This window comes from Ochotona curzoniae, unplaced genomic scaffold (genome assembly GCF_017591425.1).
Source record: "Ochotona curzoniae isolate NIBS_2020 unplaced genomic scaffold, NIBS_Ocur_1.0 contig_3520, whole genome shotgun sequence".
Taxonomy (NCBI): Eukaryota; Metazoa; Chordata; class Mammalia; order Lagomorpha; family Ochotonidae; genus Ochotona; species Ochotona curzoniae.
Window position 1 is genome coordinate 19736631 of NW_024465894.1, and position 144179 is coordinate 19880809.

The following is a 144179-nucleotide window of genomic DNA, read 5'->3' on the forward strand; positions in this document are numbered from 1 at the left end:
AATGACAGAGCACACTGCAGTTCTTGGTCCTCCTTCCTTGTGCCTGGGAGCTGTGTTTATTGCTATGCTCATGACTGCAAGAGGGGAAAGACCAACATCCCAAACCTGCAGGACAGTTACTGCTGACTGCAGCTCGTTCTTTACAGCACCATGTTATTGGCCATTGTGCACATGTGTTTGACTTTCACGCACCTTCTTGTGTGCCCGTGAGCCTTGCATGTGCCCTGGCCCTGTCATAATGTTACTGGCTTTTTTTTTTAAAGGTTATTTTGGCTATTTTTGGTCCCCTGAATTTTTGCATAAAATTCTGGGTCAATGTCATTTTCTAAAAGGAAATCACCTTGAATCTGATGAGCCCTGCATTTGTCTCTGCACGTCTTGCTGACACTTGACTAAGATGAATGTGCCAACTCACACCCATCACGAAGCTGCACTGGGAGGGCAGTGGGCGTCCAGGTCTTCCTTTCACACAACTTGAACACTTTCAGTGACGTGTGCCTTTTGGACCCTGCATACCAACACAGGATTTCAGCTTGTCTGCTGATTTTATTTCCAATTGATGTTACAGTGCTTTAATCATAAAAATCATCAAAACCATCGCTGGATGTGTCACAGTTCCTCGGACGTAGGGCAGCTTCAATGTCTGAGTTACTGTCGTCCGACTCACCCCAGAAGACTGGAAGAGAAAACCAGATGGCTGGTTACGGGAGCCTCGCTCGCTCAGACCCGGGCTTTAGGCGGCAGCACAGCGGGACTGGGGACGCACCTTGTCTAGCAAAGGTCAACAGGATATCCTGTGACGTGCCCGAGGAGCCATTCATCCATGCATGTTCACACAGTCTCAAAGTGTGTTCCAGGCATGCTCTGGAAACCCCTCGCAGAGTTCCACCTTCCCCCTTCTGCAGTCACCTGAGGTGTTTCATCAGGCCCGAGACCACCTCACCCTCAGCAGCCCCTACACTTTAGTTTTAAAAAGATTTATTAACTTATTTTAAAGGCAGAGAAAGAGACAGAGACTCTTGCATCTGAACAGCCACAAGGCTGGGTGTGGTTAGATGCTTGGAGCCAGGATCTTTGGAGGAAGGAGCTGGACAGCAGGGGACCGAGGTGACACCAGAAGCAGGAAGTGTAGCCTTGACCTGGGGACTCTGGCTGTTCCCAAGCAGGAAGGCGAGAAGAGCACACCACGTGTGGGATGCTAGTGGCCAGCCGGAGGCCAGTCAGGATGTGGGAGGGACTGGAGGTGAAGAGCCGAGGCAGACTGATGAGAGCCTGGTCGTGTCACAGGCAGAGGCAGTGGACTGCCCAGTCTGCCCTGAGCTACAGGTGGCACCAGCTGCTGTGCTGCTGTGCTGCTGTGCTGCTGTGGGCTGCAGGGCCTGTGCGGCTCTGTGCTGGGGACCTGTGCCTTTGGGGAGATCCCAGGGGACACTTCTGTGAGCAGTAGCCACTTCCAAGTCCTTACGTGGGGGTGTGGGACACTCACCTATGTCACCACCTACAAACTATTGAAAACCCAGTGTGCAGTTATTTCTCTTACCATTAGACTTCAGGTTGACGATCAATTTCTTTTTGTTTTCATTCCTGTAAGAGAAAAAGAGAAGCCTCAGTCCTGCGGAGAGAACCAAGGCGAGCAGACTTGCTCAGCGCTGCTGCATGAGCGCATTTGGAAGCACCACAAGGTCAGAAACACTGGGTTTATTCCCCAGATTTCATTATATTTTAAACATTTATTTATTTTTTATTTGAAAGGCAGATTTGCAGAGAGAGAAGGTCACACGTGCACATGCACAAACACGCAGATATCTTCCATCCACTGGTTCACTCCCTTAGTGGCCGCAACACCCAGAGCTATGCTGGTCTGAAGCCAGGAGCCAGGAGCTTCATCTGGGTCTCCCACACAGGTGCAGAGGTTCAGGACCTGGGCCACACTCTGCTGATTTCCCAGGCTATTATCAAGGAGTCAGAACAGGAGTAGCTGGGACTCAAACCAGCGCTATATGAGATGTCGGAGCCACAGACAGTAGCTTAGTGAGTTATGCCACAGCACAGGCCCCATATTTTCCAGATTTTAAAAGCACTTGGAAGGGGCTACATGACAGACTCAGAAAAAGCTCCTGATTCCTGGCTTCGGGTCAGCCCAGCTCTGGCCATTGCAACCATGAAGACAGAAGATCTTGTGATTTTCCCTGGTCATCTTCAACCAGCACAAACCTGCCCCATCAAGCCTGGAAGGGCCCAGGCAAGCTTCTGAAACGAACACTGGATACTTACACACTGAACGAGCTCTCCTGACTTGTTCCTTCCGTCGCTGTTTACAAGATGTCTAATGAGGGACAATAACTCACATTTTGCTTTCTGAAGCTGGACTTGTTTAAGTTAAGGAAAAAACATTTTTGGTAGAACTTTAATGGGAAAAAAAAAATAATACCACATCTTGTAAAAGACAGAGCTCCACTAGTGATCTGACTCTTCTCCCGGCCAGGACTCTGTCTCCTGTGAAGTGCAGCCGGTTATGCCCCTGTCTGCTGTGCCAGCATCCTACACACGTGCCTGTTTCAGCCCTGGCTTCTTCACTTCTAAGCCAGCTGAATATCTAGGAAGCAGAATACGGCTCGAGTGCTTGGGCCTCTACACCCACATGGGAAACCTGGAAGGAGCTCCTGGCTCCTGGCTGCGGGCCATCCAGCTCTGGCTGTTGCAGCTATTCGGGAAGTTACTAGTAGAAGGAAGATTTTTTTTTCTCTATCTTTCCCTCTTCACTTTGTACTATGCTTTTCAAGCAACTATATAAAAATCTTAAAAAAAAAAAAAAACCTACCAAGTGCTATAATTTACTCCCTCCCCTCATAAGGGAAGATACACTGAATTAGCATTTTCTTTTTTCTTTTTTTAAAGATTTATTTTTTTTTAATTGGAAAGTCAGACATACAGAGAGGAGGAGAGACAGAGAGGAAGATTTTCTGTCCAATGATTCACTCCCCAAGTGGTTGCATGGCCAGAGCTGTGCTGATCCAAAGCCAGGAGCCAGAACCCTTTTCTGGGTCTCCCATATGGGTGCAGGGTCCCAACTCTTTGGGCCATCCTCAACTGCTTTCCCAGGCCACAAGCAGGGAGCTGGATGGGAAGTGGAGCTGCCAGAATTAGAACTGGTGCCCACAAGGGATCCTGGTATGTGCAAGGTAAGGACTTGAGCTGCTAGGCTACTGTGTCAGGCCCGAGCTAGCATTTTCTGGGCTAAAAGCAAACACTTCCTTTGCAATTTCAGACCTGCTTCTTCATTTATCATGACCATGCATGGGCCTTTCGCCATTTCTCCATGAAGGGAGGATCCTCCGCTTCATCCTCTGCAACCATCTGAAAGCAGACAGCAGCTTCACTGAGTCATGGAAGCTTCCAGGAAGACGAGCAGCTGGCAGGAAAAGGCAAGCCTGCCAAACTTGATCTCTTATAAAGTGCACGCGCGCGCGCACACATACACACAGAAAATGTAGCTGAGCATGGCGTCTATTATTTGCACATCGCCCTTTAGCTAAGTGCTGGAGGGAAGAGGTGCATTCCAAAAATGTCGGGAAGAGTATGAAAAGAGGCCGCTTTGCTGTCGGCAGTGCAGCTAGAGAACCACAGCATGGGGCAAGGGGACTGCTCTCCCAAACACACAGCACAGGCACAGGTGACAGACGGGGCTGCAGGACCCAAGAGGGCGGGTGACTCTGGTCTCTGCTTTAAACATAGACATGACCTCCCCAGCTGGAACCAAGAGACAGGATGGGGCAGTGGGGGGCCCTGCGAAGGCAACAAGGGCACAGAGGTAGGGGAGCTCAGGCCTGGCTCACGTCTATGAGTTCCAGAAACATATTAGCTCCATCCAGCTTTCTCCAGATGGCTTTGTGGCCAATGCCCCAGCTGCGGCCAAACTCACCACCAGCCAGTGCTCCCACACTGAGCCAGGCCCTCCCTCCCATCTCTGCAGGTGGCATACCTGATCTTCCAGCCACCCCAAGTTCCTCTGCACAACTCAACTCGTCAGAATCCAACCAGCCCCTTGGTCCTGCCAAACTGAACATGCAGTGCAGCCAGGGGCCCAGCATCCCCCTGTGCTGTTGCCTCACTGCTGAGCACAGCAGCGTCTCCTGCCGGGATCTCTGCACCTGCCCCCTGACTGCTGACACCTACCCGTGTTCTCCTGTCCTCAGAAACAGAACTCCAGTGGTGGTTGCGTCTCTGTTTAAAATGTGTCAGTGCCCGCCCACTGACCTGAATCTCACAAAGTCTATCTCCAAATAAGATGAGGCCAAGGTCGGGCTCTCTTGTAGCCTTGCCTGTTCCTCACTCTCCACCCAGTGCTGCGTCTGTGGCTGTTTTACACCCATCTGTGATGCGGTGGCTGGGCAAGCGGGTGTTCAGTACTCAGATGTACCGTGTGGAAACAGTAAATGAGCCCATTTAGTGCACGGCCCTGCCTGCAGGCTCTCAATCCATCTAATAAGAAAAGAAACAGTGCAATGTTGCCGATATGGGCACATGACAATCACACATGGAAGTAATGTCACAGCCACCCAACAAGTCCTACTGCGGAGGTCACCATAAGCTGCAAGGCACTGCGCACAGGAGCGACTTCCAGAAGCCAGCCATGGTAGGGAATGTGTGGATCCCCGTGGCTCAGGTACCAATGCCAAAGAGGTGCCCTCACCTTTCCAGCTGACTTTGACAGGAAAGGTGCTGTGGGTGAGAGGACAGCAGAGCCTGGCGGGGATGCTGCTCTGCAGTCAGACACTCCGGGCCATCCAGCACTAGTGATTAGGCAACTCAGATGATGAACTCGCCTTGGGGAGGTTGCAGCAAGAGGTGTCTGTCCCCGCAGCAGATGAGGATGGAGACAGCCCTGGGGACCACGGGACAAGCTCCATCTTGTGTGGGCGGGAATTACAGAAGACTGAGCTAACCCTTGAAAACCTGCATGGCATCGGCCACGTGCAGGGGCAGGGCCGAGCTTCCTGGCACAGCATGGGAGAGAAAGCGAGGACAGGAAACAGTGGGCTGTATCCGGCTGTGCTCACACGGTGGCCCTGGGCTATTGGGGTATGCAGGGTGGCCGTGCCACATTTGAGACAGTGACGGCCACAAGGGTCTCCTCCCTCGGCTAGCAGCAGAAGCAAGCTGTTGGGATGGTGGGCAGACACCTGCCTGGCCTTGAAAGAGGATGACAACCCAGTGGTAGTAATGGAGACACTGCCTCTCAGCCCAGTGACAAGCTTGCTCTGTGACAGTCAGTCGGAGGCCATGGCTGTGGGGTTTGGCAATGGGATTTGGGGGGCAGGGGGTGGGCGTCTTGCCGGAGAGCACCAGGCAGGAGTGCTGGGACGGTGAGGGACAGCTCCCAGAGCAAAGTCTCCTTCCAAGCACTGGGTCCAATTATAGGACTGAAAATCCCAACTTCTGAAAAGACCTGTCTCTGGGCTCAAAATTCTACAAATATTAATGATTTTGACTACAAGCTATAATCAGTGTTAATATTCCTTAAATAGCATCTTCAGCTTGAAATTTCCTCAGAATACTTCTATTTCTGAAAAACAGGAGGCAAAAAAATAATCCTGAAAAATGCTAATGTTTGTCCTAAGAACTGTTCACAAATATTAACTACGTTTTAAATGTCTGCTAGTCAGTTTAAATTGGACAAAGTCTGAGCGCCCCCTGATGGCTGATCAGGAGTCCTACAGCAGATGTTATTTTTAGTTGCCCGGGCTCAACTTGCTAACTTCTATTCAAGTAGTCAATTGATAGCTTTTGGGGGCTCTGTGCAGGAAAAAAAAAGGGGGGGAGGCTTTTAGGATTAGCATAAGAAACAGAGTTTTTAAAAACTTGCTACTTCAATAGAATTGGGGGAGAATGCAGATTTGCTAAGTCAGACACAGAGATTGAACTTCCAGAAAAAAAAAAAACCACTTTTATTTTTACTTCACTGAACTGTTGAGTCTTTGTAACTTTATATTTTAATCTGGGGAAAGCGGTACAGGAAAGGCCATGAGATGATGCCCCAGCCCCCACTAGGCCATCAGCTGCCGGCTGGCGCCCTCCGCTGGCCACTCCCTTGGCTGCAGGGCAGGCCTGGAATGCCACCCACGGTGGCCCTGCCTGTCGCAGTGGCTGGATGACTTTTGCAGCCTTTCTCTGGGGAGATTATGCTGCAGGCACACACCCTATCCTCTTGGTAAAGCATGGTCTTGACCCAACTAGGAAAGCAGAGCTGCAAGTCAGGAACTAACGCATGGAAGCTCCAAGGTGGTCTGCTAAAACATCCTCGCCCTGGAATCCGTGGATCCGGGCGAGAGCGAAGTGCTTCCTGGGGAAGGTAAAGCGAGACAATGTCTGCGCAGGAGAGGAAGCTCTGGCATGCACCCCCGAACAAAAGGGAACAAGTGGTCTTTGCTCGGAGAACGGCTGCCTATTAGGACTCACTCCTTCGCACATCATGCTTTTCATCCCCACTCAACCACAAAATGATGTTGCTGAAGCAAATACAATGGCAGAAAAAGATTTACACTGAAAGAATCTTTAATAATAAACTGTTGCCGATCTGCCTACTTGCCCGTGATTTATAATACAATAAACATCGGATTCTATTACGGCTCATGCACTGAAGCTGCCGCTCTGAAAGCCCGGCACCCCACCACCATCACAATGAAATGAGCATGGACAAATGTGCTAAGAGTATCTCTTTGCATCTTTTATAGCTGGTGTGTATTAATCTGTAGCGCTTATTAAGAAAGTCATTGCTATGCAAAGCAGCACCCAATCCCTTTCTCTGGCTTCTCAACAGAGCGCACTGTTGAGCCAATAGGACGGACCCTCTGGCCCTCATTCCGCATTCATCACAGGCAACATTTGCACAATGTATCTCTCAAAGGCGGCTGAAAAGAAGGCCTTAATACTCATGTAAACAACTGCAAACCAATTACTTAATGAATCAGGCCCACACATAATGAGGTGCAGACAAAGAGCTATAAATGCATTTTTGCACCCAAGCCGCTGCTTTAAAGTAAAATCCCTCAGCTGTAGTTTGGGCTTAACTAGCACATCATAATTATTGTTTCTAGGACATCAGAGGAAGCCCCTTTTTTTTTTTTTTAGGTCCAGCGGGGTCTTTTTTTTTTTTTTTTTTTTTTTTTAGATTGCTCATCAGCTCACTGACAAAATAGAGCAAAGAAGAATTTTTAAAAGTGCTACAGGAGCACTGCACTGGTATGTTTATTCTCAAGTACTGGGTCTCGAGACCACTTGTCAAAGCAATAAAGCACAAGGAGCGACTGCTGTAAGTGGGAGCCTTACATGTAAGCCTCTAAGAAAATTCCACGAATCCAAGCACAAACAGCAATGCCGGAGCTCTCCAGAGCCAGGCTGGGAATTCACAACCCCAAGCCCAGGGCGAGACTCCGGCGGCACCCAGCACATCAAGCCTGTACGAGCAAGTGCCAGGAACCAGGGGCTTCCTGAAGGTGTGTGTGTGTGTGTGTGTGTGTGTGTGTGTTCCTAAAGGGGATGTTGGCATTACCTGTAATTTACTGGAAAGTTAATTTCATATAAGAATAATAACAAAAGCCTTCTGTTCTTTAACTGAAAGGTTTGAATTCAGTTTAGAAATACAGACAGGATGAAAACTGACAGACTGAGAAAAGGGTCTACAAAATCTAACTGCTTTTTGAAGGCATTTTCAAATTGCCCAAATAACATATTTAACGTATCAAAATTTTTTTTTTTAGTGGAGACAAACGCTTATAAAATTCTTTAAAAAATGATGGGGGCGTATTGTTAAGCCCAACAGTCATGTTAAATCCTGAAAGCTATCTGAATTCATTGTCCTCTAAAATTTCTTTCAGGAGACTGAGGACTTGAATTTGTGGTGCAACTGTAAAAATATTTTAATATGCTTCCAGTCCTATTCATCACCCATTTCTTCAAACACATGGAGGAAAATTCGGATATTGGCACTAATTTGTGAAAATCACACGAGCATTTTATAACCATGATAAATTTTTAAAGGAAAACCAGTCTTTTAATATATGCCTGATCCTAAAGAATCTAAGTGAAAACATATTTTTCATTATAAAATGCACTTCTAGATCAAATCGTTTTATTTTATGGAAACCTGTATGTAGCATCAGAAATTTTCACCCAAGGTAAGTAGCTGATTTGAACACAGCACAACCTCTTAGAAGACACCCTGTTAATGAGCAATTCTGAATTACGAAGGACACTTGCTGTGCTGGTTTAAAGGACATTTGGTTTAAAGAAAAAGGTGGATATCTCACCAAATGTTTATATTCCCAACCTATAAATTCCTTTAAATGACTAAACGTCATTGCATGATTGACATTTTATGTGGGCAAATTCAGCAGTAACCACTGCTCTGAACAAATGACGAAAGATCAACTTTGTAACTTACGAAAAATAGCAAATACTACCAAAAAGGTAGGGACAAGAATACGTGGTGACACACAGAAATAAAAAAGCCAGTGGCCAGCAGTGGCTAGTCTGTCACGTCAGAAAGAAGAAACAGGTCACTTCACTCCTTTGAAGGCCCTTTCCTGACAACTTCCATTGTGCTGCCTCTTAGCAGTCCTACTGCGAGCAGCTGTGGAGGCTAATTTGTGGTTCACTGAGGTGTCAATTGAGTCTCACAGCAAGAAAACAACAGCTGCCAAACAATACTTTGCTCCGGCGCCAACACTTGCAAAGGTGGACTGAAATTTCAACTGTTATTTGTGATAAACAAAAACCCAGCCTATAAGCCCGCATCAAGTCACATGACGGGATGCTGTGGGTAGGCAGAGCCTAACTCATCACTGCTGACCGTACCTGGCTGCTCACTGCATTCAGACGGGCCCTGCAGACATTACCTTGACAAAGGACTTCCCTCACCAGATGAATCCCGGGCTCCGGAGGCGGTGCTGCTGGCCGACTTTGTCTGGGGTGCACTGCTGCCAACGTGCAGACCTGGGGAGGGCACAGACACAGAGTGAGTGGTGGCTGCCAGGCAGCACGGGGACAGGAGTGCATGGAGAGGCGGCCTCGCCAAGACCTCGGGAAGGAAGACATAATGGAGGAAGATGCTGTGCAAACCACCCAAGGCAAGACCCTGCCGGCAGAGCACTTACAGGAAGTGGGATACTTTCCTGGGGTCCTCACGCCAAGGCCACATAAAGCAAGACAGAAAAGCTCCCCAAAGGCCTTGATTTTCAAGGATGTACTGGGTAGCAGGTGGGTGTCTCCTGGGGCATGCAGTACCGGTTAATAAATGTTATTAGATATGCTGGTGACAATCAGGGCACAATGCAGCCTCAGGAATGGGCACACACCCCCGGCCCATGTAACCCTCTGCCAAATCTTTTCTCCATCCAGGAGGCTGAAGGGGAGGAGAGGCCGCACAAATGACCTCTTTCTGGAGAGCCAGGAGAGCCGAACTGTCCCTGGGCTGCTCCCAGACTGCAAGCATTTCCTGCTGGCTGCTGCCAGGTCTGCTCAGCCTTGGCTGTCTGTGTGACAGGTCTGCTTCCTACCTGGCATCACCTGGGACCCTAGGTGGGCAAGGACTGGGCATCTTGGCCAAAGGCGTCTACAGAATGTCTAACCTGCACCCCACTTAGCAGGCAATCCTCGCAGCGGTCCGTTCTAGGGCCTACCTGTCTCTAAGGACAGTGGAGACTAGGGCTCACAGCTGGAGTTGGCTGGAGCGGCTTTCCTCAGCAGCAAGCCCAGCCAGAGGCAGAGATCTAGAATGTGGGTGTTTGGGTCCCCCCAGGCCCATGACCACCTCTGGGTGGCTAGGGAATCTGCGCTATGTGCTTCTCTTCACAGCTCAGAAAAGTCCCTATTGTCAGGGGCAGAACAGGCGTGAACACCCAGCCACCACATGCAGGTCTGGGTCACTGTCTCACTAGGCTGATGGCGTCCACCCTTGGTGCCTTCGCAGGACTGCAGGACTCCACGGGGGGGGGGAGGGGGAGGGGTTAGAGCACAGGCTGACTGTGGTCACCCTCAGGGCACAGGACTCCACAGTGGAGGGGGTTAGAGCACAGTCTGATGGCGGCCACCCTCAGGGCACAGGACTCCACAGTGGGGGGTGGGGGTTAGAGCACAGGCTGATTGTGGTCACCCCCGGGGCACAGGACTCCACAGTGGGAGGATTAGAGCACAGGCTGATGGTGGTCACCCCTGGGGCAAAAGACTGCGCAGTGGGAAGGTTAGGAATGCTGTAGAGCACAGGATGGGTAAGCTTAGGGTACAAGGAGGGACTTGAATCAACTGATGCTTCATTGACTATCTATAAAGTATCATTTCACTTATAAAGTAGGTTAATAAAAAACACATCTACTATTAGTATATTGGTAGTACCAGCATTTTTTTTTTAGACATTCAAGAGACCACAATTTACACCAAACCTAAGCGTCTTTTGTATCGGCCTAATGAATCATCCCCCAAATGCTCACCAAAACCAGATTTGTGGGGTTGCCCTCCTAGCTGTGTGTGCCCACCAGCTAGCTCCAAGCCAGGTAGTAATTACTCTTGGGATCTCTTGTAAAATGAGCTGGTTAGGTATACATGTTCTAAGATTTTGGATTCTTCTTATTTATTTTTTATTGCAAAGGTAGATTTACAGAGCAGAGAGACAAAGATCCTCCATCAGCTGGTTCACTCCCACAGTGACCACAATGGTCAGAGCTCAGCCAATCTGAAGCTAGGGCTTCTTCCTGGTCTCCCACATGAATGCAGGGACCTAAAGTCTTGGGCTACAAACAGGGAGCTGCAAGGGAAGTAGAACAGCCAGGACACAAAAAAGCACGCATACGAACACCTGGAGATAGAGGAATAGCAGGCTGAGCCAATGTACTGGCCCCTAAATAGTGGGTTCTCATCTGGTTCAAATGTGAAGGTGATGAGGGCAAAGAATTTACAAGAACCAGTTAACTTTCCAGAGCGACAGCAACTCCCCTCAAGCTGGAGGGCTCGTGTGATAGTCAAGAAGCTGCACTCTCCTCCAGCTCCGCAGATCGTATCACCGCCACAGGGCAGGCCCTCCCAAGGCCCTGAATTCTCAAACCAATCAAAATAATGGAATTTGACTGCAACTGACTCCACCATCAGTCTCACCTACAAATGTTACTCCAATTACAGACACCCTAAGCACATCCCTCAAAAACAAAAAGCCCATAGGAAGAAAACATGCTTGGAACAATTGGGGGATTTGAATATGGATAGGGAATTATATGATATTAAGAAACTGGGGCAGTGAGTTAGGCAGCCCCTGCTATCTGTGAAACCCGCATCACATATGGGCAGTGATCCACATCCTGGCAGTTCCACTCCCAATCCAGCTTTCTGCTAATGTGTCATGGGAAAACATGGAAGACAGTCCAAGTCGTTGGGTCTCTGCCAGTAATACGGGAGACCCGGATGAAGCTCCTGGCTCGGGTCTGGCCCAGCTCTGGCAGTTGCACTACCTGGGCAATGAACCAGTGAGTGGAAAATGTCTTTCTGTAAGTTTGCCTTTTAAATAAATAAACAAGCACTTAACAAAAACCACTACTCATTCTGATGGCTAAACTCATGGCAGGGTGGTTCTAGCTATTCATGTGTATGTCCATATCAATCCACTGTCACAAAGAGAGTGGAGGTAACTTGAATTTCTTAAAAAATTGTAACAGGGGCCAATGTTGTACACCACGGGTTAAGCTGGCATCCCATACTGGAACACTGGTTCAAGTCCTGGCTGTTCTGCCTTGCATCCAGCTCTTGGTTAATGTGCCTGCAAAAGCAGCAGAATTCTGATGATCCAGTGCTCGGGCCCTGCCACCCATGTGCGTGATGCAGATGGATTCCAGGTTACCAGCTTTGGCCTGCTCTAACTGGGCTCAGACTCACTCTTGTGTCCAATTGGAGAGTGAGCCAAAGGATGGAAGGCATCTTTCTGTCGCTCTGTCTCTCCCTCTGTCACTGCTGCCTTCCAAATAAATTTAAAAACATATATATTTAAGGAAAGGGTATGATAAAAGGAAAAGCACTGAAAGTAATTAATGTAAAATAATCAATCTAAGAAAACAAACAGAATTATTGCAAAAACAAAATCCTAGGTGGCAGGAACTCAGCTTTCCAGGAAGACACATAAAAAATACTTGAAAGACCTCAGACTCTGGGGAGGGGTCAGCCCAGCTCCATATTACCCTTCTGATGATGAAGAAGCCAGGAGACACGGGGAGGAGAAGGAACTGGGAGCATCTCTGTAGTCCTAAGTGACAGGTGACTATCATGATTCATCTAGAAGAATCCCAGGGCTGGGACTGGCACGGAGGTGAGGTGGGAGGGCACATGGTTCTTCCACATGCCTGTTTGCTAAGGACAGAGACGTACTAGCTGTCCAGGACCTGGTTGCAGCTTGTTACAAAGCCCTTGGCTGGCCCAGGACACTGACGCACCTGACGGCTGTGACGCAGAGGCAGCTGCCCTTGGCAATCTGTCTTCAGTCTGCTTCCTGTTATCCTGGAGGGCAGACATCTTCAGCAATTGGTAGACTCTTGTTTCTATGGAAAAGCAAAAAATTAGATACCCTGACTTTGCTATTGTCCAGAGAGAAGCATCTTCAATTCCTCCCATGAGGTGAACTCTTAAAATGCAAGTTAATTTTCTGACATCACATTTTTGAAATTCTGAAAGCAAACAAAACACAGTAGTTAACACAGTTTTCCAGATGCAAACGCAGCAGCTGAGTCTACCTGAGGTGGCCAATCTGTCACTCTTTTGAGGGGTCTGTGGGTCTCCTCATAACAAAATGACTGCTTTTCCCTGCAGCCCACACCAAGGGCTCTTGGGAGTGGTCCGCTCTGCTTCCCAGGCTCTTGTTGGGGCTCTGGGAGAGGCTGCGGGAATGACGCGGCAGCAGGGTGGACTCCGAGTCCACCCTGCGGGAAGCAGAGGGAGGATGTGGGCAGGCAACACAGCCAGGCATCAAGTGTCATCCCCCTGGCCCGGCTCCGGCTCCCAGGCTGCCCGGCCACATGTCTGCTGCCACACTGGGGAAGGCACTAGGCAAAATGGCCAAAAATGACATTAAGATCCAACCTCCCTCACTGCTTTCTGCCTCTAGGATACCTGAAACAGAAAACTAGTGCTTTGACATGGATATAAGGAAACAACGCCCACATTGCCAGTGTAGCCACAAAGGGACTCTTGCAGCAGCCTTGTCAGCTGCTTTCTTGCTTTCGCTGCCCTGACCTGCGAGTTCAAGGCCCAACCCCTTGATGACTGGGTTGAAATTTCCACCACACTAAAGAATGAAAATGTAACTTATCTCACTGTACTGGGAACGAGTCAGGTTAAAACTGACTATTTAAGAAGAGCATCTTACTTTGGAACTTCAAATGCTAAATAATCAAAAATATGTATGGAGCAAGGACTCTTAAGAGATGATTTATAAATCCTAAAGCAAAGCTTGGTAACAATACTGGGTCATGAAATAAGTCTGATGGGTGTGATTTTAATAAATTAATACAGAAAACTGTAAGAGTATAAGGAAAGAGTGTTATTTTACCTAGTTTGTGTGTGTGAACTGTGTGAGCCTGGCGTGTGTGTGTGTGTGAACTATGTGAGCCTGGCGTGTGTGTGTGTGTGTGTATGTGAATTGTGTGAGCGTGGTGTGTGTGTGTGTGTGAACTGTGTGAGCCTGGCGCGTGTGTGTGTGTGTGTGTGTGTGTGTGTGAACTGCATGAGCTCCGGCCTGGGAGAGAATACATTTCCCAGCATTGGAATGTCTCCCACAGGAGGCGCTGTAACATTCTCTGATGAACTCTTAATAGCCATAATACTTTTGATGAGTTATAAAGTGTGTTGATGAGGAGGGAGATCTATTAATAAAATCAGAAACACAATGTCTGAAATTTGAAAGGTAAAGAATCATTGTAAAACAGGTGAAATGCCCTGCTTATTTTATAAAAACTGACCAAAAAAAACTCCTTTTTTTTAGCTTTTAGGGTACAAGTCTGGAATTTAATGACCATATGCTATTCTGCATTCAATTAAGCTTATTTGGTCAAGGAAAACATTGTGAAGGTAGAAGTTAAAAAGGGAAAAAACAGAGCGGCTCCTTGAGCAACAAAGGCTTCGGTGCTGGAGGGGGCAGCTGTGGGAGTTGTGGTCAGAGCTCCCTTCTGCTGCCTTCAGGGGCCTTGCTGGGCTCCAAGCAGGTGCTCCCCCACTTCCCCAAGGTCAGGAAAACACCAAGTACTGTGACTTCCAGAAGATGTTCGGGAGGTATAGCACGGCGGTAGCTGAAAGGGAACTTCCAGTTTAAGTGGATTGAGTGTTTGGCCCAAGTGGGAGGCGGCACGGAGACCAGTGGCTGGCATGTGGCGTGGGGTGGGCAGGATCCACCCAGAGGCAATGGAGCTTACTGTGAGCTGCAAGGGATCCTTTTCCTACTGTGGAAAAACCAGCTCATCTCCATCTTTCTCACAGTCTGTCTCAGCCTCCTGCCCTCCCCTCCTGAGAGGACACTGTTTTGGGCTTCCCCTTCAAGGCTGCTGACCAGCTGTCCTGCAGGAAGAGGCCTAGCCTTACCGGCCCACTAAGGGAGAGCCAGCCCCTTCCTGGTCAGACAACCCCTTCCCGGTCAGCCAACTCCTTCCCGGTTAATCCCTTCCCTGTCAGCCATTCCCTTCCCATTCAGGTAATCCCTTCCAGGCTCCTTCAGCCTTCCGCAGCCCTTCTCCCAATCACGGCCGTACTCTGAACAATCCTTATCTGGGATGCAGCTACCTTAACCTGAGTGCTAAGGTGCCAGCAAAATCAAGCCGAGGACTGCTGGACACCATCTCCCTTTCCCTACCCATTGAACACTTCCTCTAATGGTTTAAGAGCAAAGTGAATTTTCAAAGGTAGAAGGATGAAACGTGTTCAGGAGGAGGAATAAGCATGAACCATGGCAGACCCATGCAGACACCAACGCACTGGAAGGGCTGGACGGGGCAGGTGCTGCCTGCCGTCCACAAGAGGACGTCTGTACGAGGGCTCAGATGCAGTGGAGCTGGAGCCGGTCTCCCTTTGGCATGTGTCACCCACTAGTTCCGGTCGGAAGGGAAGCACAAAACAATAGCAAAGGGCTGAGAGCCGTAGCTAGGAAAAACCCAGGCGTTAGGAGTTGGTTAAAGAATGCATGAACTGTGTAAACAAAATTGGAGATGGGAGGAAGGGCTCAGACCCCAGATCCTGCCACCAAAATAGACAGGGCAGGACTGGGAATGCAGGAGCCTTCTAGGGCAAAGAGGGACACAGAAGAGCGTTAAGGCAGCTAAGGTAGAGTGAGGAAGCCAGGGCCTCAGCCCCCTGCAGGGCCTGCCCTCACGCTGCATGGAGCAGCTGGTCCTTGGCTAGAGCCAACTGCTACCTGGTGGAAAAGCAGGAATGGTCCTGCCAGATTTCTGCCTCTCCTTTATATTTTTAAACAAAACACTGCACAGGTCAACCACAATATGTTTATTTACAACTTGGAAACTAGACTGGTGAACAACTTTTTAGAAACCCTAAAAATGGCATGAGAACACCAGAGCCGAAGCTGGAGGTCAGCTTTCTCCTCCAAAGGCCTCCTGGAGACCCAGCGGCAGCTCATCCACAGCAGGGGGAAGGCTAAGCAGCCTCACGTAGCCAAAAGGGCCAGGTTTCAGACAACCTGGGAGGCAAGAGCATGTCTTCTGCTGAAGTCTCAAACGATCCAGATGGGAAAGGAGACAGATACGAGGCTTGTGCCAACGCAGGCCCAGATTTTTCTGAAGCAAGGACGGTGACAATGACACAGCTAAAAGAGGAACTGTGCGGCCCTGCAGATTCAGTGATCAAACAAATCAACAGAAGAGCAAATGGAACAAATCTAGAAGTTTAAGCTGGCCTGCTATGAAAGAAATAGGGATAGGACATATGGATTTCCAAGGGGAAAATAACTAGTGAAGGAATTAGTAACCCTGAAGTCAGAAAATCTGTGAACTGGGTGGTCACTTAAGACTTTGCTTTCTATCCTATGCCTTGCAACTTCCGGGAAATACACCCCTCCCATTTGTGACGAAGCTCACCAAGTAATGACAATGATAGATAAAGCAAAATTTCTAAAGAATATCATTATTTTCCTTTGGAATGTTCTGGTAACAGATGCATGTATAAGCTTTCATTTCTGAATCTCAGTCAAGCACCTATTACGTAGTCAAGTGTGTCAAGATTTAGTTTGCAAAGTACAAAACACTACAAATGAAAGCATCAATCAAGGCAAAGGAGTCAGTTCTGGGTAGCAGCAGCTCCAAGCGTTAAATCTATTCGTGGCTACTAATTCCAGACAGACCACACTATGAGCTAAATACATTTTCACCGACTTTGTTATATATTTCTTGCCCAAGCCCAGTCATTTAGCCACCTGCAAAGTGCTGAAGGATCACTGAGGCTGTTTTAGTCTTTTTGATACATGTTTTATGTCTAGAAAATAGAAACAGCTAGAGAAAGAAAATGAAAAGCTGCCCAATAAAGGGAGGTAGGAGAGAGATGGTGTGGAGGAGAGGAGAAAGCCTCAACTTGATATCTTTTATTCTCTTTTACATGCAAATGTACACCTGCTAAAATACTTCTAAATCTAAAACAAAAAGAAAATATCTGATGAGCAAATGTTTTTAACAACCTATTACAAGAGCCGGATAAACGAGTGGCTCAGCAGCCTCGAAGGGGTGTCTTCTGGGCAAACAATCTTCCATTGCTTCTGCAGAAATCCTTAAAGGACACTGGGGGAAAAGGGAGGGGAGAGTTGAGCCCAGAAGAGGAATCACAAAGGCAGATACAAACAATACTTTCCCTGCAGCTAGGAAAAAAATGCCCTTGGACTGGCGAAGAACTGGGCATCTTCGAGTGAGGAGGGATAATTACTATTCCTATGTGAACTGTGTAGAAGTTCTAAAAGTAAATTTGAAAATATATTTTCTGTACACAGAACTTCCCAACATTGTCATTTTTCTTTTGCATGGTACTAGATGTACTGCGGATGCTGCAAGACCCAGTTTCTGAAAGAAAATGGGATCAAAACAAGATATATTTCTTGAAATTATTCAAAACATAAGCATTATCACTAAAAATCCAGAAATCATTTTTCTAGTAACCTGATCATTTGCAAATGAGAAAGTATTAGGGTAGCAGTGTTTGTACAAGTCTAAAGACAGAAAGCTCATCTGGATATAGGAATTTTCTTAAAAGGTCACAAAGAACACACAGGTGTGGATCCAAATCACTTCAGCCTTTTTCAAGAAATGCCACTCCTTCAACAGACCTGAGGCTGCACTGTGTTGCCAAGGTTTCATTGAGCTCTGAGCCGGAGAGCTAAGGTAGACCAGGTGCTCTCAATCCACACCCCTTGCCTGGGGCTGCTTCTGTAGAGACTGCTCCAGTCTTAATCTCAACAGGGCAACTCAACAATTGGACCTGAAAACAAACCTTAGGCTTGCCCCTAATCTGGCTGACTTCACTTTCTGTGTAAAATCACAGTCACAGTATTTGCCATGTGACCTCATTCATTTGTGGGAGGTGAGTTTTAAACTCTCAACCTCAAGGAATCTTTTTAACTTTTCAAAGCTCGAGTAGTCTTGATCACAAAGGTGTTTTTATTTTTTCTCTTGGTAAGCTTTTTCTTTCTTTCTTTTACAAATCTATGTAAAGGGAAGAGTCAAAAATGCCAATATTAATATTTACCATCCTTTACAGTAGAATCTAATGACTCCCTAAGATGAATTAGATGCTAGAAATGTGAATTGCAATGAAATCCTTTCTTGTACACTTAGACTGAACAGCACTGCAGCCAAAAGTCAGGTCTATCCAGAACCTAAGAATGTGATTTTACTTGGAAATGTTTTTTTTGTTTTGTTTTGCTTTGTTCCGGTAGGTGTGTTAGTTAAGGATCTCAAGTTGAAACCGTTCTGCATTTCAGTGAAGCCCTACGTTCAACAGCTGGTGCTAAGAGGAGCGGACACAGAGACCCAGAGAAGGAGGAACGCAAAGGCAGGGCTAGACTGCAGTGGCCAAGAGGCAGGAACCGTTAGAGGCTGTCAGAGGCCGAGAGGAGCCCGGCTCCCGAGCCTTCCAGCGAGGCTGGGCCTGCTGCCACCTTGGGTTTCTGATTTCTACATCCAGAACCTCTGCTCTCTGTAGCTGGGAGTACTTTATGATAGCAGCCCAAGGAAAACAATGTGTCACCCAGCCCCTACTTTAAGAAGATATCTACAATCTGATGTCTCCTCTTTTCAGTTTGAGTCTTTCCTGTGAAACAAAGGTGTTTCACTTGGACAGCCTAGAAAGTCACCTGACTGTACTACTACTGTACCATCTATCTGGGTGCCCCACCCTACCCAGATTCTCTCCACATTATGGATTCACATCCTTGACTGCAAAAACATCCATTCAGCAGAGCTCTTGACACAGGTATTCTTTGTGCTTTAATTACTATACTAAGTAACACCAGCAACCTGCACTGCAATGATGAATCCTTGGCCACTGCGAGTTGTAGGCTCCCTGACTGTGCTGGAACGATTGCTAGTGGAATCTACTGAATAGTCGGGCAGTGGATACACAGTGGCTCCCTTGGTGTTACACAAGCTGGGACAGGCATACTCTTATTAAAATCTGAGGTAGAAAGGGTATTAAGCCCTGCACTTTGTGGCCCCAAATTGTCACTCTCATCTTTTCTCCCAGGACAAACACAGTTACCAGTGTTTTTGCCTTTTCCAATCTGGTGTGAAACTTAAGCAATAATGTTTTGGAAAACACTGTCCAGCACTCCAAATGGCACCCTTAAAATGTATACTGGAAAGATTCTAAAAGCCCGTCCTAGCATGACTTTGAATGTTTCAGCTTGCCAAAGACTATCAGTGAGGAATAGCACAGTCAGGCAACCCACTTTCAATACAGCTTGACCAAGAGAATTGGTGTCAAAAGAATGAGAGGCTGAATGGACATTCTTAGAAGCTTAATCCTCTTGAGATAAAAGCCAAGGGCCCTTTTCACATGGAGCTTAAGGAGATGGGTTTTGCCAGGATGGGCACGTGGGTGGGAAAAGTACTGGTGGAGTGAATGGCTGAGACAGTATTCTGGCCCAAATCAACAAGCATTGAAGGGAACTCTGTAATATTCCCATTTTTATTCACTCGTTGCACATTAAGTGCCCACTGTGTGTCATGTACTATGTTGGGTGCCGGATTTTTATGACATTCAGTATAAACATGTCATTTACTAAAACTCATTTAATACTGAAAAGTAGGTTTGGTGTAAACGCCAATTGACTTGGCACTGTGGGAATGAGTGTCCAAGGCGGACTCTGAGTCTAAGCAAGCATCACTCTCCTCCTGACCTGTGGGTTTCAGGGAGCACCCATTGGAAGCACCCATTGGAAACACCCATTGGAAGGCCTCGCCAGCTGTGTAGGCCCTCAGAGGTCTGGGTGCACTCAGGCTTGCCCCACTCAGAAATCTCTGCAAGTTCCCGCACCACCCTGTCTGCTAGCTTTGCCCAAGAGAAGATACAACTACAACCCTGTTCATCCTGCTTTCAAAGCATCTTTGCAGAGTTAACTTTCTGCTGCGATATAAACTGAAGCTCAACTGACCCAGCATCTTGATGCAGCTGCTTCCTGGGGAGAAGAAGCAGAGTGGAGCAACAGAAGGAGTCTGGAGCTCACATTCTAAAATTTGGGTTCAATTCTGGATCCATCACCCGGCTGCACAGCTTACTAGGTTGGACAAACACTTTCTGAGCTTGTGCTCCACTGATGCAGGGTATGTTACCAATATTTACTCCATAAGGCTATTGTGGAGATTTGAAGCTTACTGGGAGGTAGGGACTAATCTTTTGCTGTCCCAGATGTCTCAAGGAAAGAATATACACACAAATGACATATGACCTACACAATTCATTTTTGATTTCTACCTGGCTTCTTTAGTGAGAACGATTTGAATATTAAATTGGGCAGACTGCATAAACAACCCATCACACGGGCTGTGGGATAGTTACTATGGTTGGAATGGGTGTACATGTACAGGGTTTCTACGTAAATCTCGGCACAGAAAACTCACTTTCTATAGTGACTGTCACAGCAAATATCCTGAGGAAGGCTTTAAGGATGGGTCTTTTGCCAGGAAAATCTATGCATTGGGGTGATAAACAAATAAGAAAGAGCAATAAAGGCTAAAGCTTATTTATACACTAGATCACATCAATCCAAAATGATAATTAAACTCTAGCCTTAGAAGGAATAGCACAGGTCTCAGAAATAAGAATTTCTTCGACGCCACCCCTCTAAGACAGCCATAGTTCCCAAATGCTCAGACATCTAGCACAGAATCTCACCCCGGAAGGCACTTAGCATGGCTTGGCTAAAATAAACATCTAGAAAATTCTTTTGAAACTCAGCTGCATCTTATGTTTTAGATGTTTTGCCTTGTATATGGCAGTCCCTTAAATATTTATAAATAACAGGGGTTGGCAATATGACCTAAGTGGTTAAAAAACTGCCTGCAATGATTTGAGTCCCAGCCCAACTTTCTGCTAGTGTACTTGGGAAAGCAGTGGAACATGCTCCAAGTCTCTGGGCCCCTGCACCCACATGAGATACTTGGCTGAAGCTCCTGATTGCTGGATTTGGGCCCCGCCATTGTGGCCATTTGGGGGGTAAACCAGAGGACGGAAAATCTCTATCTCTGTCTCTGTCACTCTTTTAAATAAATAAATCCTTGAAAAAATAGCTATTGTGTCATTCACAGGTCACCCCCAGGGCCCTCAGCATCCTGAAAACAGTGGAACTTCAGAGTTTCCAATGTGTTGTGCCTACCTTGGATTTTATCCCAAGCTCTTTTTCTATCTCTTTTGAAATGGCTGCAAAGCAAACAGACCTGTAGAAAGGCCCCACACCAAAGGAGGGCACTTGTGGGCAACAGCAGCTTTAACAAGAGCTTTCAATCACAGCACTTGTGCATGGTTATACTAGAGCAACCTGAAGCCTCCTTAAGTAGCAAGCTCATCGAGAAGCAGGGCAGGGTTGCAAAAAGATGTAATCAGAAAACACTGAATTTTAACTTTATTGTACTGAATGCTGGTGACCCATTCAACTTTTGAAAAAATCTAATTCCCAGAGCATGTCCACAGACTCTTTACTACTGTCTCTTGGTTATTTCTAGTACTGATCCCATTTTCAAAATGTAACAGATTGCACAGGCAAGGTTTGGCATCAAAATATACCTTTGTTCAATGGATAGAACACATGTGGGCAACATTACCAACTACGAGACAGGGATTGCATCCGTGCCTAGAGACCATGTGCCCAGTGGTGGAGACACACAAGGGTAACACTAAGGCCATGACAGTAAACTCACAGGGAGGGACATCAGGTCTTGACCAGTAAGAATCTCCGGAACAATTTTTTTTAGCATTCTTTCTCTAAGGGTTTTCTCATAACATACATTAGGAACTGTAAAAGCATCATGAAACTCCCTTCAAAATTCCTTCTGGATAACATAAGCACCCTTCTGAATTCAGATCATCAGCTGTGTTCTCAAGTGGAAACTTGTAGCAGAAGCTAATTGAGCCGAACCGTGAGGAAGTGCTGTCTTGGAGAAATCGCAGCAGTACCCACTGGGACAAGTCTTGGACCCCTGGGGCTACTCCAACTCAGGGAAAACAAATGCAAGGTACCTAGACACCCTTTGGGGGATTGTCTCAGGATTATTTTTTGTTTTATTTACAAAGCCAGGAGATTCTTCTGGGCCTCCCATGTGGGTGCAGGGTCCCAAGGCATTGGGGTCATATTCTAAAGTTTTCCCAGGCCACAAGCAGGGAGCTAGATGGGACAAGGAGGAGCCAGGACACAAACTGATGCCCATTTGGGATCCTAGCACTTGTAAGGCAAGGATTTAGGCACTGAGACACCCTGTACTGGGCTGGAATTACTTTTTCTATAATAATGCGTCCCCATTTGCCCCATGCCTTTTCCTTCCTGAATCTGCTCTGTGAGGCTCCTTTAAACCAGATGTCACTGCTCTGGAAATGCTGGGGAATGTGAGGGCCAATGGAGAAGGTTAACACTTGCATTGTTCACAATATGATTTTTATACATCACGAACACTACGTATGAGTGTTTAGTATCTGGTAGGCCCTTGCACACACGTGATCTCACGTAAATGTGAAGAACACCCTGTCAGGGAGCATGTCTGCTTTCCCAATATAGTTGCTCAGTGGGGAGGAGCAACAGCAGGGAGCAGAACGCATCGACACTGTTGGATGAAGCCAACTGCTGGAGCTCCTCAACCCCTCACGGGACAGATTCAGAAATATCCCTGGTCTCTGGAATATTCTAGAAGGAAGTATCCAATACAAACACAACTAGTGTACAACTAGTGTATGTACAACAACAGGAACCTACAACAAAGAGATTTTATCTTAAATCATACTTTCTTTATCCTATAAAAAATCAAATTTCCAAATAATTCTATCAAAGATACAACAATTTAATATAAAGGTTATGGTTAAGAACTTAGCAGCAGCAAGAGACGCAGCAACAGTATTAAGCAGAGTGTAAGTACCCAAGACTATCAAACGTGAACTTCAAAGGAGAATGCATGGCTGGAGGACAGCGAAGGACACGGGCACAGTACAAGGACAGAACAGTAATGCTTGGTTGGACAAAGTCTGTGACTTTGCAAAGTTTCTTTTTGCATCTCCCACATTATTATTATTTTTACATGTTTGATGCTCTGGTTAAAACAGGCACAAAGCATTAATTTCTTAAGCTGCCAACTCTACAGTTGGATGGCAGGCTGTTGAAAGGACAATTTCTTTTCAAATTTTCATGGCAAACAGTGCTCATTACTTCTAGGTATGGAACCCACCTTTTTTGCATAGAGCAAAGGAAGCTTTGAAAGCCTGGTACTTAATGATGTTTTCTCTTATAAACAAAGGCCATGATTGGCTTTGGAGAGACTTAGGTATTCACAGAAAGGAATGACAGGGAAGAACAGCCAAAGAGAAGACTGGGAGAGAGTGGTAACCAGGACACTTTCCGGGTTCTACTCAACAAGCTTTTACCATTCTCATGGAAATAAATTTGGGAGCCACCACGTACTTCTCCATTCAAAAGCCAATGAAAGGGGAAAGCTTTCAAATGATTCTCTAGTTATCCACAATTTGGTATCTTCTATACTTCTATTAATAAAAATTATCAAGAAAGAACCTATGGAGCTTTTCCTCAAAATGAAAAATAAAAACTCAATACACTTATTACTGGGAAAATGTTTAAGAGAAAAGAAAATATTTGTAATGTGGAATGAAACGTTTACCCCTTACATAAGTCATCAACCGCTGACTGTTCTTTACCAATCATAAAGACACAGGTAATGTACACCTCCCACTGGGGCTTGGGCAATGCCTAATACATACATAACTGCTTTACTATAAACCAGAGTTCATCACAAGAAACATGAGTTTACAGAATTAGCCCTCATGCCAAGGACTGAATTGCCTTTAAAACATGCCATTCTTCCCTGCTTGTAAACAGGAACAAAACCACCGTGGATGCAGGTGCATGCCTCCGGGACCTCCAGGCAGTGGCGTGTTTACTTGTATAAATATTTAAAGTCAGACCTTTGAATTTATAATGAAGTAGTATAGCACTTTACAAAATAAGGTATTAGCAAATTCAGATGTACAACAAATAGAATGCTGTTCGGAATACTAATTGCTGCTGTTGATATTCTGCAACGAAACAAGGTAATGGTATAATTTAGATTCCATCTAAGCCAGCCTAGCATATGTGTGAAAATCTCAATCAGTCTTGACGAAACCTGAGGTTTTTAAACTGCTGTATTGCACAGGCTTGGTGACTGAGGCACAAGCAAGCTTCTGCCTGGCCCTGCCTACCCCCGCCAGTGATCTTACTTTTTTTTTTTTAAAGATTTATTTATTTTTATTGCAAAGTTATATATACAGAGAGGAGGAGAGACAGACAGGAAGATCTTCCATCCGATGATTCACTTCCCAGGTGACCCCCAACAGCCAGAGCTGAACCAATCTGAAGCCAGGAATCAGGAGTTTCTTCCGGGTCTCCCACATGGGAATAGGGTCCCAAGGCTTTGTGCTGTCCTTCACTGCTTTCCCAGACCACAAGCAGGGAGCTGGATGGAAGCAGGGCTGCCGGGATTAGAACTAGCACCCATATGGGATCCCGGCGCTTTGAAAGCGAGGACTTTAGGCACTAGGCTACCATGCCAGGCCCCAGCAATCATTTTTTTTTTTAAGATTTATTTATTTATTGGAAAGTCAGATATACAGAGAGGAGGAGAGACAGAGAGGAAGATCTTCCGTCCGATGATTCACTCCGCAAGTGAGTGCAACGGCCGATGCTATGCCGATCCGAAGCCAGGACCCAGAACTTCTTTTGGGTATCTCACAAGGGTGCAGGATCCCAAAGCTTTGGGCCATCCTTGACTGCTTTCCCAGGCCACAGGCAGGGAGCTGGGTGGGAAGTGGAGCTGCCGGGATTAGAACCGGTGCCCATATGGGATCCCGGGCCCGTTCAAGGCAAGGACTTTAGCCGCTAGGCCACGCCCCCCAGCAATCTTACTTTGATAATACATATTCAACTTACACAGGAGAGAAGAGTCTGATCAGAAGCATCTGCGGCTGTTCCTGGGGAGCTCTATATCAATGCAGGTGCGGAAAGGCTGCGTGGTAGAAGATGCTTGCAGGTGTACATGGATGCCATGCCATCGGGCCTGGTCATTGGGTTACGGTGTGCTCCTGTGACTCATCTCCTGCTTCAGCATGTGGCAGCTAAATAGGCTTACTTACACACCACCAGCCTGCACCTGCATCCCACAGTGGAGTACTTGGGTCCAATTACTAGCCTTCCTGCAGCTTCTGCATAGTGCTGTGATACTTCAAGTACCTGGGCTCCTGCCCCTATTGGGGAGGTCTGGCTGCAATTTCTGGGGAGCGAGCCAACATATGGGAGCTCCCTTTCTCTGCCCCTGTCTCTCTGCTTCTCAAATAAATTATTTAAAAAAAAAAAATGAGTGGGCTGGCACTGTGGCATAGGGGGTTAAGCTGCCCCCTGTAGTGCCAGCATCCCACATGAGTGCTGGTTTGAATCCCAACTGCTCTACTACAGGTACAACCTGGAAGAAACTCCTGGCTTCCCCCTTCGGCCTAGCTCAGCTCTGGCCATTATGGCCATTTGAGGAGTGAATCGAGATCAAAGACCTCTTTTCCATTCTCTATAACTCTGCCTCTCAAATACGTAAAATCAATCTTTTCTGTTGCTTTTTGAAATGCTCAGGCACTGGGGACACGTACCTGTGATTGGGACTGCCGTGGCCATGCTGTCTTCCTTTCTCTCATCTCCACAGTCACTTGAAACTTCTAAAAATCAAACAGCAAGAAAGTATATTTCAAAAATTATGGAACTGATTTGTGGGTTTTTAGCTGCTGTTCTTTTTACTTTTACTCCTCTTCAACTTCTTTGGTTTTTTTGTTTTGTTTTGTTTTGCTAGTTTCTTTCTTATCTGAAAGTCTGCTATTCCTAAAAGGAAGCCAGTTCTAAGACTTAGGTTACCTCCACCCCTGCCCCGAAGACCCCGGGTTACCAGTCGCATTCTGGGCTGGCACTTCCTTCCCACTCTGCCCAGGGCACCAGAACACGCCCTGCTGCCCTTGCAGCCCGTGTGTCTGCCAAGGGTGGCCCAGCCACTGTCCCTTCCTCCCGCAAGGTAACTGTCCACTGTAATTCCTAATAATGACTCAGGCAAGGCAGGGAGGCAGCAGGGACTTGTAACCTCCCCAGGACGAAGTAACCAAGAGATTCCTGTGGGCAGGGAGTTAATGAAGATTATGATCCTGTAGGTTTCTCCTTGCCTGAAACCAGAAGATGCCCCCTCAAGCATGGGGCAGCCTACCCAGCAGATTCCAGGACCTTTGCACACCGTGACCGTTGTCTCTGCTGACCCACTGTGACTCCGTGCAAAGATTTCTTCATGCATGTCGTTTTGTTTGTTACTGTTTTAAGGGGTACATGCTGTGATCTGCATTGTGACTTGGTGATAATAAAATTTAGACTATCTGAAAAAATAACGTCTCTCTGGGTTGCTTTCAGGCAGAAACACTGATATCTGTCAGCTGCGAGTGGGACTTGAACGAGCCTCCCAGCTTGGACACTGAGTTTGACATCTGAATCCATCCTAAGCAACTCCTGGTTCCCTGGAAATACCACTGGGCTGCTTTCCAGGTGTGTCCCGCCAGTAATGCTGACACAGCCACAGCTTCTGGATGCCAAAAACTGACTATTCATTTTTTAAGGAATAAATTCACTGCTTTTTCTTTAGACACGGATAAGGTTCTATTACCATTAAGAAAGCATGTTTAAAATATGAGTGACAGCCAAACTCCACACTCATTATGAAATCCTTTTCCTGGGATCTCCTTCCCCTTTGTGGAGCTGAATTTCCTACTTTATTGACACTTATTTTACTAGAGGTTCAGCACCACCACAGACCTGCAGCCAGGCTTCCCCTTGCCAGATTGAATGAGAACACACACAGGCATCTCCTGCAAGGTAGGAAAACACACAGCCCACTCTGCATGTCACAGAGGTGGTCTCTAATCGGCACCATTTTATGGGTACACGTCGTGCCAGGGAAGGTGGTACTGATGCTGATGGCCACTTGGCTGTGGACAGGCCCTTTAACTAGTCACCTTGCTCCCTTGCGTGAACACTGTGCAGCTCCAGAGGGGGTTTTGCTTCCTTTCTTCCAGGATCGTCATTCAGAATTGGTGGCAAGCTGCAAGATGATTCAGTGCTGTGAACAGCCGACCCATCGGCACACTCTTCCACAGAAGCTTCTCTCAAGAATGCTGTTGCCTACAGTGTTTCAAAGGAAGCACAAAGAAATAAAAACAAACTACAGCCGCATTTCCCTTGGCCTCCAAGACCCAGCCTTCAAATATAATGTTAGGTTAAGCTTGACTTGGGATTTAATTTGCTTCCTGACATTTAACTGAAATTAAAATGTCATCAAGATGAAATAACATCTGGTTATTTTCCAGCACAGTTTAATTCTTTACAACAATTTATAGTCTCAATAATATATTTGTGAGGACCAGCTCTCCCGTGATGCAGCAGCGCGTTCTTTGCCTTGTGAAGTATGTTCGGGAGACGTGGCTCCCACGGATACCGCAGGCTGCGCTATCCCCACTCAGACATAATAAAAGCCAGAGCCCATGCCCTCTTTGTGAAGGAAAGATTTAGATTCCCACTGTGTGAAACCCGTACTCCAGGCGGATAAGATAGTGTCGGTTTGGACTGAGACAGAGATCTGGGGAAACGTGACCTCACAGTATCCCCATTTTCCTAGAAAAGACCTCTGTATTAGCCACAAACAGGAAGATTGCAGAAAAACTGTGGCTCAGGAGAATTCACCTAACAAAAAGATAACTGGCCTTATTCTAAAGTCTGGGATTCAGCCAAGGCTGCACTTTGCTGCTAGGTCTGCTGAAAGCTGAGGGCCACACTCTTAGAAAAAGGGGTCAGTTAACAGGACATGGGGTAGCACATAGCCATTTTCCTCCAGGTCAGCCTTCTTCCCTGAGGAATAAAGACATGTGAGCAAAGACAAGCTTTGGTAGAGAACCACTGGTTATTCCTTCTGGTTGTCACATTGTATCTTACTTCCAGGCAACTGGAGAAGTGATCTTAGTAGGGGTGGAGGTGACCTCCCACTGCTCTCTGACATACACGCAAAGCCACCCTTTGGAAAATGGACACAAGAGATGCAGCACCAGAATGAAGTACAGAGTTGGACAAAGCACCACAGGTTGTCCTTAGCACAAGTAGCAAAGTGGTAAGAATGTGACCATTTAGTTAACAATGGGAAGAGAATAGCCTTTCCTTTCAAAGCAGGAAAAGAATCCAGCCTTGTATGCTTGGCATTTAAGCACATTGCCTTTGGCCACTGCCTCTGGGCCTGACTTTCACGAAAGTCTTCTTCTGCCCTCACTGGGACGGGCTGGCCTCCCAGACTCAAAGTCTACACTGCAAGCTGGCACCACTGACTAAGAAATTTAAGGAATTCTAGTCTCTCTAACTGAAGGGCTTGGCATCAAGTCAACCTTGGACATTCCTGTGGTCCAATTCTTACAGCCAGGGCTTCTCCTTACGTTGAAACTAGTCCCTGGACCTGATGACAGTTGTAGTAACAATCTGAGGGACGATCTGCTCAGTGTCTTTCTTTCTGCAGTCTGGGATTGAGGCTCTGCCCTTGAAGTCCATGCCAAGGTTAGTCCCCTTTATCAGCTGCTGTCCAGCCCTCATGCCAGCTGCCCACAAAGACCACTACACTGCCCTGCACCTGCTTTCAGAATCCACCGAGGAAGAGAGGAGAAACACAGACATAACATCCCTGAACTTGAACTGCCATCTCTCAGCTGGCAGTGTCCTTGCTCTGATAAGGAATGATTTGGGTGTCTGCACTCTTTCTGATCTAGTCTTTGCCCAATAATATGAAGAGCATTTTAAAATATGAACAGAGAGCAGTGATTGCAATTCTGTAGATAAAGCTATAGTTTTCCTTTTCTTAGACTGACAATATGTGTTTAAAAAAAAAACACGTTCACTGAAAAAGCAGCTTATTTCTTGGATAGGAGATGAACGTGAAGGCATTTGATAAAATTACATTTCATTCTGTATACAGAAAACCAGGGAACTCACTACCATGAAGGTAGCCAGGAGCTGAGCTTTCTTCACACACAGATTAAGCTGACTTCCCCAGAAGCCTTCCTTTGGCACACAAGAAGCAGTTTTCCAGCACTTAAGAGACATCCAAGCATTAGCACTTAAGTTAGGCCTAAGTTAAAGGAGAAGAAGGAGTTTCTCTGTGCGGTCATGAAAAGCAAGGGAAAGTATCCAAACGGGCTCATGCCAGGCAAGGAGAAGCAGGCCGAGCACCACCGGGAAGAGGCTTCCAGAACGGAACTTGTGTTGGTGTGCTGCGAGACAGGACCCCCACCATTGATGACAGCACCTTCCCAGCTCTGCTGGGGCCCAGTCCCCTTGCGAGGGAAGACACATCACTTGGGAGAAAAGCAATATTACAGCACTCTGAATTTCAATAAAGCACTAATTTCATTTTTCTCCACATAAAGTAATTACATATTTTTTAGAACTAAAAGTGTACAGCTCCGTTATGTAACTGCCTAAGAGCCTGTGTGGGTGCTGCAGGGTTCCTGTGGGCTCAAGGGGGAACAACCTCAGTTTCTGCAGCTTCGATGCTGTATTGACTCAAGAGAAGGGATTGACTCCAGCTGACAGCACAGGGACCCACAGGTAAACATCATTACATGGGACTATTTAATTAGCCATTCACCCCAGAGATCAAAGTAAATAGTTCAGAGCTGCAATCGACTCATCACCAATTATATTCTGGAAGACCTTCAAAACGTATACACTTCTAAGATTTTACCCAAAAAGAGATGTTTAGCCCATAAACGTGCTTTTATTTCAACACACAGAAACAACTCACTCTTCATTTTGGTATTCATAATAGGATGATGATGGATAAGCCGAATAGTTCCAGAGTCCAAAAAGCATATTGTAGACTGAGTTCACAAGGCTTCCCTCGCTCACTTTTGGTTAACATTGCGTTTCTTCAGTACAATCTATTAGAAAAGCTCGTCTACTGCTGCCACTTTTTAAAGGACAGATTTTTGTCACTAACTTATTTTTGATTAATTATTACTTTGGCATTCCTCTTGCCTGCCCCTGCCTGCCCCTATCACCAATGGAGACACTAGAAAAATTCAAAGTGGATTGGTTGTTTGAAACTCTAAAAGAAACAATATCTTTATTTCTTTCTATTTAAAACAAAATGATGCAGGGGCTGGCATTGTGTCACGGTACGTCAAACTGCCACCTGTGAAAACAGCATCCTATATTAGTACTGGTTCAAGTCCCAGCGGTTCCACTTCGCATTTGGCTTCCGGCTAATGCACCTGGGAAAGCTGTTGAAGGTGTCTCCGTACTTGAAACCCTTCTACTCCTGTAGGAGACCTGGATGGATTTGCTGTCTTTCTTGTCTTACACTTGGCCCACTTCTGGCTGTTGTGGTCATTTGGGATGCTTCGAGAATGAAACAAGAAACTCCTTGATTTGTGAGGATCATTAAACAAAACAAGGGGCTGGTGCAGTGCTTTACAGGTTAATCTGCTGCAGCGCTGGCATTCCACATGTGTGCTGGTTTAAGCCCTGGCTGCTTCACTTCTGGGAAAGCAGTGGAGGATGGCTCAAGTCCTTGGGATCCTTCACCCACTTGGGAGATCTGGAAGTTCCTGGCTCCTGACTTTTGACTACCTCAGCTTCAGCCATTGTGGCCATTGAACCAACAGATGCAAGATCTCAGAGTCTCTGTCTCTCCTCTCTGTAAATCTGCCTTTTTATTATTATTAAGAAGAAAAGAAATTTATTTTTATTGGAAAGGCAGATCAGATTTACAGAGAGAAGGAGCTGCCTCTCGCACTCTAACCTGGTCAAAAGGCCATCCACCTGTTTAGGGTCAATCACGTGCCCTGTGCTCTTCACTGTAGCCTCCCCTGTTGCATCTCCTGATAGCTCGGCTTCCTTTTCTGAGGACCCATATTCTCTGCTGTTTTCTAATGATATGGCACAACACAATGTCATCACACAGAAAGAGGGAACCATATTTTATTTACCTTTTCTCTTCCATTGAATCTGCGCTGTTACCTAGATACAGCAATGGACTAATATATATATATATATATTTGCTGGATTGATAGAAATTATAGTAATTTATTTCTTTACAATATTTTGACCGTCTTTTTTGATAACTTCCTTTTAAAAATGTATTCATTTGAAAAGCAGAGCAAGACAGAAAGAATAAAGTCAAAACAAGAGTGACAGCAAGAGAGAGAACCTTCCAGCTGCTGGTTTAATCCCTGTGTGCCTACAATAGCCCTGGCAGGACCAGGCCCAATGCCAGGAACCAGGGACTCAAGCTGCAGCTCCCACAGGGGCAGCAAGAGCCCAAGGGCTTGAATCATGTCTGGTTCCTTCCAAGAGTGCTCATTAGCTGGAAATTGCAATATGGACAGGCAGTCAACCTCTGGCACACCAGTATGGGACGGGGCACCCAGAGGGGCAGCTGTGTCTCTTCACCTTACCTGCCTGGGACAGGATCTGTAAAGCAGGGGGAATAGAGCCAAGAAGCCAGAAAGTTTCAGGATGCTCCTAAGCTGCCTGTGAAGTGTTTTAACAGAAATGTTCAATGACGTTCTCTCTAAGATCTAAACTAACACTGTGTCAGATGTTGGGAATCCTATATAAAATAGTATGCAAAAGTTGTGAGACAGAAAGTCAAGAGACGAACCAACCAACCAACCAATCAACCACAAAGCCTCACTACTTTTCGTATCATTATTTTTTCAAATATTTTAATCATCCTTAAGAACTTAACTTTTCTCAAATGAATACCTTATACATCTTGTAACTTATTTTAAAAATCCTAACCCTTGTTGTCCAGTCCGCATGCTTGGGAAAACCTGAGCCCGCTTGGCTGCTTACCTCCTGGGGAGAACGGACTTGTTCTCTCAAGGTGGCATCACCCAACTGTGCCTTCAGGAAGCCTGAGTCTGGGGCTTCTTCAGATCTGTAAAACAGAGACATGAGGCTATATAACACACGTGTAGCATGCAATTATTTATCAGGTAGTTAGCAGAAGACAGCTTATCTAAAATGCTTCGTATCTGACATATTCCAGGCGCAGGTAATTTTGAGTCCAAATATTTAACTTTTCAAATTTTAGACTTATGATTTCACCGTTATCTGTGCATTCTCACCTGGCACACAAAATCATCTGGGGAGTTTTGTAACACTTAAGTGCCAAGGGCTACCCCTCCAAGTCCAGCGAAATGGGTCTGTGGAGTGGCCTGGCCAGTTGAGTCTGTAAGTCTCACAGAGTGATTAGAAGGTAGCTATCGGTTTGGATTATTGTATAAATGTGCTTAAGAGAGAAAGATCATATTTTCATGTCAATTTTTTGGTTATACTCATAGTCTACTCACAGTTAAAAAGAAAGTATATTATCATTATTGGAGCTTAAAAGTCTTCTATTTCTGCCCAAAGTTTGATGTAAACTAATTTACACCTTCTCTAATGAAAAATATAATAGGCTTTGTCTATAATTAATTTCACCTACTTGAAACGGCTTATAATCAGAAAATAAATGCATTGGCATTTCCTGACAAGTGGTTCACAAGTAGTAATTTGTCCAAAGGTTTAAACACAAAGTAACAAATACCTTGGATTTTATTCTGAATAATTCAGGCAGACTTAAAGAGGATTTTACATATTATAATCCAAACAATAAAATTGATCAAGTTTTAAATTTTTATTTTATTTTTAATATTGTTTACAGTTTACAGGAATGAATGCCCATGCAGATCTTCAATTACAATGTGAAGGGTCAGATATGGAAATATCCTGTGTCTTAGGGGCAGGGTCAAACTACATAAGCTCCGGGGATGTGGGACAGTCACTTGATGATGTCTTAGAGTCCTTGATGTGGAAAAAACTATTCCAAGGGTGTTACTCGAGTGGTTTGGATAGTTCTAAGAAATTTGGTTTCATTGCTCCAAAACTGAGAAAGTCTTCTCAGGTCTGTTGGTTGATAAAGTCCACCTTAGTGCATCCATGCACCCAGGAACATGCTGCAAAGTTTGGCCAGGACAGTGATCCAACCTGCTCTGCTTTCCATCCTCTGACAAGGCAATCAATGTCCTCTGTTGGCCTAGATGAGCTGGCTGTCATGTCCCCTGTGTGCATCTGGACATGGTGTCAACTACACAGTCATCAGCAACTGAGGAGGCCCAGTCCCAATAACGTGCATCCCACGGTCAGATCCCATATCTTGTGACTTTCCCTGTGGCTAGGGTTTGAGTCCAGCAATCTAGTTGGGGAGTCCCCCAAGAAACCTTACCTGGGGTGACCTCAGACTTGATGCTTGTGTGTACCAGTCAGTACAGCATCAGGTTGTCTGACAGCTGTACCAGCCAATGCACACACTGGTAGATGCAACTGCCTGGTCAGTTCTGCTGCCAGTATCATCTCTCAAGTGAATCGATGGGTGCTACAGCTTAGTCCAGCCAAGCCTGCCACATGATCTCGCGCCTGCAAGAGGGTACCGCAGTATGGACTGACATGACTTGTGCCAATTTCTGCCACTTGACAGCTGGTGCTGTGGCCCAGCCTGGCTGGCCTGCACCATTCTGGTATTCTCTTACACCAGAAAGAGGTTGTGTGTGGCAACCTAGCTCAGTCTGGCCCTCCCCCAGACAGGCCTACTCCCAGTCCCAGCTCTAATGCTTACCAGTGGAAGCAGCAGCAAGAGAGTTCCCGAAGTTATCCTATCATGCCCATTCTCAGTCCTGGGTATTATGTGTACCCAGTATGAGACAGCTCTAAGTATCTGCATTTGCCAGTAGGTGATGCAGCCTGACTCAATCCTACCTACCTCCAGCCCCAGTCCAACCTGGCCCACCCACTACCCCAGTTCATCTCATCTCCCTCACCTGCCTGCCAGTACAGGTCTGTGGAAGCCCCCAGAAGTCAATCCTTCCCTAATAAATGTGTCCTCAGCCACAAACACTGCAACATGCCCCCAGATTCCCTTTCCAGGGCAATCTATAGCAACCCTCTTACCTGGGGGCCAGGATGGCATGTGCAGGCCTAGCATTCCTTGCCTTCCCCACATATCTTTGAAAAAAGAAAAACAGAACAGGCAGCTCTGCAAGCATATTGGTATAGTTAACACAAATTTGGCATTAAGCAGGCCCAGAGTACCCACTTTTCTCCCAGCGGTGTAACACTTGCCTAGGTTCAAGGTGACCCAGGCAGCTGCCAAAAACTTGGGGTGACTCAACTTTTAAGCTTGAGTTTAGCAGCACTACTAGACACAATTAGTTAAAGATAGGGGGTAAAAGTTGTTTTTATTTTTATGAAAATTTATTTATTTAATTTACTTAACTACTTAGGAAACATTTTTATGTTAAGTATGTTTTTCAGAGGCAATAACAAGGGAAACAATTCAGCAGTTACCACAGATGACACAAATTATATTTTAACAATTTTTTAACTACCTAAAATAATAACTTGGTCCTGCAGCTGATAACAGTAAACCTTTCATATGAAGGTCTTGGAAGACTTAATCCTTGGCATAACGTAACTCAATAATGACAACAGAAGTAATTTTGTGCTTCATTTGGTGAAGATTTCTGGTTTTTGAGGAATTCAGAACTCTTCACATTATTTTCTTATGTATGCTGCTCCATTTTTACAGTTCAGATTAAGGAGGCAGATGTGAACCATAGTTTGGTCAGGGGCACAAGCCAGGCTGCTGCCATAGGAAACACAAGTCTACCCAAAAAGCCCTATAGTTACAATCTGTTAAGCCCTTCTACTCTGCAGAGTTCAGGATTCCAGGGCTTCACCTCACTAACATCTACAGAACAAAAGGAGATCATCTGCTCCATATCAGCGCTTCTTGAATGACTCTACAAAAGGTCAGGGGCTGCGAGGGTCTAGGGAAAGACTGCAAAGCAGATAAGACATTTCACACGGGGCAACCCCAGTAATCGCTCTCAGGTGCTGGGTGCAGCTGGAGCAAAAAGAGCAGAAGGGAGCTGGGGATTAAAAAGAGCCTGCGTTTAAAGACCTGACTACTTCTCTCAAGGGTCATAAACATGTGGCACTTTGTCCAAGGCCTGCGGTTGAGCCAGTGGCAATCAGTGTGCATTAAGCAGCAGCTTCAGTCATACTGAAAGCAACACTGACAGAGGATACCAAACCTGACTTCTTTATCTGGCTTTGAAATATGACTGTGGTAAGGAACCAGACTTGAAGATTCCAGACAGTAATTTTTAAATTTGTGTTGGCCATAAAGAAGGATCATTTCTTACAGAAGCCTGATTTATTCACAACGGGAGGTCCACAGTCATGTAAAACACAACCTTCCACAATGGAAATCAAAGCTCTATTATGAATGTTGAGAAATAATCACTAGTGTAGTAGATGCAGACACCATATCTTATCACCCACAATCCAAGTTTGGCAGCCTAGCTTAAGAGCGTCACACAATAAATCATTTAGCCTAACAAGTCAGTTTGCATGGAAAATTATAAATGCATATATGCTTTCCATGCCACACCACAATGTGTTTATGCAAAATAGTATTTAAACAGATGTAAAATGCAGAGAAAGGCATAAAATATTGGCTAAATAGTCTTGCAGCACATAATCACCCAACTACCTAAGAGGTTCAGAAAGACGACTCCTTCCCAAGCCAGCTTGTAAAGTTGTATTTTAAGACTGCAGTTCTTATTTTGCATGGTTAAAAAAAAAGCCTACAAAAGGGCGTTGTTGCATTGCTCTTTACTGCCTTTGAAAACCTAGTGACCAGAAAAATCATTCCCAGCATCACCCACAGCTCAGGGATGCGTACTGCAGATTCAGAAGGTGACGTGAAGCCACCTGATTGGGTGGAGTCTTCTGTAACAAGGATCCTTTAGAGACGATTCTCACTTACACCTGCTCCATGATAGTTACACTGACCGCCATACCCCATTTATAGCATCAGTGTTAAGCAACCTATGTGGCACAAAAAGAGGTAGAGAAGATGTTTCAAATTCAAGCTAAGCAGATTCAAAACCACTTACTCTTTCAGCCCAACTCCCTCCAGAGGCGTTTTCATACACACACACTCGCACTCACATACCCCCTACTAACCTACTTGTATAATGTTTTGTCTCCCTCTAGTAAATAGTGTAGACACATTTTAGTGAGGAAATAAAGGCAGACCCAAAATAAAAACCATTGTTAGGATACTGGTAACACTTGAACAACATGAATCCTTAGAAGGGCTTGCTAGAACTCATACGGCTGCACACATTCCTAGTTGTTGCATTAATGAGTCTGGGATGGGGTCTGAGAAGGTGCCTTTCCAACAAGCTCCCAGGTACTGGTGCTGGTCCAGGATCACATCTGTAGAATCAACTTCAATCAGGAGACGTAATGATACTGAGAACGCAGGAAATTTCCTGGGCCTTGGTCCAGCCAAAACCATCCTCTAGGTGGTGGTTCTACTGGCCTCACATGCTGAGCTGATCACAAGGACATGTTAATATACATTGTTCCCCTCAAAATTAAGTCCTCTTTTTAAAAAGTTCTTCATTTTCCATAATAGAGTTCCTTAGGCTCAGCGATTTCCTCTTCCAACCCTCCCCGAACTTCTCCAAAATAAATTTTTTTAAATGTTTTTTTTTATTAATAAAATTTATTTTGACATTCTTTACATACTTAGTTAGAGTAAGAAGGTTCAAGGGCTACAGGAAAGTGGATAGTATGTTTTCCATATTGTTACCTTCAATCTCGGACAGTCCTTGAACTTTGCTAACAGCAGGCAATGAATTTTAGAAAAAGAAAGTGTTTCTGGGGGTCACAGAGGTCCCAGATCTAGTAGCCCCACTGGCCGGGAGTTGGGTAAGGCTGCTGGACAGCAACAGCAGAGTGTATGTGGAAGAACAATCCCTGAGAGTGGAGCTGAACTCAACTCAGGCCTTTGTAACAACCCTGTCAGGAGAACCACCCACTCAAGGAAATTACGACTTCCCAAGAGTCCCACCAGCTGAACACCAGCACTGGATTCAGTTTTTAACCATCCCTCCCCCTCTTTTAAAGATTTATTTATTTTTACTGCTAAGTCAGATCTTCCATCCACTGATTCACTCCCCAAGTGACTGCAACGACCGGACCTGAACCAATCAGAAGCCAGGAGCCAGGAACTTCCTCCAGGTCTGCCACACGGGGCAGGATCCCAAGGCTTTGGGCCATCCTCAGCTGCTTTCCCAGGCCACAAGCAGGGAGCTGGATGGTAAGTGGGGCTGCCAGGATTAGAATTGGCACTCACATGGGATCCCAGCACTTTCAAGGTGAGGACTTTAGCCACTAGGCCCAGTTATACCCTCTTAGCGCCATTAACTCATGACTCTGGGGTTTGAACATCCAACAACTGTATGAGTTCAGAGGCCAAAACATATTCTAATTATGGCACAGGCACTAATTGCATAAATCCACTTGAAAATTAGAAACAATCACAGTTATAAAACCATAGATGAGGGAGTCGGTCACAAAGTTAAACTGTCAATACAACTGTTCATCTCTGGGCAGACAGTGTAGACCAGTGGTTTGAAACTCTGTGACCCTGTTGATTTTGAACAGTTTGGGAATAAGAATGTCCATCCAGCTGTAGCAGCAATTTCATGCCAGTAACACCAGACCTGCTTTTCATAGCTCCCTCCTGCTGGGCAGTCTGGGAGCTGATGAAGGACAGCTGCTCTGCAAGCGTCAAGGTCTCCTCCTTTCAGAAGGTCACAGTGATTACAGAGACCGTAAAATAAAACAGGTGCTGCAGGAGATGTTTATTTAAGCACAGCTCGCCAGCTTCTAGAATCTATGGTGGCTCTTTGTGGTTTAGTGAAATACATCCGTAATATAATCTAGACATAAAAATGCAGCAAGTATACTGTCTCTAGACAAAGATGTAAAATTGGGGCAATTTGAAAAACTTCTTTGTGTGTATGTGTGGAAGTTTAAAAGCCATCACAGGAAGTAAGTTTTAACCCTTTTATGGCTTTAATGATGTTCAAATCCAGAGCTGGGTGATCTCATTCCACATTTGACCTAATAGGAGTGACAGTCAACGTGAACAGCAGAAAAGGCTAATTTTATACTGTCAGTCATAACAAGGTTACATCACTATCAGTCATATGAAATTTACTTAAATTGTTACTATTAACAAATCAATTTTTTTTGGCCAAAATATAAATTACATCTTCTATTTCTAAATGCAGAAAAATGACTATCATTTTTTCATTCAGATCTCACTGCAGTTTAATTTTCTTTATTTTTAGTAAGCTCAGGAGACAAAGAGAGGTTGATCCATACTCTTTCACCAATCTACTGAGTAAATGGTAGAATCTAACAATTCGGCCCCAATTAGTTTGGGCCTGTCACTGCATCATAGTAGTTCCCAAACAAATTGGCTAGCTGCTGCCTTAAAAAATGTATTTGGAGAGAAGCTTGATTCTAAAAAGCTATGGGAGAAAGTATCAAAGACAAAACAGTGTTCTTTAAAGGAACAGAGCACATTTGTAGTTGGGAATAGTCAATAATAGCCTCCTAAAGGAAGAGATCATTTACGAAACAACTTACATAAATGCGCTAGGTAATTATTACCACAGCTGGTCAAGCCGCTGGGTCCACTTGACAGGCATGTGTTCAGCACCACAAGGATGAAGGAAGATAAATGAGACCTGCAGACGTGGCCTGCACCCATGAGGAAGCAGCAAAGAGAAATGAATCCACTGGCTCCAACTCCCTGGCAAGTCCCAACATGTCCACTTGTAGCCTTTGTGGGTGACACTCTGCTTTGGATCCTGCACACTGGCTTGCTATTGTCCCACCTTCCAGACACCAGGCCTTAGGACCCTGCACCTGCATGAGAGACAAGGAAGAAACCCCCGGCTCTGGACATTTTGGCCACTTGGGGAAGTGGACCAGCAGATGGAAAATCTTCCTCTCTGTATCACCTTCTCTTTGTATATCTACCTTTATAATGAAAATGAATAAATCATAAATAAAAGCAACAGGGAAACAAAAAAAAATGTTGGTCAAACTCATGCACTAAAAATGCTTTTCTGGATACGAATCTTTTTTTTTCTTTTTTCAGGATACCAAAACATAAAAGCAAAATAGAAGAGACTTTTTATTTCACAGGTATTTCAATTTTTAAGGCACAATGATTTCTTTAGCTTTGAGGTTGAACTAATAGATTTAGTCACTCAGGGGGTGGGGAGGGCAGTGCAATGGCTCAACTGGTTAATCCTTGCCTGCTTCCAATGCTAGGATCTCAATCCCACATGGTCATTGGTCATACTCCAGCTGCTCTAATTCACACCCACCTCCCTGCCTGTGGCCTTGGAAAGCAGCAATGGCTCAAAGTCCTGGGACCCTGAACCTGCCTGGGAGACCTTGAATCATCTCCTGGCTCCTGGCTTTGGATCAGCCCAGCTCTGGGTGTTGTAGCCACTTGGGGAGTGACCCAGTGAAGGGAAGATCTTTCTGTTTCTCCTTTGCTCTGTAAATGTAAATCTGCCTTTATTAAAACATTTTAAAAAGCATTTATTTACAAATAGCTGTGTCTAACTTTTTATGCCTGGTACTGCACAGAACATGTTTGAACTATATGTACAGGTCTTTTCGAGTTATATATCTCATTCTGGCAACTCTCCTTACTTCATGTAGAACATGACTGATTCCTACTAGCTGGTAATCCCTACAGGCATTATGAAGGATGGAAAAACAACGGAACTAGTGATTAACATATTCCAAACTTTGTTTCCATTTCTACCAAGCATTCTACATGCCATGAAATTTCATCCATTCAAAATAGTTGAATCATGACCACTTTCTCCGCCCACCATCTCTCTGACCTTCTAGCTTCCCCTGCCACTCACTCTCATCACTAGCAACTGCAGGCCAGGGCAGGGCATCTCAAACTCTGACAATGAGTTCCAGCTAGACACTGGGAACAGACAATTTCATCCACTGGCTACAAGACACAGGAAGCTTCTGATCTTTTAAAATGATCACTTTGATAAGTTCTTGATTTTTCTGGACATTAAATTGCCAAAGAAATTTGGTAACAACCAAACACATCCTTCAGAAGACTCAAGAAGTTTCTTATGTTTCAACAGATGTAGCAGAATATATCCATGTACCAGACATACAAGAATCACAATTGTGACAAATGAACCACAGCAAACACTAGCACCTCAAACCCGCAGGCTAATCCAATGAGTGTGGTGCTCCCCTCCTCCTGAGGCAATGAAGCACTTCTCCACCAATCAGAGAAAATCTCTAGCAGCCTCCCATCTACAGGTACACAGATGCCACTGGAAACTACAAAGCGGCCAGCAGAAGTTCTACTACCATAAGGATGCAAATTAAGACTTAAGCAGTCTAACAATTGGCTAGACCTAATCCTTTTACAGAGGTGTAAATGGTTATTGAGAACTGAATTCTGGGCTGCTAGCTTTTGTTGAGAAGTATTATGGAATAATTCCACCAGATAGCAAGGCCCAGTAGTCAGGCAACTCTGAAGACTACTAATGAAACAGGTTTTAAAAGCCAGTGCCATTTGTAGGGTTTTGATACCAAATTTCCTCCCCATAAATCCAAGCATATAAATACAATTCACATCCAGAATTAGGGCCCTGGGAAAATAAACTGAATGTGACTATCTCAAGCCTGACACCTGATGGCTGGAACAGCTGGATGTGAGGCCCCAGTGAAGTTTGTACACGGGGTTTTGTTTGCCACACAAAACAGTTGTAGAAAGGACAAACACATACATGGTTAAACAGTATTTTTCTTTTAACAGGCTCTTACAAAACCAATGTTTTGGTGGCTACCTCGGTCCCCATTGTGCAGCCCTCTGGGTGGTCCCTTCCAGGGGGCCACTTGAAGGGAGCACAATGCTAAAAAGGAGCCACGGAGGGGACAGAGACACAAAGGCCAACAGAGCAGGGCGGTCTGCGGCAGGCTGCGGACCAGGGGTCAGCAAACAAGGGCTCCTTCTCTTTGCCTAGGGAACAAGGGCGCCTTCTCTTTACCTGCAAACAGTGCGATTAAGCTGACAGCTTGAATTATGGGCTACATTTTGTAGGGTACGGCCTGTCTGTGCTAAGGTCCTCTTCATTGTACCAGAGGCTGCACAAGCAAAACCCTTGCCTTTTCCCCCTGCTTTGGCCTCCAAACAGACCTCATCATTCTGTTCCATTTGAATTCTCAGAACCACCCTCCCTTCCAAACCACTGTTGTGCTTTTCTTTGAGTTTCTTAATGAGGAACAAAAAGGCCTGGGAGAATCTATAATAAGTTTTTCCCTCCACTTTTAAATGGAGACAACCAGCCTGAACCCATCATGGGTTTTTAATAGCCAAGAACCATTAGTGATGGCTGCACGCATTGTTTTAGGAGACTGGTTATTTTCTGTCCATTTTCCCTGATAACTCTCTGGATCCCAAACCGAACACCTGCAGGTTAACAAAAATCCTGGTGGGCAAGATGAAAAGTGGGAAAATACATCCTTGAGCCTCTCAGTTTCTTTTAAAGTAGGACTGACATGCAGGTAGAGGGTGTACAAGAAAATTTCAGAAAGTCAGTGGAAAGTTTATTTTGTTGTGAAAAGTTTTTGAAATTAGGCACATAGTCATGGTGCTATCTGACTTCTTTCATCTGAGATGCAGGAATGAGCCTCCATTTAAAACAGCAACCACATGGGGACTCTGCCTCTCATTGGACAGAGGGCAGCCTCTTTTTGTACAGCATCTGCACTTTCCTGAGATAAGACAGTGATGGCTGGAGTCATCACTGCCATCATTGCCACCCAGGAGACCGTGGGTGGACCATTTGGGAAACCTCGATGTGTTGGCTGAGGGGATGCCCAGGATATCATGCCACATCTACTGGTGCCAACTGGGAAACTCATGGGTATGGACTTATGCACCTATACCAATGTCAGTCATGGCCCTGTTCTGCTATCTGGAGAACACTGCCAAACATGAGGACACCAAGAAGGTGGGGAGGCAGGTAGCAGAGGCCCCAGGACTACACTGAAAACCAGATTGTTTCCTGCAACTGTGCCATCCACTCCTCCACTTTCAATGCTGGGATTGGCACTGCCTAATAAACATGCTGTCCAGCTCAGTTCTTGGCAGGCAAGGAATTGGGTAACAGCAACAGGGTGGTAGATCTTACAGCCTAGACAGCTTCACTACAAACTGCCTCCAACCTGCTCTTGAGACCACAGGGAACAGCAGCAGGTTCAAATCTGGTAACAGATTCACAGAAAACAACCACTGCTGCTGACCTACCTTTTCATTCTGGGAGTATCTTTTTAATTAAGACAAACACACAAAATATCCCCAAATGCCTATATTTTCCAGTAAATACTGGAAAATAATATTCCCAAATTCCAAGGAGCAAGCTTTAAGGTCATATAAAAACAGTCACTCAAATGGCAGACAAAGCATTCTTGTCTTGTACATAGATTTTGAGCAGTAATTCTATACACATGTTCAACTGTCTTAGAAACCACTGAGTCCCCGGGATGTATTCCCACCCCGCAATCAGCCTACCAATGCACTAAGTTGTACAATCTGTTGGCATCAACTTACAGATGCAAAAGCCAAAAACAGATTTATTCCATCTACAGTAATAGTTTCTGATGATGTAGTATGTAGTACCCATCCCTCCTTGATGAGAACACTATTATTACCATAAAAAGCAAAACAAAGCACGTGGCTTGCCTCTACACATCAGTTTTACTGCCCATAGTGCAAATACTTTACACTTGGATGTGCTCTTACTAAACATTTCCTGAACATCTATCTGCAGTCAATCAGACTACAAATTAAACTTTCACGATAAGTGGATAATGAATGATAAGAGGCAGTGTGTTAAAAGCTATAAGGGTGCTCTCAAAGAGCATACACAAGCATGCCCAGTAGTCTTTTAACAGCTGCCAGGACAGAATCAAAGACAGGCAGCACCACAGTGCAACCCGGGAGTTCTGGTCAAGGAGGCAGGCTGGAAGAAGGTGCCCCAGTGTGACACAACGACACCCCTGGCCCTACTTTGCTCTTTCAGAAAAGGTGACATCGACCTCAGGCTATTTTCAGGTTCCTTCTTCCCTAGCTTAAGATTTAATGCTACCAGTGTTAATTAAAAAACAAACAAAACAAAACAAACAAAAAAAACAGTTTATAAACGTTACAAATTTTCTACATATGAGATATGTAAAAAACTTTGCAAGTTTTCTTCCACCCAGTACTTTCAACCAACAGTGAAAAATCATATGTAAGGTTCTATGAACTATATGTTGTAACTGCTTCGTTAACTGTCACCTGGTACCAAAATTTCTTAACAAATTTTTTCTAATGTGCTTGAAAGTAGAGGATTGAAGGAATGACTTACAAATTAACCAAACATGCGATAAAATTATAAACTACCAATCATCATATAAATAAATATATATTTATATATTTTTTCTGGTAATAATAGTGTTCTCATATTTTAAAGCTACTTTGTTAAACAAAAAAGAGAAAGAAAATGAGATCCTAACCAAATGAGTACTTATGAGACCTAAGGAGCTCACTTGCTCATGGCTGAGGACTCACTAATCTGTTCTCAATGGCAGTCTCTAAAATCATCTACAATTAAAAGCCAAATAATAAAACCAAAAATTGAATGCTTACTCTCTTGTTGGTGACTTAGTGGAGAATTCCTTTTCTGAACCTGGAGAGCTTACAGTTTGTACAGCACATTTATCTTCTTCAGTGGGCAGGGCTTCTCTTTTCTGCTTTGTGTGGATTAATTTTAAGGTCTCTATTTCATCTTCTCCCTCCATCTTGTCACCTGGATTTGGCTGTGGTTCTGGACTCTTCAAAATGAAATCATCTTCACTCACAGAAACTGTGAGGTCACTGCTGCTGCTCAAGCTTTCCTCCTCCTCGTCTTGCACCCCTTGGAAGGGGCTTTGTGATTCTAGCTCCCCCTGGGAATGAAGACCTGAAGAGGGGACGGAATACATCAGTGAACGCTAACCTCAGGGAGATGCAAAGAAACACTAATTACCACCAGGCAGAAACAATCCACAACTAATTACAGCATGGAAGAACTCTAAAATACTCTGAAATTGGTGCATATTTTTAAAAATTGGTTTGTTTGAAAAGCAGAGGGACAGAGAGAGACATCTTTCGTCTGCTGACCCACTCTCCAAACGCCCACAAGAGCAAGTGCTGGGCCAGGCTGAAGCCAGAAGCCTAGAACCCAAACTGAGTGGGTGGCAGAGAGCCAAGTACCTTGGCTAGCACCTGCTCGTGAGTTTCAGTCAGCAGGAATCTGCTTGGGAAGCAGAGGCAGGACTTGAACCCGGCACTCTGAGGTGGGACGTAGGGTGGCCCAGACAGTCCCTTACCTACCAGCTGACCAAATGTCCACCCCTATAGTATCATTAAAATATCAAAGTAGGATGTGCTCACTTTGGCAGCACATATACTAAAATGGAAATAAAATATTATAGTAGGCTGAAAAGTGGAGAATCTCCTTACAAAGAAATGTTTTCATTCATATTTAAGAACCCACGAGAATGGAATTTACAATGTCGCCATTTTGTCCTCTGACAGCAATAAAATTACAGACTATATTTTATCCTTACATAAAATTTCTGTCTCATAGAAAAACTAACCCCCTTCAGAAATCAGCAACACAGCATCTCCTCCCACCTGAGGAAGCTCGCCTGGCAGGATGCTCCTCCCGGGCGCGACTATCAGCCGCACAGTGTTCTGGGACTGACACAGGCAAGACTGGCGGGCTGGCTCTCGCTTCCTCAACTTCAATACGTTCCTGTGTCAGTACTCCTCCCTCTGATTCCTCTGATCTGCTGCAACTGTCACACTTGAAATCATCGGTTCTGTTCTCTGGACTTAATCTTTCCTGGAACAGGGAATGGAGTTGAGCACACTTTTTGCCTACAGATAAATGATTCTCACTGAGACGTGGGTTGCCTCCTATCTCCAAGCAATGAGTCTGTTCCTCCTCAGACAATACGCTGCCTGTGACGGGCGTTCTCCGTCCCGTCTGAAGAGATGTCTTCCCATCTGTGTTGTCAGACTTCTTTAAGCACTGTGTGTCACTGTGGGTTTGTACTACACAGCTGTCTGTCACATCCCTGCTCTGGGCTGTCTGTGAAAGTGAATGTGGGTCAGGAATTGAAAAATTCTTTGTGGGCTGGGGAGATTTCTGCTCTCTGCTGAAGTCGGCAAGGCTTGAAATGGCTGACATTTGGCGGCCCATAAAGATTGTTGCTGGTTGATACAACCCTCTTGACATGGCAGTCCCCAAATTAATTCCAGCCTGTAGTGCAACCTGCAGCACAAGAGATGTGCGTTAAACACACAGTGTAGCAGACAAGGTTGTTTTTAAAAATAGTAGGAGATAAAAGTTAATACCTAACATGTCTTACAAAACTCATAGTTTGCCATATAATGAATGAATGAATGAAAATGTACAGTATAGACAGTACAGAATTTTGGTAACAATGGTGGCTTACATAGCATATACTTTCAAGAAACTTTGGCTCTTGCATTTTTTTGAAGATAAATGCATGCATCACAACAATAAATGTGATGAACACAAATGAACATAAAATGCTTAAAATGATAATTTTGTGTTGTGTACAATTTACAATAAACAACCGTCTCCCCTTAGAAAGCTACACATTCTAAAAGCTCTCCACAGGACAGTTCAAATTCAACGGAGCTAGGGACATAGTTAACCAAAACAAAACAAAATCCACACCAAAGGGGTGGAGGCATACAAGAACCAAATAAAGATTTTAAAACTATTTCCAGAGCAATTTGTAATATGAAAAATTTCAGTACCCACTTCCAGGATGGCACTAAAATATATTGTACCATATCTACTAATTTCTAGTAAAATTTTAAATAATAGCATCAGTGTTTCCTGAACATCTTCAAACAATTTGTAAGAAACGTCAATCAATTTGAATATACTGGTACGTCAACGAGGAGAATGGGCACTGACTTGCGGAGACACAAAGAAATGACAGTCTGGTGGGTTGATCACAGACATACAGCGGGAAGGGAGACCAGGAACAATCATAAAGCCTTCAGGAAATGAACACTCTTCCTCTAGAAGGACCTACAAATTTCCAGACATGAAATCATGCAATTCCTACAGCACACGGAACAGATGGAAACACACATTTGCATCCTTCCTTTGCAGGTGAACCTCTGAGGCCCAAATGTTAAAGGGCCACATATCACACACTCACTTCTCTCCAAATAGTCTGGCCCCTCAATTCCCAAACAAACAACTTCAAAGTGAACAACAAAATGAAGAGCCATGCCAGAGGGAATGGTGAAATTCCGATCTCTGCAAATTAAGTCGGCTTTAAAAATCTGGGAATCATTTATTCAAGAACACAACTCAGGGAGGGCATTTGGTCTAGACTTCAGGAAATTAATGAGGACACGTCCTGTATCCAAGTTCTAACTGTGGAGCTTGCCAGCCTCTGACCCCAGCTTCCTGCTAAGGCACACCCTGGGAGGTGATGGTGACAGTCCAGGCACCTGGGTCCCTTCCACTGAGGTGAGAGATCTGGACTGAATTGGCAGCTCCCAGCTTGGGCTCAGCCCAGTCCTGCACTGTGGGCATCTGGCAGTGAACCAGCAAATGGAAGAAGCTTTCTCTCTCTGTGTTTCTACATCTCTCAAGATAATTAGTTTTAAAAGGGGAAACAGCTCAAATTTGGTAAGAACAGTGAGCAGGTAACACTTTAACCTGTTTCATTCTCATTCCTCCTTTCACAGGTCTGCACATTGAAAACCCACAGTCTGAACTCACAGCCTTCCAGCAGCCTGGAAGGCACAGAACAGGCAGGAGAGGGATGTAGTTCCTCCAGACCCACTCTCACACATGTGCGGGGCAATGGGATGCAGAAGACTATCTTCACTCCACCTGCCCGGATGCTCACCCAGCACAAACAGCTCTCTCCCTGCGGGCATCTGTCAAAAAATCAGAAGCAAATGTCTGCACCCATTTAGGGGGCGCTTCAGGCAGTGCGTATCATTTTGGGAAAACCATGCCACAAAAGTCAATACTGGTGAACAAGTTGTCCATAAGGAACTTCAAAAAAGTTCCAGCACATCACTGGAACCCAGACGGCCACCCACATGCTCAAAGACTTGGGAATACTCTGGAAAACAAAGAAGCTCCTAAACTCTCACCTCTCGCTTACCTTGGGGCTCTATGCAAGCAGGGACTGAAGGCTTAAGGTGGTGTTGCAAACTCCGTTGAGGCACTGGACATGCCCCATCATACACTTTGGAAAGCCCTCTAACAAAGACTGAGGATTAGAGCCTCAAGCATTTAAGAAAAGCATGGTCTAATCTAGGAAGCTGGAGTCAGAAGCTGAAGAAAAGCATCAAGCACAGCTTAGTTGACAACAGAGCCAAACAGAAACTTCAGCAACTACACATGAAAAAGACTGTGGATGGGGCCAGTGCAGTGGCAGAGCAAGTTAATCCTCTGCTGGTGTCCCAGATGTACGTCGGTTCTAATCCTGACTTCTCCACTTCCAATACACCTCTCTGCTTATGTGCTGAGAAAGTAGTAGAGGATGGCTCAGGTGCTTGGGCCTCTGCTCCCACATGGGGACCTGGAAGAAGCTACTGGCTCCCTGCTGCTGACTAGCTCAACTCTGGTTGTGTTGCAGTCATTTGGGGAGTGACCAGCAGACAAAAAAATTTTTTCCTGAGATTTTGCTCTTCCTCTCCCTCTCTGTAACTGTTTCAAGTAAAATAAATCTTTCAAAAAAAACCAATATGCACTACATACTTAGTTTAGAAAGTCACTCAACAATAAAGAGCAAGAACAGATTCTGAAGAAAATCTGATTTTCAAAGTTGACACATGTAATTTTTATTATTCAGCTACTATACATCCCCTTAAATGAAAAGCCATAAAACAAAATCAACAAAAGGATTAAAGTTTAAAAATTTACAACAGGGGCCTGGAGCGGTGTCACAGCGGTTAAGGTCCTCGCCTTGCACGCCCGGGATCCCATATGGGCACGGGTTCTATCCCGGCAGCCCTGCTTCCCTTCCAGCTCCCTGCCTGTGGCCTGGGAAAGCAGTCGAGGACAGACCAAAGCTTTGGGACCCTGCACCCGTGTGGGAGACCCGGAAGAGGCTCCTGGCTTCAGATCGGCATAGTATCGGCTGTTGCGCTCACTTGGGGAGTGAATCATCGGATGGAAGATCTTCCTCTCTGTCTCTCCTCTCTGTATATCCGCCTTTCCAATAAAAAAAATAATAATAAAAATAAATCTTTTAAAAAAAAGTTACAACAGTATGGAGTTAAATAACGTGCTACTGAAAAACCACTGTGTCGATGAAGAAATAAGACAGAAAACAAAAATTTTCTTGGAGAAAATAATGCTACTGTATCTATGAATCAATGAAGAATTTAATTAGAAAAGAAACAATTTTTAGGAAATAAAAGTAATGGCCCGGCGGTGTGGCCTAGCAGCTAAAGTCCTTGCCTTGAACGTGCCAGGATCCCATATGGGGGGCTTCGGATCGGCACAGTATCGGCTGTTGCAGTCACTTGAGTGAATCACCGAACAGAAGATCTTCCTCTCTGTCTCTCCTCCTCTCTGTATATCTGACTTTGTAATAAAAATAAAATCTTAAAAAATAAAAAAAAAGAAACAAAAGTAAAAACAAAAACCCATAAACTGCAGCAAAAACAGTATTGAAAGGATTACTGATCTTCTATTTTGCATGAAGGTTGTCTTATATCAGAGAGAATGTACGGTATTTGTCCTTTTGGGATTGACTTATTTCACTGAACATAATGGTCTCTAGTTGGGACCATTTAGTTGCAAATGGTGGAATTTCATACTTTTAATGGCTAATTAATATTCCTTGGAGTAGAGGTATCATGGTTTCTTTAACCACTCCTCTATGGATGGGCGTCTGGGTTGTTTCCATGTCTTTGCTATTATAGATTGTGCTGCTGTAAATAGAAGATTATAGATCCCCTTCTCATATGCAGTTTTCATTTCCTTTGGATATATTCCTAGGAGCAGGATAGCTGGGTCATATGGAAGACTTATTTGCAGTTTTCTAAGCACTCTCCATACTGATTTCCATAGTGGTTGTACTAGCCTACACTCCCACCAACAGTGGAGGAGGGTACCATTCTCCCCACAACCATGCCAGCCTCAATGGAGTTAGGAGGAATCTCAACGTGGTTTTCATTTGTATCTCCCTGACGGCTAGGGAGCCCGAGCATCTTTTCATTTGTCTGTTAGTCATGTGAATCTGTTCTTTAGGAAAATGTCTGTTCATTTCCTTTGCCCGTTTCTTCACAGGGTTGTTTTTACTGTCACTGGGTTTCTAACGACCTTTGAAAGCCTGGATATTAGTCCACTATCAGATGTGTAGTATGCAAAGATTTTCTCCCATTCCGTTGGTTGCTTCTTCACTTTGCTGATCATTTCCTTTGTTATAGAGAAGCTTTTCAGTTTGGTGCAGTCCCATTTGTTTATGTTGGCTTTGACTACCAGTGCTTTTGCCATCATTTTCAAGAAGTCTTTCCCCAGTCCTATATCTTAGAGTACTTCCTATGTTTTCCTTTGAAGTTGGATGGTTTCTGGGTGCAGATTTGGGTCCTTGATCCACTTAGAGCTGATTTTTGTATAAAGTGACAGGTCTTGCTTCTTACCTCTGCAGGCTGCTATTCAATTGTCCCAACAGCATTTGTTGAAGAGACCACCCTTTTTCACTGAATCGGTTTCAGTTTTCTTGTCAAAGAGTAGTTAGCTATACATGGGTGGGCTGCCTTCTGGTGTTTCTATTCTGTCTCATTGATCTTCTCTGTTTCTGTACCAGTACCAGACTGTTTTGATGACCATTGCTCTGTAGTGTGTCTTGAGGTCTGGAATTGTAATTCCTCCAGCTTGATTTTTATTCTTCAGAATAGCTTTGGTTATTCGTGGTCTCTTGTGTTTCCAGATGAATTTTTGCATCTTCTCTTCTATTTCTGAGAAGAACAATGTTGGGATTTTGATTGGGATTGCATTGAATCTGTATATTAGTTTTAGTGATATGGACATTTTGATGATGTTGATCCTGCCAATCCAGGAACATGGAAAGTTTCTCCATCTTTTAATATCTTCTTCTATTTCTTTTTTTAGTGTTTTATAGTTTTTATCATAGAGATCTTGCACATATTTTGTTAGATTAATTCCTAGGTATTTAAGATTCTTTTCCACATGTGGCCCGGCACAATGGCGCAGTGGTTAAAGTCCTCACCTTGCATGCCCGGGATCCCATATGGGCACTGATTCTAATCTTGGCAGCCCTGCTTCCCATCCAGCTCCCTGCTTGTGGCCTGGGAAAGCAGTCGAGGATGGCCCAAAGCTTTGGGACCCTGCACCCGTGTGGGAGACCTGGAAGAGGCTCCTGGCTTCGGATTGGCTCAGCTCCAGCCGTTGCAGCCGCCTGGGGAACTAAATCATCGGACGAAATATCTTCCTCTCTGTCTCTCCTCTCTGTATATCTGACTTTGTAATAAAAATAAAATAAATCTTAAAAAAATTCTTCTGCACTATTTTAAAGGGGACTGTACTTAAATTTTATTTTTCAACCACAGAATTAAAAAAAAAAAGGATGGAATCTCTCTCTCTTATCTCCCTCTCTCTACACTTCAAATAAATAAATGAATGAATATTAAAAGAGATTATTTTTTTTAAATGAATTTTTAACAAAGAATTGAGCAAGATTTATATAATGAAAATTCCAAAGCATTTATTTAAAAAGAAGAAAAAGACCTAAACAAATGCAAAAATACTCTGGGTTCAAGAACTCTAAGAGTCAGCACTGTCAAGCAGCCCTCATTCTCCAAGTGACCCATAAGTTCAAGGCTCTGTCTTTCAAATTCCCAGCTAGTCCTCTGCAGAAATCCATAAGCTGTTACTAAAATTCATATGGAAATACAATGGGTGATGAACAGCTATAAAAGCCTTAAGAAGAATTCATAATTCACAATTTCAAAAATTTACTACAGAAATTATTAACTAGAGTAACTGTAGACTGTGTGGGACTGGCCTAAGGATAGTCACACATATCAGTGGAATCAAATTTAGTTCAGGAATAAATTCATGCAGCTGTGTTCAACTGAGTCTAGAAAAGGGTGTCAAGATAATTCAAGTGGAAAATAGTGGTCATTTGAACAAATGGTGTTATGAAGATGGGACACCTCTACATATTAAAAAAAAGTTGTATCCCTACCTCACACCACACTCAAAATTACCAAAAAAAGAATGACACATTTAAAAGCTAAAATTATAAAACTACTAAGATAAAACATCAATGTATATCTTCATGACCTCGACTCAAGCAATGTTTTTTCTTTTAAAAATTTATTTATTTTTATTGAAAAGGCAGTTACACAGAGAGAAGGAGAGACAGAGAGAAAGACCTTCCCTCCACTGGTTCACTCTGCAAAAGGCCAAATAGTTGCAGCTGGGCTGCTCTGAAACCATAAAATGGTTTTCTCTATTCCTGTGGAACAGCAATCTACTTTTTACTTGTAGAACCTCTTATTTAGAGGAGCATTAAGCCTATGATTGTAAATTCAAAGTATGTTACTGCAAAAAATTAAAAGAAAAAAGACCCCAGCTGCAGGCAACTGCCTATGTTGCATTTTACCTAGGCAAGTGTTACATGGCTAGGGCAAAAGCAGTTAATAATTGGCAGCCATCCTGGGCTTGGTTAATACCAAATCTGTGTTAAGTCTACCAGAGTGCTGGCATAGTTGCCTACTCTATTTTTTTTTTCAAGATATGTGGGGGGGCCGAGGCCTGCATGCCAGCAGACAGGGCCTGGAGACCTGTGCACGAGTATGTGTGGGCCCTGGGTAGGCAGGAAAGGACCCATGCTGCCATGGCACACGGCTAGAAAACAGGGCTCGGGGATCCGTGTAAGTGCAAGCATATGGGGCTGTGGATTGCTCAGGGTGGTGGGTCTAGAGATGTTTGGGAGAGAGGACTGCTGAAGGAGAACATGACAGGTGAGAGGTGATTTCTGGGGGGACTTCCATCAACCAGGCTACTCTACTTGTAGGTAAACAAGGGAACTAAGACTGGGTGGTTTAGGGGAAGGAAACTGGAGGACCTTCTGAGGCCAAACCAATATACCTGCCCACATGGGAGACCTGAGCTGGGCTGATTGATACTGAACACTGCTTATCAACGCTCACAAAAGCCACTGCAGGAGGGTTGCCTGGCAGGGCATGACCATAGTACCCACCAGTGAATGTCAGGCCAGGGTGTGGACCATGTTAAGCTGGGCCATGACACTAACCAGCACATGAGGGAATTGGATCTGGGAGCAGATTCTGTGGGGGATCGTATGTTCATCCCTGAGGGAATGCCACACCAGCTGGTTTGCATGAGGGCTGGGGGTAGCGATGGACCAAGCAAGGCATAACCTTGGAACTTACCAACACTGATGGCCCTGGGGTTAGAAACAGGCTGGGGCTGGTCCATGCTGTAGCATGTGTAGGCGCGACCAAGAATTGGGGTATGAAGTAGGCCACAAAATCCACCAGCACATACAAAGGCCAATACTAAGGAACAGACTGTCAGGTAAGGGTCTAACACCTGCTGGCACATGTGAGATCTGGGTCTGGGAGTAGGCCTGGTGGGGGAACTTGGGAAACTCCCCTGGTGTGCTGTCACTTTCACTGGTGAGTACGTGACTCAGGACTGGGTATTGGTCAGGGCGAGCAGGACTGCTTCTCTTGTCAGCAGGTGTGTAGGTTGGCTCTGCAGGGGCAAACTGGGCAGGGCCAGGCCAAACCATAGCACACTGGTATGCACAGGAGCAGTGAATGGTATGTCCAGATGCTTATGGGAGACATGACAATCAGGTCATTGAGGCCTGCAGAGGACGTCTAGTACTGTTGGAGGTAGAACAAATTAGACAGTTCTCTGGGCCAAGCTTTGACAGCAAGTATCTGGGCAAACTGAGATTCTAACGTGGACTATGCTGACAAATAGACCTTGGAAGGATTTTCTCAACCTTGGAGCAATGAAAGCAACATCACCTCAGAACTATCAAAACCACTTAGGCAGTACCCTAAGAACACGCTCCATATTAGGGACCCTGTGATGACATCAGGTGGCTGCCCCCCAATCCCAGGTACTGATGTAGTTGGACTGCTGGGAGGGGCCTTTTCGCCTTCTCCCGGCACTTTCCCAAGATATGGGAAGAAAAAAGGAGAATGGAAGCAGATGTGCCATCCATTTTCCCTTACTCCTCAACCCTCCCCACCCTAATCAATGGTCCACATGGGCACTCATTCCTCTCAACTATGTGAACATCATTAAAAGTAAAATGAATTATTATATAAACAAAAAAGGGAGGAAGGGAAGGAAGAAGCTATTATTATATTCTTAGGATAGTATCTATGAAATCTGTTATCTTCATTTTAATAAAAAAAAATGTAAAAATGGAGCCTGAATTTTGTGGTTTTGCCACCTATTTTAATGAACAGTGAAATCAAGCTTAGGACATGTGCAGACTGCTTCTTCATCCTTCTAAGAGAGCAGCTGACTCTTCAAGGCAGCCATTGACACATGCAAACAATGGATGTCTAATTACAAAGTTGAGCCAGAGTTTTACACTGAAAAAGAATAATCACTACTTAACGACTTGACATGTAAGTACAACTTGGGGTTGAAAGCTGCATAACCACTTTTTAGAAATATCTTTTTTGTATTCAGAACTATCACTGATTTTATCCTTTGCCTTCATCAGTGTTCTCCACTTCGATGGCCAGTCCCACCCCAGGCCCTCAGGTAAGTCAGTCCTCCTGTTTCCTCAGCTTCCTCACTCTTTCCCAGATCCACCCTGCACAGCACTGCCAGGGTTGAACTGTAGCCACACCCGTGATGCAACCCACCTGCTCATACATCCTCCCTCTATCTGTGCTTGCACACACAGACACACCAAAATTGCAGGAGGAGATCTCAGTTCTCAAGCCTAGCACCTTAATTCCAGGTACTGAGCATCACAGCATCCCTTCCCAAGCACAGTTTCCGCCATGTCCCTTTAGAACTTTAGACATGAGGCTGCCCTACTGCCTTGGGCCTTCCTAACACATCCTACTCCTGGATTACCTATCTCACCCCTACTGACTGGCATCCTGGTCGTCCTCCAACATCAGCCCACACATCATCTTCTTCACCAGCACTGAGATTTGTCATTTCAGAGAAGGCAGTACACTCCTTCTCCACTTAGCTTGCGCCTGTCTCCTGTAGTGGGCACTCATGACAGACTATCCTGTGACTTAGAAAGAAAATTATTTTGTGAGCAGCACCCTAAGGACAGAATTGTGGCATTCGTAGGGGGTTCTTACTGTGGCTTCTCCAACAGAGTACGTGTGGTTAAGCAGTGAGACTGACTGGCCTAGGCATTAGTCGAGCCCCCAGAGACTCACTCACATGAGTGCCCTAAGAAGAGCAATTCAGATTCCACTGAAAAAGACAACAAGACTCAGATGATATGAACTGTCTGGGAGTCGGGTATAATAAGGATTAAATAAGTCACAAATTTGCTGAAATCTATTTACCTGTGAATTGATCAAACATCAAAGGCAAATTGGAAAAAACAGGATGTAAGTTTCTCAAAATGTTAATTGATACTTACATACAGTGAATTGTCAAAGCTTTTAAGATGATATCTTTCAATATAAAAGAACACACTTCTCTTCTAATTATTATATGTAGCAGCTTAAGAGTTTGTCGCCTGGATGTTATTTTAAATGTGACTTAAAAGGAGAATCCACTGCTATGTGGAAGGTAGAGAATCTAATGCAAATAGAAAAAAGATCTCCCATTTTACTTAAGTACCATTGACACTGGTGTCCTGAGAATGTGTCTATCAGGAATGTCATAGAAAGAACAAACCGGCTTATAGATTAAAGACACGTCAATTATTTCATGACCAAACGTCAGACAGAAAAACTGCCTGCATGGCTTGGAAGCCTATCACATCACACCACGTTTGGCCTACATCTAATGACATAAAATCATTTATAATGAAAGGCCTTTCTATACAGGTCAAGGTTGCTGCGGCTTGGTGTTTTGTATCTTCACAGTTTAAAGAAGGTGCTAAATTCTGGATTTTTTTAACTTTTTAATCTATGGGGAAAGAAAACTAAAACTTCCTATAAACTCAGATTAATGTCTGCTAATGCATGGAACAAAGAAAAACCAAGACCTTCTTCCTACTATAAAAACAAAATAGTGGGGCCTCTGTTTCCTTTCTGATAAGAGTCTTAAATACCAAACAGTTAACTGCATAATAACATTTACTGGCAGCCAGGCAGTCTGCTCAGCAGATATATAAAGCAGGTAAAAGGAGAAAAAGTTAATTTCTTGGCTGAATGATTCCATCGGTAGCTATAGGGCAAACCTGAAAGTCTTTTAGTAAAGTAGCAGTTGATTCTTCTATCAATCTGTAGCACACATACTCTTCCAAGGAAAGCATTAAATATGAAAATCATATCCCGTTATCATCTGTTTCCAGCTTTCAGCCCAGTAAGCTTTTCTTAATGAATGCTGCAGCCTAAGGAACAAGCACGCTGTTGGCTTTCCTGAATAATGGAGTGATGCTACCATTTCTGCTTATTACAATATCGACTGGCTGAGGGGGTTTCACACATAGTCACAAGTGACTACTCTTGCCAGCATGCTCCAAGTTATTACAAGATGTTTTTAGACATTTCATCTAAAAGAGCTTTACTGCTTTTAGTGAAGAAAACATCTATGGTCTTGAGCAGAATCATTTCTATGGAGATAGGCAGCAGGATTAGAAGCCTGCATTATGGCAGACACATAGCAGAATTTATTTAAGTATTCCTTGGCGGTCTTTTTGTCTATTGCTTAGACTTGCAATCCTTTCTTTCCACTTTCTCTGTGGAAGGGTTGAAACACACAAAACTATAAATACAAAGCAAAGAATCAGAATGGCATGCTTTGTTTACTCTTCATTTAAAACACTTCTCAAACTATGACAAAAGCAGCTACCAAGCATTATTTAGAAAAACACAATGTCACCTGCTAACAGCACTGAGATTTTCTTTGGACTTTCGATTCTGTGTCTTAAACACAAAGTAAGTGCCTTTCAGCAAATTAATTAGAATTTAAAGCAATAAGCAAAAAAAAAAATCTTCAAACAGTCATTTAAGATTTAATTTTTTAAAACTTTGTAATAACATGATTTTATGTAAAATAATTTAAAATATGAGCAGTCTGGAAACCCCCCATAAACAGGAAGTTTATTATTTCATTACCTTTCTTTCATCTGGATCTTTCAATTTGTCTTTTACTCCTAGGCCACCTTTTGAGAGTTGCTGCATTTTCTTAATCTGAGTCTCATATTCAATCTGAAAATAAGCAAAGTTTGATTTTTGTGGTGGGTATTATTACAAATAGAACCTATCTGTATTCCAGTCTTTACAATGTAAAAAAAATGGAAAAACAGAAAGTAAAATCTAATATTGCCAAGAGATTCAACTTATCTCAGAAAAAAGTAACTTTACAAAGGACACATATCAGAAGTGGAATTCTACACAACATCACACACATTTTCAACTCAATCTTTCATCAACTGAGAAGTTTCATGTATCATATATATGTACACGAATCTTTTATGTCATATATATTCAATTCATATATGTAATGTATACACACAGCAGTTTCACAGTTTCATTAAGCCATTATAAATTTCCAGCTATTTTGTTATGAAAGGAGCATATTAGACAGTGTTGTGAGAAGTTCAATCCTAAGCCAAGCAAACACATCAGTCCTACTGATTTCCTATCTAATATCCTGGCCCTAACAGTCACAGCACTTGAGTACATCATTGCTGGATCAGCTCAAGCCAACGTCCTTCTGCCCGGGTTAACACGCGCCGCAGCCATCAATGAACGGCCAGCACTGAGGAAGCCAGCCTTCTTCGGGACCAACGACTGTGCAGACACCCATGCGTCATTACCACACTATAACTGATACAAGTGATTATGATTATAATGATTTTTTTCTTAAAAGCATAGCATAAAAAAGCTCTTTGATTCAATACATTAGTAATTAAAACCTTCAAAATGTCACCTACTGTGGTCATTCAGAGATAAGCATCAAAACATTTTCTAAATTAGACAGTTATATGCTGTAAGCAGAAACATCTATGAGATCAACCAGTTAGGAAGCGGCCACCTCAGTTCTCAGTCTAAACATGACAGTGAGCTGAGCTTCGTTCTGACACACAAAATATGAACAGCCAATAAGAACCAAAACTGAACTATTTCCCTCACAATATTTTAAAAAGTATTACAGCTGTCCCGTTTATTTTATTTTATTATTATATTTTGGCAATCTTCACATAGTTAATTAGGGTAAAAAGGTTCAAGGCCTACAGGAAAGTGGGTAAGACTATTATTTTTTCCATATTGTTTCCTTCATGTTTAAACGGGGATATTAAGGGAGAAGGCCCACCCAATTTCCCACCCTCCCCAGGTCCCGGATGTAGGGTATGCTCTGAGGTTCTTGCTCAAGTGGTTTTGATATTTCAACAGTTATGAATCGCTGCCAATCTTGCCACTCCAAGCACTATGAGGTCTTTGAAGAGTCCACTGACTGATATAGCCCACCACAGAGTCTCTGTTTGCCCCATATTTCGCTGCCAAGATATAGCTGAGATGGTTGGTTGACCTGTTCTGTCTTTTCTTGGTTAGGGTTCTGAGTCCAGCATTTTGTTTGGGCAAATCTCCAAAGAAACTTTGTCTGAGGTGTTCTCGGACCAGATTCTTGTATGTGCTAGCAAGTACAGGGCCCGGCCCAGTCCATCGCCCCAGTCCAGCTGTCCCATTTTTAGTGCGGCAGAGTTTTCTCCTCTAGCAGACACTATTAACATGATAGGAGGGCAGTAATGATCCAAACAGATGCCTAATTTCAATAAAAGTTTCACAAATGGTAATGTTAAGATAAAAACATGAAGCAATTATGAAAACACAATTTATGTCTTCTGTTGTAGAATCTACACCCTGTTTACATTTTAAGCCCAAGAGTAAAATACATATTTCACAAATTCCCAGCCAATATGATTTTAAAAAGAGATGGGGAATAGGTTATAAAATAAACCTATAGTTCAAGATTAAACAAAAATTCCTTTTTCCTGTGACTACAAATGCTTTCTTGTGCACCTTTAAGATCCATGGGCACAAACCCTACATTCCTCATTATGGGAACATTTTAGAGCCACACTTTCGAACCAGAGAACTTTCCCATGGAAGTATCAAAGTTGTATTCAAGTCTTTTTTTTTTTTTAATTGTATTGCATTATGTGACACAGTGCTATAGGCACTAGGATTCCCCCCACCCCTTCCAATATTCAAGTCATTTTGCTGACGCAAAAAAGGACACGATGACTACACAAAAGTTTTCTAAACAACAGTATGTGTGTCTTCAAGAGCCTAGTTTAGATCATTCCAAACACAGCTGAAAAGCTTACTGACCTGCATCCTGGCCTAAGTTAACGATGCAAATAAGAACTTTATAAGAGATTTCACAATCAAAGAGATACTATGATAAATTGATGGCTGATACAAAGTGTGACTTTGCATCCCCCAGGAACAAGTGGGGAGTGTCCAGGGCTAAGCCATGTGTCAGGCTGAAGAGATCAACTGTTCTGGTCCTGCCAATGCAACTGCAGGTGGGACCTAAAATTCAACATATCAATAGCCATTCAAAACAGACAGGGTCATCGGAAAGACCTGGCTCCTGGCCTGGTTTAAAAAAAAAGTGGCTAAAGTCTTCACCTTGCATAGGCGCCAGGATCGCATACGGGCACCAGTTCTAATCCCAGTGGCCCTGTTTCCCATCCAGCTCCCTGCCTGGAGCTTGGGAAAACAGTTGGGGATGGTCCAAAGCCTTGGGACTCTGCACCCATGTGGGAGACCCAGAAGAAGCTCCTGGTTCCTGACTTTGGATTGGCATAGCTCCAACTGTTGTCACCACTTGGGGGGTGAACCAGTAGATGGAAGATCTTCCTCTCGGTTTCTCCTCCTCTCTGTATATCCTACTTTCCAATAAAAATAAATAAATATTTTAAAATTATTTCTTTAGAGAATGGGGGAAATTTAAACCTGGGCACAATATGTGGAACTCCTATGTATTTTCCTAGATATGAGAATATGACAGACATGTAGGAGACTAATACTGTGTTCAGAAGATCCACACTCAAGTGCTTAGCAGCAAAGTGTTATGATGTTTGCAGTTGACTTTTCAATGACTCAGGGAAAAAAATGTACACACACACTCAACCAAACAAAACATTTCAAAAAAGTTCATGGAAAAATGGAACTAATAGATAAGTTCATTTTTGTGCAAAAAAAAAAAAAACCTGTGAAATCCATGCATTCTTCGTAAGATGTATTTTCCATGAACTTTCTGAATACCCCAGTATGCACAGATTTCAAAGACATGAGCGTTCATGAACGTTTGAAATGTTTACAGTAAAAGACTGAGGAAAAACAGCAAAGGAAAAACATGGGAATTACTAAGGCCAATTCCCTCTTTGCCCAGAGTCCAGTTTTTCAGCTGAGCAACGCTGCCTGATCAGCACAAAGGCCTAGCCCCCAGCCTGGCGACCTGGAATGACTTGTGGAGCAGAAGGTTGCCAGGCACTTTGAGGCAACACATGCTAGTCAGTGTAGGGAAGTGAGGTCACTCAGAGCCACCAAACCCTCAAGCTCCCAGACAAGTCCTCAGGGCCAGTCCGACCCCAGTTCTTCCCCAACACACAGCTTTACCAGGAGGAGGAGACCAGGAACAGGGCCCTTCACAGAAAACAGCTGTTTCGAGGGGGATCCTAACTAATACTGTGGGTCAGACACTGTGCCAGGTATGGGCCACAGAGCTTCCCTGTGCAACAGAAATTCCATTGATCCCTCAACTAAAATGAGAGCTCTAGAAATGATTATTTCAAGGGCCTGCACTGTGGCACAGCCAGTTAAGTCACTGTCTGTGACGCCAGCATCCCACGTGAACACCAGTTTGAGACCTGGCTGCTTCACTGCTGATCAAGCTCCCTGCTAATGTGCCTACGAGACGGCCGTGCAGTGCACGACGGCCAAGAGCTTGGGCTCCTGCCACACACGTGGGAACCTAGACGGAGTTCTTGGCTGCTGGCTTCATCCTGGCCCAGACCTGGCTTATTGTGGTCATTTGGAGGGGAGGGAGAAGTGACAAACCAGAAGTTGGACAGTCTCTCTCTGCTTCTATTTCACCTCCCATTAACTCTGCCTTTCAAATTAATATATAAACCTTTTTTTCTAAAAAGATTTTGAGTTACAGAGTAAGAAGGGAGACAGAAAATTGATAGGAGCTCTTCCATCTGCTGGTTCACTCCCCAGAAAGTCTCAGTGGGCAGGGCTGAGCCAGCGCAAAGCAAGAAGCTTCATCTGCATCTCCCACATAGGTGGCAGGGGCTCAGACACCAAATCCTCCTTCCCACGCTTCTCCCAGAGCATTAGCAGGTAGCAGCATCAGAAGTGGAACAAGCGGAAGATGAACCAGCATTTATATGGGATGCCAGTGTTATAGGTGGGAGATTTACCTGTTACACCACCACCTGGCCACAATCAATGGGTTTTTAAAAAAAATACAACTTCAAATTCTTTGATCAAACTGAGCACATGGTATTTCAGAGAAAGTTGATATTTATCAACTTGATAATCCTGTTTATGAATAAAAGACTGTTACTAATATGAAATTTGCCATTCACTTAGATTTTAGCAAAACACAAAAAGAACAGTTAAAAAAACAGTATACAAAATGAGATGTTACCTTCAGTTCTTGCAGCTTCTTGGTATTTGTGGCAAGCCGCCCGACATGAGCTTCGACACACTCTAATCGCTTTAGATACTCTTTGTTTCGGGCATGAGCCCTCTTCTCAGAGTCACATATTTCCTTAAGATACTTCTTTAGTTTTACATACTTAAGCTTATTTCTAGAAAAATAAAGACAGATTTTAAAACAACGGCATTAAAGTTTGACAAAGCCAATGGCATTAAAGTTTGACAAAGCTCAGAAAAATAATTCTTTAACAAAGTTGTTAATGACACAGTGTGTCCTAAGCAGGAAAAGTCAAAGGGCAGACTGTTTAAATCTTTTTTGAGAAAAGTAACGCCAGATCACTGAGACATCACACCAAGGCATAGCTCTCGTAAGAAATGTCTACATTAGGACATTCCTACACTCAAGACTTTGACCAATTTCTCTAAGTTGGCTGTAATACCAAAAGCACAACCTGTGTGGCCACATTCACAAGAACAGCACATTGGCAATGCTTTATATAACAGAACATTTCAGAATTACCTTCTTCATAGAAACAGAATTACACTATCAGCAACAATCCATAAAACTAGAAAATTTCAATTCTAAAATAGCTTTCTAAATGATAACAAAAATGTTCTGAGTTGTAACATCATACCATTAGAATGGTGGTTAACTACTTCAACAGTGAAAAAGCCTTCGGGGATTTTCCTCCTCAGTGTGACGGCAAAAGCCATCGTCACCTCTCAAGCCGCATGGTGCTCACATGGTGCCGCATGGCGCTTCACAGTGCTCACTGCAGCTCTTTTCACAGGTATTTAAATCATAACAATTCCTGTTATGAAGTCTTTCTATTTTTGCTTCAATAAATTATTTGGTGCTTTTTCATCAAGTAACATTTTTTAGGCCACAAATATATCCTCTCTTAAAAAAAAACAACACGCTGATTTATAAAGATGTTAGAGATGTCCAAGCGTAATTATCAATAGACCTTAAACCTCTGACCCCAGGACAACAACTTTTCTTTTTAGTATTAACGTATGTATTTGTGAGGCAGAGTTCCAGAGAGACAGACAGAAAGAGATCTTTTAACTGTTGGATGATTTCCCAAATGACTACAGTGGCCTAGCTGGGCCAGGTCCACTTTCACCCAGGTCTCCCCCATAGGTGGCAGGGACCCAGGCACTGCGCCATCTTTCCTCTGGGAAAGGTGCATTAGCAGAAAGCTGGAATGGAAGTATAGCAGCCAGGACTCAAACCAGTGACCATTCAGGATGTCAGCATTATAGCTGGTGAGCCATACAAAGCTAGTTCTTAGGCAAACTTTTAAAAAAGATTTATTTACTTTAACTGAAAGTCAGAGTCACAAGGAAAAACAGAGATTTTCCATCTGCTCGTTCACTTCCCAGTTGGCCGCAATGGCCGGAGCAATGGCTAGACGGTAACCTGCACAAGGTGAATGGGGCAGGGAAGCCTTCCCACTGGAAAATGTTTTTCAGCCGAGGACAGAAAAATGGGTAAGAGTTAACCAATATTAGAGAAACTAGGACTGAAAGATGAGAGAAAAACATTTTTGCAGAGAACATGGCAGGTCAGAAAGCTCAAGGACAATAAATAGAAATTACAACAGGATATTGATAAAAACAGTAATGAATGATAAATTATTGACTTTGCATCAGTCATGGCTTTAAAGCCCTCTACCTGTAAACTCACTGAGGTTTCATAACTATCACTATTCCCATTTGACAGATGACGAAATCAATTGTTTTAAATTTTTATTGGAAAGGCAGATTTACAGAGAGATGGAGAGGCAGAGAAAGATCTTCTGTCTGCTGGTTCACTCCCCAAGTGTTCGCAATGGCCAGAGCTCAGATGATCCAAAGACAGAAGCCTCCTCCAGATATCCCACACAGGTGCTCTGGGCCATTCTCCACTGCCTCCCCAGACTACAAGCAGGGAGTTGGAAGAGAAGCAGAGCAGCCAGGACACAAACCGGCACCCATATGATTTGATTTGACTTGAAAGAAACAAACAAGGAAGGAGGAGGGAGGGCAGAGAATGCAGGAGGAGGAAGGGCAGAAATTATCACTATGCGCCTTCATTTTGTATTGTGAAATGTGTGCACTTTATAAAAACAAAAATCAATCAATAAAAAAGAAAAAATAAAGAAATTTAAACAAACTATCTGAAATATTATTTGTGAAATTACTAAACAATAGAAATAATTTATCTCATACTAAATTAAATTCATTATTAATTTGATAACAATTATATGAAAGGACAGGGCTTACTTTGTTACACATTATAAATAAGAGTGGTGAAAGAACTCCAACCACACCGTAAGGGTTTAAATACGTGAAGATATATGCAAATTGACTCTAAAACCCCACTGCCGTCTCTTACCTGTAGACATCTGACTGATTATATTCACAAAGCTTCTTTTCCAGATCCAATCTCTTCTTTTCACTACAATACAGAAAGGAAACACTCTGTAACCAGTTACAGAAGTACAGCGGTCAGAGCCAGACAGTGACCCCCTCGGAAGCACATCTGTGAGAATGCCCGCCCAGGGAAGGACACAACATCAGGAAAACCTTGGCAGTATTTGACTGACATAATCTCAAATGGAAATATTTAACCAAAATTCTTCTAACGGAAAAATATAATCCAAAACTGAAAAACAGTATCTTTGCTCCCTGCTAACGTGCGTGGGAAAGCATGGTGCACGTCGCTGGGACTGCCACCCACATGGCAGACAGGGCTGCAGTTCCAGGCTCCTGGCTTTAGCCGGGTTCTGGCCTGGCCACTGCAGCCACTTGGGGAAAGAACTGACAGACAGAAGATGAATCCAGCAACTGATCTCTCCTTCACTCACTTCCTCCTACTACCCCTCCCTCTGGAACTGTGTCTTTCAAGTCAAAAAAGCTTTTAGAAAAATCGATGTGGGATCCTGGCACGTTCAAGGTAAGAACTCCGGCCACTAGGCCACCACACTGAGCTCCCCCCCCCCAAAAAAAATATTTTTTAATCAATAGTTTCATGTAGATACATTTTTTATTAATAATATTTACGTCAGAATAGAAATAAAGGAATATCTAGTTACAATTGCTTCCACATTAGGAATTTCAATTAGTTATTTCCCGCCTTCGTAAGTTGTGGGATTAGTAGGTGTTCAGCCCATGAAGAATGAATGACAGGCCTGGTACGGTAGCCTGGTGGCTAAAGTTCTCGCCTTGAATGCGCTGGGATTTCATATGGGCGCCGGTTCTAATCCCGGCAGCTCCACTTCCCATCCGGCTCCCTGCTTGTGGCCTGGGAAAGCAGTCAAGGACGGCCCAAAGCTTTGGGACCCTGCACCCCTGTGGGATACCCAGAAGTTCCTGGATCCTGGCTTCGGATCGGCATAGCATCGGCCATTGCAGTCACTTGGGGAGTGAATCATCAGACGGAAGATCTTCCTCTCTGTCTCTCCTCCTCTCTGTATATCTGACTTTCCAATAAATAAATATTAAAAAAAACAAAAAGCACTGACGTGGTCTTGGACAGACAGAAGGAAATGTCACAAGATGCAAAGAGCTGAAGGATCCGTGCAAGAGGAATCCAAGTCTCTGTTCTGCATTTGCAACTGTTTTTAATAAACCTGAACTTACTTTAAGATAATTTTTACAATCCATCTATGAGATTCCCAGTGAGAAATGACCATAATCTCTTTGGAAATCCATCGCTTCGTAAGCGGCAAGTTCTTGTTCCAGTGGCATGTGGAGCACTGGTGTTCCTGTTCTCCCTACAGCAGAGGCAGACACCCACTGGCCACACTTCCCTTCTACACTGAAAACCCACAACCCAGTCCCTCAGGGTCTCTATTTCTGGCAAAATGGTGCTTGTCGAGTTCACGCTTCACCCACACCCGTTTTCTGAGTCCCTTGGCCATGCTGCCGTGTCCCCTTGAATGCTATGTCCTTCATACCCATTTTAAAGTTAAGACTTGGAAATAGGGCCTTCCGGCTGCTGCAGGCATGTGGGGAATGAACACTTCTGTCATTCTCTCTGTGGGTATCACTCGACCTCCCAAGTAAAAGAGAGTAAATAAAGCATCAAAAACAAATCAGATGTCTGTCACCCAGTGAAATGCCAAGGAAAGGTTTATCGCTAGGGTCGCTTTATAGTTGTTGCTTTGTAACTATAATTGTAATTCCTCCGAATCAGATCTGTTTCAGAATCCTTCATAAACCCAGCCCTGGGATGTACAATCACACTCCGTGTTTCCAGGCACCTGTACTCTTTCCAGGTTCACGCTGCTGAGTGGTCCCCATATGGTTCATTCTCTCCTTTTAAACTGCTTGCTATTCTTTTTATATTTCAATACAACAATTCTCCACCATCTTCAGCTATATACTCAGCTAATATCACACTATCAATTTCTGTACTATTATGATATCTGACCCTGAATTAATGCTGGCACTGAAAAAGCTGGGCTAGTAAATGGGCCTTTCAAAGGGATGCTTTTATGTAACTCTAAGAGTCAACTGCACTTACATGCTTCTCCCATGTCTGTGCGCACCATTCACACTGCACCAACGGGCCCTCAGACTCAATTATTTACTTGGACAACAATGCAGAGAAACACCATATACACATAGGAAAACTCTAAAATCGCATCCATGTGTGATTACAGCTATAAGTGTCCCTATTATGAGGCAAAGGCCAGCTAGTCTTACAATGACAACCTCTAACAGCACTTCGAAAAGGTGATTTTTTTACCCTACCATTTACACAAGGTTGTGTACTGACACGCCAGCCGACTGTGCAGAGTGGCGCCCTTTGAGAGGACTATGACATTTTGGGAGACAGTGTGCCCCGGGACTGTTTCTTTTAAAAACAAAAATAAAACAGTGCATCTAAACACTCAAATACAACGCATGCAATAATACTCTTTAAGCATCGTTTGGCAAACTTATAGCTTTCAACTTTATTTATTTATTTTTTCAAGCTTTGTCTTTGAAAAGCAGGATTACAGAGGAGGACACAGGGAGAGGACTTGTATCCATTGCTTCACTCCCCAAATAGCCACAACAGGCCACAACAGTGGGCTTCTTCCAGGTCGCCCGGGTGGTCGGCAGGAGCCACTTGAGTCACCTTCTACCGTTTGCCCAGCCTCACCAGCAGGGAGATGGAGCAGAAGACGAGTGGATGGGACCCACACTGGTACCCATATGAGATGTGGGCCACACAGGCCCCAACTTTCAACTGTTTTGCAAAGCCCATTCACAAAGAGAAAACATTTGAAGATTCCCTTTACATATTAATCAAGCTCCTCTTTTCTTTTTTTTTTTTTAAGATTTATTTATTTTTATTACAAAGTCAGATATACAGAGAGGAGGAGAGACAGAGAGGAAAGATCTTCCATCCGATGATTCACTCCCCAAGTGAGCACAACAGCCGGTATTGCGCTGATCCAAAGCCGGGAACCAGGAACCTCTTCTTGGTCTCCCACACAGGTGCAGGATCCCGAAGCTTTGGGCTGTCCTCACCTGCTTTCCCAGGCCACAAGCAGGGAGCTGGATGGGAAGTAAAGCTGCTGGGATTAGAAGCGGCACCCATATGGGATCCCGGCGCGTTCAAGGTGAGGACTTTAGCCACTAGGCCATGGCACCGGGCCCCCTCTTTTCTTTTTTTAAGGTTTATTTATTCACTTAAAGTCAAAGTCAGCAAAAGAGGTCAGACAATCACTGCTTAGTGCCACACAACCACTGAGTGTCCAAAAGCTAAGTCCTAGGTGTCTACTGCAGCCTCTCTGTATGTCTAAAGCTGTTTGCCTGTTAACTTGTAGCAGCCATTAATTAGATGTAGTTGCGGATTCTTAAAATGAAAAATGAATTCATGCAGCAACAGATGTGCACTGACTTTATAATAAAACAAACCTCCAAATGCAGAACCATGAACAGGCTATAAAACTGAACTCCAATTCCTTATACAATTTCAACAGCCTCACTTTGCTTAATAATTAAAGAAGTGTTAAAAATAAATTGAGTTATAATTACAGTCATTGTACCATAAGGACCATAAACAGCAGGTGTTCCTAGCACAGGAAGCAACAAATAATAACGCACAATTAACTTAGTTCACAGTGTCCCTTAAACCAATAACATTTGCAAATCAGGACTTAGGATAAGAGACAGGAAATAACAGACAGGCTAAGAGATACAAATAACACAGAGTAAGAAATACAAATAATACAAACTGGGGATAAAAAAGCCACTCTTCTAACAGAACAGACCCGGAGTCAAAACCCATGTTAAGTCTATTGAAATGCACAAGTCTATGTGGACACTTAATACTGTCTTACTGACAACGTGTAGTTACTGGGAGAGGAGGCTGGAGAAGTCATTTGCAATTTGCAGACCTTGGCTTGTCCACTCTGGAATTTCCTCCTTCCAGCAATTAGGACTCCAAGGTCCTGCAAGTTAGGAAACTAACTGCCTGGGGAGGGAAAGGCTGTGGCAGGAACCCGCTTTCCTGAGGTGGGGAATGAAGTGCTCACTGAGCTGGGTGAGGGGCGATGTCAGAAAGAACCCAGGAGGTAGAAAAAAGGAAGTGAGACAGCGCCAGGACTGTGTAAGGAGCAGGTCCTGGGTAGATGTTCTGTAACCACACTGTAGTTTACACTTCACGGAAATCATGTGTCAGGAAAAAGAAAAACTGTGCGTGGATTTTTAAAATGTAGCAAAATCGGTTGATTTTTAAAATTCTGGTTTTTTTTTTCTGTAAATTTTTGGAAGCACCCTTGTATATGACAAGCATTAAACCTAACCGAAGTCCACTGTCATCCCTCTTCACAATAACTTGTGTTTTTATCTCACGGAAGTCACTGTACTGCTGTCACTTTACAACGGCCACATGCACAGCCCCTGCTGTTCAGCAAGGTGATTCTGCAACTTTTAATGCTCATTAAACACTGTGGATCAAGAAACCCAAAAATATCTATTTCCTTTCTTGTCAACGGTTGAGTTTCCCAATTAAACTGAGCAGTCAAATCAGGGTTCCAGCAACTGGTCTTTCTTGTGGTTATTTCATAGTAAATTGTTTCATCATGGTCTCTCTGCAGGCAGGCTTAGATCCCTCTCCCTTCACTAGTTCCCACCCTTCACGTTTGAATCAGACATCACGAAGATTCTGGAAAATCTGGATTTCCCTTAGTCCCTTCCTTCGCTGCAAACCTATCCAGCGCCCCGCTGCCTCCCCCCCCCCCCAAAAAAAAATCAGTCTCCTGTATGTAATCAGGAGATGCGTTTGACAAACACCAACCCTCCCTTCCCAGACCAGGCCATTACTGATGGCAACAGTCAAAATGGGATGTCAAGGTAAAGAGACAGCGCTGGGAGGAGGGGGTTGCACAAGGATGATTCGCGAATTCGCCAGACTTGATTGGGTGAGGCAACTCCCATTCTCGTGTCTGGGTAAATTCAGGGGGCGCCCGCCGCGTCCCCCCCACCCCGGCCCGGCTGAGGACGCGCGCTCTAGGCCGTGGCTGCTGGGGAGGCTCCCTTCTCTCCAACAACACGGGGGGACAGCGTGTCCCTTAGAAACTTGGCCCTGCAGGACCCCCAGCGGGAGCCTGGGGGGAGGTGGGCGAGCAGGCCTGGGCCGGACACCGCCGGCGTAGGAGGGAAGGCCGGGACGGAGCACCCAGAAGACCCTCGGCACTGGCCGACCCCCTGCCCGCGCCCCCGCTGCCTGTTACCTGTCCCGCAGCCCGCGCTGGAGGTGGCCCAGCCTCTCATAGAAGTCGGGGCTAGCCAGGGGCAAGGACGAGGCGGGGTTCCGGTGCATGCTGCCGCCGCAAGGGCTCCGCGCCGCCCCGGGCAGGCAGGTTGGCCGGAGGAGGGCCCGGGTGTCCTGCGAGACCGCCCCGCCATGCACCGCGGGTAAACACGGCGTCCGGCCGCTGCCGGGGGCGGGGCGGAGCCTGCCGGGGGCGGGGCGCCGCAGAGCGTAAGGGGCGGAGAAAAAGCGTGCATCGGCACCGGGCAGGAGGGGCGGGGCCCCGTGGAGGGGGAGGAGTCGGAGGCCTGGAGGGACGTGGCGGAAGCTGCTGGGGGCGGGGCGGGGTCGGAGGCCTGGGAGCGTGGCTGAGGCTGCCGAGGGGGCGGAGTCCGAGACCTGGAAGGGGCGGGGCCTAGCGTGAACCCGCTATGCCAGAACACCTGCAACCTCTCTCCATCTTTAGTCGCCAGGACTCAGTCATGATGTCCCCTCCCAGATGATCCAAAGACTTAATCACCTCCCAAAGGCTTCATCTCTTAACACATTCAGCTGATGTTTCTGATCTCTTCTCCACAATGCAGATTCAATTGCAGCACCTGGACTCTTGGGGGGACACATTTAAGCAACGTTCAAGTCACAGCATGTCAGAGGTATAAGACAGATACTACACAATGCAGAAAGCTTGTTACATATACACAGTGTGGGGAATTAATGAACCTTTCTACATGATGTGATGGCACATTAGATGCTCACCATTCTGCTTAATTCATCCCCTTGGCACTCATCCTTTCTAGCAGTTAGGTGAGTCCACACACTGTGATGCCCGAGCAGCAATGACACAGCCACTGCCTAGGCTGGTTCCAAACCATCCTCCATGCATTTCCTCAGTTATTCGTTGACTGGCTGGATGCTGATGACTCTGTGGAAAACTTGAAGGCCCTGGAAGAATGAATGACTACAAAGAGTCAACTTGAGCAGGGAAGAAACCTTGATGGCATTGAACTCTGATGTTTAGGATTTGACACACAAGTATTCCAAGCAAAGATCACACAATGCTTCAAACTACCTTTGTACGAGCTTCTCATTCAGGATTTATGGGATTATCCAGATGTTTAGGGAGATGACAAATCTGGAATAGCACGCTTTTTAGAGTCAGTTGGCATCCAATGGGACAGGCCTAGAAAATGAAGCAAGACCACACAGTGGGTTCCATCTAGTGGACTGTCTGCCATGATGGGAATGTTCCGTTCTGTACTATCCAATATGGTACCCAGCTCTGTGATCAGAGCCTAGACATGGCTGTGAAGGCGTTTTTAGGTGTGTCGGGCTTTTCAATCACTAGTCTTTGAGTGAAGCAGATGACTGCCCACTGAAGGCCTTAGCAGAAACCAGTGAGCTTCTCCGAAATTCCATGAACCCATTCTGAAAAATCAATCTTTCTCTCTTTGTTTTTCTTTTATCCTCTGCCTCAAATGTATGCAAGGGTACTTCTGAAAAGTCTAATGTAAGATGAAACAGGTTTATTTCTGATCTCGTAAGTTTAGCTTGGCAAAAACCAACTTTGACGTCATCCACACTTTCAGGGAGTCTTTTAAAGCTCCCTCGGATGTGTATATCTATCTGTACACATCGGTAGGAAAATGTGGCTCTCCTGCTGACTCTGTCTCCCTGGGGAATAATGACTGATACAAGAGGCCCTGAGGTCACTGAGAGAATTCATTCATACTGGTTAATTTAACAATAATAAATGGGGACAGATTTCAGGAAGTAAAAATGAAACCTTAGATTTCCTTATTTTACTTATCACCTAAAGCAATGAAGAGATCTTCAAAATCCTAAAAAAAAAAAAATAGCTAAAGAGCAGAAAAAAATAGAATAGTGAACTGCCTTTAGCTACAAACTGTGTAGATGTGATGGCCTTCATCCGTCTCATGGCTCCCGTGTGTCTGATTGGTGAGCAGAGAGGGGTCCTCAGTGGCAACGGGCTGGAGGCCCCAGATCATTATACTCTCTTTTCTCTCTGCAATATCAGGCCACAGCTTTGTGAGCCGGGCAGGGATGGCTCCGCAGCCCTGCCTCCCTGGGAGTCTGAGTAGCAGGCTGTAGGTGCTGACATCACACAGGAGCAATTCTTGAAAGCCAAGATTCTGCTTAAAAGTCATTTGGTGGATTTCATAATTGTTTGCCACTTGGATGCACTTCTCATCAGGGTTCAACAGGTACTCCTCACCACAAGGGTTGAAAACAAAGAGATGTTTGAAGGCCTGCTCTTACCACTCACTCGCAGGCAGGATAAAACCAAAGGGTTTTGCATAATAAATGCCATTTAATTCGACGACTAAGTGTCTGTGTTTACAAGAGTGACAAGGCACTGAGCAGAACTTTCTGTTTCCACTTCTTGTCTGCATTTATGCAGTCTTAGAAATGTTGGCTGCATTTGATGAAGCCACACAAGGGACAGCCTCCCTACAACAGCACTTGCCATTGTGTCCCTGAGAAGCGGTTAAATACAAGGTTGGTACTGCTCACTCATGTACCCACTCGGTATGGTGGGTACCATATTTTCTTACAAGGTGCTTTGCCTTGGGTAGGTGACTTTGTTTTCATGTGCCTGACATTCCTCACCTCTGAAATGACGATAGGAATAGATGCTGACAAGGCTGAATGTGGTTGTCTGTGTGATGAGCTGGGAACCCTGCCTGGTCGCTCATGCTGAGATAGAATCATCGGAAGGGTGGGCCCAGATACAGCTTCTAGTCATTTGCTTCTCTGTCTTGAACACATGTTCTAAGCTTCCTCTCCCTTCTTCTTCAGCCATGCTACCAGCCCTGTACTCGTTTGCCCACTCAGCATCAAAGCCCATCCCCTGTACTCACAGTTGATGATTCAGGAGTTGATATTCTGATGTGAACTGGGTGACTCAGCTTTAGGGCCTTTTGGATCTACCCTGCAAGTTGGAGTGATTGCCCATTCCCCTCCAGAAGTAAAAGCCAAGGACATATAGCAAGCGCCACATTGTCTAAAGATCATATGCTTGGGAATCCAAGGACCTGAGTTCAAATCCTGGTACTGCTTCATATCAGCTGAATCAGTGGAATTAGACAGTGTATGGCCTGCATTTAAAAAAGGCATTATTTTTAATGCAATAGGGTAGTCCAGATGGAAAGTGGCTTCCTTCATGGCCTCTGTCTGACTTTGCTTTGGCTGTCATGCCAGCATTCCACGGACTGAGTAGCTTGAAGAACACATGCATTTATCTCTCAGTGACCAGAATCAAGGTATGAGTGAGGCAGGCTTCTTCTGAGACTCCCTGCTGGGCTTTCAGATGGCCACTGCGTGAGTTTTGCCCCGTGTGTCCCGATATCTCATTCTTATCACATTGGCTTGGGACATACCTGAATGGCTTGATTTTTACTCAGTTACTACTGTGAGGACCTCATCCCCCCAAAACAGTCTCATTCGGAGGTCCTGGGAGTGAGGCATGTTACTCCTGAGACGACTGGTCCAGTCCGTAGCAGCTCCCATCATGCACTACGCCCCTCTCTAGCCTAGGGTGATCCACTTGAGGGTGAGCCAGTCACCAAATTGTGGGGACACTGGAGAAGTGCTGAGAGAAGGGCAATTTGGAGAATCACGGAGACTTCCCCTAACAACCAGTAGCGCGTGATCAGCTGTGTGAGTGTGGACGTGATGCCCCACAGCTCCGTGTCACCTTCAGATACCTGCAGAGCCAGCTGAGAGCAACTTTCTGAGAGCTCTCAAGACACATCTGGGCAGCCAAGTTGCTTTTGAAATCTGGTCCACAGAAACAGTCAGATAAGCCATTATTTGTGGTATCTGCAGCCGCTGTGTTTGAGAGTGGTGGGTTGAAGAGGAATAAACAACTGATTCAGTTGAGCTGGGCTGGCGGTGGCTGAGAATGTTGATGATCGTTACTGTTGCCCCGCAGTATTGTGGGGTTATTCACACCTGGATTTTCTTCCATGACCCAGAAAGCTGGAGTCACACACAAATGCTGTGCAATAAATGGTGGAGTCTTTGCGCATAACCTAGGCACAGCCTCCAGGATACGTCACGTCATCTTAATGCCTAACACAATGTAAGTGCCGTGAAACAGTTGTTATACTGCAGTGTTCGGAAGAAAAGGAAACCAAAAAACAGTACTTGCTCTTTCTGAGTGTCTTCCATTCACAGTTGGCTGTGTTTGTGAACGGACTAGTGCCCTTTAAACGTAGCCTGTGGAAGTTTACTTACCCCATTTGCCTTTCTTCCAAGTGAGGACGCAGTAAGAAGGGGCCATCCATGCAGCAAAGAACCCTCACTGGGCACCGAGTCTCCCAGCACTTTGATCTTGGACTTCTCTGAGGCCAGAACTGTGAGCAATACATTTTTATTGCTTGTGAATTACCCAAGTGAACTCATTCCTTCATTCCTTTCCCTCTTTCTTTCTTTCTTTCTTTCTTTCTTTCTTTCTTTCTTTCTTTCTTTCTTTCTTTCTTTCTTTCTTTCTTTCTTTCTTTCTTTCTTTCTTTCTTTCTTTCTTTCTTTCTTTCTTTCTTTCTTTCTTTTCTTTCTTTCTTTCTTTCTTTCTTTCTTTCTTTCTTTCTTTCTTTCTTTCTTTCTTTCTTTCTTTCTTTCTTTCTTTCTTTCTTTCTTTCTTTCTTTCTTTCTTTCTTTCTTTCTTTCTTTCTTTCTTTCTTTCTTTCTTTCTCCTTAAGCGCAACTTATGTATTTCAGCCATCTCCTGGTATAGGTCAAGGGATAGAAGAGCAGTATAATGATCATCATTTAATACAAATAGGGAAGATGAGCTTAAAGTCCCGTACTCCTCTTCTGGTCCTCATGCAGAGCAGTGGTCCAAGCCAGTGCTGTGGTCTTCAGTGCCCATGATGGTCCAGATTCTTTTCATTCAGCTTCACAGCCAATCGGAAGTGGATTCACATAAGGGTTATGGAAGAGGGTATGGTTATCATCTCCCCGGGGGAAGGGCTTGGATGTGATGCAGAGGTGCAGGTACTTGGGATGCTCATGCTTCCTAGGCTGACTTCAGCTAGACATTCAGCCAGCTTGCAGCCACGCAGGGCAGCGCGAGGACTTAGAGGGGGACCTGGTGCTACCTGCAAGCGGAGCCCTCCCCGCCGCGGGCGCCACTTGACACAAGCCACCCCACCAGAACGGGGGACCGCCTCAAAGCCAAGAAACCCTGCAGTCATTTTCATCCTGCTGAAGCTCGCTTTCTAGTAACTGCAGCCCTGTATGGACTCTCTCAAGGAGCGGGAGCACCGGAGACCACCACCCTCAGGCGCAGCGGCGTGGATGTCCTTGGCTGTGGAGAAACCAAGAAGGCCTCCTCCAGGATGGGACAAAAGGATGCGAACTCAGAAGCTGCTGCTGAGAAGCAACAGTTAGCTAAAGACTGCCCCCTTGGTTTCTTCATGGAGCACTTCGTACTGGCTCATCCAGTACGGACTTTCTGAGCATTTGAGTCTAAAAGTTTAGAGTTTAGCACTTGGGGCACAACAGACGTTTCCACAGAACATAAGTAAAAGGGCATTGACGCACATCCGGCTGCGCGGAGATCCCACCAATCATAATTCTAGAAAGAAATGGTAAGCATTTTGGGGCTCAGAAAGGCTATTATCTTGCACCCCACAAAGACAGAAATAGAAGTCAACCATGATCAGCTACGTGACAAATGTGTAGTGGGTAGCAGGACCACCAGCCTCTGTCGCCCTGGTTTCTACTGCTTTGCTGAGAACTGAGAAATGACCGCATGTGAAGGACAACGTATCAATGCATAACAGTTGGTTTTACAGGATTGCTGTTGTAGCACCAATTAGGACCCCGACATCCCATATGGGACACCAATTTGAACTGAATGTCAATTCAAGTCCCTGCCCTACCGCGTTGCCTTCAGCTCCTGCACAGACTCCTGGGAAAGCAGTGGGAGATGGCCTCAGCCCCCAGGGCGCACCACGAGGCAGCTCCTGGCTCCTGCCTGGGCTTGATCCATCTCCAACCTTGGCAACCGTTTGGGGAGTGAACCAGAAATGAACGATGTCTCCCTCTGTAACACAGCCTTCCCAATAAATAAATAGATCTTTACAAATTAACTTCATGTCAACATTTACAAAGGGTAGAGAATAATTTATAACACAATAGCATCAAAATGTAAAGTGTTCAGGGATACGTTAGACAAAGGATGGGAAATAGTTGTATTTCTGTAATGTCTTATTAGTTAATTAGTTCATTTAGACACTTGTTAATATGAGCAACAACAAAAAATAAAGGAAATCTAAATAAATGAAGCAAAATATGAGAGCACTCAACAATGTGAAGATAGGACTACTCCCCAAATTGATCTGAGTCAATAAAATCTCATTAAAATCCCTGCAGATTGTTTTGGAGAAATTGAGAAGTAAATCTTAAAATTTATATAAAAAGTATGAAGACCTAGACTAGCCAAAACAACTCTAAGAAAAACAGGAGAAACTTTCAGGATTTTTCCCAGGCTACCGTAACTGAATGCCTTGCTCTGAAGGAAGCCACGCTACGGTGGCTGTATGCCCAGGACTTGGGTTAGGGACCCAAGTGATGGATGCAGTCACACACTGGAAGAAGGACTCCATGTTCACGCCCAGTGTCTGCAAGGAAAGTCCTACACTGTACTTGCCGATTATCTTGCAAGACTGAAAACATCCTTAATTCCAGCTTTCTCCATGCTCTCTCAGAAACAGAAGTTCAAGACCAGCACTGTGGCATAACCGGTTGTCACCTGCAGTGCCAGCACCCCAATGACCACTGGTTAGAGTCCCAGTTGCTCCACTTCGATCCAGTTCTCTGTTCATGCGCTTGGGGAAGCAGTGAGGATGGCCCAGGTCATTGGGCCCCTGCACCTAACTGGGAGACCCAGAAGAATTTCCTGGCTCCTGGCTTCAGCCTGGCCTAGACTCTGTGGACATTGGGGAACTGAACCAACAGATGCAAGATCTCCGTGTTTCTTAATCTCTGCAACTCTTTAAAATAAAAATAAGATAAATATTTTTAATAGTTTTAAAAGAGAAACAAAAGTTTGATGAAATGAGCTTTAAATGAAAAGTAGAGTACAGGATCCCAATGCATGCTAGGCTACTGTGCCGGATTCCTTTGACTTTTAAGATCTTTTCAAACTTTTGCTCTCCAATTCCCAACATTTATTAATGTTAGACCTTTCATTATCATTAAATTTAGAATGCATATTTTGCTATTACCAAGTCAAGCAAGATAGGAAATAATGAGTAAAAATCAAGATATTATGGACAGATCACTAAATTAAAAAACTGGCAGGATCTAAAGAGGCTATGGAGGTAATTGAACAGTTGATAGGCTAAGGTAAACGGGCTTTATTCTGCTTTCTCTTTAAAATAACTTCAGTAAACCTTAAAATAGATCAGTAGTCCTATAACGAAGAAACTTTTATTGATGCTTTTGTAAAACATGACATTGATCTTGTCTACAGGTTTTCTACAGAACAAGAGATAATGATTTGCTTCAAAGGTGAAACCAAAATGTTCTGGAGATGTGGTTTAAGCACCTCAATAGGAAAACACGAGGTCCAATTATTCTCCTAATCTTGAAATACTCAGGTACACTTTCTGAGATTTGAGAAATTTATTTTTTATTGTATGTCTGTGTATCTTTCCAACAAAAATCAATAAACCTTTCAAAAAAGTCAATCAAGGACAAGTTCCTCAGTACAGAGAAGATGAAGCTGACACCCAGAAAATCGGAGTCCAGTGGACAATGTCACATCCTCTACCTAACATCCATTGTTATGTGTTAAACAATTTCAAGGTCACTTTTAATAGTTCCGTGGATTTACTGGATTTTTAGTCAAGTGGTTCTTTTTGAAAAGATGATTTATGTATTTATTTGAAAGGCAGAGTTACAAAGATACAGAGTTCAGCCATCCAATGACTCACTCCCCATGTGGCCACAGCAGCCAGCGCTTAGCCCCTCTGTAGCAAGCAGTCAGGAGCTTCCACTGGGTCTCCTCTGTTGGCACAGGAGTCTGAGCACTTGGGCCATCTTTGGTTGCCTTCCAGGCATGTTAGCTGGAAGCTGGAGAGGAAGAGTAGCCAGGACGTGAACTGGTGCTTGTATGAGATGGCGGTGCTGCAGGCAATGGTTTTATGTATCGTGCTACAGTGCTGCCCTCAGCTGAGCGATTCTTGCTTGGGATTTTAGTAGACAGAATTATCCAGAGAATTCTGGAACCAAAGATATGTGTGTGTATGTGGTGTGGTTTGTGTGGTGTGGTATGTGTATGTGGTGTGGTGTGTGTATGTGTGTATGTGCATGTGGTATGGTGTGTGTGTATGTATGTGTGTGTATATATTAAAGGGAAACAATAAATAATCATCATGCCCTATCTGCAAGTTCTTTTGTTTGTTTGAAGAAAAGATTTTTAAATTTTTGTTGGAAAGGCATATCAAATTTATAGAGAGGAGAGACAAAGAAAAAGATCTTCCATCTCCTACTTTACTTCCCAAGTGGCCATAATAGCCAGAGCTGAGTCAATTTAGAGCCAAGAGTCTGTTCCAGGTCTTCCATGCAAGTGCAGAGTCCCAAGCTTTGAGCCATTCCCTTCTGCTTTTCGAGGCTGTAAACAGGGAGCTGGATGGGAAGTGGTGCAGCCAGGGTATGAACAGGTGCCCACTAGGGGTACAGGCACATGCAAGGTGAGGATTTAGCTACTGAGCCATCACACTAGGCCTATATCTGCAAGTTCTGTATCACATTCATGGATTCAACCAATCAAAAACCAAAAATATGCAGAAAAAAAATCTTATCTATTACTGCTGTGTACTGTGTAATTAGGCCTGTGATGGATGCAACAGTACTTAATGTGTAGACATTTTCTTATAATCTTCCCTAAAGAACACTGTGTAATAATTATTTGGTCCTGTCCCAGTTACATGTATGTGTGCATTCATTTTTAAAGGAACTGCCTCATATGACTGCAAGGATTTCACATCTGAAGTCTTTAGGATAAACTGGCCAGACTGAAAGCTCAGGTGCACGTTGACACCCCAGTCCTTTTCTCACTGTGTTATTTATTTATCAAATTCAAGATGGTAGAGCACTAAGGAGATGAGGGAGAAAACTTATATCTGCTGACTCCGCTCCCCCTCGATGCCTGCAACAGCTGGCAGTGGGCCCAGGAAGTCAGCCTGTGTCTTTCACGTGGGTGCAGGTATCCAGCTATGTGAGCCCTCATCCGCTGCTTCCTGGGGTGCAAGTTAGCAGGCAGCTGCGACTGGGGGAGAGCCAGGACTTGAAACTAAGGACTCTGATGTGGGACACAGGCATCCTGGCCAGTGTGTTAATACCCACGGCAGTCTTGACGCAGAGCTTGTGTTTTTTCTGGAAATCTGGTTTTGCTTTTCAGCTTTCAACCAATTGAATGAGTCCTACTCATATGATCAAAAGTAACCTCCTTCCTTCGAAGACAACGGATTTTAGATATTGCCTATATAAAATACCTACACAGTAACACCAGATTGGTGTTTGATTAAATCTCTGGGTGTGTATGAAAGTCAAGTTGATACATAGAGTTAAACTAAGTGTTGTAAGGTTTTCCGAGAAGTAGGGTCTGACGTGTGTCAGTAGTCTTCTACTGACTTAGCTGGATATCTACCATGGCTCATTCCCATGTCTCTAGGCTGGGCACTCCACTATGCCTTTGACTGGCCTAGGTACCAGATTCTTCTCCAAATGGCTTGGAATTCACTCAGCATGTGGGTGGCTACATTCTGCAAGGAACTGTCTCAACAGTCAGTATCCCAAGAAACTGGAAAGGAGTAGGAGAGGAATACACTGTGTTTTATTGTCTGCATCTCGAACTAGTACAATGTTGTTCTCTCTGCATCCTCTTGGTCAAAGCAGCCACAGAGTCCACTCCAAGAGCAAGATCCCATCACCTGATGAGAAAATGGCCGCATCTGCAGAACATGTGGACGGGAGTCAAAGATTGATCACGTTGGGAAAGATGTGATCACCTTTCCAAGGGTTCACCATCCAAACACCAGCACCCGTGGGAGATCACCCCTGAATCTCTACCTGCTTGGCCTATGTGGAAGGTCATAGGCTCATGGTACAGCGTGTCCCTGGAAGAATCCCCTGACAATGGGTTCATCTAACCTGGCCTGTTCACTGGTCATACAGGCAAGGGCAGTGGGTTGCACCCCAGCCTCTCTTCTCTGTTCTTGGACAAACTGTGCTGGGACTTTCCTGATAAGCAACTCTGAGAAGTCAGGTGTGGCCCACATTACCTGCCAGCCTACCTGCTACACATTACCCACAGCCTACCTGCCAGCTGTGAGTGGTGTACGTGACCTGTGACATGATTGGAGCGTCTACAGAGACAGGCATGTTTTCTAGCCAATTACAGTGTCATTGCTGGGTGGGAGAACTGTTGAGAGATGCCCTCTGCCTCCCCCTTTCTTAGTCTCCATGAGTTTGTGCTTGCATTGCAATAAACACATATGCTCGATCAGACTGTCTTCAGTAGTTCGCATGAAGGAACACCACAGCTGTTGCCTCACCCCCTCGGTGGTCATGGGGGCCTGCTGGTCAGGAAACCCCTGAGAAGCACTTGCAAGTGTGAAGTTTGGGAAGTTGCTAATCCACCCTCAGCAGGCCTCTGTGACTGACAAGCAGCACAGGACAGTTTCCTTGACCTCATTGGGGTCTCTCCAGGGACTTCCAGTGTTCCCTTTTTCAGAATGAAGTCACTTGCCTTATAGTTCACTGTGAATTGTGGGTGCTGTTTTCCCTTCCCCATATCTTTTTTTTTTTTTTTTTTGTGACTACCTCCTGAAAAATCCACTTGCAGTCCAACTTTTGGCTAACAGCCAACTTCTCCAGAATCCAAGTTAGTTTAAGTGGGTGATCCCAGGTCATGGAGCTAAAACTAAGGGGTGAATTGATTCTTAGTCAAGACTACTTTCTAAATTTGTTGCATTCTGAAAAAGGTTCAGAAAATCAGTGTGCTGAACCTTATTAGGCAATGGGGGAGAGCTTGCCAAAGAGGACAAATTGGAAGTTAGAACATTAATTATCATTCGGAAAGAGCACTGGACTAGGAGTCAAGCAATGTGGGTTTTTTGGGAGTGGTAGCCTAGTGGGTAAAAGTCCCTGCCTTGCATGTGCTGGAATCCCAAGTGGACACTGGTTCATACCCCAGCTGCTCCACTTTTCATCCAGCTCCCTGCTTGTGGCCTGGGAAAGCAGTCAAGGACAGCCTGAGGCCTTGAGATTCTGTGCTCACATGGGAGACCTGGAAGAAGCTCCTGGCTCCTAGCTTTGAATCAGCTCAGCGCCAGCCATTGTGGCCACTTGGGAAGTGAATCAACGGATACAAGATCTTTCTCTCTGTATTTCCTTCATCAACTTCTCTCTGTAAATACGGCCTTCCAATAATTAATAAATAAATCTTAAAACAAAAGAAGAAGAAATGTGAGTTGCTGACCTTTGTAAATCAAGAGCAAATTGCACAAGGAGGAGAAATTAAATTCTCACCCTGTACCAATTTCTCTAGCATTCCAGCCAGAATCAGATGGAATGAGGTGAGGTGTGTAGGAGCAACACAATCAGGAAAAAACAAGCAAATGAGGTTTTTAGTTTTTTTCAATATATCTAGGTCATGAAGGATTCATTTACCCCACTTTTGGCCATTCCATTCAACAAAACTTTATTCTTTGTATTTTTTTTTTCTTGAATGCCTCTTTCTCGGGCAATCTTAATCCATATTCTACATCTCTGAAGAGCCAAGCCCACTAAGCTAGAATGACCGAACAATTCAGATTATGTTTGAAGTATCCAGTTTTAAAACAAAGTTTTCAGATAGGCAATTGCCAATGGTCCATTTTACCTGAAAGTGCTCCCCGGGCAGATGGCTCTGACTCAGTCCCCGCCTTCCAATGTCCCTGTCTTTGTAGAACCTGCATAGGCATGTCCAGAAACAGAAGTCCAGACAGCTTTTCTCCACTGGCTGATGAAAACAAAATCATCCCATATTATTGTTTTTGCATCTTGCTCTGTCTTCATCAGGATTTATGAACCCCACCTTTCTTTCTCCCACCACCGTGTGTGTGTGTGTGTGAGTGTGTGTGTGTGTGTGTGTGCTGTATTGAGTTTTGATACCTATCTCTTTGTGTGTTAGTGAACAGGGAAAAAAAACATACACAACAGATTCATAGGAGAAAAAATGTCTCATGAACAGTCCTGAATACATTTAATATAATCAATGATATTCTGTGATAAGATGTAGCCATGGGGTCAGGATTGCTTCCTAAATGGATCACACATGATGATGCAAATATCAAATGAGATTTAGCCACTAAGGATTTTGGACATGTTTTAGGTTGATATTTGTTCCTAATATATATATATATATATATTATATATTTTAGACATATACATATTAAAAAGGAAAACACCTTGATTGAAACATTTGTTTGGAAAACTTGGCTTGCCAGCTGAGCAAAATTCCTTGCCCTGGACTTCTGATTCCTACCACAATGGGCATAGACTGGATGGGGTATTAGACTTCCTCCCAAGTTTAATGTTAAAAGGACAATGAGCCAGCGGGCAGATTCCTGGCTGCACCGCCTCTTCCAGAGGTGCTGGCTGCCTTCCCTTTTGTTTCTTGTTCTGCAGGTGCTGAGAACAAAATATTGTCCTTTGTACCACCAAGACAGCTTTTTAGGAGCCCTTGGCTTCTATTGTATCCAACTAAACCATAAGAACTTAATTTTCATTGGTTTATTCATGTAAAGAGAGCTACTGGGAAGAAACAGGGAAACGGAAACAGAAACCCTAGGAAATAAAAACCAGCTTCTAAGGACTTCTGAGTAAAAGGCAGGGATTATCTTAGACACGAAAGCCCTAAGAATTTAATGTTCACGCTTTATTTATCACCCTTCCTTTGCGTTCCTACTACAGGAACGGCAAGAAGGCCCCTCTGAGTCAGGGGGAATGCATTCTCTGAAACTACGTTGGTGACCTGCTCCATCCGGGCGTCCAAAGCATTCCTCCGCAGTGGGTCAGGCACTTGCGTCCTCCTGGAAAAAAACTGCAAATCAAGCCGCTGCTGATTATACACGGCCGGCTGTCTTAATCATCGTGATCAAAATCCAAATATTCAGGAAAAGGGGTCTGGGAGGGATGCCTTTGGGTTTTTGACAAACTCTTCAAACACAACCTGCGTTTTTCCAAATATTTTTAATTCTCCAAGCAAGAGCCATCCCCCAACTCCCCCAACCTCCCCCCCAAACCCCTGCAGTCTCTTCGACCCAGACAGAGAGGGGCTAACAGCGTTTCTCCAGGACGGTTAGATCTCTGTGCCCTCCCCGCCCCCAGCTCCCAAACCCAGCCGCACCCCGACCGTTGCGAACCCCTTCCGGGCTGTCAAAACACGTGGCGACGTGCTCGGTCCCAATAACTCCCGTGATGATTAATGAGTGGCTTGATCATTTAATATCTCTTGTGATTAAATTATCCGGCACGGGAGGGGGAGAGGAGGAGGGGAGCTCCGCGCTCGCTCGCTAGCTCCCTCGCTCGCTCTCGGGGCCGCCCCGGGTGGACGCGGAGCAGCCGCCAGGGTCCCGGCTGCGCGCCAAGCCGCACTCTTCCTCCACACCCGGGCCCAGCGTCGCTGGCGAGTCTCAGGTCCGCTCCTCCCCGAGGTCAGTGGGGTCTGCGGCAGGGAGGGTGGCCGGGTGGAGTGGGGAGGATGCGGGGTTCCTCCGAGGGGATGTGAAACGTGGGCCCTGGACAGCTTGGGTTGAGCCCAGGGACTCCGCACCAGCCGAGCGCTCTTCCCGCTGGCGAAGGCGCAGAGGGCGCTTGGAAAAGGCTCGGAGAGAGTCGAGGAGACCCTCTTTTAAAATCCCTGTTCTGCCCACCATGGAGGCTTAGGGTCCCTGGGTCCCAGACTCAGGAGCTGGGCCCCTTTATCTCCTGACTCTGCGCCCCTAGGAGAGGTCCTTATTGACCACAGGACAGGGATAGCTGCCGAGTTTGGTCTCCCGCTGTGCCATTTCCTTTCCAGTCCGCTGACACTGCGGCCTGGCCGCCGGTGCTGGACAGGGTTACCTCGGAGATGGGCCCGTCGAAGGAAAGGCTGGCATTCACAGCCGGACAAGAGGTGGAGAGACACCCCCAAGGAATTGGGTGCAGAGGTCGGTGTGTGAGTGTGTGTGTGTAAGAGAGAGAGAGAGAGAGAGAGAGAGAGAGAGAGAGAGAGAGACTGTTCTAAATCTAGGTTCCCTGTGCAAAGAGGGGTTCTTTGCTGTCCCTCCCCTCCTTCGGGGATCGGCGTGATCCCCTCTTCTCCTCGGAGAAGTGCAAATGAGGGGTGAGTGGGGCAGCTGCCCTCTCAGGGTCCCAGATCCTAAGGGGCCAGGTGGGAGCTGGGCAGAGGGGCTGCGTTTGTTGCAAGGCCCAGGGCTCAGGGCCTCTGCCAGGCCACTTGCTGCGGGGCCCCAGGGCTCAGCGGCGGCTCGTATTGCGTGATGGCCACCCAATTGCTTAACCTGGGAGAGGACGTCCCATGACCTCTAGGTGTTGGGGTTGTCCCCCAGAAGACCCTAGGAAACTACACTTCTAGGCAGATGGAGTGAAAAAGAAAGCGTCGCTTTCCAGGCGTTCCTAAAGGCCCAGTGACCCGGTGGTGCCCCAGGGCCCCTGGAGAGAGAGCTTGGAGGGGGACACCTCCCGCTGAACTCAAACCTGCCTTTCTCCAGCAGAGCAGGGTCCGAAGAACGCACCAGTACCCACGCACCCGGAGGCTTGAACTGCAGTTGCCTTGGCCAAACCTCGGTTCCAAGAAAGATTAGACGCTTCCTAGGCCTGGCTTTTGGGTGTTGGGTTGATCCTTTTCTTTCTCTAGAAGAAGGGGAAGTGTGAATCTCCCTCCCTCAAATCGAACTCTCAGCCTATGCAAGTATTACAAACCGCACCCCACCTCCCACACACCCGGGCAAGAGAATAGAAAGCTAACCTTGCTAGCTGCTGCAGGGACCAGTCACACCCTGAAATGATTCCCAAATTAACAGAAGATGCAGATTGGGACTGTGAATTCGGAATTTCTCAAAATCTACAAAAACCATAAGGGAATTGGGGAGAGGAGAAAATCCATAAAGGGAGGCCAGAGCGGAAGCGTGGGAAAGCCTCATCCAGTGCCCTTAGCAACTAAAAACCTGGCCGCACCTCTTTGCTTTTACTGCACTCAAACCCGACTCAGGGGTTTCAGACAGGCCACTCCCCTCGAGGGGCGTCTGGAAGGAGGAATGGGGGTTCAAGGATTGCGGCTGCAATAGAGAAGACCGCCCGGATAGCGGATAGCGGATAGCGCCTGCCCGCCCGCTCTGGCTCTGGGCCCCAAGGCCACGGAGCGCTTTCAGCTCGCACGCTTGTCCTTACTATTAACATCGTCTCTTAAATTTGCCCTTCGCAACCACTGCCCAGTGTCTGGGTCCACTGGAGGAAAAAAGAAATCTAAACAGTAGCTGGGCGCCAAAGAGGGCGATTTAAAACCTCGGACTAACCTTTTTCCTCCCTCAAGATGGAGTGGGAAGTCAGTTGTGCCTGGTGGACGCCAGCCTGTTTCCCAGGAATTACATTTAATTGCAGAAGCAGGACGGGGAAGGGGAAAGTTCTCCGGGATGCTCGGGCTGAGGGAGGAGCGAGGGACACCCAAACCAGGGGTTGTTTAGCAGAAAAATTATCTTCCTTTCGCCGTTTGACTAAACCTAACGTAGTTGCGCAAGGAGAAAGAGGTGGCTGTGTCCTCTTACCCACAAGATCCCGCAAGCCTAACCAATTCGGAAACCCGCAAAAAAAAAAAAGCCCACGTCGCCTTGAGTGGCTGTGCCGGCTTGACGTGCGGGGACTAGAGTCGGCCTGCCGGTATCCGCCTCCAGCGAGCGCGCAAGTCGGTGCGCGTCGGTCTCACTCCAGCTCTCCACCCCGCAGCCGAACACCATTCAGGGCAAGATCGGGCGTGATGGGATACACCATCAGCAGACAATTACCCTTTCAGGGGATTCACTTCTCCTCGCAGACACTGTTATTTGAGAAATAGGATCATTTGATTTCATATTGCACTAAATAACACCCAGCCGGTTCAAATTGCCAGCTTCTTAAAAACCGCCCATTGGAATAAATTGCAGCGGCCTCTTTCGCTTTTCAGAGAAAGATGACGGGCACCGGGCAGAACTTGCGAAAATAATCACAAAGCCAGCCGTGAACCGGCTTCCGCGGGTCCAAACGGCTCCGCCACCCCGTAGGTAAAAGCGTCCAGGCTAACGGCCCAGCCGCTGCCCTCTCCGCCCGCCAACTTTGAGTTGGCTGGACCGTTGGCCTTGGCAATTAAAACGCACAGGCCCCGTCACCCGGAGGCAGCGCTACAAGCTACAAGGCGCATCTGTGTCGAGCCGAGAAGGAAGGACGGCTGCGCGACACAGATTTCCGTGGGTGCTGCTACCTCGCTCGGGGAGGTTGCGCATTTGGAGATCTCCGTGGATTGGGGCGGGGGTGGGGATCCGCAGCCGAGGCGTGCACCCCGGGGTCCCAGAGTCTCGGGTACGGGGAGCAGAGCGCGCCACGGTCGCCGCAGCCCGCGCGGGTCTTGCTTCCCGCTGCGCCCTCCTGGTCTGCCAGGCGCGGTGCCCCTGCCAGCACTGGGCGCTGGCGTAGGGCCTCGAACCCCGAGCCCCGAGCAGAGTCTCTGCAGTGGAGTTGACTGCACACCCCGCCGCCAGAGGGGCATTTCAAAAAGAATTAAGCTTTTGCAAGTCGGTCACGAGCTGCTGTTTGTTCATTGGCCTTGTTCAACTGAGTGATGGGTGTTTAGCTTGATGGGGGCGATCTTTACCCTCCGCTTTGAAAATAAAATAAGCGTTCACTCCTCGGCTCTTAGTTCATTCGTGCCAAGGGGCAGGGAGTATTTCAGACAGCCAGGGCCATTGGCACATCTGTCTGTAGAAGTCTTTATTGTGTTTGTATCGAAGCAATTCGGCAAGATCGTATTAGACGCTCCCTCTCCTGGGCAAATTGAAACTCAGATTTTGGGGGCTCCCATGTGGACCACTACTGGGGGCGTGAGCCGGATGGACTCTGAAGGTGGGTTCCAGGACCTGGTGCGCGTCAGCCCTGGACTTAAAGGACCAAGTGAGACCCTACCCCCTTAGCTTGGGAGGAGCCAAGGACCCGGGAGTGTGGCCTTGGCTTAGGGAAGGCTGCCAGCGCGCCAAGGGAGGAAACCTCGGTGGCTAGGCCAGTGTGGGTGCCCTCCTAAAGTGGGGTGCTGGGCGAACGGGAGGGTTTCAGTGTGTCCTCGCGCTCCACTAGGCCTTGTCCTGCGGACTCGGAGCCGCGCGCCGCTCTCTTAGCCTTTCGCCGAGTCACTCACTCTTCTTCCCAGCCAATAAAAGATGCGTCCGTGTGTACCCAAATCCAAACCTGAGTCACAGGCATTTGATGCTGTTCTCCGGGGGCTGGGGAGGTTGCTGGCGCCAAGGTCTGACCCCGTGTATCCAAATCCAAGACCAACCCTGGAGCTGCCCAACCCAACGCAGCTTAGCATGAACTCCGATCCAAAACTTGGCCCCTTCCGTTCCCTACCCCAAGGAAGTCGCGGCCTTACCCGGAGCCGCACTCTGCCCGCGGAATCCGGAGGTAGGGCATTCTCTTCCAACCCCCCCCCCCCGCCTTTCTCCACAGGGGTGGCCTGGTGCAGGGACCCTTCTAGTTTAGGCGCCAAGCCCAACTGCGGAGGCTTTCCCCCGAGGCTGGAGCAGGTGTTTCTGTTGGGGGAGCGGGAAGCGCTGGGAGGAAAGCGGTCTGGTTGCACTGCCTGTAAGGAACTGAACTGTTGACCTACGAAGGCAACTGGAGCATCATCCGCTTCGCGAGGCCTGGACCCAGCAGTTGGCCGAGGCTGCTGCGACAGCGGGCTGCCTCTCTGGGCGGGGGCACCGCAGTGGACTCGGTGGACCCGAGGGACCGCGTGGGTGGGCCTTCTCTCTCGGCACGCGCCGGTGGGAGCCGCGGCGGCGCGTTCAATTAAGCTCGACTTTCAATTCAGGGTGGGAGAGCCTTGTGCCCACCCGATGCTCGCCTAGGAGCTGAGGGTGAAGGCGCCGACGTCCCGCTGCCCTGGCCCCCTTGGGCGCCAGCTTCGGGCTTTGGCGGTGGCTACTGGGTCAGTCCCTTTGCCCGCTCGCCCTTCCTGCCCTTCCAGCCCCGATCCCGCCTCGGCGCTGGCCCCACGCTCCCCTCCCTCGCCCGCGCTCACTCCTCGCAACCGTGTTTACCAGAGCGTTTTGTTTCCCCGGTCGGAGTCCGGGCCGTGGGGCTGTAACCGTGCTCTCCTCCGACGGACGCTAATCAAGTAATTTCCCCATCCCAGCCCTATCAAATTGCTCTTTAGCTGTTGAACTGCAGAGTTTTGCTCGCCTTTTCACATGCTAATCACGCCCATTCAGCGCCTCTCGGAGGGGCTGTTTGTCGCGGGATAAATCTCCTTGTTGCCCGCTGCATGATTAATTGATATTGTTGTCTGGCTTTTGTGGAGGGTACCCGCGAGGAGCTGACAGGCTGTGCGTCGCGGCTGTGCCGAGGGGCCTCTGGCGACCTCATTGGCCTGCCGAGGTCCCGGCGAGGTCGCGCCCTGGGCTGATGACAGGATGCGCCCGATGGGTGTTTCTTATTAGAAAGCTGATGAAAGACGCGGAGACCCCCAGCCTTGGAGCCCACCGCTCCGGCGCGAGAGCGCGCGCAGCGCTTCAGCCCCGGGCGCAGACAAAGCCCCTGGAGCTTGGCTCGACTCGGGTCGGGGAGGGGCTGGAGGAGAGGTATGGGTGAGCCTCTCTTCTCCACGCAGGAGACAATGACGTCTTATTTCGGTCCACGCGGGATTTCAAGTGGAGACGAACTGGAGCGCGCAGCCGACTTGGATTTGCCTTTTCCGCCAAGGAACAAGCTGGGGTTTGTTCAAAGACTCGCACAAACTCTTAGCAAATTGCAGTCCATGGAGCCAGCGCGCAGTCAGAAACCTCGTGAGCTGTGGATCGAGGGAAGCCCCGGGCCAAGCGGAGGAGTCCTTGCCCTAGCCGGACTGTTTCCGGCGGTGCGGTGATTGGCCGGGATTAGAGTGCGATCTAGGGCGCCACCACTGCATGGCCGAGGCCCGTGGCCGCCTGCCAGCGGGTGTTTTAGACACCTTGCTAGATCCCTGCTGGTAGTTGCGTTTCCCTGTTGTCCGCAGGTGTGCCAATCGCACCCCTGCCTTGTCACCACCATCCCTCTCCCCCGTTCTCCCCATGCGCCCTGGAGTTTTATCCTCTACGGACATCCTTGAAAACACTCGGGAGAATCGATCAAATCATTGCAGTGACGCGGTGCTCCTTGCGCCTGTCGATTGCAAATATTTCCTTTTTCAAGTCCTTAAAAAAAAAAACTGAGTGGAAAAAAAAAAGGAAACTGTCTCCTTCGCTTTCACTGAGCGGGGTAATTGATAGGCGCCATCGGAGGTCAGAATTTGCATAAGAATTAAGAGCAGTAAATTAATTTAATATTCCATGCACATCTCCAATTATTCCTGGAGACCTTTGTCTCTGCGGCTGCCAGAGAGGGGATTCAGCTGCCCTTCAGCCAAACAACATCTGTGCGGTTAATAATTTGATAAACAGCTCATCCAAATGGTTTCTGAATTATCTGGCAGCCCAATGGCTATTGGGTTCTGACCCGTCTTGGCCTGACAAATGTCTTATCTTTTAAACATCAGCTGACGACAACGGGTAAGATAAGTCATTAAGTAATAACCCTCCACAACAACAACAATAATAACAAAACCACTTGGGTGGCTAGGGTGTGAGCAAGGAAGACCAGACAGAGGGGCGGGGTCTCTTTTTCTTCAAATTCCTGATTGAGCCGAGTGGTTGGTTTTGCGCAGGGAACTCATTGCAAAACTCTTGGCAGAGACCCTGGGTAAACGGGCTGGAGGGAGACCGACTTTTCTACTATCTTTTGGCTTTTCACTTTTCTTCCCCTACGTCGGAGACATGATTCTAAAAGTGAATACATATGAATTGAGTGTGGGCAGAATGGAGCTAAATGGGCTGAGTGTATCTTTGTCTGGCTTGTCCCCAGCCTTCTGCTGCCCGCATTCCGTCACTCCTGAGAGCATTTGGAAAGACAGTATGGAGAGGTACCCGTGCTATCACAGATTCCACCAGAGGCTTAGGTTGACCCCCATCCATGAAGGAGGCACTTTCTAGAATGATGCCCCAAACGTAGACACTGACCCTAGTCCGATTCTTGTATCTACCCGCAGACTTCACTGTTGGTGGGGTGGGGTGACAAGCCTCCTTTATCTTCCCCCCCCCCAACTATTGCAAGGTCTAGAAAGGAAGCCCTTTGATCTTGGAGGGCACTTGGTTTATTCCAATTCTCACCACCTGAACCACTGCAGCTCTGTTCACAAGATGTCTGTATAACCTGGAATTAGTCTGCAGCAGCTTCAGTGTACCAGAAAGTTCTGCAGCGATCTTTGTTTCCCAGCCTATACATTGCTACATGTTGGATGCATACACCTGGCTGCTCAATAGCCTTTATCTGTTTCTCATGCTGCTGACAATCTAAGTACTTGAAGCCACTGAAAACTACCGGGAAGTTCTGAGGAGTGCTGAAGCGATAATATGACACAGCTTTGTCCTTGTGCTGTAACGAGCGCTAGGTAGCACCAAGCTTGAAATAAGGGCGAACCTATATGTCTAAATACATAGCTTTACAATGAATACAATGCTTGCCAGGGCTCAATTGAAATACTTTTCCAGAAAACAAGTCATTGTGTCATAAGAATAGGACAATCACGTTTCTCCCAAGCACATTCATTTCTATTTTTAACATTTTCTACTTGCATTTCGTTTCATTTTTCCTACCCACCCCCCCCCCCCACAGGACTATAGATACTGCCTGGGCTTGCAGGTTTTTTATATGCATACATATCATCTCAGTTATATGACTGGGGGGTGTCTCCATCTGCATTCTTTTATTAATTTCTGACTTTGAGTCAGACTTCTGTAGTCAGCGGAGTGATTTGAAAACATTTCTTTGCTTAAATGGAACATTATCAATTCTTTTGGGAAGCATTCTAATTGTAAACACCAACATATTCAGTTTCTTAATCTGCAGAGCCGGTGTTACTCATTTTAATGCACACAACCTCTTGCCTTTGGCGCTGGTTCGTTTATGCTTCATATTTATCTTCTTTATATTTGTTTCACTATTTTTCAAGGCTGTAGATGGGCAGAAAATGGCCATTAAGCAAGAAGGCAGGGAACTCTGATTATATTTTTTGACTGTGTAAGTAAAGCTACAGAACAGGGAAAATTTGAGAATTTTCTTTTCCTAATGAGCCCTCTCCAGAAAAGCCGTCTGGATGCCATTAAAGTTGATGAGTTGGGAAGGATTATCCTGATAAATGCTTGGCTTTGGGGTGATTAGACACATATTTTTCAACGCAGAATGCTCACTGTGACTGAGATCTGAGACTGGAAGGAGGTTTTTCAAGGTCCCTGGAAATTGTTGGTGTGTGGGGAGCAGGGTGGAAAAATCTAGAGAACACCTTCACTACGTAGAGTTCAAATCAGAGGTAACTGCTACTCTGGTTTATTTGCACTCAAACTATTACGACTATAGCCTGCAGGTGTAGTGCAGCATTGTGGGTTAAGCTGCAGCTTGCAGTAGCCACATCCCATAGGGAAGTGCTGACACAGGCCTCCGTTGCTCCAATTCTTTTTTATTTATTCATTTAATTAATTACATATTGCATCATGTGACACAGTTTTATAGGCACTGGGATTCCTCCCACCCTTGTCTTAACCCTTCCCCCATGGTGGATTCCTCCACCTTGTTGCATAACCACAGTGCAAGTTCAGTTGAGATTCCTTCATTGCAAGCATATACAAAATATAGAGTCCAGCATCTTATTGTCCAGATAAGTTCACCGGCTTCTTAGGGAGACCTTCTCTGGTCTGAATGTAGAGCCAGATCCAGCTTCCTGGTATTGGGCCTGCAAGGTAGCAGATAACAGCCCAGCTCAAGCATTGGAGACCCGGCTCGTGTGGGAGATCCAGATGGAATCCCTGGCTTCTGACTTCTGCTTGGTGCTGTCCCGATTGTTACGGGCATTTAGGGAGTGAACCAGCACATGGAAGATCTCGTTCTCTCTTGCATTTCTTCTCTCTCTGTGCACTGCCTTTCAAATAAATGAATATTTTAAAATATTATAATTACAATATTGCGTGGTGTTCAATAACGCAAACCTTGGTGAGGTTCATCTATTTGGTATTGATTTATTCCTTCTGTCTTGGGAAAAATTAAAGAATAGATAAAGGAAAGAATACTTATTTTTAAATGTGGTGGAATTTCCAATGAAGATAGACTTTTTAAAAAAATTTCAGAGATAAGAACAGAGCCATTAAACAAATTCTTTCAATTCATTACTCCCATTACCCTTTTGGTAGAGGAGACAGTTTCTAAACACGCAGCTTAAATCCAAATGTAGTGAAAAGACTGAACTTGAAAAATATAGTGCGCAAGTTATAAATAGGATCTGTTTAGATAAACCTGTCTGCTCTCATTTTCCTCTTCTTTAATACTAAAATGGGCTGTCCTACATGGCTTCAACCATCCGGGATCTCCATCCACAACGCTGACTCCAGAAGTCAATAGTTGTCAGTCTTCGGGTAGCTGTGAGTATACAAGGAAGTCTAGGATCTGCAGAGATGATTGTAGACTGCCTCTGATTAACATGGACATCACCTCATCCGCTGGGGTTTCCTCTGCCTCCCTGGCCAGAATTCCAGTCAGCTTCTCAAAATCTCAGATCAACTTCATCAACTTCAGAACTTTAGAGGAAACCTTCACATCATTGTGGATTTATAAGGTTGTTTTTTTTTTTTTTAAGATGTTACTTGATAGGTTTAGCAATAGAGATCCTCCATATGCTGGTCCATTCCCTAAGTGCCCACACAGCTAGGGTTGGGCCAGGGTGAAGCCAGGAGACTAGAGCTCAGTTGGGTAGCAGGGACTATTGCCTGCTGTGATGCACAGTAGCAAGACGCTGGCTCAGAAGTGGAGCTGTGGAGACTAGAACCAGGCATTCTTTTTTTTTTTTTTTTTTTAAAGATTTATTTTATTTTTATTGGAAAGGCAGATCTTCCATCCGATGATTCACTCCCCAAGTGAGCGCAACGGCTGATGCTATGCCGATCCGAAGCCAGGAGCCTCTTCCGGGTCTCCCGCGTGGGTGCAGGGTCCCAAAGCTTTGGGCCGTCCTCGACTGCTTCCCTGGGCCACAGGCAGGGAGCTGGAAGGGAAGCAGAGCTGCCGGGATTAGAACCGGCGCCCATATGGGATCCCGGGCGTGCAAGGCGAGGACCTTCATCACTGCGCCACGGCGCCGGGCCCGAACCAGGCATTCTGATACAGGAGGCATGCTTCCTAAGGGTCAACTCCACTTTTGTGTCCAACATCCATTCTGATCTGTGACATTTTAAAGAGACTATTTTTATGTATAGCAGTAAAGCTTCTTAGGGAAGGGGTTCTAGGGTCTAGCCTACTCCATGGAGCAACACGGACCAGTAGTGCAGCTAAGTCTGCTTAAAAGGGAGGGCCCTGGGCAATAGTATCTTAGGAGCTCCTGTACTCTTTGCTTTGGCCAGAAAGTCTAGCCCACGAGCCTAGGGTAGTAGAACAAGGGAGGGGCTGCATGGGATTATTCCATGTTGCTGCCTGTGGGATAAGGGGAGAAGGCCCTGCTGAGTATCACATCTTCAACATGATGTTTGCTATCTGTCACAGCCTGGTTAGCATGGAAATGTGGTTAGAAGGAGAAACCCAAAGGGCAAAAAGGTTGTTCACTTGAGCAATCATGCAGCCTTCACATGTCAGAGACTTCTATTGGCTGCTTCTTGCCAATATATTCTCTCTGTTGGATGAGTGCCTGTCCAGCTGAACTACATTTCCCAGGTTCCCGTGCAGCTACATGTGTCCCACTGATGGCACACAGCAGAAGTGAAGTGAGTCACTGCTGACTTATACTTGCACTTTTCCATCCCTTCTTGCAGGTTGGGAATAATGCTACTGGAAATCACAGAAAGAGGCTGTCAAAGCTTCCCTGATAGCCCTGGCTTCCACTAGGCCTTCCTGGAGGAGTCTGCCTTTCCATTCTAGATGTTTATGGAGAGCAGCAAATTTCTGTTTAATTTGGAAAGTTCTATATTTTGGTTCACTTTGTTTCAGTACTCACTCAAGGTAGCCCATTTCCTAGATGAGTTTTTCTCAAATATAAAATGCAGATGCAGATAATATTTAGAGAGCCCCCAAACCAAGCAGCTTATTGGATAGTGATCTCAGGAAACCCGAGTAGGATGAAGTTGAAAGCTGACATCTTGGTGGTTTAACAGGCTAATTCTCCAGCTGTTATTGCCAGCATTCCGTATGGGTGTCAGTTCATGTCCTGGCTGCTCCGCTTCCCATCCAGCTCCTTGCTTGTGGCCTGGGAAAGCAGTGGAGGATGGCCCAAGTGCTCAGGACCCAGTACCCAAGTGGGAGACCCAGAGGAGGCTCCTGGCTTCAGCTCAGCTCAGCTCCATTCATTGCAGCCATTTCGGAGGTGAATCAGTGGATGGAAGATCTCTTTCTTTCTTTCAGTAATTCTGCCTTTCAAGAAAAAAAAAAAAAAAGAATGAGTTTGAGATATGGAGAAGGGACAAGAGCCAGCAACCTGCGTTATACAGCAAAAGACCATGGTGGCCAAAACCAATTTAATTCTGTGGGAGGAACTTGGGGAAACAGTGGAGAACGCTTACTTGATAAGTGAGTCCATCCAAGCTGGGACATTAGTGTACAAACTCCAACCAGTCTTCAACTGTTGGTTATCCTATGAGTGTCACAGCTCTTCTAGCATGTGCCCAGGTAGAGGGAGCAGCAGTGGCCAAGCATCTGTCAGGCAGCGAGAAGGATGCTGATGGCTGAGTACTGAGCTGGTGCACCTTGAAGCAGAAGAACCTATGGAAAGGACACTGACAGCACCTGCCCCAAAAGGTGCTGAATGATAGACATGAAGATCTTCCTGCATTTTAGTTTTTTTGTGCCCAATTTATTTATCTACATTCTTACAGCTGCCAATATGAAACACCTGATGTAGCCAGATTGGTTTATTCATTTCAGGGCTCTCTAAATAACATGTGCATCCAGTCTCATTTTGTTCCTGCCAACAGCAATTGAACATTTTTGCACACCTCACTCTCCTTATTGAATCATTTGTCTATGGCTGTTTATCTGAGTACCCAAAACTTGGTGGCCTCAAATAATGGTTTATTTTTTCACCGCATAATTTCGTGGGTCAAAAATGCAGGAGACACTTTGTGGGTGCTCTTCCATGGGAGGCCAGCTGGGCAGGTTCATGTGGAGCATCCACCAGGCCTCTGATCTCCCAGGGCCTGTCTTCACATGCTCCAAGTCATTTTTGGTAGCCTTGCTTATACTTGTTCAGAATATGGCAGGGAAGCTGCTAGTGCTTTTATAAGACTATTGCAGCCAGAAGTCCTGGAATACCACCTCCATCTCAGGCTGATGGCCAAAGCAAGTTATAACAATCAGTCAGGGCCCAACACAATGGCTCAGTGGCTAAATCCTCACCTTGGATCCCATATGATGCCTGTTCATGACCTGGTTCTTCCACATCCCATCCAGCTCCCTGCTTATGACTTGGGAGAGTAGTAGAGGATGGCCCATAGCCTGGGACCCTGCACCAACATGGGAGACCAGGAAGAAGCTCCTGGTTCCTGGTTTCAGATCAGCTCAGCTCTGGCCATTGCAGTCACATGGGGAGTAAACCAGCAGATGGAAGATCTTTCTCTACCTCCTTCTCTCTGTAAATCTGCCTTTCCAATAAAAATAAATAAAATTTTTAAAAGTTAATTTAAAAGAGATTCTATCAGGCTCAAGGAAGGGGGAAATGAGTTTCTTGTCTCAATGAAAAGAAAGAGTTAACACAGAAAGGGAGGCCTGAGCAAGGCTGTATTCAGATCCTGTCTGTTATGTCTACTCACTTCTCTTTCTATTTGACTCTCCAAGACACTCTTCTGTTCTCCTTAATATAGGAAGCCTTTGCCATCATGCTTACCCAACGGGACCACCTAGGATCCTCTCCCAACCCCAGAAGCATCACTTACCATACACGCTTCATACACTATGGTGTCCTTAATCAATCAATGTCTTGCAACACCGCATATGGTGGCTTACTGCTGCCTCTTTGAGGCTAAGTAGACAGAGTGGCCAGCACACATGTGCCCTTGGACTAAGATCCAGATCACGAGAACGCATTTCTAGATCTGTCTGGAATTCTCTCTCAACTGCTTGTTCTGAGAATCGTGTCATCCTGAAATTCTACCAGCTCCCTTCTGGCCGAAGTTATAGCATGTATCTAAATGCCCTAGTGGTTGTGTGTATGCCTAGAAGGAGTTGCCTAGAGGATGCCTAGTAAGCTTCTCCCTCCCAAATACCTTCCACCCTGTATAATGCCCTATCCCTGTTTCAAGCAATACCATCTTTAAAATGCAAGTGCTGGGCCTTTGTGTAATGGCTCAATAGCTAAATCCTTATCTTGCAAACGCCGGGATCCAACTAGCACCTATTCATATCCCAGCTAGACCACTTCCCATCCAACTCCCTGCTTGTGGCCTGGGAAAGCAGTAGAGGATGGCCCAAAGCCTTGGGACCCTGCACCCACATGCGAAATTCAGAAGAAGCTCCTGGTTCTTGGCTTCGGATTGGCTCAGCTCCAGCTGTTGCGGCCATTTGGGGAATGAACCAGCAGATGGAAAATCTTTATTTTTGTCTCTCCTTCTCTCTGTAAACCTGACCTGCTTTATCAATAAAAATAAATAAATCTAAAAATAAAAACAACAATGCAAGTGCTACCTGTTGGAGTGGATTGGGAAGAAGAGGGTGTAAATTTGAAACCTGATATCTTAGTATACAAGCTAATCAATGAAAGTAGGATTTCTCTTTCTCTCACAGAGGAAACTGCAGCAACATGAAGTTTCTGGAAGATTAGAGGCCACTGATGCTGAAGTAAAGAGAGTCGATGAAGAGGTATGGTCTCCCTTGCTTTGAGCCAAGCCAGTGGTATCAGGAGACACTCCACATGCTACATTAACCTGGGCATTTTTAGGTGGCTAAAATTCCCATGGACAGCAGAGACGAATGAGAACATGAGCCAATGGAACATTCCAGAGCCTATGAATAGGTTAGTATGGGTCTGCGGTCCGTAGATGGGTATCCCATGAGTCAGTGGAATGCAATCCTCTGTGTTGTGACTGGCTTTTCCATCACTGGGTGGCCTAAAGCAATGATTGCAAGACTTTCTGAATTGCTCCTGTTAAATAACGGGGTACTTCCACAATTCCCTGAGCACACTGTTTCCACAACCCTACCCTATTTTTTAAATTTATTTTTTAAAAAGATTATTTCTTTTATTGGAATGGCAGATTTACAGACAGAAGGAGATAGAGAAAGATCTTCCATCCACTGGCTCACTTCCCAAGTGACTGCAACAGCCAGAACTGAGCTGAGCCAGGAGCTTCTTCCTGGTCTCCCATTTGGATGCAGCGTCCCAGGCTTTGGACTATCCTCCACTGCTTTCCCAGGCCACAGACAGGGAGCTGGATGGGAAGTGGAGCGGCTAGGACAGGAACAGGTGCCATATGGGACTCTGACATGTGTAAGGCAAGTATTCAGCCAAGGAGCCACCGTGCTGGGCCCCCCACTGTTTTTTAATTAAATGGCCTGGAGCTGCCCTTTTGATCAAGCCTTTCTTTATTATATCATTTGGAAAAGGCTTGCTGAGCCCAGCTCTTGGCTAAGGATATCTAAGACGTCAAAGAATCTCACCAACATAGAATTTCACCAATGTAGCTGGCATCTCTTGGTAATCGGCTGATGTGCTGAAAATGCACTTCACTGACTTCTTGGAGATTTTTAATAGATACCATACTTTCTGAAAGACAGAATGGGACTTGGGTCCTGCCACGGATCACATCTGTCACAAGCTGTCTAGCTTAAGCACATTGGGAAAATCTATGAGATGGAAAGTTCTTAAAAGATTCTCTCTTCTGCAACGTAGGAGGAGCCGTATCGAAGTCACAGGATTGTATAAATATATAGTTTCTAGAAAATTTCATGGCAGGGCCAGCATCATGGTGTAGCACATTAAGCCTTTGCCTGTGGTGCTGGCACCTGATATGGGTGCAGGTTCAAGTCGCAGCTGTTCCCACTTTCAATTCAGCTCCTTACTAATGTGCTAGCCTGGGAAAGTAGAGGAGGATGACCCAAGTGCTTGGGCCCCTGCACCCACATGGAGAACACAAAGGAAGCTCCTGGCTTCTGGCTTCAACTGACCCAGCTCTAACCATTGTAGCCATTTGGGGAGTGAGCCAGTGGAGGGAAGATCTCTCTGTACTCTGCCTTTCACATAAAAAAATAAATAAATCTTTTTTTAAAAAAAAAATTCTTGCCACAAAATTATATTGAACAAATGACTTTTAGCAAAGTTCTTTGTGGTTGTTATTGGTTACCATCTGACCATTTTAACCACTTACCATGCTTGCACACTGTGTGAATGCATTTTCTATTCACAGTCAGAAAATAGGTCCAGGTTCCCGTGGCTCCTTAAGGAGAGGGAAGACAGTCAAAGGCTCAGGGGTTACTGGCCATCCTATCCACAAAGAAAATCCTTCAGTCTTCATGTCGGGGACTCATTAAGAAGAAGAGGCATTAAAGCCTGGACAGAGAGGGATTCTCTTTCACCGTTGAAATAACAGATGACTTGGTTACAAAAATGGGCAGCAGCCCTGGATCCAGCTTTCCCCTCAGCCTGCACCATTCAACCCCAAATTGCCTGTGGTCTAGTATTGCCGCCTACGTCATCACAATCTTGTAGCTGTGTGTGTGTGTGTGTGTGTGTGTGTGTGTGTGTGTGTGTGTGTGTGTTGGTGGTGGTGGTTGGGGGAGGGCCTCTTTCCTTTTGAATGACCTCTGGTTATTGAGAGTCATCTTTTTTCTCATCCTCTGAGTCCTAAGCACACTGAGATTTGCTTCTCGAATGGAAACCTTGGTAAACAGTGCCTTTTTATCCCTTGGCTAAACTTGTGCCTGTGCAATTGTGTCTCCGAAAGTAGATCAAGAGCTGTCTTCCCAATCACCTTCCTCTCTCCCACTCTTCTGTTTGTTGGTTGATGGCACTACAGGATTTGCAGTGTCCTTCAGCACTCGGTGCAACAAATATCTCTCCACTGGCTCTCTCGTTCAGCTGAAGCACTTGAGGACGGGGGTCTCTATTTCGGCTTTTTGGTTCGCCATTTGTCGAAAGCCAGGAACTGAGAGGTTTCAGGGAGAACAAAACGAACTTGATGGCCTTTGCATTGTTCCTCTCCAAACACTGGGAAGAGATCAAAAATGCCTGGAGAAAATTAATTGAAGGAGCAATAAAGCCAAAGAGATCTGGGAACTGGCTGGAAATGAGTTGTACTTCTAATTGTCACTCTTCTGAAGGCAGCTCGATTTTTTCTTTCAATTGTTGTGGGATGTGCCCATTGCCAAAGATATTTGCTTCCACGCAAAGTCAAGGCAAGGTTCTTGGCATTCGCTTTGCTAGCTCCTGACACTGGAAAACTCATTAAAGAGCTGTTTTTGATGGCAGTCAGAAATGTAAATGAAATGGTCCCTCTTTTTAGTGTTGGGTTAAGATGGCACAAATGTTTGGCAGAGTCATTAAGCGTTCTCTAAGCAATATTCATAAAAAGAAGCGGAAACTGTCAGTTCTCGGCATCATTAAAGTGATGTCAGTCGTCGCCGTGGGAAGGAAATGGGAATCCAGCTGGCCTTGCAGAATGCGCTCCGTTTGAAACTGTGGCTTTCTCTCCCCTTTTCAGGGGTGGTGGCGGGGAGAGGCATGCCCCATGGCTTTTACCGAGATTTTAATCGAGTTGCTGTCCCACTCTTTCTTTTATGGAGCCATAGAAGTGTCTGTAATGAAAGATTAAAATGGTCTGGTGCAGTGGGTTGCGGTGGTTATGCCCAAATAAAATATGACGGCGTTCTCGTAGGGCCTTCCATGTAAGCAGGGGGAATGCGGAACAAGCGGCTTTACGCTTTTCCTCAGTGCATACTGATGGCAAATTGGGAGGCCTATCCAGGATAGCATAAAAAGCCAAACCGCGCAACAACCTGTGTGTTTGAGAGAAAGACAGAATTTCTTTTCCCCCAAATGATTATGAACCTCATGCATAGTAAGCAATCCAAGCGATGCCTGGATTTCCAGTAGCAGAGGTAGTGTGGGTGCAAGTGTGCGCGCACGCACCCACACACACACACTCACACGCACACACACACGCACACGCACGCACACACTGACAGGCTAATGGCTACTTTCCCAAAGAGTGGTTAGAAAAAAGTAGTAAATGGGACTGGGTTGATGCCAGGAGAAGACCGGGGCAAAGATCAAGATACCCAGCCACATATCGGATAACACGTAATTGGCCGGTCACAGTCAAATGAGTATAGTCACGCATCTCCGGGCAGGCCTTTGCCGGCGATAAAGACACTTGTAAACAATTCAGTCCCCCGAACATGGCAATAATATGTTGATCCGGCGTGTAATGAGGTGTTCCTGGAATCAATAAGCAGTCCTGGAGAGCAGGGAGCAAGGGCAGCGGCTGTCTTTTTGATGACCTTCCCTCACCGCCGAGGACCTCATCTCCCCTGAAGAGGACTTTTCTCATTTCCCAGCCAGCTCCGAGTGTCAGAACTTCCATTCGCAGCCAGCAAATGAACAGCCAGGCCCTGCATGCTAATGAAGTCCAGGCTATTTTGCACCTTTTCATCCGCACATTATGCTCTTGACTCTGGAGAAGGTGGGAATTAGGCCGGACCCCGGTGTCAGACTGCCTGATGGCTCAGCTCCGGAAAACTGGTAATTGAAGCTGATGACTGATGCGAGGGAGGCCTGAATTTGGAAATAAACAGTTTCAAGCACTGCATGTCATTTCAGGAGAGACTGCTGAGAGAATGGAAATGAGCTCCGTTTCTTGAATCTAATGCAGTTTCTCAGCAGGAAAAATACCGTCGCGGAGACAACAATGCCAGTCATTAAGATTTAAATGTTCTGGCGATAATAGAAGAACTGGCCTTCCCCCTGGTCCCAAACAGCACTTATGTAAATGTCTTTCAACACCCAGATCTGCATTTAATCCACGCCCAGGAAGATAGCTGGGTGGGAAAGCCAACCAAATGCACTGCACACTCCATAAATATCGTGCGGAAAGAGGGCGAGGAAAATGGTCAAATTGTTGGCCACTTGTCACGCGAGATGTCAGCGCTGGTGCAGGCAGCACTCCCTGTTGGAACAATGCAAGGACAAGCAGGAGGCTCCCTGAACACACCCCGAGGCGCATGGGAGCTGCTGGCTTTCATTCCTGACAACACTCCCCCTCCCATATGGACACAGAAATGGCACCAATATCCTTGCCAGTTAGGCAGAAGCTGGGTTTGCCTGTGGGAGCCCCGGCTTGGAACCCCCTTGCTTCTATCTTTAGATGAAGGACTTTGATCAGTATCCAGTTCTTCTCAACATCACCACATTGTTGCCAAACCCAGGTCTTAGGTGGCAAATTGTTGGGGGCTCCTGGTGGCCCCCCAGCAGCTGAGACCAAAGGGATCTTCTTTGCTGTGTGCAAAAACAGAAAAAAGAGAGAGAGAGCAAGAATGTGTTGTTAGTCAAACATGGGCTTTTGTGGGTTGAAGAGGCCTTATAAGTCATTTTTACTATTTCCTGCACAGGTGAAACACCTTCAAGGCGAGCATGGCGAGGCCAGCGAAGAGGAAGGGAAGGAAGCCAGGGCTGTTGCCAGCACCGGCCAGGGGCGACTCATGCATAAGCATCAGCCTGTACTATCCTTGCTTCCCTTTGCCTACCAGAAGGGAGAGTTGGATGTTTCAGGCCTTTTGCAAGCTAATGGTGACACGAAGATTCTCCCAGGCAGCCTTGGGCTTGTGAGGCACATCAAAGACATCAGCACAACTTGAGAGAAGCTGAGGACAGCTTGGGTGTTACTGTCACTGCAGTGTAAAGGTGGCAAACCTATCTCGCCGAGGATCAACACTGAATTATTTCAACATTTCAAAAATATAGAGAAGTGATGCATTTCTAATGGCATCCTTGTGGGCACTGGGTAGATTGATGAATATTCAACAATCCTTTGAATGAAAGTTGTGAAGCTCAATGAGAAACAGGTTACCTCTTAAACACCACGCACACACACACAGACGCACACATCCCACAGAGACGAAGCACCCTTACAACTCAGCGGCTCTGCACTCTCTCCTCTGCTCACGGGGTTCGCTGTAACATCATGGATGAGCAAGTGGGGTCACAGTTACACCCACAGACTCTACCCCTGTGGTTGAGCTCACAGATCCTGAGAATTCAGTGTTCACATGGTCACCATGCCCTTGTTCAGAGGACCCTTGATACACTTGAAAGTATTTTTTTAACTATTTATGGCAAGATTTATTTTGAAAAGCAAGTTAAGGAGAGTGAAAGGCAGAGAGAAAGAAAAGAGAGAGCTTCTGTTTGCTGGTTCAGTCCCCAGAGGGTTGCAAAGGCCATTTCTGGGACAGGTCAAAGCCAGGAGCCAAGAATTCCATCCTGGCAGAGGCCCACGCAATCTGGCCAACTTCCACAGCTTGCTTAGGCACTCAAGCAGGGAGCTTGATTTGCAGTGGAGCAGCCAGGATTTGAACTGGTGCCCCTGTGGGATGCTGGTGCTAGACAGTGGTTTTATTCACTACACCACAGTGTTGGTCTCCATTATTTATTTATTCAATGGTTATATCAATAGTTATGTAAGATAACATATAATATACATTCCATATTTATTTTTAAAGGATGTATTTATTTTTATTGGAAAGCCACACATTTGTTTATTTTTATTTTATCATTTGTACTCAGCACAAGCCTATGGCATGAAGATCTACTTTATCAACATGTAACAGAAGGAGCACAAGAGATTATGTGATTTTTCTGAGATCAACAGCAAATTCAATGGTGAAACCAGGATCAGAGCTTTCGATTTTCCAATGTTTGTCATGCTGTTCTTTTCTATAAACCCACACTCCCCTTGCTTGGACAATAAAGAAAGATCGGAGTCTCAGACTTAACAAGGCCTGACCTTTGGGTGTTTTCCCTGCCTGGTGTCCTTCATTCCCCATGCCACTCTGCCGGGTCTACAAAAGAGGAGTTATTCTTTCTTTTGTCTTAATCACACTCTAAATATAGCGAGAACTCACATTGGCTCTTCCTCTGAAATGCATCCAGAATCTCCTTTCATCACTTCTGCAGCTACCCATCCTGGTTTAAACAGCTCTCGTCTTCCTTCAATTGCTGCTACAGTCTCATAGTTTGTCTCCTGGTTCCCCTACCTCCCCAACCCCCACTGCTTCAATCTCCTCTTTGTGAGAAGAGTCCTTTTGAAATAAAAATGATGGGACTGAGATTGTGGTATAGCAAGTAAAGCTGCTTTCTGCCAAGCCAGCATCCCACATGGGCATTGGTTCCAGGCCAGGTAGGTAGTTCCACTTCTGATCCAGCCCCTACTAATGCACCTGGGAAGGTGGCAGGAGGTGGCCCAAGTCCTTGGGCTCCAACACCCATGTGAGGTGACCAGAGAAAGTTCTTGGCTCCTGGCTTTGGATTGGCACAGCTCTAATCTTTACATCCAACAGATGGAAGTTTCTCTCTCTGTCTTGCTGTCTCTCTCTGCGTTTAAGCTCTGCCTTTTAAATAAATGAATATTTTGTTAAAAATGACACAGAAGTGATCATGATTTTCTGATCCTTGGGAAACTTCCAAGAAGGTCAACAGGGGAGAGTGTAGCTCCTAGCAGCACAACTGCCTTGGAGTGCAACCCAGTACTTAACCTATGTGCTCCCCTGCTATCCCTTCTACATTACCCTCCCAGAACCTCTCCTGGTCCACGTGGCTTCCTTCTGAAAGTGACCTGGACCGCTGTCCTTCAGGAGTCTAACTATGACCTCTGCACTTAACCTTTCACCATTAACACCTGGCAGGGGAATGCCAGTAACCCTCAGGATCCTGATGTGCATAGATGGGAATTACAGATCTCCAAAAAAACTCACTGGATGTAATAGCATATGGGGCTATGTCTGTGTTCACCCCTAGATTTTTAAAAATTTTGTAAGGATTAATTTTATTTGAAAGGCAATGTTACAGAGAGAGGGAGAGACAAAAGAGAGAGAGAGAGAGAAATCTTCCACCTCCTGGTTAACTCCCCAGATGATCGCATTGACTGCAGTTGAGCTGATCCGAAATAAGAACCAGGAGCTTCTTCTGGTTCTCCCACATGGATGCAAGCCCAAGGACTTGGGCCATCTGTGGCTGCTTTTCCAGGTGAGCAGGGAGATGGATAGGAAGTGGAACAGCTGGGACTCAAACCATTGGCTACATGGGATGCCAGTGCTGTAGGCAGAGGTTTAGCCAGCTATGTCATGGCACCTGTTCCCACTCCTAGATTCTTAGGGCTATTCATTTGAGCTACTGGGGATACAGGATCATTATTAGTTATTAATTTAGGGTACAAATTTAGAGAGCAAAAACCCATCCTTGTAAGATATTATCTCCTGGTTAGGTAAGCACATGGACTGTGCCATAAGCAGGTGACTTTACTACTGCATCAGACCAGGTGATGAACACAGTGGGATGTGATGTAACTGCTGCAGCACCTTTGCCTTTCCCTCCAGCTTGACATCAAGTGGGACCTTGTACGTCAAACACTCTGCAGACTCTGTGTTGTGCTAGCTGAAGCCCTAAGGTCAGGATGGGCAAACTTGTATTTGGAATGTATGTTGACTCCGGTTGAGATGAACTTCCTCCATGGTGAAAGGGGTCCTGGATAATCAACCTGCTCTCAAGTGAGTGCTTGGTCCCCATGAGGGACGGTACCACAACAGACCCTTTGGTCCTTGTGGTTGACAGACTGGATGCAACATTAGCCTTGGTACATGAGAACCCTCACTGTTGGACCCATGAATAAGCCCTGTGCCTGCTATCATGTCCACTCACTTGTTTTGCCACAAATGAGGTGGCTGATGGTAGAAAGTGACTGACATCAACTGGCTGCATCCCATCGCCTACTTGAGTTTTAGGTGGCTTTTCTGCTGTCGGTGCTGTTAGGTAGACATTAACATGAAATACGAAAAACTTTGCATCTCCGAATCACTTTATCTTAAAAGCTTTATTTATTCATTTGAAAGGCAGAGTAGCAGAGACGAAGGAGAGAGAAAGAAACAGCTGAGAGAGAGAGTGGGGGGAGAGAAAGAGAGAGAACTCTTTTACTCTCTGATTCATTCTTCAGATGGTTGCAACTGTCAAGTATGGACCAGGCTTTAATTTTTAATGCTGTCATTTTAAGTAGAATGTTTCTGGTTTTGAATTTGAGAGACCAATTGACTTGCAACTGTTACAAGAGGCTTCACTCAGCATCCTGTACACAATCTGGGAATTTCATTCCCATAGCCAGGAGCATCAGGGTAACAGGAGTTATTTTCAAGGGAGAATCCTCACTGTGGAGAAAATTGTACTCTTAAATGTATGCATGTCTTTTTTTTTAAAGAAAGATTTATTTATTTTTATTGCAAAGTTAGATAATATGTAGAGGAGGAGAGACAGAGAGAAAGATCTTCCATCTGATGGTTCACTCCTCAAGTGATTGCAATGGCCGGTGCTGTGCCAATCCGAAGCCAACAACCAGGAACTTCTTCCGGGTATCCCACATGGGTGCAGGGTCCCAAGGCTTTGGGCCTTCCTCGACTGCTTTCCCAGGCCACAAGCAGGGAGCTGGATGGGAAGAGGAGCAGCCAGGATACAAACCAGCACCCAAAGGGGTCCTGCCACATGCAAGGTGAGGACTTTAGCTATTGATCTATTACGCCAGGCCCAAGTATCTATGTCTTAACCAGATTTTTTTTTTAAATTTATTTATTTATTTGAAAGGCCTGAGAGAGAAAGAGAGAGAGGTCCTTCATCCACTAGTTCACCCCTCAAATGGCCACAACAGCTGGAGTGGGCCAGTCCAAAGCCAGGAGCCAGGAGCTTCTTCTGTCTCCCCTGCAGTGCAGAGTCATCCTCCACTGCTTTCCTAGGTGAAGTGGAGAGCAGCCAGTATGTAGGTAAGAGCAAACCACACACAGGATACAGCAGATGCACAGCAGGAGCCCAGGTTTCATAGGAACAACAAAGTCAGGTGAGGATAGGACTGCAGAGGCTGAGAAAGGATGCTGGCTGTGACAACCCAGAAAATTCCCAGGGCAGTAGTAGCCCCAAGGCTCACTGCTGTGCATTTACCTCTGTATCCCCACTCGCTTTCCCCCGTCAGTGATAAAAGTAGCTCATGCAACACGTATTCAGGCAGCCGTCATGGAGTTAGCCAAGCTAACTCCTCTAGAGTAAATAAAAGTTCTTTACTTGTACATTCTTCCTTTCCACCATGTCTCTGGTGGCCAATTTCCGTAACACAGGCACATTAGCAGTGAGCTGGGTTGGCAGTGGAGCAGCCTGGACTAAAATTGGCACTCACATGGAACAGGGGCACTGCAGACGGCAGCTTTATTTGATATGCCATGGTGTCAGTACCTAAGATTTTAGCAAACAGATTTTCAAAAAGAAAAAGAAATGGAATGCATTCCTCCCACAACAAAGTTGTCTTTAACATGTTTTTTTTTTAACCACTTGAATTGTAAAATGGAAGGGAATAAAAGAAAATTAAAACTCTGATTCCTCAGCGACCCTAGCCACATACCCGGTGTTCAGCAGTACCATGGGACTGTTGGCTGTAGCATAGCATCGTTCTTATCACAGCTTGTCCTTAACGTTCCTGAGCAGTCCAATCCTGCTGCCAGGCTTCTAGCAAGAACTACTTGGGTAAAGCTATTTGCAGTGTGTGACTTTCCTGGTTATTGTGGCCTAAACAGTGTCTTCCAAAAACTCATACGTGGAAGTCCTAAAGTCCCCAGAACCTGAGCATGTGACTGTGTGTATGTAGAGGCAAGTTTCAAGGAGGTGAGGCAGGTAGAACCGGCTTCCACAGGTAAATACTGTTCCAACAGGACCAATGTGCTCATAAGAAGAGGCAACCTGGCCATGCAAAGAGACCTGGAGATGCTCCCAAAACAGAGTAACAAACCATGTGGGGACCCCGCAGGGAGACGACTGCGTGCAAGCCAAGAAGGGACGCCTCAGGAGACACAGGTCTGCTGGCACCCCTCGCGCCTCCAGACTGTGAAATAAACCTCTGAGGCTGAGGCCACTCGGTCAGCTGTTTTTTATAGTGACAGCCCTAACCAACTCACACAGGGGCCAGTGGATAGAGGATTACACAGAATGCAGACGGAGGGCAGAGGGTGAAGCCTCCACCAGTGATGTTGTTGGCATCCCGTGTTGGGGTGGAGCTGGAGCTCTGATGCAGCTCCCCGCTAGGGCACCTGGAAAGGCAGCAGAAAATGTCCCGGGGACTTGAGTCCCTGCCATCCAAGTGGGAGACCGGGATGGAGTTTCTGGATTCAACCTGGCCTAGCTTTGGTTGTTGCAGGTTCTGGGGAGTGAACCAACTGACAGGATCCCTCTTTCTCCCTCTCCCTCTCTCTGTTAATATGACTTCCAAAGAAATGGAAAAATCAGGGGTCAGTACTGGGGCATGGGAGGCTAATCCTCCATTGGAGGTATCTGCATCCTAAATAGGAGCCATTCAAGTCCTGGTTACTCCACTTCTGATCCAGTTTCCTGCTGCTAACCTGGGAAAGCAGCAGAGGATGGACCAAATGCTTGGGACCCTGCACCCACATGGGAGAGCTAGAAGATGCTCGTAGCTCCTGACTTTGGATCAGCTAAGCTATGGCTGTGGTGACCATTTGTGGAGTGAACCAGTAGATGGAAGATCTCTCTCTTTCTATTGTAACTCTGCTTTTAAAATAAATAAGTCTTTTTAAACAAAGAAATATACGTCTCTTTCCATATATCTATCTAATCAGATCAGCTCCTGTTCATTTCAGAAATGCTCCTCCTAGTTGACAGCCATCAGCTGCATGTTTAAACATCCCAAGATTGATACAACCTGAGAACACCTGAGGCTCCCTGAGAACTCAGTTAAGGGAAGCCAAGATCTACCAGGTTGTTTGCCCTTAGCTGGCCTTGTGCTTGATGCATTGGCTAGCCAGGGATGTGGCCCGTGTTTTTTGTTGTTGTTGTTTGGAAGGTCAGGGACGTGAATGAGTCACCCTTGAAAATCACAGACACACAGCTCTGAGGTTCAGCACAAAGTGTCCACACCCATCTCTGAGAGCCCTCACTCGCCTTTGTCCGTCCCAGACGCCAAGCCTCTTCACGATCACCCAAGTTCATTAAGAACGTTTGTGTCTATGCTAATACAATCAGAAAATTATGCAGTCTGTCTCTTTCCTCCCAGAGAGAACAGGGTGATCAGCCATTAGTGATTCACACTGATGAGCCTCCGCTAATTGCGCATAATGTAATTAGTGATTATATAATATTTGAGCTCTTGCAACTGCCATTAATGTCCACGACTCGCCAGAGATGGGCCCTACTGAATGGAGTGTGATTGCCGCATGCTAAATCTAGTTAATCCGGGCTATGTTAATCAGCACAGGATGCACTGTAGGCAGTGGTTAAAAGCATGGTGGTGACCTCAGGAGAAAAAAAAAAAAAAACCAGCCCAACTCTTGCCTCCGTCAAAGTCTGAATTGTCAACAACCGGGATCCCTTTCAAAAGAGGAATTCAACAATTAAATGGCTTGGAGAACTTGAGAGCAGCTATCAGATGGTGTTCACACTTTTAGATTTTTCTGTAAAAGATACACAGTGATCACAACGTTTGGTATTTGTGTTGGGGCTGGCTTTAATTTAGGATGCATTTATTTCCTAACTTGAGGGTGTGTGTGTTGTAGGTTAAACTTTCACCATGTGGCTAAGAGAATTAGGTTAAGAACTAATTCTTTAGGGCCCGGCGCAGTGGTGCAAGTGGTTAAGGTCCTCGCCTTGCACGCCCGGGATCCCATATGGGCGCCGGTTCTATCCTGGCAGCCCCGCTTCCCTTCCAGCTCCCTGCCTGTGACCTGGGAAAGCAGTAGAGGACGGCCCAAAGCTTTGGGACCCTGCACCCTTGTGAGATACCCAAAAGAAGTTCTGGATCCTGGCTTCGGATCGGCATAGCATCGGCCGTTGCACTCACTTGCGGAGTGAATCATCGGACGGAAGAAGATCTTCCTCTCTGTCTCTCCTCTTTGTATATCTGCCTTTCCAATAAAAAAGATAATAATAAAAATAAATCTTTTTTTTAAAAAAAAGAACTAATTCTTTATAAAAAGAGAGAGGTGTTGCTCGGCAGTCAGGCACAGTATGACTTTGGAGGTTCATTTGATCAGTTTTGGAGCAGTACCATGACAGGCTGATTTTCCCTTATCCAAAATGCCTGGGAAATATTTTGGATATTTTTTTAGAGTATGAATGTGCATAATGAGAAATGTTAGGGATATGTCCCTAGTCTAAATAAGATTCAGTTATGTTTAACTTGGATCATAAATATATGTGTAACTTGGAGGTAACTTTATGCAATATTTTTAGTGGGATTGTGCTTTGACTGTAACCTGTCCTACAAAGTGAGATGTGAAATTTTCACACGCATACAGCAGTCCAAGCACTTGGTCTATTCCCTGCTGTCTTCCCAGGTGCATCAGCAGGTTGCTGGAAGGGAAGTGACTCCACTGGGACTGGAGATGGAACTCAAATGGGATGGTGGAACTGCAGGCATCAGCGTAACCACAATGCTGACCCAAGCTCCCCACTGTCACTCTCATCCTATTCCAGTGCTCCTGCCGCCCCAGAGGAAGTGGCCAACAAGGGCTGATTTGCAGTAGCCTCTCCATATGTGTAGAAGCCCTGAATAGTTCCCTCCTATACACACAGTTTTTAACACATGAATTTATATGAATTGAAACCTTTTATACCAACCATAATTTGTCTTAAGTGACAGTTCATATAAACAGCTGTTTCCAATGTGGAATTTGTACAGGCTTACAAATTTCCATGACCCAATTTTTCATTAAAAAATATGGTGGTTGTAGATCCCAGGAAAAATAGCGGTTTGTAATTTACGTGGTTTCCTCCCATTTATACCTTTTATATAAATCATAAAAACACCAGCATGTTTGCTTTTGAAGGTGCCTTCCAGTGGTTGTTTAACTGCTGAACAAAGTTCTGCTGACTCATAATAATGACAGGAACTTGCATAACCACCTGTTCGGTGCTGGGCCCTGACTATATTCTCTCCCACGAGATAACTACCAGACGGGGAAATGTGGCATTAAAAGCTGATCTGATGTGTAGCCCAAGGTCACATGACTTGTGGTACAGATAAGAATTGACCTAAATGCATCCTGCTTTGAGACTTGTCATTCGTGTTTTGAATTTGAAGTGCAGAGAGAGAGAAAGAGAGAAGAAGAAGAGACAGAGACCTTTTATTAATTGATTTGTTTCCCGAATACCTGCCACAGTTAGAATTGGGACAGGCTGAATTCAGCATCCTACAACTCCATATAGGTGTCCCATGTGAGTGACAATGACCCAAGTATTTGAGCCATACTATGATGCTGTTTCCCCAATGAAATTCTAACAAACAAATATGGATCTGCAACAGAACTATAAGTTACTAACTAATAGATATTAATGAACTTAAATTATAAATATGCTATCACTTTCTCAATTGATCTATGAATTTAATTCAATTGCAGTGAAAGTCACTGTGTGTGTGTGTGCAAGTTGACTCAAGATAATTTTCTAGATAATTTTGTTTAAAGAAATATACACACCTTCCAGCTTACCATACCTAGGAGTCCCCCTCAAAAATGAGCCCATGTGCTTGAAATGCTTGAATATAAATGAAAATACAAACTGAAAATAGCAAAGACCAATCAGCAGTAAAATGAATGAATATGTTTTGGCATAAATATACTTAGGAATGCAGAATGCATTAAAAATAAGAGGCACTGAGGTACAGCAGTGAGAGTGAAGGAACTACAGATCCTTGTGTCCTTGGGTTCCTGTCACCCACATGGGGGAACCCTAGAGGAGCTTCAGGCTTCAGCCTGGCTTTGCTCTAGCTGCAGTGGGCCAGCACATGGGAGGACCAGACCAGCTCTGTCTCTATTTCTTTCTTTCTTACAAGTGAATCAATTTAAAAGATACTTTCCAAAAAGTTTCATTGCAAGGACACATTTCTTATTAAAATGACTATCTTTTCATTCCTTGGTGAAAGGGTCTTTCCTCCTGCTTTACCTCCAAGTCTTAAGATAGCACGCTTCTCTTTTGTTTGGAAAATTACATATGATATCACATTTTAGTGACAGCTCCTTGTCAACACAGAAAAGGCCAGAACTTCAGAGACCTTTCTGTGGGATGCTGTTGCCCTGTGTGGGTCAAAGGATTTTCATGTCACTCACACACTTGTTATAAAGTGGGATGACGACTGAGCCATATTCGGCAAGTATTATCATCAACTTGACCCCATGAGTGACATCTTGTAGCATCTTATTTTTTGGTTCCTTCAACCTCTTACTGCAGTACCTGCTAAGAACAATGCAGTAGATATATTTTGTACACTTTGTAAACTTCACTGGAACTCTTTCTTGAGACACAGAACAATAATTCAGCAATTCCTTTACTGGTTGCGCTTGCAGATTCCTCTCTCCCTCCACACCCCCGCACCACCCCTTTTTTTTTGTTGTTGTTGTTGTTATTTACTGTTGAGAATGGAATGGTTTAGCAGCTCATAAGAAAATGGCCCTGGGTGCATTTCATTTCTGAAATGGAACCTGGTAAATACCACCAAGTGAATACTCCAGGGAATATTTGTACATGCATTCACTTCAACAACAGAAGTCCAGGGAGGGCAACGTCTTCCGACAGGTGTACCATGTTCCACTTGTCTGATCTGCGTTTCCTACAGTGTTGTTACTAAAGGAAGCCATTGTAGCCTAATGTGCCAGTCTTCTGTCCGTATTCTTGCAGCCATTTTTACTGTGGCATAAAGAAAAGAGTTTACCTGCTGGAATAGATTTTTTCTTTATTTAAAAAGTTAATACAGGAGGCTGGAGTGGTGGTGTGTAGGATAATCCTCTGTCTGTGGTGATGGCATCCCACATAGGTACTGGTTTGTGTCCTGGCTACTCTACTTCCCACCCAGCTTCCTCCTGACGGCCTGGGAAGGCGGCAGAGGATGGCTCAGGTCATTGAGCGCCATCGCTCACGTGGGAGACCCAGAAGCTCTTGGCTTCAGATCAGTTCAGCTCTGGCCATTGTGACCATTTAGGAAGTGACCAGTGCTGCCTGCGCCTCTGTGCCACCTGATGGTTCTGGCTGTTTCACTTCTGATTCAGCTTCTTGCTGATACACCTGGCAAAACTGTAGACGACGGGCCTAGTGCTTGGATCCTTGCCGCCCATGTGGGAGCTCAGGATGGGGTGTTCCAGGCTCCTGGCTTAGCTTTGGCTCAGCCCTGGCCATTTGTAGGGGGAACTAGCAGATGATCTTTTGCTCTGTCCCTGCCTTTCTCTTTGTCACTCTGCCATTCAAATAAACAAAGCCTTAAAAAAAAAAAATAAGACCTATAACTAAAAGTCGTGATTTCTTTTCTTACCAAGTTCATGCACACTCTATTTTGGAGACCCTGACGTATGCCTTTGTGTGTGTGTCTGTGTACATCAGAGCTTAATGAACACTTTAGACTACCATCTCAACCCAGCACTGTTGTTGTGTTTTTCAGATAGGTACAAGGGCAGGTCCCATCTATTGAATATTATTAGTGACAATGGGGTAATTCCTGGTTTTCCTACTTAGAAACACACAAGTTTGCTCACTCCATCCAAATGCAGCTCAACACCATTGCTTTTTTAAATTTGAAATTTATTTATTTTTATTGAAAGGCAGATTTTCAGAGAGAAGGAGAAACAGAGAGAAACATCTTCCATCTGCTGTTTTACTTCCAAAAGAGGCCACAGTGGCCAAAGCTGAGACAATCTGAAGATAGGAGCCAGGGGCTTCCTCTGAGTCTCCCATGTGGGTTCGGAGGCCCAAGGGTTTGAGCCATCCTTTACTGCCCTCCCGGGCCATAAGCAACGGGCTGGATGGGAAGTGGAGCAGCCGGGACACAAACTGGCGTTGATAGAAATCCTGACACCACAGGCTGAGGCTCAGCCTATTATGTCACCACATCAGCCCTACATCATTGTTTTTGATTATGATAATTTTTCTGATTGTTAACTCTTTTTGGGAAGATTTATTTATTTGGCTTGAAACTGAGAATTACAGAGAGACAGAGATCTTTTATTGCTGGCTCACATCCCAAATGGCTACAAAGGCAGGAGCTGAGCTGATCTGAAGCCAGGAGGCGGGAGCGTCTTCTGGGTCTTCCACATGAGTGTGGTGCCTAAGGACTTGATCCGCTGTTTGCCTAGGCTATTAGCAGGGAGCTGGATCAGAAGTGGAACAATGAAGATACAACCCAGCATCCGTATGGGAAGCTGGTGCAGCAGGCAGAGGATTAGCATCCTGTGCCATCATGCTGGCCCTGGTGGGCATCTCTGTGCAGCATGAAATGTCTTCACCTGTCACCTTGGTAACCTGAAGGGGATCTCAGTCTGGGTTTCCCACATGGGTGGTAGAAGGAAGTTCACTGCTTGAACCATCACTGGCTCCCTCCCATGGTGTGCACCAAGCAGGAAGCTGGAGTTGCAGCACAGGCAGAACCCAGGCATATTAATAAGGGATGCCACACCCCAACCAAAGTGTAAGTCACAACACCAAGGTCTCTCAAAATGAACTGGGCTTCCTGCTTGGCTCTGTGGCCCATATACAGTCCTGTTCCTTCCAGTTTCCTTGTCTGAGAGCAGAACACCTGTATAAAGCGACCTCTCGTGTCCCAGAGGGCTCCATGTCAGATTCCCTCCTGCCACAGCACCTTGATGTCTTCCTCGCAGACCTCCTGACAGCCCTGCACAGGGCCTCCCCCACGCTCAATCAACACGGACTGGAAACACTAGAAAACAAAACTGTACCTGTTTTGAACATGTATTTCCCCCTTATTATCGGCCCCCACACTGTATAATGGAATAACTCACATACATTGGCATTGTATTAGACATTATAAGGAATATACAAATGGGATTTAAAACCTACAAGAACATGTGCATGGAGCATGCTGTTCTCATACACTGGATTTGACCATCCTTGGAGGTTAGCAGTCACCGAGCATCCTGGGAGCAACTCTCCTGCGGACACTAAGGGACGATGTCTGCTATGTGACCAGTAGCTGGATCTAAAATGGTGGATTTATGGATGAGCAGAAAATACCCTTTTTGGTGTGTGTCTCCCCTTCCAGGTTGGAGAAATGTCTGCATGATCTGGGAATGAAGGCGTTAAAATCCGCCCTCCTGGGATTCAGCGCCCGCAGCTCTGCCAGCTAGAATCTTTCCTTTGTCTCAGCATGCCCCCAGCTGGCAGACAATTTGCTTTCAAATACCTTGGCCTGGCCCTAGGATCTGCTGCTGAAAAGAAACAGAGGAACCTGGAGATTTCCCTAACCCACGATGTCCTGGGCAAATACTAGCGTAGGAGGGGTGATCTGTGGCTGTTGCTACATGCGAGGATTAACCAACTATTCAAAGAAGCTCCCGCTCTGAGAACAAGCTGCTCTTTCTGGCACTGCCAGAGGCTGTGGCCTCTTGCACATCTGCCCTCAGCACTTCCCCTTTCTCTCCTGCCTCCGCCAAGCACGGGGGTGACACAGGAGGGAACATGAATCATGTTCAGCATCTCACTGGTTACTCTGGTAGAATCTGAATGGCTTAGTTAATGGGCTCATCATGGAGTAGGGGACAGTGTTAATACTGAGTATTCTGCCCACACTCCCTTAGCCTACCCCGGAGGTAGCCTGGAACAAATCCCGTAACCTTTGATGCCCTGCAGCTGTGTGTGTGTGGTATGTGTTCATGTGTGGGGGCCGAGCAGCAGTGCCACGGGGGGTGGGGGGGCAGCACCAGAGGACTGACCGTCCAATCTAAGGGGTGAGAACCAGCGGAAATGCATCCAGTGCCTTTGCCGCCCAGAAGGACAAAGTTTCCTTTCAGAGTGTCCCAGGAGGATTGTCTGCAGGGCTCAGGCAAACCCTCTTGCCTCCCTTCCCCCATCGTTAGCTTGCTGGGATCAGCTCCCTTGTGAGTCACCGGAATTCAGATCCTTGGCTCAACTTTGCTGTATCGTTGGTGCAAACTGCCACAGGCAGCAGGTGAGAATGCCAGGCGTGTCTGTAGCCCTGCATGTTTCCTGTTCCTTGCTGACATCCAGCACAGTTCCAGCGGGACCCTCTCTGGCGTGCACTGCCCGCCACTCAGGGGAGTGAGCACTGGAGGCTGAAATCCAGTTCTGCTTGTCCTGTCCACCAAACCTTGAGCTTCGGCATGTGCGGGGCTGAATCAGAAGAGGAAGGGGAGCGTCTGGCGAACAGTCCATCCTGAGGGAGCACTGGTCACCTCCCAGAATGATGGCCTTTCAAATTTGATCAAAGATTCCTTTAAAAAAAATTTTTTTTTTTTTTTTTAAATTTGGAAGTCAGAGTTACACAGAGAGGAAGGGGCAGTTAGATATCTTTTATGTGATGGTTCACTTCCTGCTTGGCTCAATGGTCAAAACTGGGCTGCTCCAAAGCTAAGAGCCATGAGCGTCTGGGTCTCCCATGTGTATGCAGGGACCCATACTCTTTTAGGCCATCTTCCTCTTTTCCTAGTCCATTAGCAGGGAGCTGCATTGGAAGTGGAGCACCTGGGAATAGAACCGGCACCCATATGGGATGCCAGTGTCACTGGTAGAGGTTAGCCTGATATGCCATTTCGTGGGTTCCTGATCAAAGATCTGTTATGTCCAGCAGCCTTTTCTGGCTCTAGTTTTTTTCAGGGGAAGATACTGCAAACTTCCTAGAGTGACTGCCTAGATAAACTGAGGCTCCTTTCCTAGAGGACTCTGCCTGCCAGAGATCATCCCCTCCAGGAACTCATTGAACAAAAAGTCATGAAGACCCTTTGAGGAAGTAAGGCCACCTGCCATCCTTACAACACAGAAACAGCTACAGTGTGTTACAGGTCTGTATTGTGTTTAAACTGATGTGTCTAAACTCATATTTATGTCATCATGAGACATAGATAACACATGTAAACTGGTATGTGGTTTCTGCAAAAACTAAGCACATTCATCTGTAGAATTTTACCCTCTGTTATAGATTTAGTAGAAATATTGGCTGTGCCTGCAAAAACACATGTTGAGATTCACACTTCTCCATTTCAGAAATTACTATCAAGCAACAGTTATCAAAACAGTATGGTGTTGGCACAAGGCCTCACCTACAGACGGATGGGTTTGAATTGAGAATCCAGATATAAAATCCTGTGTCTATAGTAAACATTACTTTAAAAAAAAAGATTTATTTATTTATTTAAAAGAGTTACAAGAGAAAGAGCGAGAGAAGGAGAGAAAGAGAAATTTTCCCTCAGCTGGCTCATCCCCCAAAATGGCTACGATAGCCAGGGAGCCAGGAACTCCACTCGGGGCAGCTACGTGGGTGCTGGGGCCCAAGCACTTGGGCGATCTTCCTGCTGCTCTCCCAGGTGCAGTAATAGGGAGCTGGATGAAAGTGGAAAAGGCAGGATTTGAGCCATCATCCATGCCCTGCAGGCAGCCCTGGTAAACTGATTTTCAACAAGGGTGCCAAGATCATTCAGTGTGGGAGGAGGCCTTTCCAGCAAACAATACAAGGATAGTTGGACCCACAAAAGACTGAAGTTTAACCTTGCTTCACTGACATACAAAAATAAACTGCACATGAATCAACATAAGAGCTAAAACTGCAAAACTCTTAGTAGAAAGGACAATAGTACATCTTCAAGACCTCAGATTTCACAATTGATCTTCTTTAAGATTTAATTATTTTTATTGGAAAGGCAGGTTTACAGAGAGAAGGAAACATACAGAAAGATCGTCCATCAACAAGGAGTGGGAACTGGCAGGAACACACTCCCCAAATGACTGCGATGGCCGGAGCTGAGCTGATTCAAAGCCAGGAGCCAGGTCCTGCACCTCCTGGGTTTCCCATGCAGGTGCAGGGTCTCAAGGGTCATTTTCTTCTGCTTTCCCAGCCCACAGGCAGGGGACTGGATGGGAAGTAGAGCAGCCGGGACATGAACTGGCACCCATATGGGATCTTGGCTCTTGCAAGAGCAGGATTTAGCCAACTGAGCCATCGTGCATCAGGATCCCACAACCAACTTTTAGAGAGGATACCAAAAGCACAAATAGTAAAAGCAAGTTAATTTGCTAGAGCCATTCTGAGCATGCGCTTTCTGGAACAGCAGTAGGTACAACCTCCAAGGCAGCTTTTGGGCAACGAACCCTGGAGCTTGTGGACAAAATGCCCCCCTCCAACTATGATCTAAGTGCTTCCCAAGATTGGAACTTCATTGCCAATGTGAGGGTGTGAAGAGGCCAGACCTCCAGGAGGTGATTCAGTCACAGGCTTGGGACTGAGTCCTGCAGCAAAGCACCCTCACCCAGTGTTTGTCGTCCATCGTCTTGTGAGGATACCCGCACGATGCCATGTACGAGGAAGGAGTCACCAACAGACATTGAACATGGTGATACTTTCACCTGGCATTTTCTAGAAGTATGAGTAATAAACTTGTGTTGTTTATAAATGACTCAGTTTGCAGTATTCTGTTGTAGCAGCACAAACAAGCTGAGTCGGCTCTTCAAGTGGGCGGTCAGGCGACCATCTCCACAGAAAGAGGGTTTCCAGCAGGCTTGAGCTCAGACATTCACGATGATGGCTGACTCCACAATTACCTCTAAGTTGGCTGGCTTTGGCCCTGTCCTTTGCATTAGCTCAGCTCTGGTCATTGCTGCCCAAGGGCAAGGTCCACAGTACACTGAAGGCAGAAGCGTTCCTACTTGTCCACGTCGTCGATTCTCCCGAGGAGAAGCAGCCAGCGCTCCCAGTCCCTGGGGGATGGTGCATAACCCCTTGCAGGTGTGTGGGTGGGGCACCAGCAGCGGTCACTTGCACAGCTCTTGTTGAAGACAACGGAGAGTTCTGTTGGCGATAAACATGCATTCTTACCCATTCTCAATCCTTGCGTTCACGGTGCATCTCCTCAGGGGGTTGCCTTGCCCGTTTCTCTCCTCCGTACTCTGGCGAAGCTGTATTAGAATAAATTTCAATTAAGTGAGAACAAAATCAGCTCTTCAGATGAAATGCCCCATTAGGCACAGCAGAGTAACTAATAGTCCTTAATGAGCTACAGTCTGTCTCAAAGCCCCATGAAAACCGGGTCCCAAAGTCACTCGAGGTCCCTGGGGACTCTGCCCCACCTTGCCAAGAGGGATGTAATTTGTCCTTCGTACAGTCCCCTGAGACAGCCATTCTAGCATCCCTCCCGCCACCTTCACCCCCCACGCCTTGCCTTAGATGTTTTCTTTACACCCCCCTCCCTGCTCGCTGCTGCCCTCTAGTGCCACCCCCTTTATAGGGTGTCTATAAGGCAGTACAGGGCTCTGCTCAACTGAAGGAAATTTTTTTTTTTTTTTTTTTTTTTTCACCTCTGGGCCATCTTTGAGATTTCAGCGACAGGGAAGGTGCCTGGTATAGTACTTGGTTTGCTGTGGGGGGATTTATGAAATGTGTGCGAGGTCATGGCAAACGTGGGCCTTTATCATTTCCCTTTGGTTATATTGAATTCAAAACCTATGATGTAAAAGGGAGGAGGCTTTGATGAGCGCTAGAATAAGTTAAGTGCGTCTTAGAGTTGATACAGCCGGGAAACTGGAGGCAGGTGGGATGCTGTGGAGCTTCATGCATGCGGTGTAGGCTTGGAGCTGGAGACAACTGGGTTGGGATTCTGGTTGTCTGAGCCAAATCTCTGGTATTTCAGTGTGTAATGGGATGGGCGTAAGTCCATCAGGGTCATGTCGGGATTTCCATGAGGCAGTAGAGCCTCCTGAGTGACTGTAGCAGGTTCTAGATCCAAACTGCCTGGCATCAAAGTCCAGTTTCCTAGCACCCATCAGTAGTCAAACTCCCGGCACATCAGCTAAGCTTTCTGTGCCCCCATTTCTCCTAACTCTACAATGGTATAACAGCATCATTTACTGTGTAGTGGATGAAGAGGTCTAACACTTATGCTGGGTAAGTGCTCAGTTTTGACAAACATGAAGTTCTTAGGAGCAGTGTTGTGGCACAGTATGTTAAGCCACTCTGTGATAACAGCATCCACTATCAGTGCTTGTTGAAGTCCCAGGTTGCTCCCCTTCCAATCCAACTCCCTGCCAGGGAGCCTGGGAAAGCAGCAGAAAATGCCCCAAGTTCTTGGACCCCTGAACCCACATGGGAGACCTGGATGAAGCTCCTGGCTCCTGGTTTTGATTTAGCTCAGTCTTAGATGTTGCAGCCACTTGTGGAGTAAACCAGCAGGTGGAAAATCTCTCTTTGTCTCTCTAATCCTGCCTTTCAAATGAAGCTCTTTATTAAGGATTCTATAATTACATTACTATTAAGTTGCATGTGCACTAGCTATTAATTTTTACGAATGATGACATAAACCCTCTTAAGAGTTTAACCTGTGATAATACAAAATGTGTTATTTTATATTTTTGCCACAAATTTGAAATAATGCAAGTTCCCATGAAATGAAAACGATCCTGAATTGTGTCATTTCCAACTGACAGCTTGAGGGATTGTATTCCAGTTTATACTGTTGCCACATGGGTGGTGATCGGAAATCCTCGCCTCCTTCCTGGGATAAATGTTGAATTATGCAGGCTTTGCATTATGCATTTCCTTCAGGAACAATGTCCTTTGCATACAGTGCGCCACCTGGCATGTGAAAGCCCTTGAATGCTGTCTGACAGAGCAGGCAGTCTGTGAACGGCAATGGCCATGCAGGTGTGGGCACCGAGCCAATCACTTAAGTTCCCAGGAGTTTGCCTGACTGAATCCTCTTCCAGTAGCCACAGGGACTCTCAGGTCCCTAACGACGGGACGGTGCCCATCCTGCCACCTCCGGGCAGGGTGGAGGCAGCTTCTCTCTCAGGCTTGCTCAAGTGGCGTGAGATGGTTTTGTGTTGTGGCTGTGACTGCAGCCCACTTCTTCTTCCACACACTTAAGTGCCATGCTTTTTTTTCTGCACTTATGACTTTGCCTGATAGAGCTCTGGGCATACCACCAGTACGCATGTACTATATTGCTTTTTAAATGCAGATTTATTTATGTATTTACAAGAGTAACCCAGAGAGAGGAAGAGACAAAGAGAGAAATATCTTTCATCCAGTGGTTCACTCCACCAAATGACTATAGTGGCCAGGGCTGGGCCAGGTCAGACAGGAAGCTGGAGCTTCTTCCAGGTGTCCCAATGGGTGCAGAGGCTCAAGAACTTTGTGCCATCTTCTGCTGCTTTCCCAGGGGTGTTAGTGGGAGCTAGCTTGGAAATGGAGCAGCTGGCGCTTTAACTGGTGTCCCTCTGAGATGTGGGCATTATATATGGTGGCTTGACATCCTGTTGCACAGCACCAGTTCAGAAACTTGCATTTTTCCAGTGAGAACTTGCCTGGAGGGAATTACTCTCCACTGTTTCCATTCTTCCCTTTCCTAGGCATGTGGACTGAACTGGGAAAACTTCCAGGCAGAGAGTTACTACACAACTTTCAGTAAGGTGACAATTGTTGCGGGAATGATGAATGGCAAGGGGGTGGGGTGGAGCAAAGCACCCACTGTGTCTGCTGTCTCCTTTGAGGAAAAGAATGTGCATATAGAAAAATCCTAATTGGGGCCTGAAGCACGATGCTGGTTCTAATCCCGGCTGCTCCACTTCCCATCCACCTCCCTGCTTATTGCCTGGAAAGCAATAGAAGATGCCCCAAAGGCATGGGACCCTGCACCTGCATGGGAAACCTGGATGAAACTCCTGGCTCCTGGGTTTGGATTGGCAGATGGAAGATCTTTCTGTCTCTCCTCTCCATAAATGTGATCTGCCTTTCCAATAAAAATAAACACATCTTAAAAAAAAAAAAAGAAAGAAAGAAATATCCTATTGTTGCTCGAGCTCCTAGGGCACAAGGTCCTGGCATGCTTTCCTGTGCAAAATCATGGCTTAATTTTCAACTACCATTTTATGACCACAGGTGGTTCCTGTAGGTTGGGGATTCCTGAGTGTGTTGCTGGGTACGTCTTTAATGTAATTGCTGGCACAGCGGATGGATGACTGGAGCAGCTAGACGTAGCTGGAAATGTTTTGTACTATGTGATCTGTCTGCCTGGGCTGGGTTGAACCTTCTCACCGTGTGGTGGCCTCTGGGGCATTGGACTGAAGTCAGTCAGAACGGGTAATTGGGATCCCAAGGAGGAGGCTACTCGACGTATTGTGACTCCGAAGTGATCTCTGCTGGTTCGTATGAGTTGGCCACCACACAGCCCAGAGTACCAGGGGCAGGTGAATTGGGCTTACTGACAGAGGTGTAACCACCTCGGGAAAATACGTGTGTGAGGGTGACCATTAGTCAGTGCTACAACCTTTGCATATCTAGGAAATGAATAACATCCAGAGAGTAGTCAGTGACTGTGGGTCAGCCCCCCAATGCCTTGGATAATGAGGTCTGAAAATGCATTCAAATTGGCTAATGCAGAGCGTGCACCTGCAGACTCTGGGCCTGGGCTGTGAGTGGAGCTGGTGCATTTCTCAGCTGAGAAGAGAGTGTGTGTACACACACACACACACACACACACACACACACACACACACACACACACACACACACACACACACGTGACTATCCCCGCATGTGCCTTCCTAGATGAGACAGAGTTGGCTAATGATTATCAGTAACTCCGGAAATGAAGGAAATCAGCGGCACAATAAAAACCCTAATTGCTTGGCAACAGTGTTTAGGCCTCATTAGGTAGATTTGTAACAGCTTCAAGAGAAATAAACTCCTGTGTCATTAGATAACAAGGCAAGAAATAGGTTATTTCCTTTTTGAAAGGTATGAAAGCTTCCAATTGCCTGATATATTCGCTTAGTAGATTACTTTCTGTCATCTCAGTTAATTGAATTTTATCACTTGCTCTTAAAATGCCTTCCCTCCCCATAAGGTTACAAAGTTCGGGGAGTCATATTTGAAATCGTAGTTGAGAAGGCAGAAACCAGCATCTAGACAAAATGCTCCAGGAGGAAGTAAGAATCCCCAAACCTTTACAAGATCACCTTTTCCCATGCACTTGGGCGACGTTCCATTCCAATCACACTTTGTGGAATGCATCTTTGTAGCACAGGATGCATTTTAGATTTTGCTAGGCAAACACAAAATGACTTGTGGTTCCCTGTCTACTTTTTCAAAGTTTTCATTATTGAGAAGTTCTCCTTTTAGTTAGAAAGGATGAAAACAAGATTCAGGGGTGACTCCAATACAAATTTGACTTGTAAAATATTTGATGGTATCATTCTCAATTTGTGACGTAGGTGGATTTTTTGCCTGCCTTCTCATTCTTAGTAACTTCTTGAGTCTTTCCAGATTGTGTACAGCATACACACAGACCTCCATGCCGCACAGGTCCGGGGTGGCATATGAATAAGCTCATTTTCCTTTTAGATACTAAAAAGTGGACCAAATCAATGTAGTCAAAGTATTCACAAAGTCTCATATCTGGAATTTTCAAGGCTTAACTGTCTTTTATCATACTATTTATCACTTTCACTACTGACATTTAAGAAAAAAAAAAGATTTATTTATTTTAAAGGCAGATAGAGAAGCTTCCGTCCATTGATCGGTTTATTCCCCATTGGCTGCAATAGCCAAAGTCAGGAGCCGGGAACTCCACATCTGGCTCTCCCATGTGCGTGGCAGGGGTCCAGGCACTAGAGCTCATTTCTGCTGCCTTCCCAGACTGTTAACAGGCAGCTAGATGGGAAATGGAGCGGCCAACTCTGAAGCTGATGCCAGCATCCCTGGCACAGGGCCACCAGTGAGTATTAAATCCATAGGCTCTTAGGAAAAAGGAACTTGGGTATTTACTGGTCTCCCTGCCTGCCCTTGGTTAGTTTCACACACAGCCGCTTTGCCCCTTACCCTCAGCAGGTTAGAACCACAAAAGAGAGAGGAAGTCAGGATCTCTGGGTATCTCCAAGAGACTTTGACCCTTCGGTGCCACACAATGTCTCATACACAGGTCTAGCTCTTTCCTCTTAATCAGAAAAAGCCTGGAAGGGTCTATGAAAAGTAGAAAATTCTATCTTGCTAGTGGGAATGACGCCTCTTTGCGAAGGAAAAATGACAGTCGACATCAAAGCCAAGGCCACCATTACGGAGACATGCAAGTGGTCTCCAACACTCCACAGAAAATGCATATCACAAAACACCAATGAGAAGGTTTCAAAATTTCTTTGCACCACAACAAATTTATTTTTTAATTGCATCTTTCATGAAAATTTTATTATTTATTTTATTGAAAAGGCAGATGGCAGATGTACAGAGAGGAGGAGAGACAGAGAGGAAGATCCTCCATCTGATGATTCACTCCCCAAGCGGCTGCAATGGCCGGTGCTGCTCCGATCCAAAGCCAGGAACTCTTTCCAGGTGTCTCACGTGGCTGCCGGGTCCCAAAGCTTTGGGCCGTCCTTGACTGCTTTCCCAGGCCACAAGCAGGGAGCTGGATGGGAAGTGGAGCTGCTGGGATTAGAACCGGTGCCCATATGGAATCGTGCTGCATTCAAGGTGAGGACCTTAACCATTACGCTATCGTGCTGGGTCTGGAAATTTTTAAAGATTGATTTTATTCATTTAAAAGGCAGAGTGACAGAGAGGGAGGGAGGGAGAGTAAGAGGAACGGAGGTACTAGAAGAAGGTGGAAGGCCAGGCCTCTCTCTGTGGCCAAGGCTTGTGCCTGACTTCACCAATAAGCATGCTCCAGCCGGGGTCTCGAACTCACTGAGTGTCATGGAGGCAATGGTTCCCCTCAGCTGAACCTTATTTCTGGGTGATCTGTGATGGAGCTTCCAGAAGGGATTACTAACATTTGAATTGGTAGACCAAGTAGGACCAAAGCCCTGTATGTGGGCAGAGCTCACGGCACGGGTCGAGGCAGGGCATGGGTACAACAAGAAGGAAAAGGAGGGCTGAGTGCACCCTCAGCCGCACTGCTTGAGCCGACACATGGATCTGCCATGGCCCATGGGGGTCTCTGCTCTTCAGGCCTTCAGGCTGTGGACTTGGAGTCCCTTGCAGCAGCTCTCTGGCTCCTGAGCTTCTTGTGTGTCCAATTTGTAGCTGCAGACTATGGCACTTAGCTTCTATGCCTGTGTGGGCCAAATCCTGGTAAGTCTTGAAACTCTGTGTCTAGTTAGTTACCTAGTCATCTGTTAGTACCTAGCTGTTCATTTTCACTTATCATCTGTTTATGCTCTGGCATCCATCTGCCATTTACAGATCTCTCCTAAGAATTCTTTCTATCATCTCTCTGCAATCTATCTACCAATATCTATTTTCACCTGACATCTACCTATCCATCCATTTATCTATCTATTGCCATTTTTAAATGACAGCTATCTAGAATCTATTTTCACCTACCATCTATCACTATTTTCACCTGTCATCTATCTAGCCGCCCATCCATTTATCTATTACTGTCTGTAATCACCTGCTTAACATCTACCTAAACTCAGTCATCTAAATAGTTTCATTTATTGTCTTTCTACCCATCCATTTATCTATTGCTATCCATCTATTTATTAAGATTTCTTCTTATTGGAAAGGCAGATCAGCTATACGGAGAGAAGGAGAGACAGAGAGGAGGATCTTCCTCCTGCTGGTTCACTCCCCAAGTGGCCTCACTGGCCCAAGTTAAGCCCATCTGAAGCCAGGAGCCAGGATCCTCCTCTGGGTCTCTCATGTAAGTGTAGGTTCCCAGGGCTTTTGAGCTATCCTCTGCTTCTTTTCCAGGCCATAAACAGGGAGCTGGAAGGGAAGTGGAGCAGCCAGGATATGAATTGGCGCCCATATGGGATCCCAGAGTTTATAAGGTGGTATTTAGCCACTGAGTCATTGCACTGGGCCCCATTTATTTTTACATAATATCTATCTATAACCTCTCCAACTCCCGAAACAGATTCTTCTATTGGTTCGGTTTCCCACAGAACCCTGATTAACATGGGAGTGCTTTGGTTTGTGGCAAACACATGTTATCTTTTAATTTCATTTTCCATGAACTTCGTGGAGTACCTATATGCGATGGGGACCCTCCAGGCTAGAGTCCTGATGGTCAGTGTTAAGTGCGATGATTTTTTTTCCCTAAAGTCATTTGCACCCTAAATCCCTACTTAAGGGATGTCAGGCTTCACTGAGCAGGCAGAGACAGAGAGGAGCCCCTGAGAGAAGCTCCCAGCCTGGCTGGGAGATGGAGTCTCAGCTCAGGTTGATAAAGGCCCAGCCATTAGTTTGGTCCATTCAGTCCCTTTCAAAGCTGAAGCTGAAGGAGTCAGCCTGCAAGTGTCCTGGGAGGCAGATTAGCTCGCCATATCTCAGCATCAGCTCATGTGGGAACTGAATTGCAGCTCAATGTGCTGGATCCTCCCACAGTAAGGACGAGAATTGAGGGTATCGATTTTTCTGCTATGAGAGCTCCATTTTACTCTTATTGTTGCCATGTATCAGGCCAATTAAAAAAAAAAAACCCAAACAACACAACATATCACTGAGTAGCCAGCCTTGACCAAAGCCCTGCACACATGGCGTCACTGGAATCAGAGGCTGACATTGCAGTCTTATTCTTCCTGCCCCCAGCTGCCGTCATCCGCTTGCCCCTCAGGTCACGATGGCAGTACACGCTGAGTGGCAGCAGCATAGCCAATTCGCCACACTGAGAAAAAATTGTAACACTCCCCGTTTTTGTTCCTTTCAAAAATCATCCACAATTATAAGTGTCTGAAAATGATGATGACAAGCGAAGCCAGCTCTGCCCTGAGAATTCGCCACACATACGCACACTCAAACACATTGGCATGCAAAAAACCAGTGTGAAGGTTAATTTTGTGTGTCCACTTGACTGCGCCATGTGGTGTCCAGATAGCTGGGGAAGCCGTGTTCTGGGTATCCTGGCGAGAACGATTTTTGGGGTGCTTTGCATGTACATTGGAGCACTGAAGATAGAACAATGACAATTATCCCAGTGGCTCCCTGGGACTCAGCTGTCGATCTTGGACTGGCACGAAGCCTTCTGCTCTCCAGTCTCCAGCTTGTGGATTCACTCTGCCAGCCTCTATTGCAGTGAGATCCGGTTCCTTGTACTAAATCTCTAGTGTGTGTGTATGTAAGGGCACTTCAGTTTGCAGGAAATGGAATTAAATATAAGTTCATATTGGTGCAAAGGTTAATTGAAATTCACTCATTGGAAGAGTCTTCAAAAAGCTTATAGAAAATTCACATTATGAAAGCTTTTGAATTTTTGAATTTTTGCACCAAAATAAACTTAACTTTTAATTTCATTGAAGTTATTTCAAAATATATATGTAATCTCCATATGGATTTTCATCATCGACTCACAGTTATATATTCATCAAGTGTAATTATTCCATCAACACACACATGAACTCTTTCAGTGTCTTCCTTCGGTTGTCATGCACATTTGGTTGCTTATTTATCTATCCACCCCATGACCATTCATCAAGCAGGGTTAGGCAGACATTGGGCTAGGCTCTGGGTATACCACAGTTACTAAGAGAGAGTTTCTGCTTTCACAGAATTGATCCGTATCAGTGAGCAATCATGTTTACCGGATAGCTCCTGAGCTCCAAACTTCAGGGGTATACAACAATGAGCCTTTAGTTCTTTCTTTCTTTCTTTCCTTCCTTCCTTCCTTTTTTTGGGGGGGGGGATTGGCAAGAAATGGACTGATCTTGGCTGGGCTGTCGATTCAACTTGTGTTGGATGGCAGCTTGTATCAGTCTACCTGAGCTGCCATAGACAGAGAGGCTTAAACAATACGAGTTCGTTTCTCTTAGTGCTGAAGGTGGAGAAGTCCCAGATCAAGACACCAACTGATTTGGTTCCCCAGTGGCTTGTAGATAGCTGCTTTCTCACTGTGTCCTACGGAGGTTGGGACAAGTGGAAGAGTGGGGTGGGAGAGGTCAAGTTCCGGTACATTCTCTTCTTAGATAGCCACGAATCTCATCCTTTATCCTCCATGTTTTACCTGCCATGGCCCCACCTCCAAATACCATCTCAGTGACAGTGAGTGCTCCATCATCCAGGCTTAGGGAGCACTCAGTGCAGTCCGCAGCATAGCCCTGCTTCCGGACGCACATGGGATTGGGTCTGGCTCCTTTGGGAGGGTCAACCTCAGGACGCCTGTGTGGGAGTCCACATGGGGCAGCATTTCTCACAATGGGTAAGCCGTGTGTTCAAGCACAGACAGGCTCACAAGTCACACGACTAGACCTGGGGTAAGTAGGCTGCTTCTCTTGGGGGGAGGAGCTGCAAGGAACCTCATGGAGGAGTCAGGGCCACAAGAGCGCCCAGCCAGGCCCGAGCCACCAGCATGGATCGCTTGGAGATTCCCAAGAGCCAGGAAGAGGCTGAGTGTTAGCAAGTGATGCTAGGGGATGGAGCAGTGGGGAATACTGGGAGGGGTCACAAGGCTCTTGGGGAGTCTAGAGTCTGTGCTGGCCAGAATGAGTGAGCCTTGAGTTGGGGGAAAGAACTGAACCCAGCTGAAGACATGAGAATTTGGGATGCCACCATCTGAGAATGTGTGTGTGTACGCAGGGTGCCTGAGTGTTGGGGTGGAGAACTGAGAGGGACACCCTGTTATACCTATTTTCAGAAAATAGTCAATGAAGAAAGAAAATGATGACGTCAATTTCTTATTATCCTGGCTGTATGCACTTGCATGTATCTGGGAATGAGGGCTAGAATGGATTAAAAAATGTTTGTTTATTTATTTGAAAGGCAGAGAAACAGAGAGGAGGAGGCAGGAGAGAGAAACATCTTCCATTTATTGGTTTACTCCTGAATGACCACAATGGCCAAGGTTGCAACAGGCCAAGGCCATGAGTCAGGAGCCCCTTTCAGGTCTCCCACATGGCTGCAGGGATCCAAGCCTGTGAGCTATCTTCCTCTGTTTTCCTAGACACATTAGCAGCAAGCTGGATAGCAAGTGTAGCAACTGGGATTGAACCAGTGCCCATATGCAATGCTGGTGTCACAAATGGCAGCTTAACCTACAATGCCAGCTCCAGTTGATTTTTTTTTATGTATGGGGGGTACAGATTTATTGATGGCACCTGACCACATCCACCTACTGGACATGGAATTGATTGCTTAGGAAGAGGAATAGGATCTTGGAATCACACAGCATTCTGAGTTCCAATCCCAGTTCCGGGCAGGTGATCTGACTTCTACGCAGCTCAGTTTCACAGTGTGTAACATGGGGATAGTTACACTTGCCTTCAGAATTGCTTCTTCCAACCATGATGGCAGCTGGGCCAAGGCTCTAGCCACTCATGATCATAAAAAGCAAGCAAAAGTTGTTGATGTCTCACATCAAACATGGGGGAGGGGGACTCTTCAATATCAGTTGGTAACATGTTGGGCTTGGAGATGGACAGGCATGTGGGAACATCCTGAGGGTGGGAACATCCCATCTGGGGGTGGGAGCATCAGGATGCCCGGAACGTGGGGAGTTTACAGCCGGCTGGAAGTTTCTTTCTGGGGGCAGGAAGGAATTCTGGAGTGGAGCAGAAAGCACTTAGGTTGCATTGGTGAGATTTACTCCAGACAGCATCAGCAGAGAGTGGGAGCAGGGCTCACATAGGGAAGAAGGCATGTCCAGGACAGTGGCAGGCAGGAGCTCACAGGGATCTGGAGTTGGAGCCACATGCCAGGGGTGTCCTAGTCAATGGAAGAAGATGGTGAGTGTTCGTCTATCCTACACCTGTCAGTCACAAATCAAGCCTAAGAGGGCCTGACACGGCGGCCTTGAATGCGCTGAGATCCCATGTGGGTGTCAGTTCTAATCCCGATGGCCCTGCTTCCCATCCATCTCCCTGCTTGTGGCCTGGGGAAGCAGTCCAGGACGGCCTGGAGCCTTGTGACCCTGTGTGGGAAGCCCGGAAGAAGCTGCTGGCTCCTAGCTCCTGGCTTTGGCTCAGCTCAGTTCTGGCCATTGCAGCCGCTTGAGGAGTGAATCAATAGGCGGAGGATTTTCCTGTCTCTCCTGCTCTCTGTATATCTGACTTTGCAATAAAAATAAATAAATGTTAAAAAAAACCAATCAGGTTCTTGTTCTCCACGCTTTGAGGAGTCAGACCCCAGCAGCTTCTGGGCTGTCTTCCAGCTGTGATGCATTCAGGTGCTGCTGGCTGTGGGCAGTGATGGCACACACATACAAGGGTAAGTGTTGGCAGGAGACATGGGCAAAGCACTAATAGCACCTGCTCCACACACACTCACTCCATCTTCCAAATATAGAAAGATGACATTTCTGATGTGGCTGGCCACATGGCTAAAGGTTGGCTTCATCAGATGGCCTAGTGTGTAATTAATGAACAATCAGAAACCACAAGAAACCATAAACATGCCATCATGACTCAGTGCATCTATATCAGTATGCTGACCATATTTTGATGATTTAGGAATATAAACAGGTGCCAGCATCATGGTGTGGTGGATAAAGCCATGGCCTACAATGGGCACTGGTTTAAATCCTGGCTGCTTCACTTTCAATCTAGCTTCCTACTAATGCACTTAGGAAAGCAGCAAAAGATGGCCTGAAACCGAGGCATCTGTGCCCACATGGCAGACCTGGATGAATCTCCTGATTCCTGACGTCAGCTTTACCTGGCCCTGGCCATTACAGCCATCTGGGCAATGAACCAGCCAGTGCAATCTCTCACCCTCTCTTTTTGTCTTTCACTCTGCTTTCCAAATAAACAAAATGAATCTTTAAAAAATAAAACAAAACAAAAAGATTGTTTTGATGGTTCAAGAGCAAAGAGATATTCCTAAGAAAATGTGCCCAAGTCGCAGTCTGTATGTAAGCAGCTTAGTATGTGTTGTGTTTAACTGACAAAGCTGCGACTTGGCTGGGTGATTCTTCTGGGCTGGTGGGACTCTGTTGAACTCTTGCCAGCCTGACTGTGGGGTGTTTGGGGGCCGTGTGATGGAAAATGACCTCAGTCTCAAGTTGGACGAGGGTGGGTTGTCAGTTCTCTGTGTGTCTCCCCTCCTCCAGTGGATTGGTTTTGTCAAGTTCACATGAACAGGAAGGCAGAGTTAAATGCTTACATCCCTGCTTGTCCCATCTGTTGATGTCTACCAGCCAAAGCAATCAATCTCAGAGTCAGGTCCAGAGGATACCACCAATGGGTGTACGGGGGGAGAAGGAGAATAACCCGAGACCATATTCCATCTGCTTCAGTTTTTACATTTTGTAGATGCTTATGAAAACCTGTTTTCTTGGAAAACTTGCCAGTTTCCAAAGCATTAGAGGAAAGCTTTGCATAGGAGCCATTTATTTGAAGTCTTAAAGTGCACACAATAATTTTTAAGTTTGTATGCATATTGTCAGGATTTGAGAACTAAATGCAGGTAGAGAGTGGTCCTCAAAAATTCATGAAAATGCATTTAAAAAAATGTATTGATTTAAAGATATTTTTGCATCCAAATAAATATGCTGTAGTTCCACTGCCGCTACATTTAAAACATCTTTATACAGGTTACAAAGCAAACTGAAATTTCAGACCCCCGTTTCTAATCTATAATGATGACTGCAAGAGATGACAACACCCCTATATTTTTCTTTTTAACTAAGAAGTCTTTTCATTGATGCACAAATATTTTACATGGTGATGGGGTACCAAGTGATGCTTTGATGTATGTGTATACATTGTAAAGCTCTAATCTGTGTAAGCACACTTACCTCTCCAAATATGGATCCTTTCTTTATGGCAATACTCAAAATCCTTGGTTCAAGCTTTGTGAAACACACATTGTGTTATCACTGTTTGTAGTCACCCCGCTGTATAATACAACACCAGAACCTATTTCTCTGGTCAGATATTTAGTGCTCAGTAGTGACCAAAGTATCCAAACATCCCCCCTCCCACCCTGCTGCTAAGCACCAGTAAATGCTCGATTTCTAGGAGGATAACTCTTTTACTTTCCATATCAAGTGCAATCGCATGGTGTGTCCTTCTGTTTGACACTTCATGTCTTACGTGTTGTTGCAAGTGACAGAATTTAATTATTTTTCATGTTGGAAGAACACTCCTCTGTGTGCAGGTCCACACCTTCTTCATCCAACCATTCATTTATTGATTCATGGATGGACACTCGGTTGTTTTCATTTCTTGGCTACTGTGAAAAGTGGGGCAGTGTTTCTGGTGCCTGTGTGTGTGTGTGTGGTGTGGGAGGGGGTATGGGTGCATTTTGGTTTGAATAAATTCGTAAGTTTGTCAAAGTTTTAGAACCCTCTTTGACAAAGGTGATCATGGACCTATCTAATAATTCCTTTAGTGTTCAGCTTTACCCACATTCTCATTTGACTTTTAATTCAGAGGATTAGCTGAGTTGGGATTATTGTGTATGTGTGTGTTTATATTCATTTTTTCTAATAAAAGTTTATTTTAGATTATGTTTACGTAGTTAAGAAGGATGCATGCCCACGTGGGCCTCCGATTAGGGGGGGAGTGTTAATATTCATTTGGAAGAGTAAGAGTGACACGTGCATGCCGACCACGGGAGGACTCTGCCCTCCCCAGGAGTCAGATCCCTGCCCGCCCCTGCCTCCCCTGAGAGTGCTTTTCCCAGCATTTCCTGTTTGCCCGTGACCTTGTTGAGGATGGCATCAATGTGCTTTCTGTGTGTCTTACACAAGACCATGTGCAAGTTAGGCCACTCCAGGTTGGTGAGCCTGGCTTCATGCTCCAGGAATCTGCTTGGGGTTGCTTCTGAAAGAACTCACAATTAAAAAAAAAAAAAAAAAAAAAAGAATCAAATGAGCCTGGCACAGTAGCCTAGTGGCTAAAGTCCTCACCTTGCAGGCACCGGGATCCCATATGGGCACCAGTTCTAACCCCAGCAGCCCCACTTTCCATCCATCTCCCTGCTTGTGGCCTGGGAAGGCAGTCAAGGACGGCCCAAAGCCTTGGGACCCTGCACCCATGTGGGAGACTCACAAGAGGATCTGAGCTCCTGGCTTTGGACTGGCTCAACTCCAGGCGAGTTGCAGTCACTTGGGGAGTGAATCATCGGATGGAGGGTCTTCCTCTCTGTCTCTCCTCCTCTCTGTATATCTGATTTTCCAATGAAAATAAAATAAATCTTAAAGAGAAAAAGAAGCAATGGGTTTCAGCGATAGCATCTCCAGTAACATCTCACAGAGGGGCAACCCAGTGAAGCTCTTTATGATGTGAAACGCAGACCCCCCAAGTAGTGAGCATGTATTTTTTTTAAATTGTTTTTGCTTGGATTAAACACAAATATTTTTCTTGGGAGGCTCTTTGGGAAGCTTAGCAATATCTGGTGCCTTCCTTTCCCCACCTGGGCCAAGCAGTGTCTGCTTATGAGCTCTTGTTTACAGCTTTGGACATGAATTTCTTCAAGGAGATCCTCCGCTCCCCTGAACAGCCACGTCTACGTTCCCATATTCTCTGTATTAAGCCCATTCCGCTAGTGAGCAGGCTGGTCCCGCAGCGGAGTGATACGCTAACGGGATCTTCCTTGGCGTTGAAGCCAACGGCTGGAGTGGAAGAGGCTCTGTTTACTCAACCTAGGAGCTTAGAATCAGAGAGGGAGAGGACACAACGGCACACTTGCTTCCCATGAACCCAGACCGGGCTGTGGCAGCAGCTGGACCCTGCCAAGGTGGCGTGTGGCCAAAGCCCTGGCCAGGGAGTAGGCGAAGGTTGAAGCTGAGACAAGCCCAGCCCACGTGGGTTCTGCAGCCGGAAGCAGGGCAGCTCCAGACGGCAGCCCGTGACAGGCAGCTCCTTATTTGTGAGTAGTTAATGTTTCTTCGGGAGCACTTCTAAAAGAAATTGGTATGTAATGACAGCACTCGCTGGAAAACAGGCCGATTAGAAAATGCACTAACTTATCTGGTATTCATTTGAAAAGTAAATGGATGCAGGCAAGGTGAGAGTTCACTATCAATTCAAATATTTTCCCCTAACAGACTCTAGCACTCCTGCTTTAATTCAAGCAGAAACACAAGTATGAATAATCAAACTAGATGACGCTCATCAAGAACCTTTGTGCCTCGCACCATTTCAAATGGTCATTGAAGCTTAATGGCGGAAAAAAATTTACATTCTTACTTTAATTTGTATTCTATTCCTTCCTTCTGAGTGATGTGATGTGGCTTGCTGTGGCCCGGGCTGTATTATTTTGATGCAAATGCCATGTTGTGTTGTGCCTGAGTCCAATTTCCTGGCTTTTGCTAGCAAGAAGCCACCAGGAGGACCAGCGAAAATAGTTGAAAATCAGGCCTATTTAAAGAGTCTATAGCTACTGTTCCTGAGGAGCGAAGCCAAGCCAAGCTCAGCTCAAGCCAAGTCAGCTCTCCGTTTGGGGACACTTCCACACCCTTACCTTCACAGGTGCCAACACAGGAAAATACTATCAACGATTTTTCTCCAAGCCACAATATAAGATTCTTTTTTTACAATTTTTTTTTAAAATTTGTAATTCAAACAAAACTCCTTTTCCTGTAACTAACTCAACCCAACCCGAGGGGAGAAGGGCGGAATGCTTTATTGAGAACGGTTGGGGGGTCCGCCAAAGGCTGCAAACATGGGGGTTCCCCAGGGTGATCCTTGGATGTAATGTATGCACAAACTAATTTATGATCCTCTGACTAATTTCCATTTCTTGTGCTCAGAGTTGCCTGGCTAATTACAGGGATGTTTTCTCAACTTTGGTAATTACGCTCTGTGCTTTCGACTGGCAACAGAGCCAACGAGCGAGGGAGGGCTGGTGGTGCGCGCGGGGCCTGGGAGGCGGCAGCGCGTGCGCCGGCGCGGGGCTGTGCCCCCCAGCACAGCCCTGATCAGAAGCCTCGCCAGCTTTGTGACCAGAGCCCGCGCGGGCTGTCGCGCGGGAAGCATCTGGAGAAATATTTGCTGGAACGCCCCGTAATTAGATGAACTGGCTTAATTAGGCGAGGTTTTTGCTGGGCCGAGGGAGGCCGCTGGGGCGGCGGGATCTGAAGCTTCGCAGCTTCGTCCCGGGAGGCCTTGGACACAAAGCTGGTGCCCGCTGAGCGCGCGCGCACAGGAGTCGCCCCAACATCCAAGAAGGACCCGTGGGGGGTCTGTGCCCCTGTTGTGAGGCGTCCCGGGCCGCCCCTTGCTGCAGCTTTGCAGGAACCACAACCGTTGAACTCGTCTGAGCTAAAGAGGCAAATCCAGATGTGCACACTCCCCACCCCAACCTCTGTACCCTACTCCGGGGGATTCTGGGCCAGGGGGCATTTTTTTGTGCTTGTTGGTAGTGGGCGTTGTGAACCCGGTTTTTTCTCTCACTCTAGGACCTCTTCCTTAGCACACAATTCAACATCTCCAACAGGCACTTAGCTCCTTAGGACCCAGGTCTTAATAACCTATTCCCATGGATCGTGTGTAAACAAACTTAGAAACTTCTAATCAAGCTCTCCCAGGGGTACACGGGCATGGTGGGTACACACACATCCTAAGCTTCTGCCAGGCTCTCAGTTCTCAGTTTTGCATATGTCCTAGTGGTCTGTGTGCACAGGAAGTGGAGGAAAGAATGGGAGGAGAGCCTTTCCCATGATGGCTACCATTGGAGGGGGGGGGGTGGGAGAAAAAAGGAGAAGAAAAAGGAGAAAAGAGAAAGCCCCTCAAGGTCTCCCAAACTCTCACCAAGGTCCTGGAAACAAGATGCAACGAGCAAATGGACAGTGTGCTCAGGGAGCAGTGTGCTCAGGGACAGTGTGCTCAGGGGACAGTGTGCTCAGGGGGCAGTGTGCTCAGGGACAGTGTTTCTCAGGGGACAGTGTGCTCAGGGACAGTGTGCTCAGGGACAGTGTGCTCAGGGGACAGTGTGCTCAGGGGACAGTGTGCTCAGGGGCAGTGTGCTCAGGGGGCAGTGTGCTCAGGGACAGTGTGCTCAGGGACAGTGTGTTCAGGGACAGTGTGCTCAGGGGACAGTGTGCTCAGGGACAGTGTGTTCAGGGGACAGTGTGCTCAGGGGGCAGTGTGCTCAGGGACAGTGTGTTCAGGGGGCAGTGTGCTCAGGGACAGTGTGCTCAGGGGACAGTGTGTTCAGGGGACAGTGTGTTCAGGGGACAGTGTGCTCAGGGACAGTGTGTTCAGGGGACAGTGTGCTCAGGGGACAGTGTGCTCAGGGGACAGTGTGCTCAGGGACAGTGTGCTCAGGGGCAGTGTGTTCAGGGACAGTGTGTTCAGGGGACAGTGTGTTCTGGGACAGTGTGTTCAGGGGGCAGTGTGCTCAGGAGGCCATATGCTCAGGGTGCATGATTTTGGGAACTTTCTCAGTTTCTCCATTTTTAGTTTCAGGGGCATCAAGGCTGTCAGAAAACACACACACATACAACAAATGTTAACATTCTATTTCACTTAGCCAAATTAAAATAATTTTCCCGCTTGAAGGAGGGAGAGGAGGTGATTTGGATTTGGCCATTCAAGGCATTAAAAAACCAACCACCCCCTAAATGTCTCATTTGATATATCAGCATTTGATGAAATGCCCTTCAAGCCACTCTTGATACGAATTTTAAGCCAAGCCAACCAGGTTGTCTTACAGACCACACACACCTACACACACAGCCCATGCCAAAGCTGTTGAATTTTCAATTTGCTGTGAAAAAATAAAAATTAAAAAACAGCAGTGCATGTATGGACTTAATTTTGAAACTCTCCAAATGGACCTCAAATAAATTTCAACAGAGACCCTCACAAAATGATGACTTTCTTACGCCCCAGCAACTACAGAATCCCCTTTCCCAATGAGCTGAAGAACAAGTGCTTCGAAAAACACTGCCCAGACAGAATAAAAAAAGAAAATGGAAAGAGATGGACAGTGGAGGACGGGTGGGACTCCTGAGTTCCCACTGCCCCTTTGCAAAGTGAGTATTTTTGGTGGGATGCTTTCCCAGTCATGGGAGAAAGAGGAGGCAGGTGTGAGCGAGTGCCAAACCCTGGACAGAGGCAAAAATAGCCCTACGTCTTCCTCTCTCAGTCAGCCATGGCAGAGTACAGGACTCCCAACTGTTGGGTATGCGTGCACATGGAGCCAGCCTAGCTGGGGGGAAAAAAAAAAGAAACAAAACAAAACAAAAACCGCCTGCCTTTCAAGCATTCAAGTGAGGTTGATGCGCTTGCTTCTGTGATGTGGGAGAAAGGAAAGCAGCAAGAAATGTAATTATTTTGACACATTCTTTTAAAAAAGGTTATTATTCCTACTTAATGCAAAGTGCTTTACACTGCCATTGTGAAAGAGAGTCCGCTGTCCTTGGTCTCTCGACTGTGAGCACTTCGGAGAGTCAATGGAGACACAATTGCAGGCACGAGCAGTTGGGCGACAGACCGGCGGGTCCAGCTGAAGGCCGGGCTGGGAGGGAAGCGGGCCCTGCGCCTCCCTCCTCCCCGGCTTTCTCGGCACCCCGTCTTTCACGTCTTCCACTCCCGAGGGGGAGCAGAGGTGAGGCGAAGGGCGCCGAGGGCCGGCTTCCTCATGCAGCCCGTGTCTGCCCTCCCGATTCCCCCATATAAAGTTTGAGTCTTCTGGTACGCATAGTGTATAGTGCATGAGGGTGCGATGCCAATGGCCTAAGTCCTGGATGAGAATCCTCCCTGGGACTCACCCCAGCGGAGGGCTGCTGTGGGCGCCTGTGTGTCCATCACGGTGTATTTAGGCAGGGGCGGGGAACAGAGTGTCCACTCTTAAGAAAAGGATTCCATTGTCTTGAATGCTGGTAGGCGTTCGGAGTTGGGCGTCTACTCAGGAGTAATAACGCTATCCATCACTCCCTTGGGACCGCACCCTGAAGCCACGGAGCAGGCTCAGCTGTTCCACCACAAAATGCCATTTGCGAGTAGGAGATCAAAGGCACCCGCAGAGCTCGCTGGCTTTACCGTGTTCCTTGGGTCTCTAGGAGAGGAAAAGCATCAAAGTCGCAAATAGAGGCCGGCTCACTGATGAATAATTTACATGCACAGTAGGTGGGAGTGAGTGAGCACAGAAAGGTGCTTTTGAAGAGGTGAGGAAAAAATGGCTGCTTTTCACCAGTGCTCAGGGGCTTTGGCCAAAGCTCGGGAGCAAGAGGGAACTTTTGGGGGTGGTGGTTGGAGGGGAGGGGTTGGGAGAGGTGTTGCTTTGCTCTCTCTGTGCCCACTGCGCCCTAAGAGACACAGTCCTCGTGGGGGCATACTGGGCAGGTGGGCTGGCTGCAGAAGGTGCTTAAACACACATTTGTTCCTCTCTCCCCTGGTAATGGGAGGGCTCAGGCTCTTTATCTGGGGTGATAACTCACCCCAATACCTGCCAGGAAAGAATTACCAGCGTTGCTGGTTTTTCCTGTCATGACTGCCTTCCCCTACTGTGCCCACTGTCTCTCTAGGGGTTCTCTTTAAGTTATTTGAAATTAAAGACAGGCTTAAAACTCCACCAACGCGAGGGGATCACACCAGATTTCCCTGCCGAGTAATAATTATATCCAGTGCAAAAGGTACTTCTGTGTAGCTGTGTCTGTGCGTCTGGATTAAGCGTGGCTGCTGGTATTCTACTATAAATGGAAATTTGTCTCTATTTTCAGGTTTTAGGCATAAGAATTGGCTTTTGAAAGCAGTCAAGTTCGTGTTTCTGAAAAGGGGGAAAAAAAATCCAGAGAAAGGAATGCAGGCTGCATGTAGTGTGGTGTTGACAACCCAAGTGTTGCTCCCCAGACTGAATTTCAGATGCTGACATCACTCGTGCATTTAAAATCATTAGACAGATAATCACTTCCTTAAAATAATTTTCAGCACTCAGCTACAATGAAATAGATTTCTTTCAAAGACCCTTAGTTAAATGTGCACAGTGCTACCTTCTCTCTCAGGCAGGTCAATTTAATTCAGCTCTGCTCTCTCTACCCCCAGCTAAACAATTGCTTTTCAGTCTCTGGAGAGCGTGGTGAATGCGGGCACGAACACCCATCCGGAGACGGCCTTGGACACTTGCTCATCAAGACTTGACATCTGAAGTCCCGCTCTTTATTAATCTCTTGTCAAAGAGTTAGTCAAGATTTCTGGAAGGAAAGTCAATGTCATAGAAATCATTATTAGTGCTTCAATAACGGGGGTGAGGAAAAGGGACGAGTGAAACGTTTGCTGTAAGAACCATCAGCGAGGCATCTGCTGGACGCACAGCCCCTCCCACCATGCCTCCACAGGGCCACCCGCAGCCGGCGGTCTTTGCAGCCCTGTGGGATGAGCACCTGCAGTTGCAGTGGGAGCTAAGTAGTCTATATCTGTGTGCTGTCTCTAGCATCTGCAGAGGCCCCAGCTTGTTTCTTTCATGTATATGTATATATGTATATGTATATTTATGTATATGTATATCTATATATTTCTCATTTGGAAGGAAAAGTGATAGAAAGCAGAGAAAAATCAAGACTGTTGGTTCAGTCCTAAGAGATTGCTACAATGGCCAGGACTGAGTTGAGGCCAGCAGAGCCAGGAGCCACTGAACCTGGCTTGAGGGTGTGCTAATTACAAACGCTAATTACAATCGCCCACCCTTCTTGTTTCTTTCTCACTTTCTTTCTTACTATTTTCACTTCTTGAATTGCTTGTAAAACATCTAAGTTTGAGGTTCTCCAGGGGCACACATGAGTGCAAGTGGTTTATCTGAGAGGTGCCTGCAGAAAGTACAGGTGTGAAGGAATAAAAGTGAGATGGGCAAGTGAAGGAGTCAGTCTGCACAAATAAGCAGGTGACAGGTGAGTAACTGGGGCTTAGTCCTTCTAGAGACTTTAGGGGAGGTGATGTGGATTGCATCTCTGAGTCGTCCAAGGGTGTGGCAGCTGGAGTAGGCATCTACCAAGTATTGTTTGTCCTTGGGTGAGGGGCGCCCTAAGGAGACTGAGTCAGGAGGCTCCTGGTGGGTGACTGCTGCTGTTTGGGTCACATGAACAATCACCCTAACAAAGCCTACTTCCAGATGGGCAGATGGGACTCAAACTCTCCTTCCCAAGGAGACTCCATAATCTCCTTCCCAAGCACAGCAGTAGGAAACTAGATTGAAAGTGTGGAGTAACTGGTAGTTCAAATAAGGCACTCTGACATGAGAAGTGGACAACCCAAGCAACAACCTAACCCACTAAGCCTGCCCCTGCTTAGAAATATTTTGTAGTTTCACTTGAAAACATCTAGTGAGCCAATAGAGGCTGGTGCAATGGCTCAATTGGCTAACCCTCTGCCTGCCAGTGTTGGCATTTCATATGGGCACTGGTTTGTGACCCAGCTGCTCAACTTCCCATCCAGCTCCTGCTTACGGCCTGGGAAAGAAGAGGAGAGCAGCCCAAAGCCTTGGGATTCTATAACTGCATGAGAGACCCAGAAGAAACTCCTGGCTCCTGGTAGAGGTCGGCCAGCTCCAGCCATTGTTGTCATTTGAAGAATGAATCTGCAGATGGAAGACCTTTTCTTGGTTTCTCCTTCGTTCTATAAATCTGCCTTTCCAACAAAACTAAATCTTAAAAAAAAATAAGATAAGTGGGTCAGAGTGTTTACTTCAAAGATTTGAGATAAGGAGCAGGAAAAATGCTCCCATGAATGATGGAAAGAGCTGTTAAAAGTTGGCAATGTTGGGCCAGCCCCGTGACTCTATAGGCTAATCCTCCACCTTCAACTGCCAGCATCCAGTATGGCACTGATTCATGTCCTGGCTGTTCCATTTCCCATCCAGCTCCCTGCTATGTCCTGGAAAGCAGCAGAGAATGGGCCAAATCCTTGGGATCCTGCAAACCCGCGTGGGAAACTCAAAGGAGGCTCTTGGCTCCTGGCTTCAGAATAGCTCAACTCTGGCTATTGTGGGAATTTGAGAATGAAAAATCTTTCTCTCCATCTCTCTTTATCTCTGTAAATTTACCTTTATAGTAAAAGTAAATGAATCTATTTTTTCCCCCAAAATGGTGGCAAGGTTGGAATTGAACTTCAAACAGCAAAGAGAATCAAGTTCAATAAGGGATAAGTTAAAGATTATCCCATGGCCAATTAATTAATTTGTCTGACTGACCCAATGCTGGATGTAGAACAGCACCTACCACATAGGTAGCATGTGTCCAATAAATATTTGTTTCATCAATGAATGAACCAGTTTGCAAGCTGATGTAATGGACCAGTAGCAACTATGACTCAATTGGAGAGAGAGGAGTCTAAAGCAGAAACTCACTCTGATTATGATGTATTGTAAGTAACTAACTCATCATACAGACAACCTTAGACCCTAATCTCATTGGTAGTAATGATTGAATAGTACCCACTTCAACAGACAAGGAAGCAATTGCAGGTGGAGATTAAATAACTTTTCTAGCGCGACAGGTTCGGCTAGAACCAGGATCTGAACCTGGCGATTTGGGGCCGGAGTAAGGCTCAGTCCTGCTTCAGGTAACAGGTGAGTAACTGGGGCATCATGAGAAGAGCACCTGGCCTTCTTGCATCCAGAGTAGGACCCAAAGTCAACTGCTATCCAGCCCAGCTCCACATCCAATGCTGGCTTTACATTTTGACATAACTGTGTCCTTCTGTTGCTTTTATCTAGCCCTAAAATAATTTGGTCTTCTCTTTTTCCTGGACATGTCAGTGGGTCTTATTGCTTACATTCAAGGAGCAAAATTAAAACAGAAAAAAAATAGATGGCATTGAATACATGGTCCCTGAAACTCTATCCAGGTATTTCCAAACCTGTGGCTTGCTTGGCCTTGACCCTCATGGCATTACCCTCAAATGGTGTGGTCCTGATGTCTGGAGGCTTTGCTGAAGAAATTCTGAGATATCAATGACTGGAACCAAGTTACTAACTCTACCTTAAGCACACTGGTTATTTTCTTCCTGCATAACAAACCAGTCTAGCTTTAGTGGCTCAAAGCAATGGCACAAGTGAATATGCAAATTGGATAGCACCCAGGTAATGTTGCAGGCTGAATTGTGTCCCTTTGGGCAAATTCATTTCAAAGTCAGAATGTGTCTGTGTTTGGAGATGATTGTTTTATAACAATACCTCAAGGTGTCCTGTAAGGAGAAGAAATCTGGATCCAGACACAACAGAGGGAAAATGGTGTGAAGTATCATTGGGAGAAAACAGCCATCTTGTGTCAAGGAGACAGACTTGGAACAGGCACTTCCTTCCTGACCCTCAGAAGAAACCAATCCAGCAGCTCTTTTCATATAGGACTTTCCGTCTTAAAAACTGCACAGAACGTGTGCTGTGTAAGCCACCTAGTCTGTAATACTATGTCTTGGAATCCCTTGCAAGGTCAGCCAGGAGAGGTAGTCCCATGGCATCAACTGGAGTAGCTTAAAGGCTGGGTCTCAACTCAGTAGAAGACTCCTCATTTATGGGTCCAGTGGTTGATGGTGGCCATGGCTTGGACCTCAGGAGTGTACATCAAGCAGAAACTCTGAGAGGTGTGACCTGCATGGCACCACACAATGTAGTGGGAGAATTCTAATAGTGCAGCCTGCCAGATGGAAGCTGAACTTTCTATGAGCTAGTTCAGAAGCTGTTCAGAGTCACTTCTGCTGTGTTTTACTCATTGGTAGTGAGTAGAAAAGGCCATCTCATATTCAAAAGGAAGGGAACGAGATGCTCTCTCTTTGGATAGGATGTAAGTCAGAAAATTGGCAGACAAATTTTCAAATCACATCAAGCAGATCCTTGCTCATGCAAGGGCCTCTATGGTCCCATTGTGTTTGCTACCCTCCGTGATTCTCTGTACTTGATTCTTCTAAGTACTGTTTGCAGAGTTGACAGTTTGAATGTGTACATTGTATATGGTCGACAGAAGCCACTGAATGGGACATGGCCAGATTTTTAGAGTCAGCACAAATCATCATTCATTCATTGAGTAATGGTTACTTCAACTTGCTGTGTTTGAAAAAAACCATCCTTACATGGCATTCTAGGAATTCAGTCAAAACTTGGCAATGTCCTAATCCCACCCTTCATGAAACTGATAACTAAGGCTGACATGAAATTTATAGACAATGTGGAATAATTATTTACCCAAACAATGTAGAATAATGACTAATGATATTTCATTTAAGGTTATGTGCATCAAAGAGAAATTAATAAGAGAAAGCCAATATACCAGGAGCAGGAATTGGAAGTTGAGTAAAAAGATAACTTGGAAGATTTTAGATGTGTTTCTGGCCACTGGAGAATCTTCTGCCACTGACCTAACAGCAAGGAAGGAAACAGCGGTGATCTTCTCTCTGGGGAGGAAGCAGGGAGAATTGGCTATCTCTCTACCATTGTTCCAGTCTGTCTGGCCATAGTAGTTCAAGTTTGCCAACTGGAAGTAAAGGTTGTGAATGTTTCCCACATCCCATTATTCTTTTCCTATGAAAAGAAGACTTAAAACTGCTGGTCCTTGAGATATGAATTGCATTTATTTCTCCATTAGCGGTCTATAAATCACTGGGACATAGAGGCATAGAAATGATTCGATCAAGTGCAAGCGGTTTCATAGCACTCATTCTAAAAACAGAGGAACTGTAGCATGGTGTTGGAAAACCTCACTGGGGAGCCTGAGGTGGGAAATCAAGCAGTGTCTCCATCAGGTAAGTGACTGGGGAGGAGAATCTTGAGAAGTGGAACAATCAGAGATACTCAGTTGACTTTAGATCCAATGTTCCCAAGTGCACGGATGTCTTCCACCTGGTGCCAAGTTTTATCCTGTCAATCAACATGGAAATGGTATAGAGGTATCAGCATCATAGCATCTTTGCTCTTCGCCCCTTTTGAGCTTCCTCTAAATTAGAAAAAGACACAGAAGACAGAGGAACTATAAGCCACTGTCATTGATGCAGGCATCTGCAACAGCATCATATTACACCCAGGCAAGCATCACCAAATCTACAGGGAGATGCTGCCTTTTTCCTCCAGAGGAAATACTGTTGCTCAGGACATATTTGGCAACATCAAGAAAACAGCCAAGGATTTTTAGAGAATTTAGATCATGCTTCAGCTGGGAGGCCAAGGGACAGTGGAATATTCTTATCTCTGTGATAAGCTGTCTGCTGCTCAAAGCAAGGTTATAGAAGTACCAGGTTGAACCGCGGTTGCTCCACTTTCAATTCAGATCTCCCATTAACTGCCAGGGAAAGCAATGGAATATGCCCCAAGTCCACTGGTCTCTGCACTCATGAGGGAGACTGGATGAAGTTCCTGCATCCTGGCTTTGTCCAGTCCCAGCTGATGTGGCCATTTGGGGAGTGAACCAGCAGATGGAAGACCTCTCTGTCTCTCCTTCTCTTTCTGTAACTCTGTCTTTCAAATAAAAACAAATATTTAGAAAAAAGATACATCCTGGGAAAGCCATTGAACTCCGAGGCTGTAAGGACTGTTAAGCAGGAGTGTTCAACAAATATTGTTTTAAGATCCCACCACGTGTCATGCACTATGGTGGTTTAGAGGATTCCATAGTTTAAAAGATGGACTAATTTCCTGCCCTCATGGAATTCTCCAGTGCAGAGTTTGGATTGGGGGTGTTGGAAAACAGAAAATAAACAGGAAAACAAGCAGTACTTAGCATGTTCTTATTGCCAGCTGATGGTCACCTAGACTTCTCATGTTGGAGCCCTCAGACACATGAGTAAGCATGCAGGGCAGTGTGAAACACACACTGAAAATCATGATTGCTAGGCAAAAAAAGATTTGCTTTTATTCCTGTGCTTTTATACATCAATTGGATATTCCTTAATAAGCATGTACTTATACAGTCAAATAAAAACATGATTTTAAAATTAATAAATGAAAGCTTAACTTGGGGACCTGTGACACGATAAGGAATCTGTATTTGATCTCTGGCCCCGGTTCCTGGCACATAGCTTCTAAAATCCTCCTAACTTCCTGAGTGATAAGGATAATCTTCAGTTGTCCTAGCTGGCTTTTCTCCCAGTTCCCAGTAACACGACTCCTAAACCATGGGAACTTCCTGAGTGACTGGAGGGACAGGAGTGTCTCATTATGCATAATAAGCCCCTTTCTACCATACCTGGGTTTATGCTAATGAGATTACACTTGGTGGGCTCCCGAATAACACTGAGATGTGAATTGGTTGCCAGAGGAATCAACTATGTAATTTCAGTCCAACCCTACCCACGGCCTCCAGGGAGGGGAGAGGAGCTGAAGATTGAATGCAATCACCAGTGGCCAATGACTTAATCAGCCGTGCGTGTGTAATGAAGCATGCACAGAAACCATCAGCAACGGGCTTTGCCGAGCGTCCCTGTTGGTGACTACATCCCTGTGCCAGGAGGGTGGCACACCCAAGGAAGGCACTGACGCTTCTATTGCTTTCACCTGTACTTTGCCCTATTGCTACAGTCTGAACCTAACTTAGCTTCCGTTCCTATGAAAGGACTTTAAAATGTAAGTCATAAACAAATGGCTCTCAAAGGATAGGCACTTAATCCAATTATGATACTTAGGAAGTGGGCCTTGTGAGGCCCATGAAAACATTGTCTTGGAAGGTGGTTGTCACAGCCAAGTTGACCCAGCTGTTCTCCCTCTCCTGGCTTGCTGGGGGACCACCCTCCTCCACCTACACTCCCTCTTGCCGTGGGGTGCTCTGGGCTGTTGGGGGTCTATCAGCCAGAGGAAGCTGGGCTGTGAGCTTCCTGAAGAGTGAGCTAATTTGAACCTCCTTTTTTTGGGAACAGCTTTTTTCAGGTGCTTTGTTACAGTGAAAAGAAGCTAATACAGAAAATTGATATTGAGGTTACTGTAATTATACTTGAAGATGTTGGAGTGTTTCTGGAATTGGTTAATGAGGAGAAGCTGAAGGAGTTTGGAGGTGCAGATTAAAGAAAGCTGAGGATGCTGTGAGCAGAGATTATGAGGGATTCTGGTTGTGGGCTTAGAAGATTGGATGTAGGTATAAATACAAATGGGGCTGACATTGTGGTATGGCAGGTAAAGCTGCCATCTTTAATGCTGGCATCTTATATGGGTTCTAGTTTGAGTCCTGGCTGCTCTACTTCCCATGCAGCTATTCCACTTCCTATCCAGCTCCCTGCTAATGGGCCTGGGAAAGCAACAGAAGATGGTCCAAGTGCTTGGGTCCCTGCACCTATGTGTGAGATCTGGAAGAAGTTCCTGGCT

General features: G+C 45.8%; 1 protein-coding gene across 3 annotated transcripts; it reads right to left on the reverse strand.

Moving 5' to 3' along the window:
• Positions 1 to 529: 529 nt before the first annotated feature.
• On the reverse strand, positions 530 to 68624 carry KIZ (kizuna centrosomal protein). 3 transcript variants are annotated; one of them, XM_040981776.1, is made up of 13 exons: positions 68462 to 68624; positions 63124 to 63186; positions 60733 to 60895; positions 56181 to 56273; positions 44514 to 44724; positions 43485 to 43797; positions 31676 to 31760; positions 26800 to 26965; positions 25405 to 25470; positions 12471 to 12575; positions 8898 to 8994; positions 1541 to 1584; positions 530 to 676 (listed from the first exon to the last, which is right to left on the reverse strand). In XM_040981776.1, the coding sequence occupies exons 1-13, from the start codon at positions 68548 to 68550 to the stop codon at positions 573 to 575; spliced, it is 1599 nt and encodes a 532-aa protein (XP_040837710.1). In that variant the 5' UTR covers positions 68551 to 68624; the 3' UTR covers positions 530 to 572. The 3 variants fall into 3 exon arrangements, with proteins under 3 accessions (XP_040837710.1, XP_040837707.1, XP_040837708.1); XM_040981773.1 differs by having other exon boundaries at positions 44514 to 45156; XM_040981774.1 differs by lacking the exons at positions 63124 to 63186; positions 68462 to 68624 and adding an exon at positions 60503 to 60623 and having other exon boundaries at positions 44514 to 45156; positions 60733 to 60822.
• Positions 68625 to 144179: the final 75555 nt, after the last annotated feature.

What these genes read in the sequence shown, in the direction of transcription:
- KIZ (XM_040981773.1), bottom strand. Translation starts at nt 68,550, where the DNA reads ATGCACCGGAACCCCGCCTCGTCCTTGCCCCTGGCTAGCCCCGACTTC. An exon ending in CACGGCAGTCCCAATCACAG is followed by an intron (nt 12,576 to 25,404) that starts GTACGTGTCCCC and finishes GCTTTTCCATAG; the next exon opens with AAACAAGAGTCTACCAATTG. An exon ending in GAGGGAAGTCCTTTGTCAAG is followed by an intron (nt 1,585 to 8,897) that starts GTAATGTCTGCA and finishes TTTCTCTTACAG; the next exon opens with GAATGAAAACAAAAAGAAAT.